Source organism: Solea solea, chromosome 20 (assembly GCF_958295425.1).
Source record: "Solea solea chromosome 20, fSolSol10.1, whole genome shotgun sequence".
In the NCBI taxonomy this organism is placed as follows: domain Eukaryota; kingdom Metazoa; phylum Chordata; class Actinopteri; order Pleuronectiformes; family Soleidae; genus Solea; species Solea solea.
The window spans coordinates 9,958,955-10,080,850 of NC_081153.1; the positions used below are offsets into that span (position 1 = coordinate 9,958,955).

Genomic DNA, 121,896 nt, shown 5'->3' on the forward strand with positions numbered 1-121,896 from the left:
AAGAAATAAGGAGTAATCAAAAGCAACCAACAGAGGAGACAAGATGGACGCACAGGGAGGTGAGCGGGGGGGGGAGAGAGAAGCATTGAGGTCACAGAAAAGAGTGTGACATGTATTAATAGCTGCAGAGAGAAGAGCGAGCGGTTCCAGGTTGACACTCGGCTGTGAAACACTCGCACGCGGGGGAATCCTCTGTGCAACAGAGAGCGCTTTGTCTTATGAGCCTTTAAAACCGGGATGGATTCTCAAGTCTCTGTTGGAAGACGGAGCTATGGAAGGAGGAATGGACACAAGTGAAAACCAAAAAAAAGTAGTGAAAAGAGGGGGGAAAAAGTAGGGGGTAAAAGCAATCCTCTGACACCCAGTGCATCCTGTACAGACATGTAGTTTGTTGCCCTTCCACCTGGACTCGTGACCTCAACCACATTCTTCTGATCTGGACGCATAAAAAAAACACGACCTTATCACATTGTAAGAGGTGTGTGTTTCATTGCCTTTATGAGGGAAGAAGCAGAGGAAATGGTTTTTATTGAGTGAGTTAAATTACACGAGAAGGAGAGAATATGGCAGAAAATGAGGAGTTGCCTGTTGCTGTGCCTCAAGGGAACAATGTCATCTCACAGCCAGATAAGAGAGACTCGACGGCTAAAAATGGGTCATTTTTAAGAACAGCTGTTTAGTTCCACTCTTAATTAAAGCAACATCCTTTAGTACATGTTGACTTAATGACGCTTTATGCCTCTAAACACAGCCGCGATGTTGATGTAACGCAGAAACTGCAGAAACTGCGACGTCGACCCCAGGTCAGCGTCTCTCTTCCTCTGTCTGATCGTATCTCAAGAAAAGCAGGAGGTGGGCGGGAACATTCTGTGTGCGTAGCCTCGTCACAGATCAGCTTTGTGACCCGTAAGCCGTTCGTGGTATTTATTGACCAATCAAGTGTTTTCCTTTTGCCTCAACAAGCTGAAGCCGGCCTCTCCGCGGCCCCGGCTTCAGGCTGACTCGACCCTTGTGGAACATACAGACATAAACAAATACTGGGGAGATAATGGCACAAATGTTTGTGTTTTTACAAAAAATATGAAATAATAAAAAACAGAGCAGAGCAAATATACAACGCCCCCGCATGTTTGATGTCCGGGGTGAGACTGTCTCCACATTTGGACGCTGAAGTATTTCACAGGGTCCGGGAGAGGTCAGAGCCAAAACACACTGGCTGTGTACAGAGCCGTCTGTCAGGCTGTTCACACACGGAGGAACACAGAGCACTGATGTATAGGCTGAGAGGATATATTTACAGTTTATACAGTACACTATGTATTTACTTTTTGAAAAAGGTCATTTAATTAGCATTTTCTATAGGATGTTTGCTTATTTCTTCTTCTTACATTTTCAGCTATCCTTTCTTTTTCATTCATTTGTTAAATTCAGTACATATTCCTACCTTAAATTACACTATTACTCACTGTTACTCTCTATCATTTAATGCACAAAATACTGTATTTTTGCAGTTAAAAGAAAAAGTTGGATAACAATTTTCAGTAGACTGCAGTGGGAACAATAATAATGTGGCAATTTAGTAATATTATGGTAATAACCCTTTATTTAATCTTTTATTTGTAGGTTTTTCAAAGTATAGAAATCAACAGGTAGTACAGCAAAAGAACAATTTAAAAGGTTATACAAACGTTCACGACATAACAAATGAGACACGATGCAATGTAATAAAAAAAAAGCACCAGTCCGTATTATATCAACTTTATAATAACAATAGCAAAAAAAGATGATACAACTAGTGTCATGTTTTCTCTCAAGTGTTTGGGACTCAACATTCATAATAAAAACAAATAAAGGTGAAACTCATTCTCCCTCAATGTCTCACACAGTTCTACTTTGGGATTGTTGTAGGAATAAGATGGAATTAACATTAATATCGCTTTCCTTTTAGAAAATCATTACTATACTCTCACCTTATTGTTACTGTACTATCATGTGAAGCGTGACCTAATGTACGTTTTTGATAACAAGGTCCATTTCCATATCACACGTGTGGACAAAGTAACAGTTTGTTTAGGTACAAATCTAAAACAAAAAGTACAGTACGAAACTGTGCCGTCGTATAAAGTTCCATCTCCCTCTATAAAAGTCTTTAAAACCAACATCCCACGATGTCATATACAAAAAAAAAAAAGCATGTATGGTGTTATGATAAGGCTGCGCTGCTCCTTTAAAAACATGACATGAAATATTTTTACAGCAGGAATTCCTGGGAGGGTGTGGTTGCTGCTGGGTTGTTTGGGACTGGACAAAACAGACCACAGCTTTCCATCCATCCAGCAATCCCTCTCTTTTTTCTTTCTTTGTCTCTCTCTCTCTCTCTCTCTCTCTCTCTCTCCCTCTCTACTTGCAGAGGAACTATCTGTCTGTTTTCAGTCTCTCCGGGGGGTCGTTTAAATGAGGCGCTGACGTCACGGCCAGAGAAACCTTAGGTGACCTCTGTCGAATCTGTGCAGAAATAACAGGATTGGCAAGGGCACAACGTCTAATTAAGAGGGCTGAAAACAGAGTGGTGATTCGCCCGGGCTTAACCCTCTTCTCGACACACCGGGGGGGGGGGGGTGGAAGCACATCTTGTGCAGGCAGTCCACATCTGGGGAATATGCAGGAATGTATTTGTTCACTTACTTTATAGTGAGTAGCCGTCACAATACTCAGCGCTGTGCATCGGCGCGGCACCGGTGCAGCTCCTTTAAAGGAGACAAACACACTCTGGCACATGTACACATGTCGTACACACAGCAGCCAGTGAGTCAGAGCAGTCACAACATTCGCTTTATATCCAAACTTTGCACGGTCGGATTTAGAAACAAGCCTCGGGTGCAGAGACTCGTTTCCCCCCTCCGGAGACTTTGCGAAACATTGCTCGTGTGGTAAATTATATGTGGCTGCGGCTTTCTGTGAGAATCGGGTTGATAAAAGTCTTTTGCAAAACAGACTTTTGGTAGTAAAATTGATGATGGCGTGGAATGAATGAGGAGGATTATTGTTGTTGCTCTTATTGTTTCGTGTTCATTAAAAGGTTCAGGACACACTGATGAACATCAGTATAGGTCAGGGGTCTGCAACCTGCAACCTGTGGCTCTTCAGCCCCTCTGCAGTGGCTCCTTGTGAAGAAAGTTTATTTTTGTTTTTAATTTTCAATCTAAAAAAAAAAAAGAAAATTTCTACATCTTATTCTCTTCATGTTGTGGGTAAAATTGGTTTTGTGGCTCCAGTCCTAACAGATCAGAATATCACAGAAAATCATTGTGCTTGCACACACGGCTTTGCACGTGTAAAAACACCAGTGCAAACTGAGCTCAAATTTAAGCCCAAGATCCATATTTATTAAGTCTGTGGTTTAAGATTCACAAACCAGTGTTCAGTATCTCCACAATGTTCCACTCTTGCTGTTGTTCACTCTGCAGATAAAAGCCATGACTCCGGAGCAACAGTGTAAACCTCGCTGACATTTGCTCTCATCTCTCCATATCAGCTGTTCTCATCTGCAATCTTCCTTCACGGGAACTGGCTGTGACTGAGTCGGAGTATGAAGGTGGTACAGTGAACAATAAAAGATTGTCACGGAAGATAAACACACAACATTTAAAAGGCCTGGCCGCTATCCCAGCACTTTAACATGAGGGCTGTTTTCAAAACATCATCCTCATGGCCACAGCTTGCTCCCTGTGTCTTTTTAAGGATAAGAACGTTTGTCATCTTTAAACGGAGGAAACACTTTATCCAGGGACGGTGGAAAAACACGCTGAAGAAGAACACGGAGCCTTGAATTCATTAAAACAAAGTGTTCCCTTAAGACGCTGAGAAGCCCACTGGTGCCAACACTGAGTCGCTGTTGACAGTGAATACGATGATGTGGCAGAGGCCCTCTGTTTAAATAAACACCAGGTAAAGTCACTGTCATTAAAACACACTTAGCTACAGTGAGACAGCCCTGTTTTACATGTTGTGACTGACCGCATGTTTTGGAGCACAGAATGAGCTGTGCCTTCCTTTATCACGACAACTTTAAGTAAAAGTCAACATTTGCCATTTTGTGCGTTTTCTACCACTAAATAATGGTCTCATCTAATATGGACAAATGACCACATACTAATGTATACATGTGGCTGAATGCAAATGGATTCTCCTTGTTTCCTTTCTCCGAAAAAATACACCGCACAACCTCTGACGCCTTGTAAATTAAGGGAGCATTGAATAATTATTGAATTTCTTAACCTTCCTTTATTTCACAATCACGAATGTTGAAACAACCAAAAAGGGAACCTCCCACAAAGACACACTTTCACTTTGTGTCCTTATACTGTATTATAAAAATGCTCTAAAGCAAATTATTGGGAGCACTATTATGAACTATCATACAGCATATTGTGAAGAAATCGATCAAAACCAACATCAGCAGATGATCTTAAGCATGTTCTACTGCTCGCGTAACAAGTTCTTAGTAAATGCAGTAGTAAAATCTCCATTCGACATTACCCACTAGCGACTGATACATCACTTTTCTGAGAGAAGGATAGAAAAGGGATGTGAAACAGTAGGAAGAGAGGGATGAACTGCCATGATGTCCTGCATGTACAGCATATGGTCTATCTCACAGGACATTGAGTCATGAACCAAAAACACCCCCTTAAATATTTGGTTTTACCTCAACCACACACACACACACACACACACAAACACAGTGAGATCTTTCATAGACATGCATCCCCTAGTCCCTTACCCTAACCCTAACTTAAACCCAATTCTAACCCTCGCCCTAAAACCAGGTCTTAATCCCCAAAAAGGCCTTTAAAGAAGTGAGGACCAGCCAAAATGTCCTCACTCCATATGGTTTATTACAATTGTTCGTATAAAATACACACACACTCACTCAAACTGATCATCTCTCACACAAAAGAGAAGAGAAATTATTATTTTATTTCGTAATCTTCTGCATCTCTCATGGTTCTCTCCAAGCAGCCGGGTGTGGGCGCGTGTTTTCAGCACAACAGTGTCAAACTGCTAAAATACACAATCCCTGGACATAACGTCATATGTGAGTGATGGCGTCTCTCACCCAAAGCCTTGACTCGCCAAAACGCAGTCATAGTGGTCAACAAGGGTGAATTAGATCACTGTTACATCTCGACGTCATCTTCAAAGAACGCAATCTTGTCATGGAAACACTGAATCACAATTGCAGTGGACTGACAGTCACTTTTTTCCAGGGTGTTCACAACAAAAAATGAAATAAAAGCATGTTTTATGAAAAGGGAGATGATGGGAATATGCTGAATTGGCATTTGTAGTGGATTACATTTGGTTAGTTTTGTTTGTTTTCATGTCTCTCTTTAAATCTGTAAACTAATCTGTGGCAAATGTAAGAACACATCATGACACAGTCAATAAGACCACATGTGTATCTACAGCATTAAGATAGACCTATGTATGCCTATAAATTGTGTTAAAACTGGATAATAATAGTGTTATATGTAATACTGGGTCTTATATCCTGTCCTTGTAAGTCATGATAAATATGATTACTAAAGACAAACAGAAATACAAACGACAGGGGTTGAAACTACTTCTGGACAAACGTGGCTCTGCAAAGTGAAACAGTGGAGCCATCTAGTGGTGTTATTCAAAAATGACTGTGCAAGTTACAACCATGACCAAAAATGAATGTGAAATCTTAGTTTGGAGGCCGAAAATATAATGATATGCAGTGTTTACAGCTCAAGATAGGTCACCATGAAATCTGCTTTTCACTGTCCTTCTCCACATCGTCATTATCTTCATCATTGTGTCTTCTACAGCTCCGTCTCATCCATCAGAGGAGGACCACCGCCGCCTGTCCACCAGTCCATTGTTGAGGTCAGGAGGTTACATGAAAAAAAAGTCACTTGGGAAAGGAGTGGAAAAGTGCACGGAGCTATTCTAAGCCTTGATGATAATGAGGCGGTACGGGTGTAATTCTAGAGCCGTGGTGTCTTTCGTCATAAACACACACACACACTATGAACTTTCAACATTCTTACACGTCTAAACTATAAGCTGCAACTCCATCAGAGGTGATCGGAGATGTTGTTTGTATGCTAAGTGTGAAGATCCTGGGTTGTTGTTTTTTTTTTTAAAGGAAGACATTATTTAATTACCAAAATACTGAATGGTATTAAAATCAAAACCAATTTCACGTATTCTTTATTTCCCCCAAACACCTGTTTGTATATAGCTGACAGGTGTTTGGTGTAATTCTTAGAGATCCATCTTTCTTTGTTTAACACGGCCTGCCCAGTTTCTCTCTCCCTGCCCAATGTTTATTAATACACCTAAACAGATTTGAGGTAGTCATGGCCACACAGTACACTGACAGAGAGAGAAAGGGAGGCTGGCTTCACTGACATTACCCCCCTTCTTCTCCCAGTTCCCCTGCACTCGCTGCTCCTGCTCATTTTTTTTTTTTGCTGCTCACTTTGTTCACTCTGTTGTTCGAGTCACGACTCCTTTCCAGACAAATTCATCCAGAGGATATACGGCACAAGGACAGAGGAAACGGACACACGCACACACCCACTGGAAGTAAGTTCAGTTATAGTTGATGTGTGATGCGTAGTGGTTTAATAATACGGATGAAGTTTGAAAGGAAATCCCCTCACATATTTTGCCACCAACCATTCATTTTAACTCCTGTCTTTCCAACTACTAAGCAATACATTTGTCGTGAAAGGAAAATTCTTTTTACATTTTGTTGTTGTTGCTTGTCTGAGGAAGAAATGTTTGGCTTTAGAATGCCAGTACTGTATTTAGGTGGTGAAGATCTACAGGAATGCGCCTTGTGCCCATGCTTGTCCTGCAGAGAGACAGCTGGTCACCGTAATTAACTCCCAGGGTTTTAGATCAGCTATGCACAACACCAGCCAGCCCTGGAACACTGGACGCAGTAGCCAGCCAAAGGGAAATAGGGAGTTCTGGCTACATTTTATATTCATATTTACATTATCTGTTTGTTTATTTTATTTCATCTAAAGGTATCAGCTGCAACTTTGGAATTTTGAGATATTTTTGGCCCGGGAAACAGCAATGCTCTAAAGAATCTAACACTTGTCGTTCCATGCCCTTTCTACATTACAAATCTGTTTGATGACACTATTGGGTCAATTTGATCAATTTACTCTCTGGGAGTCTCTGGTCCGTGTGTTGGCAAAACACCTCAGGGAGTGAAATTACAGCTCTCCATTATTCACCGGGGGGGAGAGCGTACAGATGCCATCCATTAGGACAATGACATGTTATGATTATCTCTGTGTCATGCCACTTGTTGGACTTTCAGACATAAACAGTCCAACGTGTTTACATTAATACTTTTGGCGTAATGCCGTAAATGCATGCGCTGACTTGTTTGAGGTGCGTGTGTCTCACCCTTGCCAGGCAGTACATTGGTGCCCATGGCATGTAGCCTAAGGGGACAGCTGCTGGTCGCATACCCTCTAATAATCATGCCCCTCTCCAGCTCTACATGCCTCTACTGTATGTGCTAATGACATCGGCATATGCGGCCAACGTGCTGACCTAAATCCTGTATTAACTTGTCATCGGTGCATACCAACTGTAGTATCTGTGACACACAACATGGTTTTCCAACAATCAGTTATGATGACTAACATATCCATATATTTTTGTCAAGGGATGAGACAGTTGTGAAGACTATTTACATCAAACAAAGCTACAAGAATTACCCGAAAACCAATGGAGGACATGGACGACAATGCCTCCTCTGCTGGATTTGAACCGCTCCTCATCACTGAAGAGGCTGGGGAGCCGGATAGAACTCTTGCGGTCCAGAGAGAGAACAACACGACACAATCAGGCCTCAGCTTCGCGGCAACACAGCTGCATCAGTCAGCTTTGATTCGGCCATATTTACAAGAGATGGACGTCCTGCTGAAGAGCTGCGAGGAACTTACCGGTATTTCTTTTGGCTCACACTACTCTAAAGGTTTCTCAGGCACACACGACTCAAGTCACGGTCAAAGCGAAGGGGAAGTTGCAATGGAGAGTGCATCTCCCCAAGCATATCTTTCCACAAACTACATAGACACACACATGGATGGGGCCGGGACAGAAGAGCAGCCAGGACAAGGGCAGCTGCAAGGCAAGGACACTATCACAAGCAGGTGTGGACTGAGCACAGGAGTTTGTTGCCAGACAGAAATGCCTGTAAGTTCAGCGGGCAACAAACTGAGTGAGGCTATGGTGGAGTATGAGGGTCAGCTGCTGGGAATGTTGTCCATGCTGGAGAGCTGTGCAGAAGAGGCCGGGATGGACTTTGAACCACAGGGATGGACGACAGATGAAAGTCAAGAGTATGTACACATTAGCAAGGGTACAACAATGGTGCCCATTCAGCAAGTGGCACCAGTTAAGTTAGAGGAACAGCCAATGCGTTTGGAAGCCTGGGCTGCTCAACGTGCAGAGGGAGTTTCCAGGGACAACAGCGGTGGTTCAGTGGGTTCAGTAGCAACGAGAAGCCGGCAGAATAATTTGCTTTGCTGTGACAACATGGTTGGCGTCTCAATGGAAGGACTGGAAAAGTCAGGGAAAACAGACCAGGCAGTTCCTGATCCACTGTCTGTTTTGCCGGGGCCATTAGGTAGTAATGAAAATGATATACTGTACTGCGAAGGAACAGAGATGAGACACATGTACGACACAGAAACAAAAAGAGACATACGGGGGACCGAAGAAGAAGATACTGAAATGCCAGCTGAAGAGACACCAGAGCTCAAAATAGGCACCATCGATCTGAGATCTGGTTTGAACGGATTAAAAGAGTTGGGTTCTCAAATGGACGAGCGTATTCAGGAAGTCCAGTGCTTAGAGAAGCGGAGGAAGGACCTGCTGGCAGAGGTGCTGAAGCTTCGAGGGAATGATACCCAAACCGTAACTGAGGGGAGCAATAAGGAGGATCAATCCACGGAGGAGCAAACTGACAGCAAAGTAGAAGAGCTAATGAAAATATTCAAGCGAGAAGAAGAGGAGAGAAGGGAGGAGAGGAAAAAGGAGATCCAGAGCCTCAGCGAGGAGAGAGCAGATGAGGAGAGGAGAATGTGGAAGGTGAACCTGGAGAGAATGGGGCTGCAAGAGGAGCTCAGGAAGCTGAAAAGGAGGCTCTTCACCATGGTCAGAGAGTGCACCCACAGCCAGTCCTCCCTAAACAACCAGCGACGTGAGGTGGAGCTGCTCAAGAGAGAAGAGGTAAAAAACAAACAAACATATTGACATTTCCAAAATCCGTATACTGTGCATTAAATCTCTTTCGTCCCATGCTACAGGAGAAGCTACAGTCTCTAGTGCTCCAGCTGACAGAAGAGAGGAGTCAGCTGAAGTTAGCCCAAGAACAGCAGCTCATAGAATTACAGGCACAGCTTCAAGCCCAGACCAGTCAGACGTCCAACAGCCAGGAAGAGCTGACTGAGTACAGAAGACAGTCCTGTGGGGACATCCAGCAATATCTGCAGGGTGCACTTAAAACTCTGGAGAACAGGTGCTGTCACCTTCTGGTACCAGTTTTTACTCCTGCAATGTTTTCAGCATTTAGATCTTTTGACTTTTACAGGAAACACAACCTAAAACACAATTTTGTAAGTTTGGGGTAGAAGCTCATTAAACATTCATTGGTTGCCTTGGCCAGGTATGAACCCATTCTGGTGGCATTGCTGAAGAGGAGAGACACCACAGCCGGAGCCCTGGTGAAAGCCAAAGAGCAGGCCCAGGAGCTGAGGGCACAGCTGAGACCACTTCAGGACGAGATCCAAAAGCTGAACCTCCAGAGAGCTTGTTTGGAGGAGAAACTCAAACTTATCTGCTTACATCGCAGAGAGGATGTGGACCAGTACAAGGTGAGTAAGATGATATAGAGGGGAAGGCTTTAAGATAAAAGGAGAACAGTTGTCATAGGGCTTGGGTAAACTGTCCCTCAGCTTTGATTCTTGCAGCACTTACGTTTAATAACTTTTTCAGGAGACGGTGCACTGTCTGGAGGAGAGCAGCAGAGAACTGAAGACTGAGTTAATCATTCAGAAGAAGAAAACTAAAGCGATAGAAGAGTTAAAAGACAGTCTTACCAAACAACTCATCATTTACAGGTGTGATTAAAATTTTCTCTATCACGTTCTGTTAATAACAGCTCTAATCACACTCTAATCTCCTTACAGGGCTGCCATCAACAACCATAATGAGTGTGACGGTGAGACGAAAACGTGATTTAACACATTAATCTTTTTCCTTTATTTTTTAAATCTGCAACATGAATGCCCAGTTTCATTTAATGCACTTTACACACTCGTTGTTTTGCCGTAAACACAAAACTGGGAGCGACAGTCTCGTAGAAAGGTTTTTCTTATGAATAAAGGCTTCTTGTAATCTAAAGTGTGACTGATGAATTCATGTCCGTCTGTACAGAGTCGAGGGTTTCATGTACTTATAAGGGCAACATGGCTGCAGAGCTAAACAGTGGAACACATTAATGGGGTGAGAGTGAGAGAGTGAGCTCAGGAGGAAAGGAGAGCACAATACATCATGACTAAACACATGAAAAGGCTTAAACAAAGCTAAGCACCACAGCCAACTGTTTCTGTGACTAAGGTTGGTTTGGAAAATATTTTAAAGCTAAGCATGACATTGATAAATACATCAAGTGGAGTTCAGGGTACAAGGGAAAGCCCATTTGGTTTTCTAGTTCTAACAGAGGCAGAACTGTAGTGATGAGGTTATTGTGGGTTAAGAGAAAATGCTGGCAGAGGTGTTGCTCTGTGGCTTCAGTTACTCTTGTACCCTGAAGATCTTCAGGAATGTTGCCAGCCTTCACAGAATCATCCTGTCAGTGACAGAGCACTCACAGGAGGAGTGAGCTCAAGATTTGATCAACGGTTGCCTGTTGTCTCACACAAATGTACAAATAAAACAGACTTCTACTTTTGTTTTCGTTATATTTTCATTTTATAGCACCTAAAATAATGAATAAAATGAAATATTATCATAAATAATAAAATAATACATTTATTAGGGATGGGACGACACCATTTATGAACTTTGAAGCACATTTTCACACATTGTTTTAAATGAACAGCCCAAACATGACTCAGATAAAATGCTTTTGCTGATTTTTATTTACATAGTATAGTAAAGCATGTGATTTTCGTATTGCATCAGATTTCCCATTTGTATCTGTCTTATATCTGATGCAGTAATTTTGACCAGTATCGAACCAATACCGATACTGACCGATACTGATTGCCATGTCTAAATTTTATGTATAAATAATGATAATAATATTATATATAACTATATGGCTCAATATATTTACTAATAATACATTTATTTTCACTCAATTAATGTAGCTAATCAGTCAATTAGTATGTCCTGTAGAATTGGCATATCTCTTTAAGACTCAAAAAGACTTAAACAATGTTTACGATCATTATAAAATGTATTATATAAAGATTATATAAATGCTTATATAAACAGTAAGTGTGGTGGGCCTTGGATGTACAGTATTGCAGGTGGGCCTCCTACTTACCTACTTTGTTATGTGAGGAAAATATGCAAATAATATCTAATTTTGATATTCACATTTTAAGAGAAGTTATGTTTATTAGTAAACACAGCAAATTGATTCTTAGTTATGTCCTGAATGGAAATTGCAATTAGTATTAATCAATATTGAGCTCAAGGTTATTTATGATCATTTGCTGGTAATTGAGACACATTTAAAAACATTTTTTAATCAACATTATGTGTTTAATTCTGAATAGGCTCATTTTTAAATGAGAATTTTGTAAAACTACGTTAGTAAATCATGATTTTGCTTGATAACGTCAGATGTATAATACAAACATGTCCTAATTCAAAGAAGAAGTACAAGAAGAAAAAAACACAACAGGACTTTTCTTGTTCGCCATTGGTCAACCGTGATTTCCTCGCCGCAGTATGAAGCTCTCTGATTGGACGCTTGCCTTGCTCTGCTCGCACATTGGCTTATATTGACGCGGGGTCTTGAAACGGTGAAGTGAAGCTCGTCAACATGTCCTCCTCCTTCACGGTGTGAACGTTTCTCAGTCTGACATGTTTCTGAGTGTTTAATAAAACCGTTAGAATGTCGACGGCGGACATGTCCGCCGTGCTGGGCATTCTCCGCTCACTGTACCAACACACGCAGACGCTGGAGGAGTTCGCGGACAGCGTCGTGTTCAGAGAGGGACAGCGGGCTGTACTGCTCCAACAGTCGGACACAAACCGCTTCAAATCGTTTGTACGAGCTGTTTTCGTCTGCTTCGACAGGGAACTACAGCAAATACCGAGCTGCAGCCAGGTAAAGTCAGACTTTTCACTTAAGTAAATGTTCATGCTAACCTTTCCGAGGGTTGACACGTTTCAGTTTGACAGCGTCGTGTTGTAAAAGAGCGTGTGGACTTTATAAAATGTCTGCTGAGAAAGCTTAACAATGCATTTATTAAATGTGACGTTAAATAACTCACACAGCTTTTTAAGTTAGAAATAAACAACATAAAACCAAACCAGTTTTAGCTGTCATGCTAACTTTTAATGCTGTCAAGTTATCTATACACGTTGAATTTGCTGTAGGCCTCTTTTTGACCATCAAAATTGTTTTTGCTTTGTATATTATCATCTTGTTCTATGGTTAGGTTTTTAAACACTTAATTTATTAATGTTACTAGTCAAATATGTTACAACATATTGTGAACTAATGAACTATTTTTAATAGTTAAAACATGTTTCTCTGATTGTTCTGCTTATTAATATTTATGGTTTATTTGCTATATATAACAAAGGAATCATTAAAACTCAATAACTTTGGTTTGTGGGCAAAACAAGACATTTGAAAGTTGTATTATTTCCAGGTTTGGAAAACACAGATCAACGTTTTATGGAGCAACACGTACTCAATTAATAGAGAAAGTAAACAACAGATTAATCGATTATGAAAATAATCATTAGTAGCTGTCCTACAGTTTAGTACAGATACTAAGATGCTTCTTGCTTATGCATGATTATAATACTATTTTCTTGATTTTATTACCACAGATCTGCACTCTACCTGAGCTTCTGGCCTTTGTTCTTAACAATCTCAAAAGGAAACGAAAAAGAAACGTCTTGGCACATGGCTACAATTTTCTGTCCTTGGCTCAGGAAGAGCGGGATGCAGACCACTTCAAGTTCCAAGGCGATATAACTCAAAGTGCTGCTTACATCCATGGCAGCGATTTGTGGAAGAAAGTCACAGCACGCCTTGGCACAGACATCACACGGTACCTGTTGGAGAGCTGCTCTGTGTTTGTGGCAGTCCCTCCATCATGTGTTTTTCAGGTTAGCGGTGTTCCTGTGTATGACAGGGTGTCCGTGGCTAATGCCTCCGCCGGGTTTTATCTACATCCTCGCAGTAGGGCACATGACAGTACTCGATTTGGAAGGTATCAATGGTCAATGACCTTGAGAAGAATGCATGTAATTCAGAATCCTAAAGTCAGTAAGAGGAGGAATAGAATGAATGAACATTTGAAAAGAAGAAAAAGAAAGAGAGAAACTGATCAAAATGAAGAGGAGAAGGGTCAGTATTGTAAAGGAAAGAGAAGACGCGTCGGACGGCAAGAACCCACACAGGACATCAAACAGGTTTGCTCTGAGACAGTGGAGGGAGGGCCCTCTATGGCGGTGGAACAAACACAGACTGTGAAGCCTGCGGAGCAAACACAGTCTGTGAAGCCTGTGGAAAATGGTACTGGTTCTAAACAGGTTGCTGCAACTACACTTCCCTCGGAGGGAGGCCCCAGTTGGAGATCAGGTATTTTCCCCCCTATACCTCCTTCACAGTGTTTCATTCGCACTTTGGGATTCATGTACAGTGGAAGGGGAATGCGTTGCTTCCTACTCAACAGGAAAAAGAAGAGTGTTGTTGGACCCAAGAGGCTACAAGGGCAAGATTTAGTAAGAATAGTCTTCTTTGAGGGAATGGCTTATCTAAATGGGCGCGAAAGGAAGCCAAAGAAACTCCCAAGACGCTTTTTCAAAATGGTCCCCCTCTTCCGTCAGTTGTTATGTCAACACAGGAGATGTCCTTACAGCAGAATACTGCAGAGCATGTGTCCACTGGTGAAGGGGAGCGATCCAGAACAGGGAGAGTTAATCTCCCTCTTGCATCAACACTGTGCACCTCACCGCGTCTACCTTTTTGTCAGGGAATGCCTCTCTGCTGTGATCCCACATGAGCTGTGGGGCTCCGACCACAACCGTGTGATTTTCTTTGCGAGGGTCAGGGTCTTCCTGTGCAGCGGCAAGTCCGAGAAGCTCTCACTGGCTGAACTGCTGTGGAAGATGAAGGTGAATGACTGTGACTGGTTGAAGATCAGTAAGACAGGTGAAAGTGTTTTGTGACATATTTTTTTTATTTTCCCTGTATGTGTATTTTTGGCTAATGTGAACACTCTCATATGTAGGCAGGTTCCCACCCAGTGAGCTCTCATACCGGACCCAGATCCTGGGTCAGTTCCTGGCTTGGCTAGTGGATGGCTACATTGTAAGCCTTGTCCGAGCCTGCTTCTATGTCACTGAGTGTGTGGGTCAGAAGAATGCCCTGAGGTTCTACAGACATGAAATTTGGGCTAAACTGCAGGATTTGGCCTTCAGGTACACACTTGTATACAGATCTGAAAAATACTAATGTTTCCACAGTCACTGACAACAAGCTCACAAAACATTTTTGTGATTTAGAGGTCACCTTTCCAAGGGTCAGATGGAGGAGTTGACTCCCGCACAAGTGGCATCCCTTCCCAAAACCACTGTCATCTCCCGCCTGCGCTTCATTCCCAAGTCTGATGGCATGAGACCTATCACAAGAGTCATAGGAGCAGATCCCAAAACAAGGGTATGCATATATCAATGAGTTTTGTATTAACATATGCTGAAAGCATGTACAGTGTTTTTAGGAAATTTTTTTTTCTTTGTTACAGCTTTACCAAGGGCGTGTTCGGGACTTGCTGGATATGCTGCGAGCTTGTGTGTGTTCCTCTCCTTCTCTCCTGGGCTCCACTGTGTGGGGCATGACAGATATCCACAATGTGTTGCGCTCTTTGGCTCCAGCCCAAAAGGACAAGCCAAGCCCTCTCTACTTTGTTAAGGTTAAAGCAAGACTGTTGTGTCTCAATCTCAAATTTTGGTATTTTAAATGTGGGACAAATACCATCTAATCATCCTGTAATTTCTCTAATTTAAGGTGGATGTAAGTGGAGCCTATGAGAGTCTGCCTCATGACAAACTCATTGAAGTGGTTGGTCAGGCCCTGTCACCCGTCCAGGAAGAACTCTTTACCATCCGCCGCTTTGCCAAGATCTGGTCTGATTCCCATGAAGGCCTGAAAAGGGCCTTTGTTAGACAGGTACCCTGCACACATGCTCGTGTATGTTATTTATGTAATATATTTTAGCCATTACAGAGATTTTCTTGTTTTGTGTCATTATAGGCAGATTTACTGGAGGACAACATGGGATCCACCAACATGAAGGGGTTTGTGATGTCACTGCAGAAAAAAGGCAAAGTTCATCATGCCATACTGGTAGAGCAGGTAACATCCAGAGATTATTTTTGTTAATGAGGTATGATACAATATTTATTTATTTTTATTATTTTTTTTTTTTTAAGCATTTCAATACTTATTTCTTCTAGCATTTCTGTTCAGACCTTCACGGGAAAGACGCTTCACAGTTTTTCACTCAGATGCTAACTGGCAGTATTGTTCAGTTTGGAAAAAAGTAAGAAATGACATTTGTGAGCATCATGTTATACATGTCATACAATGTGAGTGGATGTTCTATTCTGACTGTGGTGCTGTGTTGTTTTCAGAACGTACCGTCAGTGCAGAGGAATTCCCCAAGGATCAGTTGTGTCCAGTCTGCTCTGCTGTCTCTGCTATGGTCACATGGAGAATGTGCTGTTCAAAGATATCATTAAAAACAAAAGGTACAGCTCTCACCTCTTTGTGTGTCAGTTAACGTTGTCCACTGTCAATGCAGTAACAGATGAGCAGCAGCAGAGGGCAGTCTTTCTTTATATGTATGTGTGTTTCCTGTAGGTGTCTGATGAGACTGGTGGATGACTTCCTTCTGATCACCCCAGACTTCCAAGAAGCACAAAACTTCCTTGAGTATGAATCGCACCAGCTTTGTCAAACATAGCACTGCTCATGTGATACAGTGTGACGCAACCAAAACTGATGTCTTGTAGCACAGCCTCATCTTTCCTCCTGCACTTTCATGAACTTTTAGAAAATCAGTTATTATTAACTTCATTACCCAGAGTTAGGATGAAGCTGCCAGACTGTACTGAAGAAAACAAAATTGCTGCCAGTGGGTTAAATGGCTTTATTATGATTTGCTCTTCATACAGAAGAATCCACCTCAAGTGGAGTTATTATTGTTAGAAAACTTTCAGAATGTTTTGTAGTTGGTAACACAATTTAAATGTAGAATTTTAAAAAAGAACTGTAGTTATCATAATGTACAGCTGAATGCCTTCTTTGTTTAATAATTAATAATAGCACTGTCACTTTTTGTGTAGGGTCTTACTGGCTGGGGTACCACAGTATGGCTTGGTAGTCAACCCACAGAAGGTGGTGCTCAACTTCCAACTGTCGGGAAATGTGAGTTCCTGTCCAAACATTCGCGTTCTGCCCCTCCACTGCCTTTTCCCCTGGTGTGGACTGCTCCTTGACACGCACACGCTAGATGTCTACAAAGACTATTCCAGGTGAAATGTCACGTTGGTTGTAATTATACCGCTGAATTATTGCTGAGTATATTTCCTTCATGGGGCTTTGTCAGTTTTTATGACATCTTTCTCATCTACTCTTTCTTCTATGCTTCATCACTGACCCCATGCACTTTGTATCTTCTCATAAATACTCTTATGTCAGCTAGACACACAGAGATTTAAGCAATCCTATATAAGTTTATTACCTGGCTGCCACACTGTGCAACATTCCTTTAATGTTCTTGGAGGTTTGATGTATCATTTGTTGACTGTATGCCAAGAACACCTACCATCATGCAAGTTGATATGCATGCAACAATAGAACAATAGTCATCAGTAGGTCTGATCATCAGTAATCATTTGAAAATGTAATGGAGCATCACCACAAAGCATCAACATATTTAGTGTTGAAAATATGACCAATGTGAAAAGTCCAAAAACAGGTTGAAGTCAAAAAGTCAAAAGACCAGTTAAGTGCAAATGATCAATATACTTGATAAATAAATACTTTACTTAATACTTAGTCCCGTCTTCTTTGTTTACTTGTTTATTTTTCATCCCTCACAGCTATGCAGGTCTGTCTCTGCGCTACAGCCTCACTTTGGGCTCTTTCCACTCAGCTGGACAGCAAATGAAGAGGAAAATGATGGCTGTCCTCAGACTCAAATGCCACACCCTCTTTTTGGACTTAAAGGTCAGAGAAGTAATCATTTCAAAAGGTGAAATCAAAACAGAGCAGACCTCTTATTAAATTGTAGCCACTAAACCAGTGTCCTGGCTTTTTTGATGGTCTACTGTTGCCCTGGCAAACTCTTTATGGTTCCAAATGACAACAGCTAGCCTATTACACTTTTTTTTTTTTTTATCATTTATCTTTTTATTAATTTTTATTTTTTTATTAATTAATGCCCCACAGTGCACATAAAGGCTCAAAAGAAATACATTAGCAGTCTCCTCTGAAAGACATGAGCTACAATGGTTAAAAACATTGACCTCGTCCTTCCTTGGCAGACTTTATCAGTGTTTTGATTCAAAAACAGAACGCTGTGTCGCTGCGGCTCCCCCACTCCCCGGGGAGATAAATAGCATCAAACTGGTAGTTGTAAACTTGCCAAGCTCCATGATACAGATGGAGTTTGTGACACATGACATTTCAAAGACAAACAAATGTATCATTAATAAATATTTGTAGGACAGAAGGCTACAAACATGACAGCTGGTTAATTTTGCATACTGTATTATAGATCATGTATACATATTAAAGACAGTAGTGGTTTCATTAACATAATTGTGTTTAATTAACAGATCTATTGTTGCAGTAGATCAATATTTGTTTTTCTATTTCCATTTCTAGTTGCACCAGCCCTTTTGCACTAACTATAATGCCAGGTTAATTTTCTTTTTCAGACCAATTGCATTGAGGCAGTCTACAAGAACATCTACAAGCTGGTGTTGCTCCAAGCACGCAGGTGATAACAGAGACTCAGCCTTCTCTCTCAAACTTATCTGGCTATTCTTCTCTGACTTTCTGCTCAGTCCCTACTCCAGGGGTTATTGAGTCCAGTTAATGGTCCAAAAAAGAGAAAACATCCAAAGTGTGGGCTGCAAACCAGCAGTTTCTGAAATACTTAGACCAGCTCGCCTGACACCAACAATCATACAATGTTCCAAATCACTTTAATCACCTTTCTTCCCAGACACAACCTATGTTCCAATGGCTGGTTTGAACTTCAGCAGGTTGTCTTGACCTTGCTTGTGTGCCTAAATACATTGAGTTGCTGAGATTAGATATCTGCAGTAGCAAGTAGTTGAACAGTTGTACCCTATAAAGTGGCCAGTGAGTGTGCGTGTATAAACACACTGCACTTTAATGTATGCTCACTGGCCTGGACTTAATAGATAGGCCTGCAAAGACAATACTGCCTTTTAAATAAACACAGCTAAGGTTGTCAATTAATAGCTGTGAACTTACTTTGCCACATTTACCTGAGAATGTAAGTATCTGAATGGACAGAGTCTGTCTCTGTTTTCTCTTGCTCTTATTCATTTGTTTTGTCCGGTTTTTCTCTTAAGGTTCCATGTCTGTGCCCAGAGTTTGCCCTTTGCTCAGACAGTTGCTAAGAACCCTGACTACTTCCTGCAGATGATATGGGACATGGCAGAGTACGCCAATCATCTCATCAGACTCTGCAACAAAGGCAACATTTCCACTGTTTACTGTACATCAGGAAAAAAGTGATGTAAACAACGTGAAGCTTGTTAGTTATTTTTCATAATTTTCTCTTTCATTCTCTCTCCAGGATTGATTTTAGGCAGCAAAGCTCAGACGGGCATTGTGCAGTATGAAGCAGTGGAGCTTATTTTCTGTCTTTCCTTCTCGCTTGTGCTGGCGCCACACCGTCCCCTGTATAAGGATCTGCTCCCACATTTGCACAAACGTATGTACCTTTAAGCAAAAGACTTATGAAGAGATTATCACAATGAATGGTGTTATTATTGTGACGCATTCTCTTAATATTAGTAATAATAAAGAAATATTCAGCACATGCACAAAATGTATGCATCACATAAAACCATAGATACAAGAAATCATAAAAAAGTGATGAATAGCTTTTCTGTTATTCATTGGAGCCTGCGATTAAGTGTTCAGATGTGTCTTCTTTTGCATGAACAACAATCCATAATCTAAACATTTTAGTTTCAATATTAAACTCAAAACCTAATTAGGCAAAAAAAAACAAACAATAACAACAAATTCTCATGTTTCACTTTATGCAAAAGCTTTATTGGAAAATAAAGAACATAAAGCCGCTTACAGCCTCTATCAAGACAGACAGTAGTGCATGTAGTTCTGTCGTGATTTCAGTAAATTGACATTGAATTGGCAGCCATCATTTCCTGGCTGACTCTCACTGTGTTTAATGAGTGATAATTATTAACCAGAGAGTCAAGCCACTGTCTTTCTCTTCGTCTGTGTAATGGTTAAAAGTATTCTGCTGAATCCTTGGATTACACTCACTGACATATGGGTGGTCTGAGAATAATAAGCACATATGTCTTTCACTACAAGTCTTGCTACAATTAGCCAGGGAGGCCAATATCTTCGAATATGGACTGTGAGAGAAACACCACAACTGAACATGCCTAACCCTAACCTATGCTGAAGTTGGTTTATTGCTGCCTTTAATTTGATTTTACAGGTGTTGGGATGCATATAACCGTTCACATCAAAAAATAAAAGCACAATCTCATTACCTTCTGTCATCTGTGGTCAGGGAAGCGCAGTCTGGAGCGGCGTCTGGGGGATCTGAGGTTGGCCAGAGTCCGACAGGCCACTAACCCAAAGACTCCGGTGGATTTCTTGGCCATCCAGATGTAGACTACCAGCATGCCACATTTATAGCTCCCAGCAACCTTGAAACCCTCGGCATCTAAAAGGTATGATGCCCAGCTTCTCTGACGTGTTCAATCTAGGGAGTTTTATCTTAAAATCTCCAAATTCAAAATCAAAATATAGTTTTTTTTTTTCTCTTTAGGTTTCATTGTTTCATACTCAAATGAGCAGTGTGTTGAAATCAGTCGATGGGATTTTCCAATCTGTTAGTTTACCAAAACAATTTTCATATTGCTCACAGAGTCTGTAAAAAGAGAGAAAATAGCCTCTCGGTCTACTTACATAACAAATAAGGCACTCCAGTACTGAAGCCAACACAGTCCATAAAACAATAATCTATAACAGTAAAGATGAATAAGTTTATATCCCCAATTTACAGAACTGGACCAGGTCACAGCCCTGAGCTGTTACTCTGTCTGGACTTTGATTTACACTTCCTGATATTTTTCCATTAAGGACCCATGATATCAATCTGCTCAGGGAAATACTGTCAATAATTACAATGAGTGAGTCAAATGTTTTACACAGTGATGAAGTTCAATACATTACTGATTTGTGAAGTTAATATTAATATGTTAGGTTTTATAAACTTGAAAGCAAAGAAAAGCGTGTGTCTCAGTGTGGTGTTACACTGTCCAATAAATCCATCTTTGAGGAAATGTGTGAGTTGCCAAATGTGAGGCCAGCTCCTCGCAGTACTGCTGAATGTAAACATAAAAAAAAATGAATAGTCAAGTTCATAGTGACTGATTTATATGTCGACTCTCTCTCCTGATTCAAGATCCATAGTAGTGGTGATGACCATGGGGAAAAGGTTTTCAGTAAATTTGTTTCCTAGGCACTCTGGTTCTTCTGTTCCCGTGCTTCAAACTCAAAGCCGTCATTGCAGTAGGGGTTGTGCTCAGTGGGAGCTGAGGACCTTTTGAGTCCATGGCGGGTTAGTCTGTAGATGGCCACGATAGGGATGGAAAGCACGGGGACCACACTTATGAGGATGATTATGGCAAAAACCCAGTCTGGGTATGGCTTTACTTCAGGTTTGGGGAATAATTCCTAAAGAAACATACAAAAAAAATATACATAATGTGAACATAATGTCTTATTTTATTTAAAGGCTGTAGTTTCTACTCAACCCATTGCCAAATGAGTTCACACAATGCTGATCAAGCTCATCAGCTTCACATGACTTTAGCAACATTACTGCACTGCGCACAGGGGGACACATTTTACATCATGACTGAGCAGGCGAGGTGGAAGAAGCACACAGCGCAAGTAAAGTTCATACAGCTACATACAGCAGCACTCTGGCTGGAAACACCGAGAAGCGGCCATGTAAAGTATCAGAAATGGATTCTACTGCTGAAAATAAACCTGGACATTGTTATCAGAACATTTCAGTTTGGGTATGCATTAATAACACATCATTTATGTTTCTTTGTGCCCCCTTTTACTCCTGTTCAAAAACAATTAACAAGTTAACGTGAGGCTGCATTCAAGGGCTTCTCAGTGTTCCAACTCGGTGCTCCAGTGTTCCAAGTGTGTTTTTAGGTCAAACTGGGAAGACGTATATGTCAAAAAATTGTATTTTGTTGCTCTGAGCTTTTAAACAACATGTTAATTGTTGTTCTCAGAAAAATATTGACTCACTGCACCTGTAATCAGAGTTACTGTAATAAATATCTGTCTGAACTATAGGTTCCTCAACAGCATATAACACAAACTAATACTGTATTACACATTTTTACCCACAATGGAGATTGTTTTCACTTCTGTCTGTTAGCAGAATAATAACAATATAATAATAATAAAAAAAACACTGAATTGGTTTATTTATTTGCTTTTTTTAAATAAACTTGGTGGGACAACAAAAAGAACCCATCTAATTTGGTAGCTGATCTGATCATGGGTGTGGATACAGGATGTCCTCTTCTCTTCACTCTCTCTAACAATTCATTTAATTTTGTGTTTTAGTACTGGCAGATGCTGCTTCCTTTTTGACCAAATGTCTGCTTTTCTAGCCAGAAAATTGTCCCAACATATTTATTAGTCATGAATGTTCCTGTCTTTAGGTGCTGCGCAGTTGGAGAGAGGTGGGTTTATTAAAGCTTTTTGCTGAAATTGAATTTTAATGATAAATACAGTCAAATTGAGCTTGAACAAAACAATATGCAGTATGCCAGCACCCTCAACCTACTTACGTAATCTGGGTTCCATGCGGGGTAGGTTGGATGTTGCTGTGCCTGCACAACCACGTAGGCAATCAGCACCACCAACAGCATAACAGGACTGATTACCATCCAGCATGCCTTCCAAAAAATGTTGGGCTTCTTCCCGTTCATGAATTCGATATCTTCAGCGAATCTATCAAGAGGACACGGGAAATGAAAAACAATGGTAATTAAAATTGCTCATAAATCTAAGGACTGAAGATTGCAGAGCTCTGTTGTTTACGTTTTCATTCCCCGAATATAGATGACTCCAATAATCTCCATGAATGCAATGATGAGCAGAGGTACAGAGCCCACGTAGGTATTAAAGACCTCCACCCAGTAGTTCCCTGAACCCGGTGTGAAGATGAGAGCTATTAGGAAAGATATCAGGCAGATGATGGCTATAGAAGAAAGGAAAAAGATTTAATGAATATAAATTCAAAGGCAACACAATGTGTTCTCTTGCCTTTTTGGGAACATTTGAGCAGATTTGAATGTACCAGTTACAACTTCTTTAGGGATCCACTTAGGCACTAGATTGAGGTCGTTGATGGGTGTGAGGACTCCCTCCAGGTTGCCAAACATGGAGGACAGGCCCAAGCTGAAGAGCATAACAAAGAACAGTATGGCCCATACCTGGGAGCCTGGCATCTCTATCACTGCCTCCGTGAACACAATAAAAGCCAGGCCAGTACCTGAAGCACTCTATGTGGAGGGAGATTTAAAAAAAATTAATGGGGAAATGGATACTGATGTGCACTGTTTACTGGCACATGATGTACTGTACTCCAGGAGAGAAAAGGGAGGGAAGAGTAGATCACAGCCACATTAGAAAGATTGGACATGTTTTTTAAAATTCCAGTACCTGGTCAAGGAAGGTTTTAAAGTCACAGTGCCTCAGGTTCAAACTGGCCACCTCAGTAGGAGAGGTCTGGTTTAGATACTCAAACCAGTTCTCATAGTTGTCCACTGTAATGTTCTGGTCTGCTAACTCAAATTGGTTGGTCAGAGCCAAGATGTTTCTGCAGAGGAGATACAAAAGTTCATTGGTACTTGGAAGCAAAAAAGATGTTTTGAATTTTTACTGATGTGCATACATACTCTTGTAGACAGGCATTAAAGACATTTTTGGCTTTAAATCCCAGGATCGAGAAGATTGATATGGAGGCGTACAGAGATGTGGCGCTGTTTATTATTCCAACTACAAGTGTGTCCCTCTCAACATTGTTTCTAATAGACACAGAACACAATCAAAGATGAGCTCAAATACAGTACAATTAATGTTTCCTCAGGCATAATTGCCAGTTTTCTTCTTACTTCTCTTCATTATAGCTGGCGAAAGCTATGAGACCTCCGAAAGCCACAGAAAGAGAGAAGAAGATCTGGGTGGCAGCATCTAGCCACACGCGAGGGTTCTTCAGTATTTTCCACTAAAGTGAGCATAAAGATAACGCGTCAGATTGTTGGGTTTCACCTCTCACCCGAGAGCAGAAGTGTCCCCCCACTCGATTTTTTGTGGCCTGCCACTTATGCTGGGTTTCCAGTTGCTGGGTACATTTTGGAACGGTAAAGCCCTCAGCGTCAGCTTGCATTTCCACTGAGATTAGTACATTTACTTGGTAGGTGAGGTGTGTCCAATGGCTGCGTCAGCATAATACGTAGCGTGACATCATACCGATGTAGCGACATAAAACAGCAGACAACAAAACAGCAGACAATGACACAACAGACAAAAATGAACGACGTCCAACAGATTTTTTTGTTTGTTTGTGGCCGTTTGTCTCAACAAGATGTTGAGCTTTGAATTTCTGTGAAATACCATCACGACTATCTTTTCTTGCAGATATGATGGAACATTGTGTTATAATCCTAAATTCATACTGTCCACTGCCTACTGAACAGTTGTTTTTTTGCCTAGTTTTTACCTTTTTACCAGACTTGTCACTCAAAGTCACTCCGTTGTGTCAGGTGAGACGGGTGGTGTCGCTGACCCTCTCTTGTGTTGAGAGATGGTTTCTCAACTTTGTCTCCTCTGTCAAACCATTTCAAAGGTACAATTTGTAATATTTCAGAGGGTGTATTTACAAAAAATTCATATACTTCAAACAAGTATAGTTGTAAAAGTATAACTTTGCTTTTTGTAGCCATAGAATTTGCCTTTTTAGATGTAAGATCATTACAGCTTTGCATGACTATATGTCCTAAAGTTTGTTTAAGCGTCTGGATCTATGGAAACCTCAGACAATACTTGAGGTGCTCGTTGCGGATGACATGCTTTCTGATATGTGAGAGCCACTGCAGCTCCCTGACGTAATAGGGAAAGGAGGGGGCGACTATCTTTTTTTTTTCGCCATTAGATAGCTGTAGATATTACATACTGAACCTTTTAAATGAGGAGAAATATCCGAGAGACAGATGGTTTGAAATAGTAGTGAAGGAAGACATTTAAAAAATCCTCTCAACAGAGGAGGAAGTCTACGATACCACCTATCTCCCAATTACAATTCTGTCCTTTCATCGCTTCCCAGCAAACAACCAGTCTAATCTAGTGTCATGTGACTTCGGGCGACTCCAACACTTAAATGACTGTCAGTAGAAACCTAGAGCTCTCTAACGACTGTAGTTGACTCTCATTGTTAGTTTCTATCACACCTCGGAGCAGTCCAATGACTGCCACTTTCAACTTTCAGAGGTGAAGAAGTTATTTGGATGAGAGATGTTTTCCAGAAATATTAATTCCAATTGCTACGGATTCAATTACTTTCAGAAAACTATGACCCAGCTGGATGAGAATCCACAAAGACATAGGAGAAACAATGTTACAGCGCCTGCAATGGAAACAAGTCACCACACTCACATCAGGAGAAAAGAGGTACGACAGTCCATCAGTTGCTCCGGGCAGAGTGAGGGCACGAATCAGGAAGATGGTTAGTACCAGGTAAGGGAAGGTGGAAGTCACATACACAGCCTGTATATTAAAAGAAAGTTACAATACAGTGGACACATTTTTAAAATTAGATTTTCTATATATTTCTCAAGGTAAACCTTCCTTTCCTATGGACTTGATGCCTCTGATGAAACAGATGTAGATCACGAACCAGGCACTGGCCAGACACACGACTATCGACCACTGTATAGAGCCATTCGTCTCAATATTAGGCGTGATGTTCAGTGTCTCACGGTACCAGAAATAATTCACTGGAGTGCTCTTCTCACACTCTTCATTGTAACCTACGCAGATGCACGTACAGGTTGGAAACAATGACAGAAGAAGGAAGATCTATACATTTCTTAGAGGGGTTAATTATTCATTTTCTTGTAACTGTCCGTGCCATCTGTGTGGTTATGCAAACCTGTGTGGCAATTCATCTATCGGAGGCAGCCAGAAAGACAGACTGGCGGGTGTTTTGTTACCTGTGCGATTCTCATTTAGAGGACAGTGGCTCCACGGCAGCGGATCTTGGAAGGAGTTAAAGAAGTACCAAAGCACCCAGGCCATGAGGGTGTTGTAGAAAATACACACCAGGAATGACACAACCATGGAGGCGATGCCTGCGTATGAAAATATTTAAAACAAATAATATGATACATTTTAAATCACCAAAAATATTGAATAGTGTGAGTTTTTCCTCATTAATGTTATGTTTTTTTTTGCTCGTCACATAGGAGAATTTCTGGCAGAAAGGCTTTCCATCATGGAACAAATATGTTCGTTTTATAAATGTAAGTTCTTCTGCTGCCTAAATGTAACTTAACTCTGACTAAAAAACTGAAAATAACGAGAAAGGGAAGGAAAGACAATCTAAACAAGTCAATATCAACATTTGTCGCTCCTCCTGGTACACAGTCCTGCTTCCTCCATTGCAAACCTCTATATATTCTGCATATTAAAGTTATTAAACAGTACAGTCTTGGGGTTTCTATTCGGCTATGCATAACTGACATAACTGTACCTGCATTTTGGCCAGTAGGTACAAATACGCATCATACTGCAATGGATGATGCATTTTAGTTCAAATTAATATTCTTGAAACAAATTACTCAAATGTTATCCTGCTAATCTGTTTAGTTGTTAGTAACAGAAGTGAAGAGTGAGAGAAAAAACCTTCTTCGTTTAGTTTTTACTAAGTTCACCTACCGACCCCACCCAGCAGTGGTGAGATGGTGTTCCAAGCACCAATGCTGCCCAGGTGGAGCCTTTGTCCTATTGCCATCTCCAGGTAGAGCAGGGGCAGCCCCTCAAACACTAAAGCGATGAGGTAGGGGATGAGGAATGCACCTGAAGATGATAAGTGAACATAAACAGCAGCTGAATTATCCACATACTTTGTTTTTTAAAGATCATCAGTGGCAATTTAAGTTGGAGAACACTGCACTGCACAACATGATCACCAGGAAGTATTTTTGTTCTGTTTTCCAGGTTCTTGAAAACATGAGTGGACCTGAATCAGGCAAGTACAAATTACATTACTCCTTACTACATGTGTAAATAGGCTAAGGCAAGAGTAGCCATAAAAATGTAGAAGACTAAATTATCTCACAAATTATAGTTGTATCGAGACTCATAATCTCGGTGTGTGAAGTTGATAGACTTGTGCACATTTCAGGGATCAGCTGAACTTTACTCTGACCCTGGTCCTTTACAATTCTGTGGCTTTAGAGCCAAAGATATCACAGTGACAGCTATAGAGAAGTAAATACTGGAATTTAAGATAAGTGGGGGAAAAAAAGCTTCCTGATGCTCCCTGTAATTAAACACACAAAGATAAGGCCATGATCTGATACCACGCACAATGGTCCTTTTGTTAATAACTGGGGACTATTCGACAACATTTCGGATAAAACGCACAAGCTCTCTCACAGCAAATGCAGTCAAGTTGTGGAGTAATATGAAATGGGGAAAATTAAAAGTTAAGATAGTGTCTTACCTCCTCCATAGATTTGACAAAGGTAGGGAAAACGCCAAATATTTCCAAGTCCAACTGCAAAACCAATGCATGTCAACATGTACTGGACCTTGTTGTCCCACTGGGGTCTCTCCTCAGAGTCTTTTGCACCGCTCATTTTCAGCTGGTCGAAAGACTTGATACAACCAAGTTCTGCCCCAAGGATTCAGCTCTAGTAATCCCTGCATACACTTCAATCAGATAGTGTAGTTTTCATTTAGTGGAGAATTGCTGCTCTGATCTCAGATCTGTCAGGTCTTGAGTGGTTCACTTAAAGTGATGTCCAGCACCTTACTCTCGTCTTCTATCTGACCAGCTTCAGGGGGCTGTCCTTCACTGTCCAATCAGATTCAGCAGTGAGTCAGAGACTCTGGAGTTTATTGTTTTTTTTTTCTTAAGCGATCAGGCCAAAAACAAGAGACGGAGAAGCATCAGGCGGTGTGATTTAGTGTCTAAACTACCCCGTTTGTTTAAATGGTGTGCGTGTCCTCAAATTAAAAGGTAGAACTATTACGAGGATGTAATCACTGAAAAAATTGTTCATTGTGATGAAGTTGTGTCATCACCAACCTATTGAAGTATGTTGATTCAAACAAAAATGGCAGCGCTTCTTATTAAAACTCTAAATATTAAAAAGATTATTATTTAAAAATCAGCCATTTCACCAGCATGCTAACATAGTATTTATCTCAACAACTGTATAGTACTACAAATGACACACACAAATATAACCTCCTTGGCAGATGTAAACACTGAAAACCAAATAAGTGTAGAAGAAATATATTGACATTAGATGGCTGACACCTAAGATGAATGAAAGACTGTGAGAAGTTGCTTGACTGTTCCAAACAGGTATTTTTATCTGATCAATCTAGAGATTATTTATAATTAGCCTCATAATGTTTTCGAGATCCCATTAATTAATCAGTAAGTCTACTTTGCAATAAAGTCATCCACAAACACTTGCTTAGTAATAATACTATAAATAACAAAACAGAAACCTGCATTAATTATCGCAAATCAGAGCCTAGTTTATCACAGATAGTTTACTAATAATGGCAATCAAACCATTTAACTGATACAATATCGTCACAGACTAACTACTGTAGCTACTGTGGTGGAATATGACCCTGGATGTACAGTCAAGTACATACATGTTTGGACACATGACACATTTTTGGTATATTTGTCACCGTACACAACCACAAAGTTTTAAAAATAAACACTTTCAGCTTTAATTCAAGCGGTTGAATTAGTGCATTAACCATTAAGGAATTCCAGTGATTTTTTTTTATGCCTAGTCTTCCATTTTCAGTGGCTCAAAATGAATTGGATTGGCAGGCAGTTTCATGACCTGATGTGGCCTAATATGTCGTCATTCCTCCACACATTAAGCAGATAAAAGGTCTGGTGTTTGATAGCTGTTCAGTGGAATCCTTAATTAGAGGTAAAACGAGAGTAGGGCTAACCAGTTAATTGAAATTTGATCAAAATCCTAATATGGCCAGAGGTGCAATATTTCTCAAACCCTAAATGAGTGTCACATTACCGTCTTAGATGAAATATTGTGTTGACCTATGCACGTATTCTACAGACTTCAGAAAACATGTTTCTCACAGATCTACACAAATATCACACAGTGATAGAAAAACCCCTTCACAATGTCCAGTCAGGTCAAAAGGTCTACACATTCACAAATGCCAATGCAGAGGTGACAAGGACTGCTAACACTTAATAACTAAAAAGCCAGATTACAATCCATATCAAATCTGATATATTAAATATCTGGCTTGTACCAGAATAATGGAGAGGTGTTTACGATCCAAAGCTTTCAAATCACAATCTACAAATCTACTGTAAATATCGATACCATTCTTGCCAGTGCGACTGGTATTGTGACTCAAACACAGGAAACTTTCATGACTATATTATTTTAAATCTTAAAGCCATAATTATCTTGTAAGAACTTTGTATATGGCAACATTTTTTAAAAACATAGGTCAAATGACACTGTACAGTAGTAAAATGCTTCCTAAATGAAGCAGAAACAAGGCTTTTGCAAACTTTTGGCTTAGAAAAGAGCGATGAACATCTGTAGTTTTGCATTCATATTGCTTCAAAGAGTTGTCTGTTTCTGCCACCTGCTGGTGTAAAAATGCTTCTTCAACGCCATGATACTGTGCAGTAATGAGTCAAAGCAAATCTACTCTTTATTTTATAGACGGGTGCAATAAACAATATTTTTGGGCCTATAGTAATGCAGAGTCAGTGTTAGATTAGATATTTTATTGTCATTGTAAGATTATACAACAACTGCAGGTGCACTGTCAGGATACAGACTCATACATTCATGTGTTCCAACTTACTTTCATTTAACCCCACAATCATTCCGTCACTGCCGACACATGCATTTTAAAGAGGTAATTTAGTAAAACAATTTCCATTTCACAATAATAATGCAGGTGCTGTAGTGTAATGTTGGCAGGTTTGGGAGTTTATTGCTCAGTGTGATGATGGCTCTGGGGTAAATACTGTTCAGGATACTGTGTGGTGTGTGTTTTAATGGATCCGTATGAGCAGTGTGCAGAACACTTGAGTCTTTAAACAATGGTATTGTTATTAATGATTAACTTTTAATGAGCATATGTAGCCACATATTGTACGAGGTGTGCTACTAGCCAGCGGCAACCGAGCTTCTGGAGCATCCATGCAGAGAGGTTCTATTTTGCTTCTGTCCCTGCCGGTGTGTTGTGGATGATTTTTATAATATGTTGTAAATATCTATATTATATTAGAGCCACACAACTGTTACCTTGCTGCAAAAAGACCCAGGTCTGTGATCCAGTCGGAACTAGAGCCTTTCTGTATGTTCTGAAACATTTTGTGGACACTTCTGTGTGTTTTCAGTCATACTCCAACCTGTTTGTAGCCTGTCTCACTCTGTTAGTGCAATATTGTTGTCTCCGTCTTTCTTAGAATTTAATTAAAATTAATCACTTCCTTTCTCCGGGTTCTCCAGCTTCCTTTCACAGTCCAAAAACATGCAATATATTGGGAATTATGTAAATTGGTCACTCTAAATTTATTGTAGGTGTGGCTGTGAGAGTGAATGTTTGTTTGTCTCTATGTGGTCCTGTGATGGACTGGTCAACTGTCCAGGGTGTCCCCTGCCTATCGCCCTATGTCAGCTGAGATTGGCACATCACCGCCCACGAAGCGATAGAAAATGGATGGATGGATGGATTACACAGAAGGCTTGTGTGTTTCATTGTGATGATAAACTATTACATAAACACAGGAAGCAACTGTGAGTTGTCATGTGAGGTCAGGTCCTAATAGGTCCAGCATATGTATGGCCTCTCTATTGATTTGAAAAGCTAACAACCCTTGGTGATGACCATGGAGAGGTTTCCTAAGTGTCAATGCAGTAGGGGTTGTGTTCAGGGGGAACCGAGGACCTCTTGAGCCCATGACAGATCAGTTTGTAGATGGGCACCATAGGGATGGAAACCACAGGGACTACGCAGAGGAGGACGATTATGGCACAGACCCAGTCTGGGTATGGCTTCATTTCAGTTTGGGGGAATAATTCCTGTAGAAACGGACAAAAAGAAACATTTAAAATGTTTAACCCAAGAAAATACCGTAATATATGCCAACACCTTATTCTGCTTACTTATTATTACTTACATAAGCTGGGTTCCATGCAGAATAGCTGAGGCGTTGCTGTACCTCCACAACCACATAGGCAATCATCACCAGTATTAGCAATAAAGGACTGATCACCATCCAGCATGCCCTCCAAAAGATGTTGGGCTTCTTCCCAGTCATGAACTGGATATCTTCACTGAAACTATCAAGAAATCAAAACATGGGGGTTCAAATTGTACTTGAATCTGACGACAGAAAACTACATTGGTTTGTTGAAATGGAGGAAGAAGAAATGGGAAATACGTTTTCATTCCCCGAACATAAGAGGCTCCAATGAGCTCCATTGTTGCAATGATGAGTAGAGGTACGGAGCCCACATAGCTGTTAAAGACCTCGAGCCAGTAGTTCCCTGAACCCATTGTGAAGATGAGAGCCGTCAGGAAGGCAATCAAGCAGACAATGGCTATAAAAGAAAGAAAGGGAACTTTTATGAAAACTAATTCAAAAGCGACACAATTTTATTATTATTATTTTTTTATTTTTTTTTATTTAAAAAACATTTTGTATAAGATCTAAATGTACCTGTAACAAGTTCTTTTGGGATGCACTTAGGCACCAGATTGAGGTCGTTGATGGGTGTGAGCACTCCCTCCAGGTTGCCAAACATGGTGGAGAGGCCCAAGCTGAAGAGCATAATGAAGAACAGTACGGCCCATACCTGCGAGCCTGGCATCTCTATCACTGCCTCGGTGAACACAATAAAAGCCAGGCCAGTACCTGAAACACTCTGTGGAGGAAGATTAAAAGAAACTAATGACGAAACAGAAACTGACTGTGTTTAACTGGCACATGATGTACTGTACTCTGGGAAAGAAAGGGGAGGAAAGAGTCGATCATAGCCAGGATTTAGGGGAAGACAAACATTAGAAAGATTAGACATGTTTTTAAAATTCTAGTACCTGGTCAAGAAATTTTTTAAGGTCACAGTGCCTCAGGTGCAAACTGGCCACCTCAGTCTGGGTTAGATTTTTAAGCCAATGCTCATAGTTGTCCACTGTAATGTTCTGGTCTGATAAGTCAAAGTGATTGGTCAGAGCAAAGATGTTTCTGCAGAGGAGATACAAAAGTTCATTGGTACTTGGAAGCAAAGAAGATGTTTTGAATTTTTACTGATGTGCATACATACTCTTGTAGGCAGGCGTTAAAGACACTGTTGGCTTTAAATCCCAGAATAGAGAAGATTGGTATAGAGGCGTATAGAGATGTGGCGCTGTTTAGTAGTCCTACTATAAGTGTATCCCTCTCACAATTGTTTCTAAAAGACACAGAACACAATCAAAGGCAAGTTCAAGTGCATTATGTGTTTCACGGGACACGTGTGTAGGCTTAGTTCTTACTTCTCATCATTATAGCTGGCGAAAGCTATGAGACCTCCAAATGCCACAGAAAGAGAGAAGAAGATCTGGGTGGCAGCATCTAGCCACACACGAGGGTTCTTCAGTATTTTCCACTGTAGTGAGCATAAAGATAACGCGTCAGATTGTTGCTTTTGTCGTAGAAGAAACAATCTTACATCAATTGTAGAAATTCACCAATCATTCACCACACTTACATCAGGAGATAAGAGGTACAGCAGTCCATCAGTAGCTCCAGGCAGAGTGAGGCCACGAATCAGGAAGGCAGTGAGCACCAGGTAAGGGAAGGTCGATGTCACATACACAGCCTGTATATTAAAAAAAACGGTTATTTGATACAATGGACACTTTTTTAAATTCGTTTCTGTATGTTTTCTCAGGGTAAACTGACCTTTCCCATGGACTTGATGCCTTTGATAAAACAGATGTAGACCACGCACCAGGCACTGGCCAGACACAGGACTATCCACCATTGCATAGAGCCGTTCGTCTCAATATTAGGCGTGATGTCCAGGGTCTTGCGGTACCAGAAATAATTCCCTGCAGTGCTCTTCTCACACTCCTCACTGTCACCTACACAGATACATGTACAGGTTGGAAAACATTAACAAAGGAAGATCTATATTTCTTAATAGGATAGAATTATTGGCTTTGGTTTTGTACCTGAATGTTGGCTGAATGTTATATATTTTCATATCAGTTTCTTGTCGTATGTTATAGTATCTGCTGCATAGCAAAACTTTCGCTAAAAGAATAGCTCATCATTTCATTTTATTTGGCGTATCCTTTTGTGCCATAGAACAATCTGATGCTGTCAACTTTGATAGTTTAGTAAGTTCAAGGTAAATCCAGACATCGACTTAAAATAAAACAAATTAACTTATTACACTGCAGGTTAACAGTGTGTGTGACAATGAAGTCATCATGGGCAGGTGGAATGACAGACAGGTGGATCTTTGTTACCTGTGCTGTTGTCCCACAGTGGACAATGTCTCCACGGCAGCGGGTTTCGGAAGGAGTTAATGAAGTACCAGAGCACCCAGGCCATGATGGTGTTGTAGAAAACACATATCAGGAATGACACCACCATGGAGGCAATGCCTGCATATTGAAGTAATTTAATTAAAGCACATACAACAGCATGTGAAAATAATATTGAATAGTTTTTAAGTCCAACAATCTCCCATCCTTCCATTATCTACCGCTTGTTATTGCACTTAAGTTAATATTAACATTCTTCGTAAGAAATGACTTCAGGATTTAAAAGAGGTAACAGAAGTGGAAAAACAAAATGAAACTGTGTAATAGTTTTTACTAAGTTTACATACCGATGCCACCCAGCAGTGGTGAGATGGCGGTCCAGGCACCGATGCTGCCCTTGCGGAGCCTTTGTCCTATAGCCAGCTCCAGGTAGAGCAGGGGCAGGCCCTCGAACACTAAAGCGATGAGGTAGGGGATGAGGAACGCACCTGGAGATGATGAGTGAAAAATAAATATCCGCTGAATCATCAACTTATTTTGCTTAGAAAAAAAACAAACAGCAAAACAATTGGTTGTATGATCATTCGTGATTTTGCTCAGTGACAAATGCTTTTAATTATCATTATCTATGCTGCAAAAAATATATGTTCTAGTGTAATTGACTTGAATTCAATCACACCATTATTTGGACTTATTTACTTATTATGGCTGAAGATACTTAAGATTATGATAATGATAATAATGATAAAGTCATTTTCCCCTAATAGTGGTTATATTTTCTTGTTTTGTTTTTTTAGTAATGCTGGATAACTATGTAGTACAGAACAGTTGTGTTTTCGAGGTTCCTGAAAATAGTTCTCATCACTGTGTTTACCAAGTAGTCTAAGGAAAGATTAGCCAAAATGATGTAGGTGACTGATCTCAAAGATGAGGTCAAACAGGCTGAGCTGCGTCTGAAACTACAAGTCTCAGTGTATGAAGTTGATAGATTTGTGCACGCTTCAAGGATCAACTGTTGGTTTAACTTTACCCTGACCCTGGTCCTTTAGGAATGTGTGGCCCTCGAGCCTGATATCACATGCAGAGCTATGAGGAAGTAAATACTGGAATCTAAGCCAGTGAGGGTTGAAAAGCTTCCTGCTCCCTCTGTGATGAATCACACAAAGATAAGGCTCACCATTTTCCATGCGCATTGTCCCATTTGTTATTGACTTATAAAACCATGGCTATTGGTAAACATGTGATACAGTAATGAAATTGCCCACAGCAATAAAATAGATGATGTAAACTTCTTCTAAGCTTCTTACCTCCTCCATAAATTTGGCAAAGGTAGGGAAAACGCCAAATATTCCCAAATCCAACTGCAAAGCCAATGCATGTCAACAGGTACTGGACCTTGTTGTCCCATTTGGGTCTTTCCTGTTCCACAGAAATATTTTTCATGCTGATCCTCAGTTTAGTGACAATAATTCAGGGGCTACAAGAGCTATCCTTCACTGTCTAGTTAGATTCCACTTTGAGTAGAGCCTTGAGAGTTTATTGGTTTTTATGAAGAAGACAGACTGAAAACAAGAGACAGACGGAGAGATCATATGAACATCAGGTGTTCAGGATTAAGTGTTTAGATTTAAGCATAGGTGAAACTGTGAGTAAAGAAACTGTCAACCATTTAGATATATATTCCGTTTTAAAGATTTATGTTGTATTATTGTATTGATCACTTAGTAGCTGTTATGCTAGAAAGACGATTTTGGATTTTTCCAAAACAGCATGAAAGGAGCTTCACACTATCAGGATACACCAGAGCGAGGTCCTTTGGTGCAAATCATGGTCTATTTTATAATTTCTGGCAGTAAAGACTGAAAGTGGTTTTGCTATCTTCAAAGCCAATCCTGAATTTGTTTACTGAGGGGTGTAATGCTACCCTCCACAAGTTGATGCTCTTAATAACAGTTCAAAGTTTCTCCTCTTTCGCTTCTTAATTTCCAACAGTTTTAGTTTTTTTTCGGCACAGATCGAAGTTCCTACCGTCAACATAGAAGAATCTTTTTGCATCTTCAAAGCCAATCCAGAATGAATTCCTTTCTTGATCAAAGTAGACTCCCAGTGCTGCCCCATTTGCATCAGAACTCGGAACTGCGACAGTGACATCATCCCTGAGTTCGCCTGACAAGTCAGAAATAACACCTGGATGCAGATGTATCTTATTCTAGCCATTGTTAGCAATACCAGGCGATAACAACCCTCTACCTCAGGGGTGTTAAAACTAGTGGCCCTCCAATCAATTACATGTGGCCCGTCCACACAGCTGCCAGCGGGGTGATGGAATATAGACAGAATATGAGACTAAATATATTTGCTTGCAATATTTTTATAATAGTAATAAGACATTCGGTTGTAATTATTGCTTTATTGAATGTATTACACTCGACATTAAATTACATGTTTTAATTATAGTTATCCTCGTCATTACTTGCTAGATTTTCTATTTATTTCTTTGTTTTTGTGCATCATAAATATGTTTTCATTGTGAAGTATGCATCATTTTATATCAAAACAAGCACTTTGAAATTTGAAATTCTGTCTGATATCATCATGGATATCTCATATTGTCCACCAGCAGCTGAACAGCTGTTTTTTTCCCTGCTTTTTTTCTCTAGACGGGCCCCCTCTTGACCAGACTAGATGCTCACTGGCCCCCAGGTCATTAGAGTTTGACACCCCTGCTTTTCACGGTAATATTTTGCACACACACACACACACACACTGTAGCAGCATGTCTACAGTTAAAAATTGAACAGTATATGAACAAAAGAAGTGCTATGATACCCATACTCCTTGGTTTTCACCTGCAAACAGTGGTTAAGGGGTTTAATTACACTATAATGAAGATGACTAGAAAGGTCTAGAGTAAATAATTGTTCTGGCTGGTGGTCACTAGGAGCAATAGGGGGGATGTTATCACTGATGAGCAGTGCAGTGTCACAAAGAAAATATTGCTTATTTAACATTATACCATAGATTATGGAGAATAAGTCTCTCATTAACATCAACATTTGACACCACAAATACAGCTGTATATAAAGCAGTTGATTTAAACGAGTTTCCCTATTTTATTGGAAAAAAACAAATGTACAAAAACACTGGCAGAGTTATCCAAATTAGTGAAAAAAGAGACAGAATGACAGAATTGCGTTGAATTTGAGCAGCTCCACAAAGTTCCTGCCACCTGCTGGGGTACAAATGCTTCTGCAAAACCCCCCATATGGTCTGATATTGTCAAAGCAAAGCTACAGCAAATTTAATTTAGTGGCAGGTGCAATGAAGAAAAACATGCACTAATAGTCGAGCATATTTATTAAATCTTATACTTTATTAATCTAAATCTTATACTTTATTATTATTACAGACAATAATAAACAAGAAACGTTCAGAAACTAAGAAGTACAATTTACAAAAGACTGTTTTCCTGTGTCACTTAAGAAAGGAGGACAACAAATTAATAGCACATTACACACGTGACACTGTATTTTTTTCTGCAGTAAACAAAGACCAGTCTACATAATGTGTACATGGGCACAACCAGACTTGGTACTCCGGCCAAAACAAATATGACCGCACTGACCCAGGCAGGATATGGTATTGAAGCCAGAGACGGAAACTTCTCCTGTGAACCACAAAAGGTAGAATTAGTAAACAAAAGTCCTTGTTATTATCACAATACAACATTAACCATCCTTTTCATGGTGACCCTGAGATCAGGTCTGACGATCACAGATATACTGTTGATAGTTAGTGAGCTTACAGAACTGGGATCCCAGACTAAGTGAGTAAGTTCCTCTTGAGCTTGAATCACCATGTAGAAAACTAAGATAACCAGGATGATTACGGGACTGATGAACCTCCACGTAATCTGCCAGAATATGGATGGCTTATATCCGATCATGAACTTCAAGTCCTCGTTCAACCTGAAACGTGAGAGGGATTTTATTAATATGAGAATATAACCTTGTTTAAAGGTCCAGTGTGTAACATTTAGGATGGATTTATTGGCAGAAACTGAATCTATTTTTGATTTAAGTATTAAATTGCTTTAATGTAAAAGATTATTTGTGCTGTAGGCAAGGGCCTTGGTTAAAAGAGACCGTCACCATGTTTCTGACACCCTTGTTCATGCCCAAAGGCCACCGTAGTTCCCTGGCACGCTTGGGAAACTAGCGAGTGGGGCAGGAAGTCAAATACCGATACAACATTAACTTTCAGGTTTTTCTTTTCAGAAGAAACACACATTAATCGACACAGTGGACAATAGTTTAAAAATCAGAAGAAAGCTTGCGCCGTCCTTCTGTCCCATTTGGAACAGAAAGAGGCACAGATTTCTGTTGTCTATTTTGTTTCGACTTCTTGTTTTGTTTTTATGTAGGTGTGGCCTGAAATCCATTTAGATATAATGTCAACAGTCATGCTGTCAGTCAGGAAGATCAGATACAAATCTGATTTGGGCTGCAGTAAAACAAGGCCTTTGTTATGTGTTTGTGTCCTGGCAAAGGTATCAAAACATACAAGTTACAAAGACAAATCATCATGAGGTGTTATTTTAAAACTATTGTAGTTGGTAATGTGGTCATTTTAGAACATCATTTGCAAATACAGGAGCTTTGTGCACTAACCTGTCTATGCCATAGACGTGCACAACAGCTATCAACTCGAAAAATCCAATGGTCAGGAGTGGAATAGATCCAGCAAAGCTGTCAAAGAGGGTTACCCAATAAAACCCTGACCGCTGTGCAAATATGAGGGAAATGATGAAGGCCAGAAAACATGTTGTCCCTGAATCACACACACACAAAAATCCAGTTAAAGAGAAATCACAGAATCCAGTCAACTTGGGTTGCACAGCTAAAAGGTTTTAAGTAAACACAGCAAATACCAGTTACGGCTTCTTGGGGCCATTTTTTAGGAAACACGTTCAAGTCTCTCAGGGGTACCACCACTCCTTCAATGTTGCAAAAAAGGCTTGAAATCCCCAAGCAGAGAAGCATGAAGAAAAAGAGGACAGACCAGAACGGGGAACCGGGCATCTTTGTAATGGCCTCTGCGAACACAATAAAGGCCATACCTGTTCCCTCCACTCCCTACAAAAACAAACCATCAAGATAAGAATAAACAACGATAGTAAAAACAAAGTTATTAATAGGATGACATCACTAAATATAGTTACCTCGCTGAGAAATGTGTGCATGTCACACGTTTTGATATCCAGTCCAAGAACAATGTCAGGATAGGAGCTGTTGAGGCGATTGTACGCCGCCTCGTAGTTGCTTATGGTGATGTTATCTTCATGGAGATCAAATGCATTGATCATCGTCATGATGTTCCTAGAAGCAAACAACGTCACCACTGAGTCGGACTGCACCGAGTCTGCATCGACACACGATAGAGCGGATCTTTTGGTTCTATCGCAGTTACCTGACGTCACAATATTTTCCTCAGTGATAAACAACAGCTGATTTTCAAGACAAAAACATACACACACGTAAAAAGAAGAATCATATGTGGTAATGCTTAAAACAAATTGATAATCCTCTTACCCTACAACCTGAGAGCTGCCCACTGGACTTTATGGTCACTCCTTTTATATAGAGTTTATTTAGATCCTGTAATTCAGTGCCAGTGACAAGTTACCGGTAATTGCTTCATATCCATATGCTTGTAAACACAGTGCTGTGTGGTATGTTTCTGTTTGTTCAATTATCCCCGGCTGAAAGCTTACTCTCAGTTTGACCAAATCATAGTTGTTGCGATGGGGGGGAAAAAAATTTAGCACCACTTCGAGCTGCTGTAAAAATTGTTAACAGTTTTTCTCCATAACCAAATCCTTGCTCTCAATTTCAAGTGTAACATGTTGCCATGAAATTAAAATTTACAATCAAAATACTTATGAAAAAGAAAGAAAAGATACTTCTAGGGAAATCAAACATGTAACAGATCCTGGGACTACTCACTGACACAAGGTACTCACTGACTAACACAATTGTCATATTTCTCAGTGGCCCTGAAGCCGATCATGGTGTAGGTGACTGTGGCAGCAAAGATAGAGGTCATGCCAGTAACTGCAGTCAACATCACAGCATCTTGCATGCAGTTGTTGCTTGGTAAGAGAAAAAAAAAAAGCAAAGTACTCAGGACACATCATATCTGATAAGGACTTCTCCATGTTTGAACTGCTGTTTGGTTAACGTGACTTCTAAATGTTCCTTACTGAACAGGATTGTAGCTTGAGAAGGAGATAAGGCCTCCCCACGCTATACTGAAGGCATAAAAGACCTGGGCTCCTGCATCCAGCCAGGTTGATGCTTGTAACAGCTCATCCACCTACAAGTAAGAGGCACACGTTACTGTCTGTCCATGTTTCACTGCAGAGGTAATGCTTTGACGATCGTGATTTGCAACATACGTCTGGTGTGAAGAGGAACTTGACTCCATTCAGGGCTCCTTTAAGAGTCAGTCCTCGGACCAGGAAGATGGCTAGCACTACGTAGGGCAGGATGGCAGTGACGTACACTGCCTGAGGTCACGACAAGATAAGAAAGTGAACTAACAGTGATTGATTTAAGGTCCAGTGTGGAATTTTTGGGAGGCTTCAACGACGGACAGTGAATATACTACCCCTTAGTATATTGGTATAAGTGTGCAATCTTTTTATAAAATAAAAATAATTTTGGGCATGCCTTGCTTTAAAGAGGCCGGTATCTTGCATTGCCATGTGTCTACACAGGCCAAACGTACAAATTAGCCAGAGTGTGCAATTTGCATTTTGAAGCAGAAACTTACTATGCAAGTGAAGAAGAACAACATCCTTTCTGGTATGGAAGGGCCACCGTAGTTCCCTGATTCCCTTGGGAACGCGAAGAGTGAGCGGAGGAGTCATCCTTGCTTCACAGAGACTGCCGTCCAGTAATGCCACGTTTCTATGACGGCGCGAATGGACGTGCATTTTCATATTTCTGAAGTGGAAGCTTACTACGCAAACAAAGAAGAGAGTGGCTCTGTCCATATGTAACTCGATGCATAAACCAATGATTTACAGGGAGGAAATTCTGCAGAGAGAAGGGGAGAAATGAAGAGTGGAGAAAGTTTTTTTCTGGTATGCAAAGGCCACCGTAATTACCCGACACACTTGGAACCATAGACATATAAAAGTAGACGCCATGCTGGTTGTGTTTGCCTATTGCAGCAATACAGTAGCATGTTTCCTGTCTTAGTATGGGCAAGTCTGCCCAGTAAACCAATAAAAGTAGAAACTGTGGACACCTTCTGTGTACTACTCCCGAATCCCTCTGAGATATTAGCAAAAGTCGAGCAGTGTTTACAGCATAGCAATAAGGCATGCTTCCAGCTCTTAATGCCACTCCCAAGATGACTCATTCTCCAGCAGTCTAGGGGGCGTCTACATATGTCGATCCTTGGGAAAGGAAGGTGCTGATTGGAGAAGTCCTCCTTTTGTTGCATTTTGCAGTCTCACCATTAGATTTCACAAATTCTACACACTGGACCTTTAAAGCATTGTGTAAACAGCTAGTTCAACAAACCTTGCCGGAAGTGCCAATCCCCTGCATGTAGCACAAACAGATGACAGACCAAGCAGCGACAAGACAGACCACTATAGGCCAGTGGATTCCTCCAGAGTCAGCTATAGACGCCGTACTATTCAGAGTCACCCGGTAAAAGAAGTAATCCACTGTGGAGCTCTCTTGACACTCGGGTACAAATCCTGCAGAAGCCCAAAAAGTTAGGCGATCATGAGTAGATTTCAACGTTCTTACTGTGTGTCTGTGTCTTTAAAAACATACCTGTCCCATTTTCATTAAGAGGACACTGTGTCCAAGGCAGTGGGCTTTGAAAGGAATTGAAGAAATACCACATGATCCAGGCTATTAAGGTGTTGTAGTACAGTGCAACCAGAAGGGACACCAGCATGGAGGCTATGCCTGAGAGACAGCAGCATTAACTGTGACGAAACACTCAATTAAAGCCATTGTCATGTTTGTTCCAGAGCCTCTTTTACTTACCGATACCGGTCAGATACGGGCTGATGGATCGCCACACTCCCACGCTGCCTTTTCTCAAACGCTGGCCGATGGCAAACTCCAGTAGCAGGAGAGGCATTCCCTCCAGCACCAGCAGAATCAGGTAGGGGATTAAAAAGGCACCTGAGAGAACCAGTGTTAGGATTGTTGAGTCACATTATAGATTAATAACATCTTAATTTTTATCATAGACTGGTTACCCCCCCCCCCAAAAAAAAATGTTCCCGCAAGAAATGTGAAATGTTATATTTAATAATAAATAAAAGAATGTTCATTTAGAAAGTCCAATCCAGTCATTGAAAAATGATTGCCCACTATGTCACACTCTTTGTGTATTGATATTTGACATTTACTATGTGACTGCTACATTTTCTACATAGATATGTGTTGATACATTTACATTTACATACATGTATATTATATCCAGTTGTGTTTTTCTTGTTTTTAATCATAATAATAATGACAATCTTGACTTGTGTGGCACCATTGAATAGTTGAGATGGAAACCCCCCTGCTAATGACTGAAAATAATATATAAAAAATGAAACTCATATTGTTGAAAATCCAATAGTCATTGGCCTGTTTGGCAGAAGATACTTACATAGGGAAATAAAACATGCAATATTAAAGTTCATATATAAACCTTTCAGCTCAATACTCCCTTCTGGAAAGGGTAACCAGAACAAGTACGGCGGGTACAACTCGACTGTCTTTCTGAAGGTTTATTCCACATACACAGTTAAACAGCAGTTAGACAGCAGTCAGTTAGTAGTTAGTTTAGACAGTTAGTAGTCAGCTACTTACTAGAGTTAGTTAGGAGTTAGAAGCCAGTCAGTTAGCTACTAACTAGAGTTAGGTAGTGGTAGTTAGTGGCAGTTCATTAGTCAGAAGTTAGTCCGGTTGTAAAACTGACAAGTCGTACAGGTTCTGATAATAGATAGATTTACAAAGCCTCTTACCAAGGCACTTACGAAGGTTAATATATAACAAAAAATGGCTTTGACAATGCACCTTAAAGGCACTTTAAAGGCAACAGAGCTTTGATACCAATTACAACAATAAACAGATAAATAGAATGAAAGATAAATAGCTTTGCATGCTAGAAAGTTCTACAGGTAGTTTGTAGGCGGAGTTAACCTCTGCGCCGAGTCAATGAGTCCATGACGTACAATAAACGCCTGTCTTTCTGGTATTTTTCCTCTCTCACTGAACTCGTGAACTCTCATGACACCCTCGTGGCCTCAACCTACCCAATTTTATCTGTTTGCTTTCCCAATTTAATTTCAGAAGAAATTATTCTGAAATGACCTTGGAACTATTAAGAGCGCTGAGTAATATTTTTTTTTTTTTAAATTTTAGATACTTTATTAATCCCCTTAGGGAAATTATTCTCTGCATTTTGACCCATCCTAGAATTAGGAGCAGTGGGCTGCCACACTGAGTAGCGCCCGGGGAGCAAGGTACCCCAGCCCTTTCGACCTGGTGGGGACTTGAAGCGGTGACCAAGCCAAGTTCCCTTTTCACTTGGCCACAGGCTGCCCAAAAAAAATAAATAAATATAAAAAAAAATTCTATATGCCTTTGGAACTACTTCATAGATGTTTTTTTTAATGAATATACTTTCTGAAAGGGAAACTACAACAAAAATAGATTGTATGCAAACAGCAGGTTGATCAAGACATGTGCTCATGACTGGACCTGGAAAACTAGTAAACTGGCTTGAGGTTTTCTAAACCTTTATATCTATATCTGTATGTTTATGTATAAGCATATGTATAAGAAAAACATATTTCCATGGTTTGTTAAATGTGTTTAAAATGCACATTTTTCATTTTCCGAAAAAACGTGCAATGTTTGTTTTGCTACTGTCTGGAGCAGAATTTCTAAACTCCCGTGAGGCTATTGAGTTGGGTGAGCCAAATCCCATAATCATTGCAACATCCAAAAACAAACACAAATCACAACAAACTGTAAAACAGTTGTAGAACCAGAGCATTAGCAGAGCGGAGATACTCACACTGATGAGTACAAAAGCTATAACTGTAAGAGTTCTGCTGAACCACATTTCTTATTGTGTTTCTATTATTTAGTATAAGTACTTTTATTCCTCTCTAACTATAGACTCCCTCCCACCGTCATGTATTCTGTTTTACTTGATTAGTTTTGAATTGAAGTTCCACTCTCTGCATCCATGCCATGAACATCAAAGTCATGACTAATCAGTCAAATCCCATTCTTTCTTAACTGAAAAAGACAAAGGACTAATGATTTCCTTGAAAGGAAAAGCATTCAATTCAAGCATTCAAATCCACCCCGGTTTAATGAAGATTAATATTAACACTGCACTGGAATTAGTCTCTCCGAGATTATGTGAAAGATGGTCTCTCACAGTCATTAAAGATCACTGAAGACGTCCATTGACTATTTGTCTTATAGCTCACCTCCTCCATGACTCTGACACAGGTAAGGGAATCGCCACACATTGCCGATCCCAATGCAGCAGCCCACACAGGTCAGGATGTACTGGGCTTTGTTGTCCCACTTGGGCCTGTCACTGGCCTCCTCCTTATCCATTCTCGCCAGGTCGTCATAGCTCAGGATCCTCAGATCCAGTCCTGGGTTGGGAAGAACCAGTCTCATGGCGACTATTCTAAAGCAGGGAGATGTTAACGCTGTCCTTGTTGTGCGTTAGACTGACAGCATGGAGTGTGAACTTGGCATGGTTGAGACACATTTATGATCTGCAACTTTATCTACAGTAGGTCAAACCAGGCGGCACAGATTCTGCACGTCTACCTATTACCTTGTTGTTGTAGTTTTGGGGCTGGTTTTATTTTTTTTTAGCTTTGTGCTTACATGGCGTATATATCCGCCTCCCAAATCACATGCTCTGTGGAAGTAGCACACATCACATAGGCAACAAGGTCATAGGTGAAACTGTACACATTCTCCAATGTGATGGCTATTGGTAAACATGTGATACAGTAATGAAATTGCCCACAGCAATGAAATAGATGATGTAAACTTCTTCTAAGCTTCTTACCTCCTCCATAAATTTGGCAAAGGTAGGGAAAACGCCAAATATTCGCAAATCCAACTGCAAAGCCAATGCATGTCAACAGGTACTGGACCTTGTTGTCCCATTGGGGTCTTTCCTGTTCCACAGAAATATTTTTCATGCTGATCCTCAGTTTAGTGACAAGGGCTACAAGGGCTATCCTTCACTGTCTAGTTAGATTCCCCTTTGAGTAGAGCCTTGAGAGTTTATTGGTTTTTATAAAGAAGACAGACTGAAAACAAGAGACAGACGGAGAGAGATCATCTGAACATCAGGTGTTCAGGATTAAGTGTTAAGATTTAAGCATCTCTGTTTTTGTGCATCATAAATATGTTTTCATTGTGAAGTATGCATCATTTTATATCAAAACAAGCACTTTGAAATTTGAAATTCTGTCTGATATCATCATGGATATCTCATATTGTCCACCCGCAGCTGAACAGCTGTTTTTTCTCCTGCTTTTTTTCTCTAGATGGGCCCCCTCTTGACCAGACTAGATGCTCACTGGCCCCCAGGTCATTTGAGTTGACACCCCTGCTATTCATGGTAATATTTTGCACACACACACACACACTGTAGCAGCATGTCTACAGTTAAAAATTGAACAGTATATGAACAAAGGAAGTGCTATGATACCCATACTCCTTGGTTTTCACCTGCAAACAGTGGTTAAGGGGTTTAATTACACTTTAATGTAGATGACTAGAAAGGTCTAGAGTAAATAATTGTTCTGGCTGGTGGTCACTATGAGCAATAGGGGGATGTAATCACTGATAAGCAGTGCAGTGTCACAAAGAAAATATTGCTTATTTATTAACATTATACCATAGATTATGGAGAATAAGTCTCTCATTAACATCAAAGACATTTGACCCCACAAATACAGCTGTATATAAAGCAGTTGATTGAACGAGTTTCCCTATTTTATTGGGTTTATTGTAAAAAAAACAAATGTACAAAAGCACTGGCAGAGTTATCCAAATCAGTGAAAAAAGAGACAGAATGACAGAATTGTGTTGAATTTGTGCAGCTCCACAAAGTTCCTGCCACCTGCTGGGGTACAAATGCTTCTGCAAAACCCCCCATATGGTCTGATATTGAGTCAAAGCAAAGCTACAGCAAATTTAATTTAGTGGCAGGTGCAATGAAGAAAAACATACACTAATAGTCGAGCATATTTATTAAATCTTATTCTTTATTAATCTAAATCTTATACTTTATTATTATTACAGACAATAATAAACAAGAAACGTTCAGAAACTAAGAAGTACAATTTACAAAAGACTGTTTTCCTGTGTCACTTAAGTCACTTAAGAAAGGAGGACAACAAATTAATAGCACATTACACACGTGACACTGTATTTTTTTGGATGTTTCAATCACTGTTTGAGATGTTTTTTCTGCAGTAAACAAAGACCAGCCTACATAATGTGTACATGGGCACAACCAGACTTGGTACTCCGGCCAAAACAAATATGACCGCACTGACCCAGGCAGGATATGGTATTGAAGCCAGAGACGGAAACTTCTCCTGTGAACCACAAAAGGTAGAATTAGTAAACAAAAGTCCTTGTTATTATCACAATACAACATTTACCATCCTTTTCATGGTGACCCTGAGATCAGGTCTGATGATCACAGATATACTGTTGATAGTTAGTGAGCTTACAGAACTGGGATCCCAGACTAAGTGAGTAAGTTCCTCTTGAGCTTGAATCACCATGTAGAAAACTAAGATAACCAGGATGATTAGGGGACTGATGAACCTCCACGAAATCTGCCAGAATATGGATGGCTTATATCCGATCATGAACTTCAAGTCCTCGTTCAACCTGAAACGTTAGAGGGATTTTATTAATATGAGAATATAACCTTGTTTAAAGGTCCAGTGTGTAACATTTAGGATGGATTTATTGGCAGAAACTGAATCTATTTTTGATTTAAGTATTAAATTGCTTTAATGTAAAAGATTATTTGTGCTGTAGGCAAGGGCCTTGGTTAAAAGAGACCGTCACCATGTTTCTGACACCCTTGTTCATGCCCAAAGGCCACCGTAGTTCCCTGGCACGCTTGTGAAACTAGCGAGTAGGACAGGAAGTCAAATACCGATACAACATTAACTTTCAGGTTTTTCTTTTCAGAAGAAACACACATTTATCGACACAGTGGACAATAGTTTAAAAATCAGAAGAAAGCTTTCGCCGTCCTTCTGTCCCATTTGGAACAGACTTCCTGTTTTTGTGAGGTGTGACCTGTGAGGTGTGGCCTGTACCTATAGAAATCCATTTAGATATAATGTGAACAGTCATGCTGTCAGCCAGGAAGATCAGATACAAATCTGATTTGGGCTGCAGTAAAACAAAGCCTTTGTTACTGTATATATGTGTTTGTGTCGTGGCAAAGGTATCAAAACATACACAAAACATACAAGTTACAAAGACAAATCATCATGAGGTGTTATTTTAAAACTATTGTAGTTTAGAACATCATTTGCAAATACAGGAGCTTTGTGCACTAACCTGTCTATGCCATAGACGTGCACAACAGCTATCAACTCGAAAAATCCAATGGTCAGGAGTGGAATAGATCCAGCAAAGTTGTCAAAGAGGGTTACCCAATAAAACCCTGACCGCTGTGCAAATACGAGGGAAATGATGAAGGCCAGAAAACATGTTGTCCCTGAATCACACGCACACAAAAATCCAGTTAAAGAGAAATCACAGAATCCAGTCAACTTGGGTTGCACAGCTAAAAGGTTTTAAGTAAACACAGCAAATACCAGTTACGGCTTCTTGGGGCCATTTCTTAGGAAACACGTTCAAGTCTCTCAGGGGTACCACCACTCCTTCAATGTTGCCAAAAAGTGTTGAAATCCCCAAGCAGAGAAGCATGAAGAAAAAGAGGACAGACCAGAACGGGGAACCGGGCATCTTTGTAATGGCCTCTGCGAACACAATAAAGGCCAGACCCGTTCCCTCCACTCCCTGCACAAACAAACCATCAAGATAAGAATAAACAACGATAGTGAAAACAAAGTTATTAATAAGATGACATCACTAAATATAGTTACCTCGCTGAGAAATGTGTGCAAGTCACACGTTTTGATATCCAGTCCAAGAACAATGTCAGGATAGGAGCTGTTGAGGCGATTGTACGCCGCCTCGTAGTTGCTTGTGGTGATGTTATCTTCATGGAGATCAAATGCATTGATCATCGTCATGATGTTCCTAGAAGCAAACAACGTCACCACTGAGTCAGACTGCACCAAGTCTGCATCAACACACGATAGAGCGGATCATTTGGTTCTATCGCAGTTACCTGACGTCACAATATTTTCCTCAGTGATAAACAACAGCTGATTTTCAAGACAAAAACATACACACACATAAAAAGAAGAATCATATAAATGTGGTAATGCTTAAAACAAATTGATAATCCTCTTACCCTACAACCTGAGAGCTGCCCACTGGACTTTATGGTCACTCCTTTTATATAGAGTTTATTTAGATCCTGTAATTCAGTGCCAGTGACAAGTTAATTGTTTCATATCCATATGCTTGTAAACACAGTGCTGTGTGGTATGTTTCTGTTTGTTCAATTATCCCCGGCTGAAAGCTTACTCTCAGTTTGACCAAATCATAGTTGTTGCGATGGGGGGGGAAAAAAAAGAGCACCACTTCGAGCTGCTGTAAAAATTGTTAACAGTTTTTCTCCACAACCAAATCCTTGCTCTCAATTTCAAGTGTAACATGTCGCCATGAAATTTACAATCAAAATACTTATGGAAAAGAAAGAAAAGATACTTCTACGGAAATCAAACATGTAACAGATATAGAGATGGACGGATATATGTCTCAAAACGAATATTTGATTTCACTTTAACCCCAGATCCTGGGACTACTCACTGACACAAGGTACTCACTGACTAACACAATTGTCATATTTCTCAGTGGCCCTGAAGCCGATGATGGTGTAGGTGACTGTGGCGGCAAAGATAGAGGTCATGCCAGTAACTGCAGTCAACATCACAGCATCTTGCATGCAGTTGTTGCTTGGTAAGAGAAAAAAAAAAGCAAAATACTCAGGACACATCATATCTGATAAGGACTTCTCCATGTTTGAACTGCTGTTTGGTTAACGTGACTTCTAAATGTTCCTTACTGAACAGGATTGTAGCTTGAGAAGGAGATAAGGCCTCCCCACGCTATACTGAAGGCATAAAAGACCTGGGCTCCTGCATCCAGCCAGGTTGATGCTTGTAACAGCTCATCCACCTACAAGTAAGAGGCACACGTTACTGTCTGTCCATGTTTCACTGCAGAGGTAATGCTTTGATGATCGTGATTTGCAACATACGTCTGGTGTGAAGAGGAACTTGACTCCATTCAGGGCTCCTTTAAGAGTCAGTCCTCGGACCAGGAAGATGGCTAGCACTACGTAGGGCAGGATGGCAGTGACGTACACTGCCTGAGGTCACGACAAGATAAGAAAGTGAACTAACAGTGATTGATTTAAGGTCCAGTGTGGAATTTTTGGGAGGCTTCAACGACGGACAGTGAATATACTACCCCTTAGTATATTGGTATAAGTGTGCAATCTTTTTATTAAATAAAAAAAATTTTGGGCATGAGCCTTGCTTTAAAGAGGCCGGTATCTTGCATTGCCATGCGTCTACACAGGCCAAATGTACAAATTAGCCAGAGTGTGCAATTAGAATTTTGAAGCAGAAACTTACTATGCAAGTGAAGAAGAACAACATCCTTTCTGGTATGGGAGGGCCACCGTAGTTCCCTGATACCCTTGGGAACGCGAAGAGTGAGCGGAGGAGTCATCCTTGCTTCACAGAGACTGCCGTCCAGTAATGCCACGTTTCTATGACGGCGCGAATGGACGTGCATTTTCATACTTCTGAAGTGGAAGCTTACTACGCAAACAAAGAAGAGAGTGGCTCTGTCCATATGTAACCCGATGCATAAACCAATGATTTACAGGGAGGAAATTTTGCAGAGAGAAGGGGAGAAATGAAGAGTGGAGAAAGTTTTTTTCTGGTATGCAAAGGCCACCGTAATTACCCGACACACTTGGAACCATAGACATATAAAAGTAGACGCCATGCTGGTTGTGTCTGTCTCCTGTCTTAGTATGGGCAAGTCTGCCCAGTAAACCAATAAAACTAGAAACTGTGGACACCTTCTGTGTACTACTACCGAATCCCTCTGAGATATTAGCAAAAGTCGAGCAGTGTTTACAGCATAACAATAAGGCATGCTTCCCGCTCTTAATGCCACTCCCAAGATGACTCATTCTCCAGCAGTCTAGGGGGCGTCTACATATGTCGATCCTTGGGAAAGGAAGGTGCTGATTGGAGAAGTCCTCCTTTTGTTGCATTTTGCAGTCTCACCATTAGATTTCACAAATTCTACACACTGGACCTTTAAAGCATTGTGTAAACAGCTAGTTCAACAAACCTTGCCGGAAGTGCCAATCCCCCGCATGTAGCACAAACCGATGACAGACCAAGCAGCGAAAAGACAGACCACTATAGGCCAGTGGATTCCTCCAGAGTCAGCTATAGACGCCGTACTATTCAGAGTCACCCGGTAAAAGAAGTAATCCACGGTGGAGCTCTCTTGACACTCGGGTACAAATCCTGCAGAAGCCCAAAAAGTTAGGCGATCATGAGTAGATTTCAACGTTCTTACTGTGTGTCTGTGTCTTTAAAAACATACCTGTCCCATTTTCATTAAGAGGACACTGTGTCCAAGGCAGTGGGCTTTGAAAGGAATTGAAGAAATACCACATGATCCAGGCTATTAAGGTGTTGTAGTACAGTGCAACCAGAAGGGACACCAGCATGGAGGCTATGCCTGAGAGACAGCAGCATTAACTGTGACGAAACACTCAATTAAAGCCATTGTCATGTTTGTTCCAGAGCCTCTTTTACTTACCGATACCGGTCAGATACGGGCTGATGGATCGCCACACTCCCACGCTGCCTTTCCTCAAACGCTGGCCGATGGCAAACTCTAGTAGCAGGAGAGGCATTCCCTCCAGCACCAGCAGAATCAGGTAGGGGATCAAAAAGGCACCTGAGAGAACCAGTGTCAGGATTGTTGAGTCACATTATAGATTAATAACATCTTATTTTTTATCATAGACTGGTTACCAACCCCCCCCCCCCCCCCCCCCCCCCCCACCAAAAAAAAAATGTAAAATGTTATATTTAATAGTAAATGAAAGAATGTTAATTTGAAAGCCCAATCCAGTCATTTAAAAATGATTGCGCATTATGTCACACTCTTTGTGTATTGATATTTGACATTTACTATGTGACTGCTACATTTTCTACATAGATATGTGTTGATACATTTACATTTACATACATGTATATTATATCCAGTTGTGTTTTTCTTGTTTTTAATCATAATAATAATGACAATCTTGACTTGTGTGGCACCATTGAATAGTTGAGATGGAAACCCCCCTGCTAATGACTGAAAATAATATATAAAAAATGAAACTCATATTGTTGAAAATACAATCGTCATTGGCCTGTTTAGCGAAGATACTTACATAGGGAAATAAAACATGCAATATTAAAGTTCATATGTAAACGCGCGTGACAGCCACACCCACTCTGCCTAATTTTCAATATGCAGGTAGTTTGTAGGCGGAGTTAACCTCTGTGCAGAGTCAATGAGTCCATGACATACAATAAACGCCTGTCTTTCTGGTATTTTTCCTCTCTCGCTGAACTCTCATGACACCCTCGTGGCCTCAACCTACCTAATTTTATCTGTTTGCTTTCCCAATACTTCAGAAGAAATGATACTGAAATGTCCTTGGAACTGTTTAGAGTGCTGAGTAATAAAGATGATGATGGTACCAGTCTATAATGTGCCACACTGGGCTCTTAATAATAATATCTAAGAGTGTTCAACAAGGACTTTTGTTTTCCTATAAACAGTAACATTAGTGCCCCCTACAATAGTGACACTGAGCTTTGATAAGAGTTGAATTATATTCCTATATGCCTTTGGAACTACTTCTTAGATGTTTTTTTTATGAATATAATTTCTGAAAGGGAAACTACAACAAAAATAGATTGTATGCAAACAGCAGGTTGATCAAGACATGTGCTCATGACTGGACCTGGAAACACTAGTTAACTGGCTTGAGGTTTTCTAAACCTTTATATCTATATCTGCATGTTTATGTATAAGCTTGAAAAACATATTTCCATGGTTTGTTAATGGTTTTCCGAAAAAACGTGCAATTTTTGTTTTGCTACTGTCTGGAGCAGAATTTCTAAACTCCCGTGAGGCTGTTGAGTTGGGTGAGCCAAATCCCATAATCATTGCCTTCATAGACTCCCTCCCACCGTCATGTATTCTGTTTTACTTGATTTGTTTTGAATTGAAGTTCCACTCTCTGCATCCATGCCATGAACATCAAAGTCATGACTATTCAGTCAAATCCCATTCTATTCTTATTTGAAAAAGACAAAGGACTAATTATTTCCTTGAAAGGGAAAGCATTCACAGTTCAGATGACAACTTTCTTGTAATCATTCATTTATTATCTACCGCTTTATCCTCCACATAAAGAGTCACACAGCTGCTGGAGCCAGATGACAAAGGGCAAAATCGGCCCTGGTTTAATGAAGATTAATATTAACACTGCCCAGTGGAATTAGTCTCTCCGAGATTATGTGAAAGATGGTCTCTCACAGCTCACCTCCTCCATGACTCTGACACAGGTAAGGGAATCGCCACACGTTGCCGATCCCAATGCAGAAGCCCACACAGGTCAGGATGTACTGGGCTTTGTTGTCCCACTTGGGCCTGTCACTGGCCTCCTCCTTATCCATTCTCTCCAGGTCGTCATAGCTCAGGATCCTCAGATCCAGTCCTTGGTTGGGAAGAACCAGTTTCATGGCGACTATTCTAAAGCAGGGAGATGTTAACGCTGTCCTTGTTGTGCGTCAGACTGACAGCATGGAGTGTGAACTTGGCAAGGTTGAGACACATTTATGATCTGCAACTTTATCTACAGTAGGTCAAACCAGGCAGCACAGATTCAGCACTTCTACCTATTACCTTGTTGTTGTAGTTTTGGGGCTGGTTTTTAATTTTTTTTAGCTTTGTGCTTACATGGCGTATATATCCCCCTCCCAAATCACATGCTCTGTGGAAGTAGCACACATCACATAGGCAACAAGGTCATAGGTGAAACTGTACACATTCTCCACTGTGATGGGCCCAGTTCTTACGTTGTCATTCACTCAATCACTCAGTAAACAAGGGACAGAAAAGGGTGATGTATATATACATATATACATATATACATATACATATATATATATATATATATAATATATAATATTCTCATCTACAAAAACTTGCATACTGATTAAATGTGTTTTTCACATTGCATTTGACTCATTTTCTGGTACAATCATCAAGGCACAACAACAAAGAAATTGGTTGTTATATTCTGTTTTTTTTTTTTTCCAACACATGTTCCACCACTTTCATGTAATCCTTTTGTAGACACATTTATGACCAGGAGTTCTTCGTAGGCCTGTACCCCTGCACCCTGTGCTATTTTAATCGGTAACCTATAAATTCTTAGGAACTAGGTTTATTTCTACATAACCTCCCAGGGTGCTTTATTGATATGTTAAGATAATACGGCTCTAATGTTAGGGTTGTAAAAGTTGTATAACGCAGTTTCGCTGCGATGTACTTTGCTTAAATCACAAAATATGTCCTGCACATTTTTATTATATAAGCAAACACGTGCATAACTTCTGAAAACCAAGGGATTCCGAGGGCCTTTGCTGTAGTGCTCCTAAGCAATGGAACAAGTTACCTTATATCCATATTAAGGAGGCTACTTTACTGCCTGATGTATATATATGTATATATATTTATATACTGTATATATATTTCGTTTTCCTTGGCTTCCAGCATAGTGTGAGATGCTACTTATTTTATGGGTGTCTTATTACTTTTTATACCGTTTTCATTTTTTAATTGTCCTCTTTATGCTCAGTCTGGAGTGGGGAACGTCCATATAAGGTGACTTGATGATGATGTTTCAGTAAAATTTAGAAGGGCAAGGTCGTAATTCAGTAACAGTAAACATAAAAGAAGTTCAATATATTGATAAAACTTTTATTGGCTGCGCAAACACACTTTCAGGTTTAACACACATGACAACAGTGGATGTTTTACCTCAGCTTTGTTCGGCTTCTCTCTGTTTAAGAAGATTTAAACAGATTAAAGTACATAGTCTGTACAGTATGTAAAGTTTTTGGTGAAGTTGTGTGTTGCAGCTGAATGTCCCGCTCGCTTCCCTTCCAAGTGTGTTGGAGAACCGGTGTAGCCCTCAGTTAGCACCAGAACTCAAACATTCTGATTAGATTAGTTTGCAACAATTGATACAATCAGGTGATTGTATAGGGTTATGAAAAGTGTATCCTAATAACTTTATCCTAAATTTTACACACTGGACCTTTTAAGTGTTAGATAATAACCTATTATATTAGTATTAGATGTCAAATTAGTTTTTGTTTTGTTTTGTTTAATTTGTGATAACCTTTTTGCCACATTCACATCGGCAAGTAGTGTATCATGTACGGGTGGGCGGGGACACACTTTATAGTAATAATTATACTTATCAACTATTATTTTTAAACGCTGAAAATGTGCTCAAATGGTCATAAACTAATGATAATAGCACAATAGTACAATCTGATTCAGTCAGACTGTATATAACAGTGTTTGAAGCGATTCATTCCTTCCCATAACTACCACTGTGTTTCCCTGCAGAGTAATGTCTCCCTCTCCTGGCTCGTTTGCTCCTCTATATGAGTCGGCATGTTAACATACAGTACATGTACATGTATAGCATACTGCGTGGTTACATCCCACGTACACCATGAGTCAGATTGTAATGCAGTTTACGACCGGCTGTTATGTGGCCTCATGTCACCTCGTGTTCAGCTTGTGTCATTTGTGCAAAGTTACTCTTTAACCGACGACAAAGAAGATGACATCTCTAAATATAGATGTAATAGTCCCCTGGTTTTTTCCACAGCTCTGGTTCACACAGTGCACATTTGTAGGCATAGCTATACTAAACTGAGACAAAAATGATCGCCGCAAAACATTTATCGAAGAATATGTGAGAAAACATTTGCATTAATGCTAATGGGCAAATGTGCATGAATGTACGACAAAGAAACAAACATTGAAGTGTTTATTTAGTTTAATAAGACAAATGAAATTATCTTGCATCTTATTGTAGTGAGGACACAGTGGTGGATCGGCACTGGTACAGTACAGTTGGAATCCTGGCATTTCTGTGTGGAGTTTGCATGATAGTCATATGTCTGGGTGGTTTTTCTCATGGGTTCTCCAGCGTCCCACCGAAGTCCAAATACATGTAGATTGAATCAAGATTACTTGGAGAATCAACAAGGACCATTTGTGTGAATGTGAATGGTTCTTTTTTTCCTCTGTGTGTCAGTTCTGTGATGCACTGGTGACCTACCCCTGCAACCCTCAGTTAACTTTATAGATTCTGGATGGATGTATTCTGACATCTATAACAAACATTCCCTTCCCATTTTCCTTTCCCTTCAGCTGCCGCTCGCCCTTTTTAACAAGGACGCAGAGGCATGAGCACATCTCCCCCACTGTCAAATTTTAAATCTCTTTTAAAGACTCACCTGTTCTCATTGGCATTTGAGACGTGTGAGTCTGTTGTTCAGCCTTTTCTGGGTGAGATGTCGTGTCTACTCATGTGTTTTATGTCTTTTATGTTTGTATTTATGTATTTGTTTGTTTGTTTGTTTTCACATCTGTTTAGTTATGTTTAATTTTATAATTCTACTGTACAGCACTTTGGTCAACTGCTGTTGTTTTTGTTTTGTTTTTAAATGTGCTTCTATAAATAAATCGGATTGGATTGGATTTTAGGTCATTCGCGGGCTCATTTTTCACTTATTTTCTTGCAGTAAACATAAACCAGTCTACACAAGGCATAAACAGGCAGTGTAATACTGGGGACTCCTGCCAAAAGAAATATGACTGCGTTGATCCATGAAGGAAATGGAACTGGTGCCAGAGATGGAAACTCCTCCTGTAAAACATAAGGTATTTTAGGTGAGTTTTATATAAGTGTTGAATAATCATTTCATTAAAATCCTTGGACAAGCAATGTCATTTTTGAAGAGGGAAAACTGAGCATAAGGTGCTTTATATATAGAAATGTTGTTTTACTCACAGAGTTGTAGTCCCAGACTAAATAACGAAGCTCTTTTTGTGCTGTGGTCACCAGGTAGAAAATTAAGATCACCAGGACAATCAAAGGACTAACGACCCTCCATGTGACCTGCCAGAAGATATTGGGCTTGTGTCCAATCATAAAGACAATATCCTCATTGAACCTGCCACACAAGAGGTATTGTATGTCACAAAACAGTGTTATACCACTCTAGAACTGTCACAGCTTACTGAGGCTATTACTGCACAGCAACCATTCCCAGAAGTAAGAATGCCATGGCCCAATTTAAATTCACAAAATCCCAAATCGAGTCAACATGCACACTTTCCTTTTTTAATGTGAAGATCACCTCTCCATCAAAATAGATCCTAAGGTTTTACATTATTTTGAAGCTACCAATGACCGCGCACAGCCCACATGCAGTACCAACCCAGTCCACCAGAGGGCCACAGTCACACACTTTGGGAATCCCTGCTGTACAGTATAGCCATTGTACAGTCGATATCAAAATATGAACCAAGCAATTTGAATTTAGAAATTGGAGAATGTACCTGTCTATGCCGTAAACGTAAACAATAGCGACCATCTCAAACAACCCAACGGTCAGAAGTGGAACAGATCCAGCAAAGGTGTCAAAGACGGTCACCCAGTAAAGCCCTGACTGCTGTGCAAACAGGAGGCAGATGACGAAGGCCACGGCGCAAGTGATTCCTGTAATGCACAGGCACAAAACGTGGGAGCTCATTTTAAAACAGGAAGCCAACACACAAAGGCGGGTGAAAAGCACTTCAAAGAAATAGGTTACCAGTGACTACTTCGTGGGGCCATTTTTTAGGGAACACATTCAAGTCTTTCAAGGGGACCACCACTCCTTCAATGTTGCCAAACAGTGTTGAGAGCCCCAAACAGAAAAGCATCACGAAAAAGAGGACAGACCAGATTGGGGAACCGGGCATCTTAGTGATGGCTTCTGTAAACACAATAAAGGCCAGACCTGTTCCCTCCACTCCCTGCACAAATGAACATCAATCACAATGTAGAGTAAGAGTAAAATAAAAAAAAACAAACATTGATACGTGGGGAATATTCCTCAATAGAATTACCTCACTGAGAAGTTTCTGCATGTCACACGCTTTGATATCCAGTCCTTGAACGACGTTAGGGTAAACACTGTTAAGGTGATTCAGTGTGTCCTCATAGTTGGCTGTGGTGATGTTATCTTCAGAGAGATCAAACGCGTTTAATAATGTCACGATGTTCCTAGAAACAGAGTACATCACTGGTGAGTAACGTTGCATGTCGACGGGCCTCACACGTCAGCCACAAAATAAAACACGGTCATCATAAGACACTTTAATGAGGGATAATTATGACATTTTCTAATGAGCACAAACCACATTGTGCAACTGCAAAAAATTGCAAAAACCTCACTTACCCACTGATACAGTTGTCATACTTTTCAGTGGCCCTAAATCCAATGATGGAGTACGTGACTGTGGCAGCATAGACTGAGGTTAGACCAGTTACTACAGACAGGATCACAGCATCTTGCTCGCAGTTGTTACTTGGGAGGGAGAACAAAAAAAGCGCCAAAGATTTAGCCCACAGCTTGTGTGACCTTAAGTGAGCTAAATAATAGTTGAATTGGTCTTCTCAGGTTTTCTTACTGAACAGGGTTGTAGCTGGAGAAAGAAATGAGGCCTCCCCATGCTAAACCAAACGAGTAAAAGACCTGGGCACCTGCATCCAACCAGGTTGTCGGGTTTATCAACTCGTCCACCTGCAAGGCATTATCTTGTAATGAGGCTTTCAATTTTCGAGACACCACATATATATATATATATCTTTTATTTCAGTCGTCAAGCTTTGAAACGTACGTCTGGTGTGAAGAGGAATTTGAGTCCACTTAGGGCTCCTTTAAGACTCAATCCTCTGACCAGGAAGATGCCCAGCACTATGTACGGCAGGATCGCAGTGACGTAGACTGCCTGTGGTCACGGAAAAGAAAATGTGGAATCGTTTATAATTGAAATGAGAAGTGTGTTGCTGCTGAATGCCCCTCACCTCACACTTCCCATCTAAGTTGTTGGATGTATGTAGCTCTCTATTAGCATCAAAACACCTAAAGATTGCCATTGGAAAAACATGGCAGTCCAAAATGTCAGCTTCTTCTGACCATACTTCTGATTATACATAAATATACATATATATATATTTATACATACATACATAAATATGTATACGTGTGTGTGTATGTATATATATATATATATATACAGTATATATATATATATACATGTATGTATATATATATATACATGTTTGTATATATATGTATATGTATATGTATATATATGTATATATTCTGTTCATGCCCCAATTTCTGTTAGTCCTAAATATCAAACATGTTAAATACTTACGTTACATTACAATTGCTAACCCCTCCGACTACAGGATTATTTGGCCAAATAATCCGTTCAAATCGGCCTAAAATCAGAAGGCACCTACAATTTGATCGGAAATATCCTCTTGTGCGCGACAGGCTTTAGTTGTCTCACTATCTGCCACATTTTATCCACCACTTTCTATCTCTCACTATACCCTGTGTTCAATACATTTATGGCTAATTTTAAATAGTAAATGCCATCTTCATCTTTGCAAGAGATCAATGCTTGAATGCAAACGTCAACAGTTTAGGCAACAGTAACTAAATGAGTTGGGGTTTAAGGTTCAACTAACCTTGCCTGTTGTACTAATTCCTCTTATACAGCAGATGGCGACAACTGTCCAGGCAGCTAACAGGCAGACAACAATGGGCCACTGGATTTCTCCTGAGTCAGCGATAGACTGCGAACTGTTCAGTGTCACTCGGTAGAAGAAGTAATCCACAGTGGAGCTCTCTTGACACTCAGGTACAAATCCTTGCAGAAGCACAAAAACAGGCCACTGTAGATGAGTCGATCATGAGTAGATTTCAACACGTTTACTGTGTGTGTGTGTGTGTGTGTGTGTGTGTGTGTGTGTGTGTGTGTGTGTTTCCAAATACCTGTCCCATTTTCATTGAGAGGACACTGAGTCCAAGGCAGTGGGCTTTGAAAGGAGTTGAAAAGATACCACATAATCCAGGCTATTAAGGTGTTGTAGTACAGCGCTACCAAAAAGGACACCAGCATGGAGGCTATGCCTGGAAGACAAGTAGCATTACGTGTAATGAAACACTCACGGAAAGCCAGAGTCACTTTTGTTCCTGTTTTCCTTACCGATACCGGTCAGATACGGGTTGATGGATCGCCACACTCCCACGCTGCCTTTCCTCAGACGCTGGCCGATGGCAAACTCCAGTAGCAGGAGAGGCATTCCCTCCAGCACCAGCAGAATGAGATAGGGGATCAAAAAGGCACCTGGGAAATAATTTATCACCTGTTTGAATTTTTTGAATATACACATTATTATTGTAAGCATAACATCCATCCATCCATTCATCAGCTGCTAATTATACGGGGTTGGGTTGTCATGGCTAGAGGTTATGTTATGTGAAGTAACCCAGACATTGTTCTGTTTCCAGATCTTTCTGAGGAATCCTGTGGAGTTTATGTGCTAGTTGGACAAGACTTAAAGACCTCCATTCAAATTCCCAAGCAACTTCAACCGGCTCCTTTCAACATTAGTAACAGCGGCTCTCCTGCATCTTCATGACGCTTGATGATATCAAAGGTCTGTACCATATCTCTAAGGCTGACTCTTGTCACCCACTGAAGGAAACCTCATTCAGGTGTTTGCATCAATGATCTTATTCTCATGTTTACTACTCAGTGGTGAGAGTCTGAATGTTGGAATGCCTTCTGAGATCCTTAAACTCCTTCATTTGAGGAATACATTGAATTCCAACGAGTAGCAGTACATTTTATTTATATAGCGGCTTTCACAGATATGGAATCACAAAGTGGTTCACAGGGCGATACAAGTAAAATACTGATAGTTTAAACAAGCAGTAGCCGGTCAGAGATGTAAGGAGGAATTGAATATTGTGAAAATATAACCAGATCATAAATAAATTAGTGATAAGATAGCATTGTCTGCAGGCAGTTTTGAAATATGACATGTATATAAAATATTTGAAACAAATGATAAGAATAATGAATAGCGGGTTAGTTATTGCCTGCTATATACAGGTGACTGATTAATTGAAAAAATGTGAAAAAGACATTGCACTACAATTTTGTGAGATTTTTCTTTTTACCAAAATGTGATTGTAGAATCAAAATCTGAAAACTTGTGTTGTTTGGTACGTATTGTCATATGTCACCTTACTGCGGCTGATACCATGGACTATAGACAATGGCTTTATCTTTATATGCATGACCCCATAAAGTTAACAAGTCACTAAGAAACAGATTACACTTTTAGAATGAGCATGAGCTTCCTTCCAATCTCCTGCAGCTCACTGTTCAGCATTCCATAAAAATAAGAACGGTCCTCTTTACAAAGGCTCATTCACACACAGAAATGTGGGCGAGATGAATTTATTGTTATTATTTAGTTTCAGTGTCGAGCAAAGCCGGTATGACGAGGCTCATTCTCCAGAGAAGAATCATTAACACAACTCAATAGTAATTTAGTGGCACTAAGAAGAATAGGTGATGCATTTAACTGTATTCATTTATCTTTAGGCACGAAAGACCAATGATTTTGGTTAAAGTCAAACTGTTATTTAGCAAAAGTGATGCTCGCTGTAATGCCCCCACATTCACTTATATGCTTCTCTGCCAGAGAAAAACATTCTGTATGTAAACAGGTGCTTTTTTAAATCATCTCAACTCCTAGATGAAGAAACAACTCATTTAGATCAGTTAGTTGGTTTAAAAAAATAAATAATAATAATCAACAATGGCATGTTTGAACTGTCTGTCAGTCTGCTCTAAACCTGCTGGACTAAATCAAGACACATTTTGGTCCAAAAATGTACAGTAATGAACATTTCTCAGTTACTGGAATTAGTAAAGTGATCTTTGACAGTCTGCTCCCACATAATCACCTGATGGGGAGGATTGTGACACATTTTTATAAAGACCAAAAGTTGGGTGGTAAAACCATAACTTTGCTCCACCTAAGTGAATGGTGTGTTTGCCACGGTTGCTCTCTTGCTTTGGCACTGATGAAAAACACCATAAAAATAAAGCAGTAAACGAATTGGCTTTGTCAGTCAATAACTTGACAACTCCACCTGTCTTTTGCCTTCTCCGTCTGGCCTCACTTACCTCCTCCATGACTTTGGCACAAGTAAGGGAATCTCCACACGTTACCAAGCCCGATGCAGAATCCCACACAGGTGAGGATGTACTGGGCTTTGTTGTCCCACTTGAGCCTGTCACCAGCCTCCTCCTTTTCCATCCGGTCAAGATCTTCATGGTTAGGGATACGCAGATCCAGTCCCGGGTTGGGTAGTACCAGTCTCATGGTGGCCACATACGTACTGAGGTGGGGAGGTAGTGTCTGTTACAGAGCAGCCCTTAGGGGTTGGTGTATCAAAGTCTTCATGGCATCACTGACAGGTTTATTGTCTTTTGTGTTATCTTTTGTAGGCCATAGATTAGCTGTACACTCTGAACTACTGGTGTCTTTGAAGAGTGCACAACAGGGCCACTTAGTTATTACATTTAATATATTATCACATGTATAATAGGTTATTTAGTGTCAGAACGGTTTATTCAGTATCACAGTTCTGTACATTGCAGTCAAATTGTATGTGTTGCCAAGCAAAAAAAACATTAAAAGCTTCAGTAAGTTCATGATATTCCACACAATTTATTTTACTAGCTCAACAGGACCACATAGTAACCACATAATTTTGTTGTTAAGTCTGAACCGGTGAGGAGATTATTAACAGGTCACATAACCTGACCGTTTATGGCAGGGTAAGTGCAGTGTTGCAATATACATTAAAACACTATTTAAAAAAGTATAAACAGCACAAACATCATCTAAAAACCTGTGATGTAGCGAACGAAAAAGGACCATGGAGAAGCTCACAATATAACAAATGTTATAATTTAACAAAGATCTGCTTCAAGAGGGTTATTTACAAAATATTACAAATCGTTTCACATACAGCAAACTTATGAAATTAGGCAAAGGGCTCAGACTTTTTTCCTGCTAGATAAAACACTAGATATATGTATAAAAGAAGCTGACACTGTGAACATGGCTCAATTACAAACCAGACAAATGGGAAATCATGAAAAATATGAATTATATGTATATCTATGTATATGTATATTATATGTTTTCAAAGTCATCAACAATGACTGTCTTTCCCAAAATACTGCCTGAACAAACAGCATACAATAACACATAAATCATGACACAACGGGGAAACTAATATTAGAACATTAATAAAAAGGTATCGTCAATCCTATTCTTCAAAACGAATATTTCACAGAAAATCCTTTCAAATTGATTCCTACTTTCTAGTAATCGGGAATGTGCTCTTCTGTCATTGTGCAATAAGTGTAATATTCTGCACAAGCGTCGTACAGGCAAACATGAAACAGCTTCACGAAAGAAGAAGCAATTTAAAACTTAATTTTTTCATTCATTTGTACTGTGGCAGAGATGGTGTCCACTGTACTGTCACCGTAGTCCTTCCGCTTGCATCTCATGTAGATGAATTTGAAGAAACCAAATATGGGGATGGCTAAACTTGGAATTCCAGCCAGGATGAAGATGATGACGTAGATCCAGGAGGGATATGGACGTGGGTCAAGGGTTGGGAAGTTCTCCTATAGTCAGAGTCAAGAATATATCATCAGTGACCGCAGATGCTACTATATTTAAAGTTTAACTAATGATAATAGCACACTTACCGCCTCCTGGTCCCAAACCAAATAGGTGATGTCCTTGGTGACTTGGGTAACAAAGTAAAATACCAAGATGACGATCATAATGAGTGGACTAATAAACCTCCACGTCACCTGCCAGAATATATTGGGCTTGTGGCCAATCATAAACTCAATGTCCTCGTTAAACCTGTTTGGAAGCAATAAGGAGAGCTAATGTCAGCTGAGCGTGCATGAAAACATCCATAAAGCATGACTTTGTACTTTAAGTAGTTACAGTAAATAAAGCAGCCTGTAAAATGTGTGTTTAACACATTGTTACCACAGTGGGCGTCTAAGAAATAGATGTTAAATTTGATCTAATCTAACCTTTAATAACAGAATCGCTGAGCAGAATGTATTTCTGACCTCTGTCTTGTTACATCACAAGTAACACTCTGCTTTTTTATCTCTGTTCCAAGGTCAGAATACTATATGCTGGAACTTCATGCTTTTTTTCAACTGTATGAAGACCTGTCAGTTTGCTCGCTGATATGTAGATGTACTGTATTCTTTCGTTCAAGCTGCAGCCTTGTAATAATCACTTCCCGGACATACTCACCTATCTACGCCGTAGACATAGATGACAGCAACCATTTCAGTGAACCCGATAACCAGAAGAGGAATAGATCCTGCAAAGCTGTCAAAAAGAGCCAACCAGTAGTTTCCAGATCTCTGAGCAAATATGAGCCCAAGTACGAAAGAAAATAAACATGTCAGGCCTGAAAAAAACAACAACAACAAAACTGTTAACTCTCATATGGTGAATGAATGAAAAAGTATTTTAAATTTATTTTATAATACACAAAGAATTTACCAGCAAAGAGTTCTTTGGGCCAGGTTTTTGGGAGCAACTTTAGGTCCTGCAAAGGAACCACTACTCCCTCAATGTTGCCAAACATAGTGGAGAGTCCGAGGCAGAAAAGCATGATGAAGAACAGGACAGCCCAGAGAGGTGAAAAGGGCATCTTGATGATGGCCTCAGTGAACACGATGAAGGCTAAACCTGTCCCCTCAACACCCTGCAGGTGTAAGAAATACACCAAATATTTCAAACATGCATGCGTTGTGTTATCCTTTCTATGAGACTACAAACTCTTTTAAAGGTCCAGACTGTAGGATTCATCATATTTTCATATTTTGATTAATTTATGATCAACCAATTGTTGTGTTTTTGTCAGAATGAGCTAGAGCTGCAACTAACGATTATTTTTATAACCGATTAATCTGTCGATTATTTTCTCGATTAACTGATTAATCGTTTGGTGTTCAGAATATCAGAAAACCTTAAAAAATGTTGATCGGTGCTCGTCAAACCTGGAAATGATGATGTTCTCAAATGTCTTGTTTTGTTCACAAACCAAAATGATTGACTTTTAATGATTTTGTTGTTATCCAGAGCAAAGAAATTAAGAAAATGTTCAAATTTAAGAAGCTTAAACAATCGGAAATCTTGTTTTAATCATGAAAAAATTTCAAACCGATTATTCAATTATCAAAATAGTTGTCGATTAATTTAGTAATTCATTAATAATTGATTCATCTCCAGAATGAGCTTTATAATACATGGAAGCAGGTGCTTTAGCAGACTGTACTGCTATGTTTGTACAGAAGCCCAGAATGGACACTTATTAGGCCTTTTTGTGTCTTCATGCTACCTGTAGTTTCTCATATACCTATCCTGGGGAATGTAAGGCGAAAGGTATTCAGGAGGTTGCAATATGCAACATCGCCACTAGATGCCACTAAATCCCACAAGCTGGTCCATAAAATTATTTTTACACTCGTTACTGACCTCACTGAGAAAGGTCTGCAAGTCACAGACCCGTAGGTTCAATTCTTGGATGATCTCTGGACTTGTTTGGTTGTGGTGCGCCAGAACGTCATAGTAGTTGCTTTCTGTGATGTTGTTTTCGGGATGGTTGAAGGCATTCATCAGCTTCAAAATGTTGCTGTAAAAGGGAGAGAAATTAAGTTTTCTAAAACTTGGAGCGGCATCTTTCTGCCCTTGTTTGACTCTTACCCGTCTAAGCACGCGTCATAATTTTGTGTGGCCCTGAAGCCGATGATGGAGTAGATAACCGTCGCAGAGTACACTGATGTGCAGCCATTGATGATGGAGATAAGAACAGCGTCTTGCTCACAGTTGTTGCTACGAAATAAAAAAAATGAATGTCATGTGAGAAAACAGGTGTTCAATGGGGAGTCTGGTGCACCTGAAGCTCTTACTCACTGAACAGAGTTGTAGCTGGAGAAAGAGATGAGACCTCCAAAAGCCAAAGAGAAGGAGTAGAACACCTGGGCACCAGCATCCAACCAGGTTGACGGATTTAGTAACTCATTCACCTTAAAGAAAACCAAATAAAATAGGGTTAGTATGAGCTGAGATTGTGCTGATTCATTTTGTTCTGTTGCTGCTTTCTAAAACTATCAATGAACACCGTCTCACACTGCGCCAGGTAGTGTTAATGATTGATATGTGAAGGTGCTCTACTCCAGGATTATATCCTGTGCCCATTTTATTAGTTTCTTAATGGTATCTATGAAATGTTATTTTTATCTCAATTTTTAGGGTTATCTCCGTTCACTTTCAGTGCCACATTATTTCCATTCGATAAGTGTCTTTTTTCTGCTAGGGTTAGCTTAGCTTAGCACAAAAAGACTGAAAACACAGAAAACAATTAACCCGGCTCTGTCCAAGGGTTACATTTAGTTCACTGACTTACGCAATATGTTCATTTATTTAACCTAATGTTTCAGTGAAAGTTTGCTGTCGTCCAGGACACGTTAGTCCTCCATTCTTTTTAATGTCTTTGAGGTGAAAAGAGGCCAAACAATGCTTACATCTGGTGTGAAGAGAAACTTGATTCCGTCTATAGAGCCTTTCAGAGTCAGTCCTCTGATGAGGAAGATGGTGAGGACCAAATATGGCAGAGTAGATGTGACGTACACGGCCTGAGAAACGAGAAAGAATATCAAAATCATTCATTTTATTAAACAAATCTGCACGCTCGCAGGGTTCACACTAGTAAGCCGTGACATGCACACCTTTCCCGAGGTCTCAATCCCCCGGATGCAGCAGACATAGAGCAGACTCCAGGCAGCCACCAAGGCCAGCACTATCCACCACTGCAGCCCCCCAGACTCATCAATAGCTGTTGACGTGTTCAGGGTCTCCCTGTACCAGAAGTAGTCGACCGTGCTGCTGCGAGCACACTCCTCAACCAAGCCTGCAGTGAAATTGCACAGTTAAGGGGAGGCTACATCATCAACCTTTAAAAGAAACATTACCGTGGACTGTGAGGCAGGTGTGTAAGAATAAAATCACATATCCTACCTGTCCTGTTAGCATTCAGAGGACATTGGCTCCAAGGAAGAGGATCTTGAAAGGAGTTGAAGAGATACCACATGATCCAGGCCATGATGGTGTTGTAGTACACACCCACCAAAATTGAGACAAACAGGGAAGCAATACCTGGAACAGAATGAAGACATTACGACCATTCTAGCAGCTGATCAATCAAATAATTGATAATTGATAATTCTTTCTTTTCTTTTTTTTACCCACCAACTCCAGTGAGACAGGGATTGATTGAGCTCCACACTCCCACGCTGCCTTTCCTCAGTCGCTGACCGATGGCAAACTCCAGGTGCAGCAGTGGGATTCCCTCCAGAACCAGCAGGATGAGGAATGGAATCATAAACGCTCCTAGAAGTTTTACATCCACATCATAACGTGTTAACAACGTTGTGAGTGAATAAATGTATTCAGCAGGCAGCAACATCCAAAACCGATGCCATAATGACTCCCATAAACTCTAAAAAGCATTTCAGCTTTTATTATCGACACTATAAACAAGGAATCACACTCATTCCCTTTTCCAATCCCTTCGCATTTACTAGTTTTAGTCCACATTTTTTTTACATTTTATTTTGTATAGGTTAAGGCATTTAAATCCTTTTAATAATTTAGACCGATAACGGCTATTTTTTATACACTTTAAAGACACTTTACCTCCTCCGTGACTTTGACACAAATAAGGGAACCTCCAGACGTTGCCGAGTCCCACACAGAAGCCGACACAGGTGAGCAGGTACTGGGCTTTGTTGTCCCATTTTGGCCTGTCTCCAGCCTCTTCCTTCTCCATCCTCTCCAGGTCCTTGTGAGACGGGATCCGGTCATCCAGTCCTGGGTTTGGTAATTTCAGCCTCATGATGGCTTTTTGTAAACTTCACTAAAAAAAAAGAACTGGAAAATGTTGCAGTTAAGTCTCTTTTCCCAAGCAGTTGTTGGTTGCCGTCTTATATATACACAGTATATTCTGCAAAAGAAGACAACAGCTGTGTCCTTTCTGAAACAGTCTCCTGTTTACTGTCACTCCCCTCTGAGTCCTTCACCTCTACTAAGTGTCCTAGGAAGTCGCACTGAGATATTTACTGTGACCTATGCCACCTAAACTGCAGTTATCAGTAGCTCATTTATGTCTGTGTTCTGTTATGTAATGTCAGCAAGTTTTAGTGCAAAATAGGTGGATCCTTTTTGATAATGGTTAATGCAGCACGTGGGGTCACATCACCAACGCTTGTACTTAGAAGTTGAGTTTGATCTTTGTGATTTTGCAAAGCGAATTAGCGCCATGTGAACAAATTCTGTACACATTTAAGACTAATTTAAATACCTTTGTGTTCATAAATGAGAGCATTTTTATTGTACTGTGCTCTTTCCTTTGTTTCCCATTGTGTCCTCCTTGATTTTACAGCACTTTGGTTGACTGTGGGGGTTTTTAAATGTGCTTTTATATATAGATATACATATATATGTATATATATATATATATATATATATATATATATATATGTATACACATATATATACACATTTATATGTGTATATATATATCGGAAGTGTAGAACTATAAATTTTGGACAGAAGGTCAGGATGAAGCGCTTAACTGTCATCGAGAGCACATTTACTGTAAAATCGCTGTTTATCTTCACTATCAGGGCACTCCTTTTGCAGTCCTTGACAAGTCATGTTGTTTTATTGCTAAGGCACACGCTCTTTATTTCACGCTGTTCATTCTGTCCACACTTTATCCACCTTCAAATTTAGATAGTGAATCAGTTTTCCTATCAATTCAATCAGTTTGTTTCACATAGACGTGGACGAGATTTATCATTATCACGTTTTTCTGCACTATATTTGTTGAGTTGATTCCATTTAGATTTGTGAATTGAAGTCTAACTTTAGACGATGTTGTATGTCTCCGGACATCCGGAGTTCAATCCGGACTTTATGTCAAAAATATTTGGCTGTGTAAGATGCTTAATAGGCTTAACAATCTACTGTTGGACTTGCCCATATACCTATTCATCCCATACTGGTAGACTACATCAATTGTAGATACAGATGAAGCCTGTGCAGCTCTCAAACAGTCCCAACCAATAATTACTCTACTTCAGATTAAAGATTAGCTCCACCAAGAAGGTCGAAACACAGCATAAAACTCCTACATATGCAAATTAACGATCACATCTTTAGGTCCTTCAAACTCAAAACATAGAGAACAGCCCATAACAGGGTAGTATGGTGACAAAGATATCAGACCAGAGTGAGAACACACTTATAGCCAGACATGGTCCCCCCCACTCCCTGGAAGACAAAAAAACACCTTTAAAAAAAACTATAAGAGGCTCTGAGAGAGTTGTGAACTTAATGAATATAGCGCACATGCTTATTAATGCATGCCTCAAACTGCTCAGTAGCACTGAAAACAATGGAGTAGATAACGGCGGCAGTACAAACACACGTGTAGGCATTAATAATAGTGATAGCAGCTTGTTTACACAGCTGATACTGATAAAACAAAAATATCCTTTTTTTTCCTAAATAAATAATGTTATTATTTAGAAAACATGCTTAACAATAAACAGTAATGCATACTATTGTGACTAATGCAACTATTTACCTACGCATTATAAAGAACATGCATCCCCTTTAATTCTGTTTATCTCCACTGATAAGGTTAGTTTCCATTGGCCCTTGTTTATCAGACATGCGTAGAGACTCGTGCACACTCGGGTGTAAATAAGTCTCACGTGTGATTCATGGAACGTTTTGTTTTTATGTCATCTCATTCACAACAAAACAATATAATCTAAACATGGAATTGTCCAGGTCTTGAATGAAAAGGAGCAGAACGAGGAAGAAGAATCTTATTTCCTCTTTATCCCAAGTAATCAATTTACTCAGTATGTAAAACAAAATTACAATAATATACACAAAATAAGGGAAAAAACTAAAAACATCCATTTGATAATATGCAAGTTATTCAAATGTAACACATTGCATTGTATTTCCTAGTTTTATTTGAATTTTTAAATGTCATGTTTGATGTAGATTCTTAGTCCTGTATCTTTTTTTTTTTTTTTTTTTTAAGAACTACGTTCCTTTTAAGTACTCTCTTTCTCTTTTTTCAAATCTCTGGATGTTGATTGTTGAGGTTTTTTTATGAGCTTTAAACATAATCTGAAACACTGTAATCCACACATTCATAAAAACATGCAAATGCCACCCAGTCCTGGTGTGCACCTGATCAGCCTTTCATAAATGAGAATGAGATGAGACCCTCAGAGCCAGTGATGTAATGATGATGGCAACACTGATGTCCGGTGTGTGGATGAACTTGTTTTCCCTCCAGTCAGCCTATTACAGTCACGCTTCTAATGAGGGAGATTGTGAGTTGATTACATACACAACCTTGAACGCAATAAGAAAAATTGTGAAAGAGCAGGGTCAAAGTCACGTTTATTGTATAGCACGTTCAAAAACAACCCCTGTGGCCCAATGTGCTGTACACGCTAAAGTAAAGTCCAAAACAATACAGTAACATAATTAAAACCACAATGGAAATTAATAAAAGCACAGCACTAATAAGAAAACAGTAAGTAGTAAAAAGAAGTAAGTATAAATAGATGACTACTGGGATTAAAAGCCAAAGCAAAAAAGTAGTTCAGGTTCATGAAATTTCCTTTTTTGTTAAATCTTAACAAACAAATTCAGATGTGATATCTTTTAGACATGTCTGTAAAGTTATAATGGAGTCTGCTTTTTGGTTAAGGGCAGATGGATGTGCATGGTATCAGCAAAACAGCGAAAAGGAACACTATACTTTCTTAAAATGGCAAAAGGTCCTACAAACCTTCACACCTTTTGTTGTTATCCATCTGCAAACTCCGTGTTTTTCCAAGAGTGAGGGGAAAAGCTGATTCAATAAAGTGACAATTCACTAAAGCCACGCTCAACTTCTGCTAGACTAAATAGTACGGACACCCAGCAATGAGTTAAAGAAGTACCACGTCATTCTTGAGATAAAAAGAGAAAAAGCACCACAGCAATTAAGTTATACATGATTAATCATGTATAATCTCTTTTATACATGGTTAATCAATCATCCATTCACCAGCGCCTGTCAAGAAAGAATGAATCGCATGCAGCCCAAACCCCTACACTACCCCTACACAAAGATTGATGAGAACTGAATTCACTGTTATCATCTGTGATCTTCTGGACATTACATACACATTGACCCAATTAGCATTTTCTACCCCACATCACTGTGTATTCCTGTTACAACTATCTTGTCTCTCATGTGCTTTTACGTAAATTTAATTGTTCGTCAAAAAACCTTTCGCACGAACAGTTTAACCTGCAGTTAACAGCAGGGGGAGGGTAATAGAAGCTTTTATTGTCTTTATTATCATGCGTGGTGATGCCGGTGGAATGGGCTTGGTGCTGAAAGTTCACCCTTATGTCAGTACCTTTTAAAGATAACGGAGATCTCAATCCGCTGAGTCATGTATCAAATTATGACCCTTATGCAAAATCATTTGGACAATTGACATTGGTTAGGTTTGCAGTCAAATGTCCTGACAATTCATTTTGGTGTTGTAATTCATGATCATGTAGTTTAAAAGTGTTGCGAGGGACTTGTAAATATAAGCAACTGTCCGTTACATTCAAATCATTGTCTCTCACAACATTGTAAGGCAAAGTAAAGCGAGATGGCTGCATGCAGTTAGACTATGGTGAAAGGTTTCAGTGTCAGTGTTTAGGTACAGGGGGGCGATAGAAGTTCCACACTGGAGCTTTAAGTATGTGTTGTTGTTGTTTTAAATGAAATACAAGTAAAGAACTGTACAATCGGCTCATTTCACGTGTGGAACTAAACTACTCTCTCGTGCGTTAGTATGTGGCTCGGGTGGATATCGATTGTGAAACAGTGATTGAGTTTTATATTGCACATAATCTATTCTACCATTTATACCACTTGTAGTAAAACACTGTTTCCTTTTTATGTGCTTGCATTAGAGCTGATAAACACGGGGTTATGCAGTGAGTGCTCGAGATATCCTTGTTTTTCTGATAAGTGATGACGTCAAAATAAAAGCAAGCACCTGATCGAACACGAGACCAAGTGTGTTTACCTGTGATGCGTTCCAGTTGTCCCTCCTCCACCTCCTCTGGGACTTTGACATAGGGACCAATCAGTAGACACAGTTGAGGAGGTTTGTTGTCCTCCTTCATTCTCTCCAGGTCCTCATGAAAAGTGGATCGGCTAGAGCCAGTCTCATGGTGCCTGTGGAGATGATCCAGTCCACATATTTGAAACACCGCCTTAGTCTCACTTTTAGCCAAACCATAATCACTAATTGCTCAAATTGACTTGAAACCATAAAAGGTGTGTGGTGGAGAATTTCACGCGTGTGGAAAACACAAGTGCAAAGTGCCTTGCCTTGTTATGTTGTAATTCTGTGACACACTTTTAATTGTCTTGCCTTGTATGAAAGGTATCATATAAATAAATGAAGTCTGATGGATTGACTTTAACTTGACCTAACTAAACATATATGTACACAGGCTGAAAAGCTGATGATTTTCGGCCTGATGAAAATGATTAAAAAATAGTATATGAAGGACTTTTTTAGGTCTTACTTTATAGCCTCTAACTCACTTTTAAATATGTGAAATATTTTCTTTTTTACTTCTGACCAGAATATACATTATATTCCCCCAGATCATTTGAGTTGAAACCCCTGCTCTAACTTAAGTACTTACATGTGTGGCCCACTGTATGCTAATAGGACTTTCTGCCCTCTAGTGGTGAGTTTCATTCCAGGTAAAAAAAAAACACAGATGAGGTCATTACTCAGGCTGTTGTCTTGTCCAGGGACACTTTAGACATGTGGGGTTTGTTTGTAGCTTTATCGATCAAACAAAAAAGAAAGTATCTTATTATAGCATCATAGTGACACGCTTATTACTAATAAAATGAGACAAATAGTAACAATAAATTGTAAAGGAAATACATCATATCTGTACAGATGTTTAGGAGTAAAGTATCAGAACGCAAGGAAAGTGGTCATGACATGGCAGAGGTGCAGGGAATTTTCTATAATTAATATATACAACAGATTTAAAATGATGTCTGAAACTATCTTTTCACAAGACTGTTACATGGATTTACTGTTTAGGAACTGTCTGCTGTAGCCTAATGTACAAATCGTTGCAATTAAAACTTTTGGCCACAAGAGGTCACTACTGGTCAAGATAGAGCTCCATTAGCTCTCTGTGTGTATGTGTGTGTACCTGGTATTCCTTATGTGGTGGGGACCGAAATCTGTTCACACACTCACATTATGGGTACTTGTCTCCCTTATGGGGACACAAATCAAGTCTCCATAACGTACTAAGTCATGGAAACCTGTGTGTGTGTGTAGTATTTGAAAGTAAACACATAGAAAACTCACGTTCTCACAGTATGTCACACATTATATATTGTGAATGGCTGTGTACTTTAATCTCACCACATCTTTTCATTTTCTCACTGGATTATAGCAAATGTAACTTTTATACTGACGCATTTAGTGTAAAGGTCTACATTCTTCAACATAAATGTAGGTATGTGTGGGATTAGTAGCTGCAGTTTAAAGAAGGAGGAGGTGATACAGATGAGCACAGGGGGAAATAGATGGGGAGGGGGGGATTTGCTGGGACTCAGACACACAGACCGCAGACCGGCTGTCCCAAGCTACGCTTATCCTTCACTCTCCGGCACCAAGCTGGGATCCGCCTGCTGCTGCCTCCCCTTTATTATTACCGGCCACCTGCCTCCTGTCCGAGAATAACACAGAGGCTCCGACAAGCTCAAGCTCGAGCGGCGACACTGACCCGACTTCCTGTGCCATCTTTTCGGCACCGCGCCACCGCCACTGTCCCGCAAGAGGGAGGGAGCGAAAGAGAGAGAGAGAGAGAGAGCGAGGGGGAGAGGGAGGGAGTGCAGGCTGCACACAGGGCGCACTTGGCGACCTGGGTTTGTTGACGTTACCAGGAGAGGAGCGCACAGCACAGCACAGCGCAGAGCAGAGACGAGCCGTGGGCTGGCTGGTACAGCAGCTCCGTGTAAACCGGGCTATTCCCACCCTCATCATCAGAGGAGCCACTTGCATGGATGCACCATGGCCACGTTTGTGTGCAGGGTTCAGTTTTTAGACGACACCGATCCGTTCAACAGCACCAACTTCCCAGAGCCGACGAGACCTCCGCTGTACACCTTCAGAGAGGATATCCCACTCATCAACCAGTTAGCAGGCGTCCACCGGCTCCTCAAAGCCCCGCACAAGGTAGGATTACTACAGTTAGTAAACAATTTATCCACGACTACTTCTGTCCCTGTATGCCAAGTGTAGATCAATCATCAAGTGTAGATCAATTACAGCACTTTTGTGGTGATCTATACCCTAAATGCTTATAAAGTCATTGTTTATTCACGGGAAATTGAGCTGTTTTACAAGAATGCCCTAAGTTTGCATTCAGGTATACAGCATAAAGGTTAATTAAGTAAGTTAAAAACAGAGAGAAAATGCATGTGTTTGTATGTCTTAATTACGCTATTTAAAAACAGGAGCCGTAAGCAACAAACAAATCATCTATCTCCCCATTAAGTCATATAAGATCAGTAGAAACTGGTTTGAATTCATTAAACAAAAACAAGGTTTGTGATTTCAGATAAAATTAGACATTATTTGATGCAGTTTTTCTGGCATTTTATTGACCAAACAACAAAGACAATAGTATAACAGATGGATTATAAATACAATCAGTCAAAAACAGTTTAGATCAAGCCACGGGAGGCTGTTGTGCGACCTTGCTTTTTTCACTTCAGGTCTACTTACTCCAAATAAACTTCCATACCCACTATTCACAGGCTATTTTGAGAGCACATGCAGGCACAAGTGATCAGCTCTCCAGCTGGAGGACTGACACACACACACACAACATAAGGTCGGAAATATTTGCCTCAAAGCCCCACAGCAACATCAGTCACAGACGAGATTTGTTTTACACCAAATATCTTATCATTTTAATCCCATGCTGCAATACAATTGCCCTGCCGATGGGGCCATTAAAAAAAACCGCTGCCTCTCTCTGACCTTTGACCCCTCCGTTTATAAATCATCCTGTGTGAGGAATCTCCAAAGTGCCATTGATTCTCGCAAAGGTGAAGCAAACAAACCTGCCTGCATTGTTGCTGTTGCACTTTACACGTTACTGTGACAGGTGCTGATGCAAAGGTGTCACAGCAGCTACGTCCTGAGTTGCAGGTGACGATCATAAAGCTCTGGACGCAGAAACGTTCCCTAATAACATATGGTCAGATGATGATGGGTGTGAGAAAGTGTGTGATAGAGAGGAAAATGTTCTTTTTTTAGTCATTTTCCATGTTAAACGTGATCCAGAGAAGCAGCCACACATTCCTCACTGACAGAAGTGACTCAGACACACAAACACACCCACGGAGGCCTTTTAAATATGTGACCGGGTTTTTTTTTATTTTTTTTTTTTATTCTCCATTTGTAAGTAGATGCCATACAAGTTAAGTCGGGAGTTTTGTATTGAACAGAGTTGAAAGGCAAAAGTGAGACAGAAAGAACGATGGAGAGATTGAGAGAGAGTTCAGCCGCTGGCACAGGAATCTGACAGCAAACCAGCGTTCAACAGCAGAGTGGTTTTCCAGATCGAGTAGGTCTTTTGCTGCCCCATCTTTAAAAACCACAAAACAAATGAAAAATGGCCCACAGCACAGAAAAGCTTATGATTACAACCTACACAAGGACAGATGGCACAGCCAGGGTTCGTGTTTGCAATTTTATTCACATCAGGAGACTGTGCTCAATGGCAACTGGATATTGCTCTTAGATTATAGGGATGGAACACACAATTGTCACAAATGTGTCCAGCAGACTGTCCAGATCTAAAAAGGTGTTACTGTTTTATTGAAAAAACTGCTGCTGTGTTTCTGATTATTTTTTGATTCATCTGAGATGCAGCTTTGTATTTCTTTGTCCCTTTTGTCTCAACCGTTGTTGCTCTTCTCTCAGAAAAGCCTACTGTGTTATTATGTTGTGATGGTGGAGCTCTGTGTATGGCTGCCCAGGCTGCATGTAAAGTATAGGTCACTTGTCCCAGAATTCCTGTGGCCTGGGCCTGGATCTCTGCAACACTTTGTTCTCCTCACTTTGGGTGCCGCGGTTTTCCTGACCTCTTCCTCCATCTCCTCTTTCCACCTCTCTGACCATGCACCGGTTTGTACACTTCAACAAAAAACACAGATAAACACACACACACACACACACAAGTTTAGAATGCGTTGCCAGGGCTAAATCAGTGAGCATGGGATGTGTCACATTGTCCAAACTGTCAAACGAAGAAGTGTCGCTTGACTCTCACAGAAAGGATGACCACTTTCCCCTTTAAGCTCTAAAATAATAAAAGAAGTCTCAACAAAAATCCTCAGTGAGTTTAACAGCTCGCTTAAAATGTGATAGACGCGTTAAAGACATGATATGTTCCATACATGACGTCATGTTATCAAACTTAGTTGTTGTTATTGTTTGGATTGCGAGACCCCAAGTGGGAGAAATTGTGTGTTTAAAACTGTAGTGAGTAACGTTTTCTGCCGATTCAGCTCCACATGCCTCTCTCTCACAGTATAGCCGTGTTTAGAGCTCGTGTCAACTGGCACTACATTACCATGCTGCACACAGGAAGTGATTTGTTTAAAGTCAAGACAGACTAAGGCTGCAGTAACATTGTGCTAGTAAAGCGAGACAGCTGCACACAGGCTGGAGTGTGACTGAAATGGAAGCACGGAAAAGGTTTTTGAGATGAATTCTACTCTACTCATTCACTGCACAACCCAAACGCTCCCTCAGTCAGGTCTGATAGTATTGCTTGACAGCGGCTGTTTTCAGATGCAGGACGCAGCATACAGTGTTATATATATATATAATGCTTAATGTTCACAAAGATCAAACAGAGGCAGAATAATAACATCAAAAACAAGAAAACTCCCCATAAGTTTTGCATCGCGGCCTTAAATTAAGCAGCAAGACAGGTTACCCTCCTAAAATGATAAATACCCGTTGAGCTCACTGCAGAAGCATCGCCGTCCGTCACACTGCTACACTTTTAAAGGAAAACTCCCATTGCCCTGAAAGAACAACAAAGACCAGACTTCACAGCTTAACTTTTATTTCATTACCAAAGGCTGCCCATTAAAGCAACACTGGGTGATTTAATAGCTGTGTAGAACACGCCCTCCCCCACGCTCTTCAAAGAGCCCTGATCCTGTGCAGCTCGGATTCTGACACAAAAAACGAAAAGTTCCTAAAATCTCATCGTCTAACTTACGTAAGGGCATCGTTAACTGTCGACCCACTGTGATCGCCAGCAGGCTCGGTGTTGTTTTAATGCGGAGGTAATTACTCCCCCAGCCCCACCAAGTTTTTTTTTCCCCTTTGCGTTGCTCTTCTGGTAGAATTTGATTAAATGAGTTTAAAGTATACTCGCCATTCAGTGTTTGCCCCGGCTCGTTTGCACTGCCTTGAGTGTGAAGAGTCTGCGGTTCCTCCTGGAGCCGCCTCCGTCCCGACCAGTGTGTTTTGTTGTTACTCCTGTTACCCGATCCAAGTGTTTTAATCAAAGAGACACCAATTTGGACTGTGAGCTGTTAACAGATAGTGTTTCAGACGGAGTGGTTTGTATGATTGGCTTTAGTAATGTGCGGCGATAAAGTGGAGCAGCAAAAGAAAGCAAGAGGCTGCGGTGGAGATGAGCCTCTTTCATGGTTTTAATGTGTGCTTGATGATGAATTGATTTGAGAGATCGAGAGATAACTCCGCTGAAGCGCTAAAAGGGCAAAACACACATGGGAGGCGATTTGAATCATGCTGACAGACGTGCTTTTGTCTCATTCCTACATGAAAATTGGGGCAGTGGGACAAGACGTGATTAACCCACTGTTACCACCCTCCTGTGGTCACACCTCACCCTGAGATTGACCTTATCTTACACGTTGTATTGCCATGAGTAGGGCTGCAGATGCAGATGAGTGATTCATTCAATTGTTGTTTCACAGGTAAAATGTATGGAAAAAAAAGTATCAGCTTTTCTATGTTATAGAGGAGCTAAGAAATCAGAGCAAATTACGCCTTTGTGACAGTGCAAAAGCACATAGCTGGTTTAATTTGATGAAAGATTAACTTATAGTATTAGTCTGTGTTTGGTTTAGTAATTGATTGATTAGTTGTTGTTGTTGTTGTTGACCTAGGCTCAATAATTGTGAATATTAATGGCAATGCATTGGGACTACATTATGGTCCATTAAACATTCATTTTTTAATCAGTATTTTTGTAAATGGCAGTAGACACACTGGTGGCGCTGGTCTGTTGGTTTGTTTGTTTGTTGAATGGTTTGGTCCAAATCCCTTTGACTTTAGAGATCCCCTAACTTGTCCTTAAGCGCCACCATGGGGTTTGCTTTTGTGTTTGAAAACAACCAATACTTGGATAACCATGAAATCTGGCTGGCATACACAAAAATGTCGTCTTCTGGGTGAATTCCATTAACCTGATAGTTATGTGTTCAAAATTTTAGCTTGTAAACGGCTACAGTAGGTTAGCAGATTATTACAAAGTACAGAAATAAGAAGCTGCACTTATATCTGGTGCTATACTGTGTTCATGCTAGTGACATACATAACTGTCCCACTGTCTAAGTGAAAATGTGTCTGCTTTAGAGAAACAGTCATACAATGAGAGGAGGCGACAAGGCGGCAGTTATGGGCCGTAAAAACGTTACCATCATTAAGTATCCACCCACAAAGGGAGAGGAAGAGAGAGAGTTCCCTGTTTTGCTTCCCGGTCCAGGAGAAACATGTATGTCACGGTCTGTCGTCAACTTCCTCTGCTTTTTCAGCCCTCGATATTTAAACGTATCTCCTCTGTAGACACCTGTTTTGCTTCTCTTTTGGTCGAGGCATTTTTGAGAGGGATAACGAGGCTTTCTAGGTTCGGTATTATTTCCCTTCCCAACACTGGGTGCCAGCTGCTACCAACTGCTACTCGCTGTGTTATTGGGTCGCTTGCGAAAACATATGCAAAACATATATGCAAATGCAAAATGTAATTGTAATCTCCAATGGCACAGTATAGTCATTGTATGTCTTAATATAATACACATAGCTCCTTTAAAGAATACATGGTAGAGTCGTGCTAAAGTCATTAGTAACGCGGCCTGCTGAATGCCCCCTGCCGTATACTCCCAGCCCCTGGACACCCACCCTTGAACTCCTGTGGGCATGCTGCAGAGCAGAGCAGAGCAAATATAGCAAGGTTATATTTATGCTGTGAGTTCATCCGACAGTCTGTCTCCGTGTTTCTGAGTGAGCGAAAGGCACAGACAGTGAGCACCGGCAGGTCTCTGCTGTGCGCCCGAGTGTTGTCATGCGACTCGAGTGGAGGGTCGTGGAACAAGCACATAAACTGGGCTGGGCTAAAGCCACTGATGCCACTGAGGCGCTAAATACTGACTCCCCTCATGACTCTGATCACATTTACCTATTCGTACAGCAGCAGCTGGTTTGGGCAGCATGAAAAAAAAAAAAAGCACGTCACATTTTCTGTGAGCTGTCACTGTGACAGCGGCTTGCACCTGCTATCAACTTGTGACTGTACCCATAACGGTTGCTGCCAGTGGTGCGCAGATATATTACTGTGCACCTGGTTTTCAAGCTCAGCAGGGTTTCTTATTACACAGTGCAGTGGGTCAGTTCTGACATGAAGTTTTACCTTAGCTTGAGCACGGGCACAAAACGGGTCTGTGCACAGATGAAAAACAGGAGCATATAACGGTATCTGTCAGGTAATAACACGGGAATGACTGTGATGGGATCCTTCTAAAACATACCGAGAGTTCAATATGCTTCGGATTATACACATGATTTGAACAATTGTTAAGTGCCTTTTTCCTCGCAGCTGGTATTTAAATGCACTACGTCTCTCTGCACTTTCCCCTCTGGATTTAGTTTCATGTTCTGCAGCCTTTATGGCTGTCTCCAGTAGTTAATTCTCTTAACAGCTCTGTGATGGTGAAAGCAGAGCCACACTGCATATGCCCCCCCCGCCCCCCTTATTTATGGACCACTGTATGCAGTAATGTTCAAACCCCAGCCCTGTAAACTGACTTTGTTTTATGGGATCAAATTGTTTTAAAAAGGGTGTGAAACTCAGAGAGATTTAGTGAGGCGGCATTTTAAAAAGCCCAGAGACCAATGTCTGGTCCATATGTAGCCGACATCACAAATTGAGCTGTTTCACATGCCTAATATCCAAGTTCTCAATCGTATTTTCCGTCATTAATGGGTGCCATTTTCAAGTGGGGGTCCACTTAAGCTGTAGTTTTTCTCTCCTTGTCTTGTGAAGTGAAAATTTAAGGTCCAGCACATTCATGAAAACAGTAACTGTGTACATTTGTGTATGTTTGCTGTACTGAATTTGATCTCTCTCCTTTCCGCAGCTTGACGACTGTGCACTCCAGCTTTCCCACAATGGCACCTATCTGGACCTGGAGTCGTCCCTGGCCGAGCAAAGGGACGAGCTGGAGGGTTTTCAGCAGGACGACACAGGGTGAGAGTGACTCACGGCCGCGCTCTTTAACACACGTACACTTTCGCTCGGCCCTGTCAAAACACTAATGCTAATCTTTCGAGACAAAGTGACGAGTCCCTTTTGCTTCACCTCTTCCTTATGCATTCACATTTTCCTGAGTTCTCCGTTCTTATAACATCACGAGAGAAGACTCACAAGCTGCTGGATATGGTTTTCTTGGAAGCACAAGTTCACGGAAAGTATGAAGCCGTGTGGAAAGCGAGACAGATGTGCCCTCCCTCCCACAGCAGCAACAGCTCTCTCTCTCTCCTCTCACTGTACTTTTATGATTCTTGTTATTCTGGTACTCTTTGTGACAAGTTTCACAGTTCACAAACCTGTCAGCTGTGGATGCTGGAGGAGACAGCACGAGTCCTTTGTTACAGTTTGTTACAGCCACTACTACATATTTGACATCTGCTGTATGAAATAGCACCTTAGTGTTGGCAGGTGTGTTATAATTGTCACATGTATGTGATCATTTAGCATTTGCTTTAATGCTGTATAACTTTGTATTTGTAATTTTAACTCAACTTGAAGTGTGTGAACAGTATCTGCTTGTCAAGTGAACATGAGTGAACAGAACTCATTCAAACATTGAAATCAAACCAGTTCTTCACTTATTCTGAATAGGAACTCATTCAGATTCCACATGAGCACCTATACAAAAATATTCCAGTCATGCTCTTGTTTACATGCTGCAAAGCCTGGCTTTAATATGACTCACTGCGTTACATGCACTGCTGTGAAAACTCCAGGACACAATGTAACCATGACAAGAATATTCCAAGTTGATTTTTATGTTGTGTAAGAACTTGCTCAGGTTAAAGTAATCCGAAAAGCACTTTCTTTTCCTCTTATCAGAACAGGTTTTCCAGGTTAACAAATACTTTATACACTTTTGTCTTTAGTTACAACTTTTGTCACAGCTGTTACCATGTAGATCATATCGGCAATACACAGAGAAGACAGCTGTTAAGTGGCTGACATACATGTGGCACAATGTTAAGTGATGGATGGCCTGCGTCTGTTTATTTGCGCCCGTTTCCATGTGTGCATTTAGTTGCGTCTGTGTCTGTTGTGCGCCTGGTGAGCCATTTCATAGATGATGGACAGGCAAATAAAGGCATGTTTGTTTGTGAAGTGACTGAAGATCCCGTGGAACGGGTTGGATGTGACATGCCTGTCTGTCATTCCATCAATCTGAAGCTTTTTTTCCTGGGTCATACTGCACTGTACTGACAGGAAATGAATCATGTGTTGGGTTGGGTTTGACCTCTTCTCAGAGACAGAGGATGGATTTTTCTCACTAAGCCTGTCCGGCTATTTCTTGTCAAGAATAAATGAAGTAATCTCCGCCTCACACCCTATTTGTGCCTTAAAAGCACACAGTTTCAAACTGCACTTGTAACATTTTAAAGGCGTTAGTAATGTGTTGTGTAGCTGTCGCATATTTCCATTAGTTGCTCTCTAATCCCACAATAATACCAATAATGTCATAGTATCATGGCAATGCAGCTCACATGCATAAAGATGTAAAATGTATGGATGTTTTAGAAATAGAAATAAGGCGCGCTTTTTTTACTCTAAACTCAAACTTTAACTTGACTTATCGCTGGTAATTGAGCTGTGCTCTTTAAACGGCACATTGGTGTGAAATGAGTCTGACTTAGAATTTATGTTCCCACACATCAGTAATGTGTGGAGATTCCAGCTGTGGCTGGAGACGGCTCACCGCAGCTGACAGTAAACAAAGTCCTCGGGTGACAGGACAGCTCAGAGTATGTGTCCTCCAGAGACAAGGCAGGAGTGAAAAATAGAACGAAATCTGCCGTAGATTGTGATGCGGATATCTAAATGTGTAATATGGAACATTTCCACGTTGACATTGTGTAAAAATGTGGAGGACAATGCATTTACATCAGCCAAAATGTTCTAAAGTATCTTTAATTTAATATAAATCCGTATTTGATGTCATCTGCTTTGACTTCTAGGGCAAATATAAAATGATTTGATACTGCGAGATAGCCGGTGTGCTGCCTTTTGTTTTTTTCATCATTGTGTATATTTGTCACTAATGAGTCACAACGACTCATTGCCGTTTGCTGTGGATTGTGCCGCCTGAAGCTCTCCCTGTAAAGACAACAATGCTCCCACGCTGCTCCCTGACATCATCAAAATATGTCTTTAGTCATTGTTTTGACTGAGAGATCTATTTGTTCCATCAGTGTCTCAGCAGATCCATTTCTCTTTGTGAGCAAAGCTGATGACGGAGTTGAACAGAAAGCGCTAGGGGAGCAGCTGTTTTCTTGTTTGGCTGTGGGTTATCCTTACGCCGTGTTATGCATAACCAATATCTGCCAGTGGTAGCGTTATGAGAGCAGTTTGGGCTGGATGTTATCGCCGTGTTGGCGATTGAAGTCGGTGATAAGTTCCTTTTAGAAAGGCTGAGAAAGGAGGAGAGGAGAGAGAGAGAGAAAGTTCTCAAAATACCATCATACTTCACTTTTGTGTTTGTGTACACTCATTATGTTTTTACCACTGGAATAGTGCTGTGTGTGTGCATTGGCTTGTGGAGAGACGCATGTGTCTATGTGTGTTGTGTCTGCTGTCTGTCCTCGAGGCTCAGATACGTATCAGCATAGGGGTCCTAATCTAATGCAGGCCACGCCATTCCCATCATGCCAACAGTAAGGTCCATCATAACATATCCCGCTGTATTGTGTCTTAAAATCAGATTTTTCCTGACACAAGTAACACAATCATTTTTGCTTGAAAGGACAGAAAACGGCTCTTGATTCTCGAAATGTTTGGCGTTTCACGAAAATATTTTTGAATCATTCATTTTCTTATCTCTTCCTCTCTCTCTCTGTCTTTCTTTAGGGCCAGAGGCAAGAAGCACAGTGTTGTTTTACGGACTCAGCTGACTGTGCGTGTACACGCCTGCATCGGTGAGTGCTGTGTGACTTGTTTATATGTGCTTTAAACATGTTTAGCCCTGGACACACACACACACACATATCAGGAACATGAGGACACTCTATGCTAAATGTTTGAATGGCAGTCCAGGGTTTTACGTAGCGTAAACACTGGGGTCCTGCATATCAAAGATCAAGTCTGTCTGTTTTATGAAATCATAAGCTCAAAATAATAATCACACAAGTGATTGCACTGAGCATGTGAGGTGGGGCGCGTTTACATGTGAAGAGGGAGATAAGAGGAGGCGGAGAGAATTCATCGCAGTGGGAGCACATCGCGTCTTATCTCGCCCGCCGAAGTCCTCGCACAGCGATGACCTTGACTCGTCTCAGATTGTAACGGCGAAGAGGAGGACAGGGGGAGCAGAGTGATGGAGGGGCGAGTGCTGCGGGAAATTTTTTGGGTGAAAAGGATTAAAAGAAATACATGAAATAAAGATAACAGTAAAAAAAAAAACAGGTGTCATAAGGAGATATTAACGAGTGAGTGGAACAGGGTTATTACACAAAGGTATTTGGGAGGGTGACCTGCTGTCAGTCACAGACATGGTACAGAATGTTTTTTTATATGTGCCAACAGGTGGAGCGCGTCTCGCTGTGCCTTTTGTATGTTGTTGTACGAGCTCCTGATGTATAAATAAAGCATTTAAATTGGAATAAGAGCACAGACAACAAAATCCACCATTACTATTTGACCCCCAAGCCAAAAGTAACCCTTAGATATGTTTTCTCTCTGACGTGTGTTCAATTAGAGCTTGAGAGATCGTGTTCAGTCGCTTCAAATCTCTCTTGGATTGTCATGAAATTTGGTACAAACATTAATTCTTCTTTACTTTGTTACGTATGCATTACTTACAGATCAAAAATGTATTCTTATTAATTGCTAAAAACACAATTTATTAACAATATATCTCTTTTTGTGTCTCGTAGAGGTCTTTATTGGCCTTTCTCTGACTTCACCTGAGTCTCTTTTCAATATCCAGCCAAATCATTTCACTCCGTCTCTGTTTTGGTGCTGAATATTGATTAAAAAGTCTTGATAGTGACATCTGGATGTCCATACTGATTCCTGAATGACACTTTTTACACATTATGGTGAAAGTCTGTGTAGTTTTAGCTGACACTATCATCTTCGTGTAGTCAAACACAAAGCAACTTTCTCGTGACTTCCTGCACGCCTCAAGACAGCCAATCAGGTTACATCTCGATCAGACAGCATGCTGCACGCTTATTGGCTGACTGACGCCGATGAGATTAACTCCTTAGGTGCAGAAATTCCAAACGACAACAGATATTAGGTCATACAGAGGAAGTTGAGTATTGAAGTCTCATACCCCAGCCCTACTCTCTTTCCTCTGGGTTAGAGCTGCTCACTCCTTCGCTCTGTAACGTGTCTGCATGGTCAACATTCTCCATGTCAGTGATAGCAGAGCTAATTCTAGATCCTAGAATCAGTGTCTCTGATTGGCCGAGAATGTGACGAGGTGAAAGCTCACTCTGAGTGCGTCTGAGGTTGTTAAGGAAAGGAACTGTGCATATATGCGTAAATGTGCGCATACATTATTCTCTGAACTTGTCTCATAACAACATGAGATGTAACTAAATGACATGTAATGAGATGCCTTGCTTACAATATTGACCACAATCCGTGTTTTAGCACAGATTCTGGGCAGCAACAAGATCCTGAGAGGAGCTGATAGTCTGCAGTGTCGCTTCAGCTGCATTGAACAGATGTATCATCAGATAGCTAGTCAGAGAGAAATCCACTCCCTTCAAAGATACCACCCCCCCCCCCCCCCCCCCCCCCCCCCCCCCGCTCTTAGTGCTCCCTCAGCTGTCCACTCATCTAGTCGTCTAACGCTCCGTAATCCTTCACAGCCTTGAGCTTCAAATCGCCTGACTAGTCGCCAGCGTACTTTTCACTAAACGAAAAAGTCTGCCACAATCAAGGACGCGGATTACTTTGCGGAAACCCGGCATCTGTGACTCACAAGGAGTTGCTCAGCTGATCGTGCCATGTGATGCTTCATGTTAAGTGCTTTGTGATTAAAATGCAGGAAAGGATCATTTCCTCGTAGATAAACCCAAATCTACTCGTTTCATCATGATTTCCTTGTGTTGAGGTCAAATATTAGAGAGGTCTCCAATTTGTCCTCCTTTGTCTCCCATTAATTTGTTATCTCAAAGGCACTGTGTGCACTATCAATACGATCTCTGCGATATGAACTCTGCTCGTACCCACATTGGAGGATCATTCGGTAGATTTAAGGTTTAAATTTGCTCCTCACAACTACTGTGAGGTTGTTGGCTATCTCTGGGTTAGGGTGACAGCTAGTTGACCTCCACCTGAGTTAGTCCTCCACCTGTGTGCAATAAAATAAGCTGTTTTTTTTTTTTCTGTGGTGCGAAACATCGGACACACAAGTGCAACCAGCCATCTTTCTCTCAGTGTTTTGTTTTGCCCTGATGTCTTGTGTCATCGCACAGGTTTCTGTGAGATTCTGAGGGACCATAACTAGGGATGGGAATCAGTATCGGTCAGTATCGGTCTGATACTGGTCAAAATCACTGGATCGGATATCAGACAGATTAAATGTAGAATGCGTTGTAATCCCAAAATCCTATATATCGCATGCTTCATTTTGACTGTAAAAATGTAAATGAAAGTCAGCATAACCATTTCAGCTGAGTCATGTTTGGGCTGTTTATTATTCCTTCTTTTTGGGAGAGCACATTCTCCAACTGAACACAGTTAGAGAATTTTTGTCTTTGAAATGACTCAGCACAAATGTGTCGTTAACAGCTTCATAGGTCATAAAATGAATGGTCTAAAATGATCGGAATAATATGGGTATCAGTAGATACTCGAATCTTTGGTATCGGTATCGGACACCAAAAAGTGATAAGTGTGTGTTCTTGTGACCAAATCGCCTGATATGAGTTATTTAAAATCTGCCATGAAAATCCTCTAGTGTCCACAAACTGTTACAGAAAGATCAGGCTAGTCAACCTGACATTAGACAGGTCAATAGTGTGTTAGTGTGTGTTTGGAAGAGAAAGTGTGATAATGTGCGTGAGCTAATGGGTTTTTCTGTCGCATATATAAAAAAAGAAGACATGCTCATCCAAGCAGTCAGTGGTGTGTGTGCTGGTGTGTGTGCTTCTCTGCAGGCCGTGCATCTGCACTGGCGAGGACTTTGTGACACTTTAATAATCCAGCTCTTCATAGCGCTCACTGAATAGCTCACACCATAAGACTGGGGTTTTAAAGTGCGTGTAAAGCAATCTCGTCCGACTTGTGTGACTAACGACTTTGCCGAAATTGAGTGTCCGCTGGAGGAGCTGAAAACACTCGACGTTTTCACCAGTCAACATGTTTTACACAAACACAGAGATGGTTTTGCTGCAGTCCTGCTCTCCTCTCTCTTTCTCTATCAGAGGCATGTGCAGCCTCAAAGCAGGAGGAGTCTGCTCGTTCTGTTCTTTTTCTTCTGTACTTCATTTCCTCATCTTTAGGAAATTTAGATAAAGTGGCAGAGCATGTTCGGTTTTTTTTCCTCGAGGGAAAATACGTTTGCCGGGCAAAGACATCTCAGTTTAGTTTTTTTTGTTGTTTTTTTTTATCGTTACAGCATTTCACGAGAAGTTATGTTAACTATGACTCTGGTGCGTCATCGAACAGTTTCTGATACCCCAAACATCCTGACTCTTTCATCAGCTCTATTTTTCCACATATGACATGTGAAGAGGAGAATCATTTGTATTTGCTTCCCGTGCACTTTAAAAATGCTTAAAAATCCTAATCGTACGATCTCACTTGATCCGGTGGCCCCCCAGTCTCGCTGGATAACCAGGCAGAATCACTTGTTTCAGGGTTAATTTTAGCCACCTCTTGTGGCGTTGTTGTGGACCGTTTCTGACGGGTGCAGAGAGGTGGCAGGGGTGAAAAGACCGTGTTATCTTTAGAAAGTGCCGACAGCACAGAAACATGTGAGAAAGGCAGCACGGTGCCAAGCGTCTAAGTGCGAGAGTCGCAGAAAGCGAGGAGCGAGGGAACGGCTAATTGAGGAAGACTGGAAAACTGGAAGGAGTAATTCGAAATGATGCCTTTCGTCATACCGCTAACAAATAGTTTTCCAAAAATCGACACGAAGCGAGAGTTTAATGTAGCTAGAAGACTAGGAGTTCAGAGCCCTGTTAAGAGCATTAGTGGCACTTGGAGGCATCGGTTACAGTCTCTCTTACACCCCATAATACTAAATGTGTCAAAACAATTACTGTGTGAATTTAATCAGTGTTATTATATGGCTGCAGTGTATATGTGTCTGTATTTTATGACATGGCTTGTGTGCACAATTAATACATTTGCCTGATGACTGGCATTAACGCGTTTCTACCACTCCAATGTTTCTCCAATTAATGACTCCAGGGCAATGGTCAAAGGATCTTACAGCAGTAGGATTTTTAGGGACCATAATAATAGATGATACTTGGTTTAGATACAGGGTTTTTTAAGACGTGTGCCAGTATTTGTCCTGTGAAAAATACGATTTACTTAGTGAGACAATTTACTGTCAGAAAATTGACTTTTCAACTGTTTTTCATTCATGAATCATAATTTATGCTTAAAGGAATTACTAGAATAGGGGAAGCATTTTTGAAAACTTTTGCTTCACAACCTCTGAGTTTCCCCTCAGTCAAGAAATATCTTCATTCCTTTTTTTTGTTACGTGCCCACCAGTGACACTTGGTCCGAGGCTCTTTTTAGACCCACTCGTAGGGGGACGGGACCTCATTCCCAGAATGTAAACAGTGTCCGCCATCTTTACTAACAGTTATGCTAACAGGACGAAGTGTCACTGGTGGGCACGTAACAAAGAAAAAGAATGAAGATATTTCTCGACTCAGTGGAAACTGAGGTTGGGAAGCACAATTTTTCAAAAATACTACCACAATTCTAGTAATACAAAGCTAAATGCAAATCTGTGAAGTGTTCCTTTAATGGAGTTCACTTAGAGATAAGAAAAACTACAATGATGGGTGATCTATAGAACGTTTTTAAGACTTAATCCAAAAGTAGAAATTATCACGAAGACAAATTGTCATATTTGTAATTCCACAGTGTTCAAACTGCAAATGGCACGAGTGTTTTCAGAATCCCACGAGGCCTCATTTCCCCGGCCTATCCTCCCCACTGAAAGCGTTTGCAGTAATTAAATACAATTTAAGTGATCAAATGTGGAGCGGCTATGCTATTTGACAGGTAAAGCTCCCCGTAATGAGTTGTACAGCAGGTGAAGCAAGAGAATGGGATTGCAGAACAAAAGGTTCTTGCATGGGTTTTGGAGCCTGTTCCAATCATTTGGTAATGACCTCTGAACTGTATGCTTTATAACCACCCCCTGCAGTGTAGTGAGGGAGAGGTGAGAGTTGGAGGGGTGGGGGAGTTTTCACATGAAAGATAATGCATCTGTCTGCTTCCCTTTGAAAGTCCATTTTCATTGCATTCACACTAGTTTAAAAAGGTGTTTACACTACGCTAACTCTATTTATACTCTGTAATGATATACTGTGAGGATTTGGTGGAATCAGTGAGAGTTGAGCAAATCAAAATCTCTGTAAATATGAGCTCACACACACACGGTGGTCTCAACTCTGGAAAAAAAAAAAAAAAAAAGTCACTTCCCGGTGTTCCTGTACCAGTGGGGGTGCCGTGGCGCTGTGACAGCAGCCTGCTCTTAAGATGCCGTGGACAGAGATGACCACAGCTGGTTCTAGCAGTGATTGACTGCACGGATGTCCCCCCCACTGTGGGAGATAAGGCCTGGTAATGACATGGTGTGACTGGGAGATAAAAACTCAGTGGGTAAGCTAAGAAGGGGCAGTGGTGTACAGTTAGACATCTGTGGCCAGACACATTATGGTTTTGCTGACATGCTGCCCTTTAGCTTCTGTGCTACGCTTAGCCAGTAACTACTTGTCGATCTGGCATCATTTCCACTTCATCCTCTTTCATTCCTTTTTGTCCCCACTTCTTAATAAACATGATATATGTATATATATATATATATATATATATATATATATATATATATATATATATATATATATATATATGTATATATGTATGTATACATATACAGTATATATATATATACATATATCATGTTTATGCACTGTGTAAGGACATGTTGAGTCACATAACACATCATTATCTCAGATTTATGAAATGTGAAGTGAAACTGTTTATTTAAAACCGCATTTAACTGCTTCCATCTGACATTTTACCACAATAATTCTTAATAACGACTGATTTGAAACTTTTTATCGCGATAATGTTTTTGGCCCAGCCCAACACTGCTCCTGTCGCTTTTGCCCTTGCATTTCTTTCTTGTCCTGGCCTGCATGCTTCTCTCTCTGTCTCTCTCTGTCTCTCCCTCCAAGTCTATATTTACTCGACTCGGCTTCACTTGGGTTCACTACCACGTTGTTCTCATAGACACCTGTGGCTCTGGCTCAAGGAGTTGCTGCTTTATGATCCCGCTCCGTTTGCACGAGTGTGACTCAGCAGAGATGTTTTTACGAAAACTTTATGAATCGTTTGAACGGACAAGTTTCGACCTGCCCCTCAGACTTTTTAAACCATGCCATAATCATCTCTATGTGTCCATACTTTGTTTACATTTATTCCTGCACCAGCAATAACAGCTCCAGAATAGAATGGGCTCCTCCTCTGTGTTTCACAGAGAGAAACACAGAATTATCCAAATAGTTTTTTCCCTCTACCCTCACCAGCAGCTGGAACCCTGAGGAGGAAACTGAGAGCACTGTGCCCACATGAGTCAAGCCTTACTTACTGCTGTGGGAGATGGAGATATCATCTGATGAGGCACAGGGGATGGAAGTGTAGAGCAGAATAAGTGGTGAAATAACATGCCTGTAACATGCATCTCGCCTGAAGCTGTTCTCCATTCCCTCTGCAGCAGTGTTCTTTCAAAATGGTGTCTAGCTGTAAATACTTTGCTGTCATCATTTTTTATTTTTTATTTTTTTACAGTAGAGCCATATATCATTTTGGAGAAAGGGTTACAAAAACGTTGCAGTGAGGTATCAGCAGAGAGAATAACAACATTCGTCACATTCGTCATGAGCCTCCGTTGCTCTACTTTTATTCGTTTATTCGCACAATTGCTGTTGTTTATTGTCGCTGCGTGTCTCTGTTATCGACTGCTTATTCGATGGTGTGGTGGTATCTATATTTTACAGTGTTGTGCTTTCTGTGGATGTGGCAGGGTTTTCCCTGGGCTCTACATATGCTGACAAACATGAGCAGCCCAACGGTTGTGGTCTGTTTTTTTTTTTTTTGTTTTTTTTCTCTCTCCGAAGCCTCGGTGTACTCTCTAGAAGAAAGCAAGAAACACAAATATACAGTATCGCTTGTGTGTGTGTGTCTGACTGTGCACAAGTCTTGGCTTATTCATATAGGCACCCCCGAAAGTGGCTGGCTCGTCTGGTTTAATCATTTTGAAAACTATTACATAATGCAATAAAACATTACAAGTACCACAAGCTAAACATCCAGAACGCACACTGGAGAATTTGCGGACTTGGCATCTTAGTCAGCCATGGGCTTTTAGAGATGATGGGTTTAGGGAATGTGTGGAGAGGGATGGGAGAGGGAGGATTTCCAGGGAAATGGTAAATCACTTAGGGAAGGAAACACAAGAGGAAAACAAAGCGTGGAGGAAATGCACCTGCCAGACAGAGCAGCAGCACCAGCAGCAGCAGCTGGCAAGCAGCTACACAAGTTATGTCATTGCTCTGTGGTCTGCTCACTTACAGGTGAAGGCGGAAGTGAAGGAGAGGAAATTATGCCACATTATTAGACTTACAGCTATTTTCGAGTTCCTTAAATGTATTCCTGCAGGAGTGTATGTAACAAAAGCTAACTTTGCTTCTCACACCCATACTGTATTTTTCAGACCTGCTTTACATCAGTCTAAAAGTCGGTCTTCTCTGTAGCTTTCACTCTCGCCGTCGCCATCGTGTTGTTTGTTCTTTTCTGGCAACAGTACTGCAGTCTTCTACTTCCCAATTTAGAGACTATGGAGGAAATTTTGGTGCGTGTGCAGAACACCAAGTCCGACTCCAGTCCAACTAAGCATGTACATGCAGGAGTAATCGGACTACGAATCCCATTATCCATGTCTGTTAGTCTGACTAAGACTAGCTCGATTTTAGTCAGACTAATGTGTTTACCTGACATTGCAAAAACCTTATTATTGTCCTAATCCGACTAAAATTGCACTTTAACACGCTTGTAAAAGCACTGTGTTTTATTGCTATAAACGTTGAACCTGTTTGGTTATTTTTATAGACTCAGCAATAGGCAGAAAGTGAAAGTGTGTCTGCTTGAGAGCAGCATCAGAGAACTACAGAAAAGCTGCTGTCAACTTCCTCTCCATTTTTAGCAAACTTTATTTTGAAATATATTCCCTGAAACAGCTTGTTTTTCTTCTCCTCTAGTTGAGACATTTTTGAGAGGGGGACCGAGGCTTTTTCGGTGCGGTGATGTTCAGTATTTACTTTCGCTCTGCTGCCATCCCATGTGTTTAAGTGAGACAAGCTGTGTAATTGGGTGGTTGGTGATGGGTGGCACAACAGGCCAAAACATGAACATGAATTGTTGGCTGCAATTGAACATAAATATACTGGCTGCACCATTAAATAAAGCTAGGATTTCAGTTTAACACATTTGCTCAAATCTCTGCTGACGCATAATGGTAATTTTATGTACTTTATATAATACGTTTCTTACATTTATCACCTTTAAATCTCAAACTAATCCCCTATGGTGAGACAAAGCGAGAAAATCTCTTTCAAAGAGTGAATAATGATCATTTCTCGAGCCGTACACCTGTGCTTCATACAGTAGCTCACATCCTGTATGTCACTGTGTCTGCTGGGACACACACAGACACACACAAACAAGGGAGGATTATGAATGCAGGTGAGTGTGGTATGAGTCAGAGCAAGAATTCACAGTTAATCCACTCTGCAAGCAACACATATCCTCCAGTATCCTCTCTGTTTGCTCACTGTGGCTGTTGTTAGTTTTGCTTTGGTTTCTGCGTCTGTTTCTGCCGCGTGTTTGTCTTTCTCAGTCTAGCTGTTCACCCGGCCCGTTCACTCTCTTCTTCACTAATTTGTTTATATTCAGCGCAGCCAATGTGTGGAGGATAATCCAAATAGTACAAATGAGTTGTTTTGACATTGAAATCTGATTTTAAACTTTTCACATTATTATCTCATAATTGCATCTCTACTATCCCTGTCTCTGTCACATGTTCCCATTCTCACCTATTATTTCATTTCTCACACTTGAGCGTGAGAAGTGTGAGAGACGGGGCGTGGAGGAGGGAAAACACAGAGCACTTGTTTCACACGTGCACGGTTGAATGTTGGATTGAACGCCACAATAGTCCCCACAATCCACTTTTGTTTTCTGGCTACATCTGCTGCATACACTCAGGTCACATTTAAAGAATGCACTATCACAGATCAAATGTAATTATGCAACAATGTCAGCACTGTCCAAAAGTAGGACAAAAGTTCAATTAAATGTTTTAAAAGCTTCATTAAAACTGTCATATAATTATGTTGAATGTAAATCTACAGCCAGAAAAATCCAAATTGTGAACAGGGCTGCAATTTGCTAATCATAAAAAGAGCAATTTTATTTTTGGGGGGGTTTTCTATGTTATATGTATTCTTTTCTTGCTTAAGAATATAGAGTAGTTAAAGGTCATGTGTAAAATGCAGGGGGTCTGCCAACAGATATGTTATGCTGTAGTCAGAATTGTGTTTTTAAAATATATTATCGCCTGAAAATAGAGAATTGTTGTGTTTTAATTACCTTATAATGAGCTCCTTCTATTACATGAATGCTGAATTGAATCCCTAATTGTAAACATGACTTGTCATTGTTTTAGGGTAAGTCCATGTACCTGTGTGTCTTTCGGTTCAGCAGTATAATGTTTTGTTGTACTGTATGTGATGGTGGCAGCTGGCAACGAAAAACGACGTGACCTTTAGAGGGAATGACAAACAGACCCGGGAGCTGCTAACCCATAATGCTAGGATAAAGTAGCTGCTAATTACAATGCGTGATATTGTCCACTATATTGAAATACTGACAGGAGCATATGTGCAGGGGGATACGGTGTAGTAGCTAAATTTAAACGTGTGACTCTCTGGAGCAGCACTGCAGCTACTGTGCTCAGGCCTCTGATTGCAGTTCCTAGTCCTAGAAAAGCTGGGTATATTTTTGTTTGTGTTGTGGGTAACTATTTATGTGCATGTCATGTGTGTGTGTGTGTGGCAATGAGTTCCCTTCCTGAAGACATCAGCGTCTGGGCTTCCATAAAAGCCGATGTCCTTCAGGGTACGAGGTTATAGTCTGGAGAGGTTTCAGAGTGTGTGTTGTGTGTATTATATATGTAAGTGTCCCAGCTGTAAAATACAGCAGCAATTTCTTTTCTTTTTTTGTACAGAGGAGGATTTATAGGAATCACATAAAAGTTTGTTTTCATTTACTCCCAAGTGTTTCCGCGCAGAGTCCGTTTTCCTTCAGGCCCGGTGTTGCACTGTATCTGTGTGTGTGTGTGTGTGTACATAACTTATGTGTGTGTGTGTGTGTCGCTGCTGAGCTTCGTGTAATCTCTGTCTAGGTCCGCCACCATTCTCTAAATCTCACGAATCCCACAGTAAAACCTTGGAGGTCTCACTCTCCCTTTCTTTCTCACTTTTCCCTCACTCTCTCACACAAACACACACACACACACACACACGAGCGCGCTGAGCTCATGGGGCCTCTATCGTCATCCGTACCATCAGCAGTAGGCCAAGACCAACAGACAAGAAATAGACAGTCGCAAAATAACCAAGTTGTCCTCAGCAGTCTGGCCTTTGCCTCCTGCCAACTCTTCCCCTCTCACTTCACTTGATATGAGAGGGAAATTGTGCATTATTGTCCAAAGTGTTTCAGCTCATGACAGATTGACGGAATATTTATACGTCTAACTGCAGATTGATGGACACGACACTCCACACATGTGTGCACGCAAGAAGGAAATACCACCCAACATTACCTTTGCACATGGGTAAAGACGCGGAATGCAGGCCCTTGCCGAGAAGTGTTACGCGCAGGAGGTCAAAACCAAGGCGTCATGTCTTAAAACATGTGAATAACGGTGGAGTCAAATTTACTCTCCGCTGATAAAGTGGAAACAAAAAAAGCAATCTAGATGCATTTAATGCAGTTGACTCCTATTTTCTTGACCACAGAGGATCTAAACGGAGGTTGAACCCAGTATCTATGGCTGTTACTGTATCCTTGATACCCAGCCCTCCTATATTTAGCATGAAAGCACCTCACAGAGGGAATGACTTCCTGGGATTAAACCAAGCTCCGCAGCGTGCCAGTGTTCTCCTTCACTGTCTACATTGGCCCAGACAGCCGCGGGGGGTGGGGGGGCGTTTCTTTTTTTTAGAGGGGTGCAGTGAAATCCTCCAGATACACGACTCAGTGGTTATAAACGGGGCTCAAATTCAGGACCACCAGCTGTGACCCGCCCCTCACACGCCTGGCCCACAAACAGTTGTGCTTCCCTGAATAATATCACCCTGAGTTGACCTCAGTTTGCTTATCTGAAAATATCCGTGTGGCCTAATAAAGATGTGCGGTGCTAAAAATATTCCTTTCCGATCAAACACAACAGGTTTTAATACACAGTAATACGCTGTATTGTGACATGTATTAGCTGCCCGACAGTGACAGATTTAGTGGAGCAGACAGACGCGCTTTTCAGTCACTCTCTATGGCTTCACATTCTCCCAGACATGGATAATAACATCTCTTCGACATGAAGTCTTTGTGATCACACAAACAGTACACAATCATTGTAAACGGCAGGGTCAGCGTAGACTGTAAATGTTTGTTCAGAAGATTAAAGGTCTGTCGTAAATTCGTGGTGGCAAAAGTGTAACCAGCTTGCTTTTTAACAAACAAGTGAACAAATACTCGTTTTCAAATTTGAATTTGAACGCAGGTTGCAAATCACAAAGGCTGTGTTGTGTAATAGTTCATATTTTGATGGTGTCTTGTGTAGAATAGAAAAGAATACACCTTTATTGTCCACCGAGGTGGAAAACACTGATTACCATAATAAAACCCCATTATAATAACAGTACATTTTAAAATAAGACTCCATCTTGTTTGAAATCTATAGCGCAATAAATATTAACTTGAAGTTTGACTAAAAAAAAGGAATATTACAAATCAAGCCATACATATTATATGTAACATGTGCTGTCAATCTGAGCATCCGTCCACCCATCTGCACAGAAAGCATCTTGAAATGAAGTTTCATGCCCTACAGAGCTGAGAGCAACGGCAGGGTGAAACATCTGTGGTTTTACTGTGATGGTCGACACATTTGTGAATGAAAATGAACATTATTTTTTTTTTTATTACTTTTGTTTGTTATTTTTGTGATTCTCATTCTCTCTATTTACATTGCTGTCTGTTCTCATCTTCACATCAGTGTTCTTTAAACTAGGTCACCTTCATGAAACATATGCTCAGCTTTCTGCCTATTGTTAAGACGGGGGGAAAAAAAAGAATAATAGTAGAATGTTGTAGGCTGAATATGCAGATTTAAATCACATTTAGTCTGGGGCTCTGGATTCTGCTCTTGGTACAACCAAATACTGTGCAGGTCTGAGTGGAATTGCTCTGGGTTTGGTCCAGCGTAGCCTGAGCTGGCCTGTGTGCTTTTCTGTGTGGAGATGATGCTGGAAATGTTGAGGGATTAGTCAAAGCTGAAGGGTCACAGCACTAATCTCATTATGGCATGAGGAGGAGGAGGAGGAGGGATCTGACCACTCCTGAGCGTCTTAGCCACGGGGAAATCCCTGTTTCACTGCAGAGGACACTCCCCCCCCCCCCCCCCCCACACACACACACACAGACTATATACTGTCGAGATGATGCACTTTAACCCATTCAGATTCAGAAAGGGATTTCAAACGCGTATCACATGAATAACAAACGAGACTGTGAATGAGACACAGTAGATTGTGTCAGTTGACGACACCATAGATTCCGCAGTTTTGAGGTTTTGTGAGTTGTCTGAAAGGATTAAAGGCATATGGACTCAAGGGTTTTGTTTCCTATTAAATTAAAGCTGCATTTTTCAAACAGAAGTGATGACATCAGAAACAAGTGGAAAAACAAACAAACCAGTCTGCCGGCAGATTGTTTCCACCGTGCTGCGAGAAAATGAAGATGTTAAAAGTGGAGGTTAAATGACTCGTAAAGGCTGATGCACCGCAGTGCATGTGAGGTCATGGTGAGGCAGTGTGGACAAGAACTGAGTGTCCTCCAAAACAAAACAGTAAAACTCCAAGCAAACCTATAAATGAAATGTGCTTCTTTTGACTTTCCTTCATGGCTTTTTTTTGTTTTCGGCAAATGCAGGCAGCGGCTTACACACGGGCACATGCACACGGTGTAGAAGCACACGCACAAGCCACAATGACACATCCCAATGAGTGTTTCAGCTTTGTGTGTGTGTGTGTGTGAGTGTGTGTGAGTGACAATAATAACATCTAGTGCCAGGAAAAAAAAAGTAGAGTGACCAGCAAAAGACACGTGGACATACAAAAACCAGCCTGTTCCTCTTCTTCCTCTATACTTATTCCCACCTCTGCTGCTCCGTCTCCTATTTAAGATATTTGAAGTTTGTGTTTTAATGTTATTTTGTTAGTTTCCCTTTTAGGGGCGGGGGGGGGGGCAGTTTTGTTACGCCAAGAGGTTGTGAAGGGAGGGGAGAGTGATTTGTTTAAATTATTCCTGGTTGTATTCACCATCAGTGTTAAGACTGCTTAGCTTTATGTTTATTTTAAAGGCAGATTCTGTTCACGCAGAAGCAAATTGGCAAATACGGTGTCAGAATCTGCATAATGTGAACTAATTTCACGATGTAATGTTTGTTAATATTTCAAAGTTACTAGTTTTAAGTCAGTATTTACGGAAATTAAATCTGTTAAAAAGAGGAATCCCCCTTATGTCATGGATGGTACTAGAGGGTGTTTATTACTCAGTGCTCTCTCATGCTGTTGTTATTGTTGGAGCTTGTCTTTGCAACGTGTAATGTTCATTAGCCTGAAGTGTTCCATCACACATCCAGACCAACCATGCCGTTTCAGTCTGTCGTGGGCTCATATTGATGCGTCGTCTCTTGCCTTTGTGTTGTCCTTGGGTATGTGTTTTGGGAGGTACCTCAGCCACCTCACACTCTCTATCCTGTCTCCTGTGCCAATCCCAGCTAACATTGGGTGAAAGGCGGGGTCACACCCTGGACAGGTTTGCCACCATGACAGGGCCACATAGAGATAAACAACCAATCCACTCTCACATTCACCCCGAGGGTCAATTTAGAGATTTGAGTTTTCCTAATCCCCAAATCTGCATGTTTTTGGACTGTGGGAGGGAAAAACCCGCACACACGCACACACACACGGGGAGAACATGCAAACTCCATGCAGGACGGCCCTCAGTAACCTGATTAAGTTTTAAAGCTCCAGTGCATAGCCTCTGTCACTCCTCTGAGGTATTCCAAGTAATTACCAAAACATTGCTAATGCCACAGCATGACGTATGTATAAGTGATCATGCACCACCCCAACCACTCCTCTACCCAGTTATTAGAAGTATTTATGTCATCAAACTGTTGAATGTTTCAGGTTTTTGTTTGCAGTGGAATCCCGCTTTTGTACTTTACAAACATTGTCTTTGCTTGACTCGATGGAAAACAAATAGCTTCCCTTGCGCAGCATGGACAAAATACTACCACTATTCTAGTACAACAAAGCTAGATGCAAATCGGTGAAGTGTTCCTTAACTCATTTGGCAACGGCTGAAATATAACTGCTATCATTAATATTTCAAAGTTGGGCTGTACAGCTTTAAATGATTTAATTTGCCAACAGCGAGAGCCAACTTACATGAAGCCAGTGGCGACGACTGAAGCCAAGTTTAAACCTTATCACTGCCGCTGACATGCTCCTGATGCACAGCAGACATTTTGGCAAAGGTTACCTTGACAGCCTCCCCCGGCGCGTGATGAAGAACAACATTGCACGTGTTTGTTTTGAATGAGCCATTGACACACAGATGCAGCGTTTCCCTGCCATCAGGAATACGCTGCTACTTAAATTTCCAGGGAACTCGCTCTCATTACGGAGAAAAGTCATCGCTGAGCCAAAGTTAGCAGTCAGCTGTCAAATGATACTCAGGTAATGGCACCTGCCTATCAGACATGTGTTCCTAGAACATCTAGGTTTCAACAGAAATGACATTTATACATCACGTGCTGTGTTTTACATCACTGTGGCTGACATCGGTCAGGCCGTGTTTCTTGGTGAAAATCTAAAAACGTGATATCATGCAGGCGCCTGCACGCCTCAGGTCAGCATGCTTTATATCAACGAATCACCAGCTCCAGGCACAAGTCAGACTGCAAAAGAAATCCCCTCAAAGCTTAGAAAAAAAGAGCGTTTTTATGAAGTGCAGCTTGTCGTTCACTCCAACAGTAAAGCGACCGGTGGTGAGCGGACATGTGAGAGAGTGTTGCTTTAGTTACCTCATCAGTGTTTTCCATGTGTAAAATATTGCAGTCTCCTCTGTTATTGTTTGGGCTCGCACGCTCACGGCTGTCGTGATCTCCCCCCCGACCACCCTCCCCCCCCAAGCGTGAGCACAGCGCAGTCTGTAACGACCACACGTGAACTGCTTTTGGAACTTCCCCCTCACGATTTGTGTTCCCTCTTCGCACCAATAATTGGACCGATGTGACGACACCGGATAATTCGGTTATCTCTACTGTAGATGATCTCTCCTGAAGACGTATTTCACGAATGACTCTCAGAGAGACTCCGAGAGATGGAGAGACAGACAGACAGACAGACAGGCCTGCAAATTCTTCATCTCTGTGTGGAATGATAATGACTTTGACCCTGGCCTTGGGTTAGCCTTGCAGAGCTCAGCGACAGTTACTGCTGCGCTCAAGAGAGCAGGATAGACTAGTAAAACCATGTCTGGACCCCCATGGGGGCGGGGGGTACTTGCTGTCCTGCCTTGCCCTTACACTTTTTCACAGTCACCTTCCTCCTGATTGACTGAAGGATTTATTTTCAGCACACAAATTAAGCATTCATTCGTAAACTCAGTTTCCTTAATCCTCTTGCTGTTCTCGTGCACGCAAATTGTCAATCCAATTTTATTTATACAGCATACATTTTAAAACCATAAAACCAAGTTACACATAAAAGACAATATGGACACTTAGGGGTCTGACGTGTGCCTGCAGAATATACAAGGGATCGACAAAATGAAAAGGACACGGGAGTTGAGAGTAAAATATACAGCAGTGCAGCGCAAATTGCACCCTTGAAATGATCACAGTTTAATTACCGTCCCTGTTGTGCAGGAAAAACCCGATATGACAGGCTTCATAACGAGGTTATTTATCATGTATATATAGACACGTAAACACACTGTTCAAACACAGAAAGAGGAAGTTGTGAGAGCGCAGTGTGAATGAAGCGACGCTCATGACAGTAATACAATTGCGACACAGGCCCAACGTGGATCGAGCACTAGGAACGCAGCAGGGAAATTGTTGTTCCACAAGTGTTAATTGGGTTATGTTGTCATTGTGTTTAGTGACAGTGATAATAAAGCTGCAGGTCCTGAGTGATTTCTGTGCTGTGACCTGAATACCTCGCTGTTGAATCTCAGCTCGTGGCTCATTAACATTCCAATACCGCTCTAATCACTGCTGTTACAAGTGTGTGTGTGTGTGTGTGTGTACGTGTGAGACACAGAGAGAGAGAGAGACTATGCACGTGTTGCTCTGCGAGTGACGATGCGGCAAAAGTGTGTGATGGAGTGCCTGCCTCAGGTGATCAGAGCCAAATGGTGTGATTGGTTCCATAGACCCGCAGCTTTCCTCTCGCATGTCAAACTGTTGTGCAACCTCCGCACAGCTGAGACTCATTCGACTTAAAAAGGTTTTATTGATCGAGTCAACGGAACAGAATGAAACATGTGAACGCTGGTGCGAGATGAAAGACGTTCAATGGAAATCATTTTGCCCCGAAAACATGACCTAACATCAGGTGTGAAACACAGTTGTTTCTTTTGTTTGTTTGTTTGGTTTGTTTTTAAACTGCTCTTCATAGTTGTTTGTCTCGTTTGTTTGTTCAAAGTCAAATAACCACATCAACGTGTCTGTCTGTCTGTTTGTCCGTCCCTGCAGAACGACTGTACAACTCCAATGGACGGGACCTGAGAAGAGCGCTGTTCTCTCTGAAGCAAATCTTTCAGGTAACGCGCCGACGCTCGTGCACTTCTCACATGCAATTACTGTCAGTTTGCAGAATACAGTCGGTCATTGTGGCCACAGTCTGCTCCCGTGATGACAGGGATCTCCTATCAACGTGGCATTTCTGAGTCTGTGTGTAGAGCTGCGTGATTATGTAGGGGGGGTGGGCGTGATGTAAAAGCAAAGAGAAAACTGCAAAAATGTTGTTATGTACAGTATGTGTCTGTGTGCATGCGGTCAACCTTAACTCCCTAATTGTGCACATTACTGCCACCATGTGGTGACAAAGGAGGGTTTAGGAGAAGAGCTGAGTGTGCTTTGTTGTTGAAACTCATTTACTTATTTCATGCTGCAGGATGACAAGGATCTGGTCCACGAGTTTGTGATGGCTGAAGGTCTGACGTGTCTCATCAAGGTCGGAGCAGAAGCGGACCAGAACTACCAGAACTACATTTTAAGAGGTACAACCCCTTGCAGATCAATAAGCATACACGTTTTCATGGTAAGATTTTTTGTGAAATAAACACGATAATAACTCTATTGAGCTTACAGGTACAGACACAAAACGATCGCAAAAGGAATAAATCTGAATAAATAAATCGGAAGGCCTGATGTAGATTCAGCAGACCAGTCATTCAGGTGTCAATCTAACATTGAGCTAAAGGTTTTTCTTCTGAGATAAATGGTCCTGTAGTTTTTTTTAAGTGAAATACTGCTGCGTTCCAACCACACATCAGATTAAATATCAGTGACGATGATAAGAGCGCGTTGAGATAGCAAACTTTCGATGCGATCATAACAGTAAAACAAAAGACTCCACAACAGTGGTGGCATTGTTAGGCCGATGTCATGTCGACATGTTTATACTGAAGCTCACTCGTTTCTACACACACACACACACACATGCTTTCCATAATTTCCACCAGCAGAAAATACTCTTAGAGTTCCCCAGAGACCGTCTTTGCTTTCCTTTTTGGCTTCCCACTTAAACGCACAGTGAATGCAAACACACACACACACACACACACACACATTCCTTTCAACACTCTTACCATAATTTCCTCGCTCCACACATGTGCCATGGATAATCATTTCATGCGTACGGGTTATTGCGGAGTGTTTTTGTTTGCTGTTAATTGTGTAATGACTAGCTATTGGCAGCCATGTGATAAATCTTACTGTGGGCAGTTAGTGAAGTTGTCAGAGCATCTGAAACTTGCTAATTGCCCCCAGTAGCGTGCCCCCCCCCCCCCATCAGTAAAACTCAAAATAACAATGATAATATGACATACAACAGTGAAAGAGCAGTTTATTTAAACATGGAGCATTTCTGTCAGGTGAGGGGAACACGTAACACATAAGCTTCTAAATATGTAGATAGTTCTGAGCCCGGTTTTGTGAAACTGTAAGTACACGGGTTCGTTCAGCTCAGCTACAGTGTCTCCTGGATGAATGAGGAGATAATAACCACAAGAAAGCAGGAACCGTGTGATCTGCCGCTCTAACTTTGATGTCGCTCTCTCTCTCTCTCCCCTGCTCTCAGCTCTGGGGCAGATCATGTTGTATGTGGACGGCATGAACGGAGTCATCGGTCACGCTGAGACAATCCAGTGGCTGTACACGCTAGTTGGCTCAAAGGTATAGTCATGCAAACTGTATCTGATAACTGTAATAATACAGAGTCCCAGCCGCCCATCCATTGTTTAATGGACATTCTTTTTAGCCCTTTTTTTTGCTCAGTGACACTCGAACACATCTTCTGCTGGTTGTATTCTGTGTCCCCACCTGAGGCCTTTTGTCTTTCCTTAATCTTGTGGCATTTGTACTGAGCGTCTCCATCTTTTTTTCTTGTGCCTCAAGCCTGTCTTTGCTTTGCTTTCGGTTTATTTTTTGTTTGAATGTCGACATCCTCGTACACACTGTACTGGTGCAGAACAAATACAGTTAATGAAGACATCTTTGTACGAATGAAACGGGTCTCTAGTGGTTAGCACTCTTGCCTTTGCAGCAAGAAGACCTGGGGGGGTTCACGACGAGTTTGCATGTTCTCCCCGTGTGTGCGTGGGTTTTCTCCGGGTTCTCCGGTTTCCTCCCACAGTCCAAAAACATGCAGGTTTGGGGATTCGGTAAATTGGACACTCTAAATTGACCGCAGGTGTGAGTCTGAGACTGGATGGTACCTGTCCAGATTGTGACCCCGCCTGTCGCCCTATGTCAGCTGAGATTGACACAGCAACCCCCGCAACACTCATGTGGAGGATAAAGCAGTAGAAGATGGATGGATGGATGGATGAAATGGTTCTATAGCTCTGACACTTAACACTTGACACTTAAACATGTCACTAACTCTGCTCTAGTTCCGCCTGGTGGTGAAAACGTCTTTGAAGCTGCTGCTGGTGTTTGTGGAATACTCCGAGTCCAATACACCCCTGCTGATAAAAGCCATCACCGCTACGGACACCAAGAGAGGTACAAGGAAGATATTTGGTCTCATTCATTATTATGTTTGCTTTTGTAAAGACTGGAGTCCTAAGTTTTATTTAATGCCACATGTAATTTTTTGAAGATAATAATGACAACAAAGTCAATTCTGATTCTGTTTCGTGGATGTGAATGGACTGTTCTGCAGGGTGCAAGCCGTGGTCCAATGCTATGGAGATCTTACATGAGAAGGATGGCGTGGACACAGAGCTGCTGGTCTATGCCATGACTCTCATCAACAAGGTATATACTGTATATACTTTCATCACCTCTGGTATGGTGTGTACTTTCTGTGCATTCACAGTGTGAAGGATTAATCAGACAATTAACCCACATTTTCTTGTCAATGGCCATGAACTGTCAACAGACCCCTGACTTAGAAGATCCTAAATTAGTAAGAAATAAATCATTATCAGTTGTAAGTCTGAAGACAAGTCGGGTGAAGCAACATTTTAGTTGTTGTGACACAGAAAAACTTTGTAATGAATGCACAATTTAAAACATGTATCCATACCACACAGTAATGTTTTTGAATTTAAACGCAAACATAAGTGTTTTTTTAATCTGCTCTCTTCATGCAGACACTTGCATCGCTGCCAGACCAGGATTCTTTCTATGATATGGTGGATGGTCTGGAAGAACAGGGCATGGAGACAGTTTCCCAAAGACACCTGGGGCGGAAAGGCACTGATCTGGACTTGGTTGAGCAACTCAACATCTATGAGGTTTGAGAGACACGCACATAAACATCATTGCAGTCGTGAGATTACTGAGAAAGTTATTGTAAGATGATATGAACCCTTTATTACAGATCAGAGTTCAGTTGGTAAGAAGTGCTCCAGTCTAACAACGACGGAGAAATGTGACTCTGAAGTGTATTTATAGTTCCTCTCTGTGGGAAGCACCTGTCACACAATCCACTTTTCCCCCCAGACGACTTTACGTCATGAAGACGGCGACGATGACAGCCAGCCTCCACCAACGGGACGCCGGGACCGTCGACGAGCCAGCCTCGGGGGCGGCGACAAAAAGTGTGGCCTGGAGAGGAGGCGGAGCCGCAGGGCCTCCCTTGGGCGATCTGGCCACGCCTCCCCGTGCAGCCCCTTGTCCCCACAGAGAGCCGGCTTCCAGCCTTTCAGTGGACACAGAGCTGAGGACGTGAGTGAGAGGTGAGACAGAGGGATGAAGGAGGAGTTTCAAGAGTTGGGGATGTGATGTCCTAACAAAGGGTAAAAAAGGGGGAAGTTCAGCAGGTATAATGAGTCATTTTGAAGCTGGAAATTTCAAAAAGTAAAGTCAACTTGACAATACATGCAGTACTGTATCAACACAGTATCTTTGCTGTTGAAAGTTGAAGTTGTTTGATTCCACTTCTGAAATTTAACAACAATGATAAAAGATAAAACAATAAAAGTTTGAGTTCAAGCTAATTATAATTCACAACAATTGCAATTTTAATTTGATTTGACCTGTTTTCTTGTCTTTGCCTCAACATCACATTTACATTTATGTATTTATTAACCCGGAAAAAAGTCCTATTCGAGGGAGACCTGATAAATAAAACAACACATTGCAGACATAAAAAAACAACAAAATAAATACATCAACATCTGCATCAGCTCATCTAAAAATAGTGTCATCTTAGGGAATCCACCTCCAGTTTTTGTCTCTCTTTCCCTTTCTTTTTACTACATTAATAAAATGAATGTTAACCACTTGGACGGAATTCACACTTAGTTCAGTTCCGTTTACTTTATTTCACACACAAAGAAGAAGAACAGATGTTCAATTTACAAGCAGGCATACAAATCAAATCATTCTTTAGTTTCTTCTTATGTTTGAAAGGGACTGAGAAGAAGTTTCAGACTTATTTAATCTCACAGCTTCACCTTGAAACGTGAATGAATTAATCCACAGGTCAAAACAAGGTAGAACTGTCAGTTAAACCTTAAAGAAAGTTAAACAACTTGTGTGTAATGACCAAAAATTGTCATGATAAGCGGTGTTAAAGACAAGATGATGAATGATTTCACATAACTTCATTGGGGCAGGGTATGTTACAGGTTAACTAGAAAAGTTCTGACTGTCATATACGACCACTTTCTGCTCCAGGTCACTGTCAGGTTTCCTTCCGTCCATGTAAGTTCAAAGTTCAGTGCAACAAAAACGGATGATAAGTTGACCTCTGTGACCTCCTGTTTATGTTTTTCTACCCGTGCTGCTACCCACTTACATGCTATAACAGCCTTCATGTGACATTAAGCACTCCGAGTGGGTTTCTTTGTTCCCCCAATGAAACACTGGCAAAACCTCTGCTCCACTAAAAGAAATAAAACAGTTCTAAAGCAGCAGCACAAGCCTTTAGGGTAGGCATATTAAACCAGCACAGGCTTCAGTGTTGTGTTGTGTTGTGTGTATATGCACAAAGTGTGCGGCATGGGGAGCCGTCTGCAGCTGTTCACCTCAGGTATCCTCTCATAGCTCTTTCTCTTCTACCGTGTGTCTCCTCCGTTACCCTTTTGCAGCCTGAATGCAGATTCAGCCCAGATTTGAATTGTGTGCATAAGTTCAGAGACATCACCCACAAGCAGACACCTGTTGGACAATAGGTGCATCCGTAGCAAAAGAAAATGGCACCTTATGTTACACGGCTCTGGTCTTGTGGAACAACAGCAGCGACCTGCAGGACACCAGGGATCATCTGGTATCACCGAGACAAACCACTTATGTGTCACTGAGCTCAAGGCCATTTTATATTCTCCTTCATACGTTCATTTTCCTCATTCCTGCCGTCATATTTCATCTTCTTGTGCATGTCAAACTCTTTAACTTAAATGCATGGAGTGTGTAATCAGAAACGTTATTTTTTGTCTTTATATCACGTTATCGCCATCTGATTGATTGTCATGTCTTTTTTTTGGTCTCGGAATAAATGTCTGTGTGTTGTAGTTACGCAGCTGTAAATGTTTTTTTACGTACCATTTCCATCTAACTCTCTCGCTCTCTCTCTGTGTGTCTCTCTGCTGTGTTCCATCCCTAAATCTCAGATATTTATATCTAGGATTTTAGGGATGTTGTATCTTTAGAAGTGTGGCGATTTCTGTTTGCATGCCATTCTCATGTATCGCATCATCTCTCCCTCAATTCTTTCTTTACATTCTCCACTCAACCGTCCATTCGTCCACATTCATGCCACCTCCTCAGAGAGGAGGAGTATGAGGAAGGAGTAGAGGAGGAGGGGGAGGAGACTCCGGTGACTGAGTCTGATTCGGATGAGCAGCAGGGGGCTGATACAGTATCTAAACAGACCACTCCCAGGTATTTTGGGACACGGTGGAAAATGCTCATGTTCTTTGATGCTCTTGTGTATCTAAAGGACTACATTTATGGCTGTTTTCTGTTCCTTAGACTCCTTAGACGTATTCTGTCACCATTGTCATTCTTTCATCCATGTGTTCCTCTCAATTTACTCCCTTGTTCCTAGCCCTGCTAGACCGCTTCCATCCATTGTTCATAGAACAACCCTGCGGTCCATCACCATCATTACCAGAAAGGAGAGCACAAAGGAGGAAGAGCAGAGGAGTCACACCGAACAGCCTCCAGAGTCGAGCCTCCACTCTCCCTCTTCTCCCACTTCCTCCCCTCCCGTCTCCTCCCCGCTCAGACCCCCATCCCCGCCCTCGCTTCTGGCCACCTTGCTGGCCAGGAAGAGGTCTTCTGTCACCGTTCCGGCCACCAAAGAGGTCAGTCCACCACTGCGCGGCAGCTCCCGTCCTTCGCCCGACCGTCTGCCCTACCTGCCCCATGCGCCCTTCCACCTCTTCTCCTATGACCTTCACGAGGAGCCGCCGCCACCGGCTCCAGCCAAAGCCAGCGAAGAGTCTCCAAAAATGACGTCTCCCAGGTCAGAGGACGAGCAGAGATCAGTGACCCATGAGAAGCACTGAAAGTCTTCCTTTTGTCTCTTCGACGTGGCACCTTTTTATTTCCCATTTTTCCACTTCTGTCTCTGGCTTTAGCTGTGGCACCACTTTTCTTATTCATCACCTCCTTTTTTCGAGTTCTTTTCTACTTGAACGCTCACCTCGAGTCTGTCACTGCACTTTACAGGATTATCTACATATCTGTTCTTACTTCTGCACTTTTTGTTTCCCACCGCACCCCCCCCCCCCCCCCTTTCTTCGAGTCTAGCACCTTTTTAAATTCTTCACCTGCAATCTCTCGTTGCTTAGTAGCATGGTTTTAATTTCTCATCCTTTCTTACACCACTTGAATTCCTCTTTGATTTGCTGGATCGCACTGTTTTGTGTTTTTACGAGCATATTTATGACCTGCACCTCTCCTGCACAAAGCTTGTTATGAAATTCCTATAGTCAGACTGCATTTTACAGCCTCGGCCCTAGAATTGTTCATTTTCCCAACAGAAATTGAGCTCATCATGTTCATTATTGATTTACCAGTAGCTTCAAAAAAAAATAAAAACTGGTGAAATGAGCTGTAAAGGTAATAATATTTGAGTAGTGGACTGTATGTGAGGAGAGACACGTTGCTTGGATTGTCTCAGGAAAATGTGTAAATAATTACGACAGCAGCTGCTAATCAGGGTCCCGCTAGTGTTTCAACAACATCGTCCCTGTTACGTAACAAGGTGTCACGTTCGTCTTTCACCATCGGTTTTAAACTGGCCAATTCGTCAGCGCGGTGTCGGGTAACCGGGCGACAGGAGAGGTCACTCACTCTCACACTTGTTTTTCTCACCTCTTCTGTTACTTAGGAATGGAAGTTTCACGTCCTACTCATCTCACAGCAGCCCGAGTACACCCACCACCTCCAGGTGAGAGGACATCCCTAAAATGCACACTCATGTTTGCACACGGGTACTTTGTGTATAGACGTACATGTGTGTTTGCAATGAACCAATGAACAATGTAGCTCAGTGGTTCCTGGCTTTGATCTTAACTCTCTCACTTCTGTGGCTGTTGTGGTCTACAAAATGTTCTCACTCTGGCAAAACTGAAAAAATATTCCTATAATATGGAATTTTAATGTAACCATTAGGTGTTTCCTTCCCACGAATGAATGAAGAAATGCTGATTCATTTATATTTTACATATAACAATGTGGAGTTTTGGCATTCCCCCGGACTCTGACTGTATGGTGCTTTACAGAAATATATAACATACTGTATATACTTTAAGCTCTGAATGTGCACATGCCCATTTTCCGCTCTTTCCTTACTGCGTCCCAGTCGTACAGCAGATTAAAACAAACACCTGCAAGTGAAGTGTTGGGCGTCAAACTTCTTTCGTTCTTCTCAGGCCCGCTCTGGGAGGTCTCTTGTCGTCCTCTTATCGACAGCACCAGGAATCATTGGCAGCTGAGCGAGAGCGCCGCCGTGTGGAGAGGGAGGAGAGACTGCAGAGGATAGAGAGGGAGGAGAGAAACAAGCACAGGTGAGAGTCATTGCTGGCTTTGACTTTTCTGCCTTAAGATGTTTGAGATTGAGAGAGTAGATTGCATTAAAATAGAAAAGAAATGTAATGTGCACTCCAGAAATGTAATAATGAGAGACAAGCAGATGCCAATCGACCCGTATCTTCTTCAAATAGTTTAGAGAGAAAGGTCTCTGCCAAGAACCCGTCATAAAACTTAAGGTTGTCATGTGTACTCTTCAGTTTAAGGACACATTAAACTTACAACACATGCTAAATTCTGTTTAAGTGTTATAGAAAAAGTTGCAACACATCTCACAGATCGCACAATAGCAATTAAATTCAGAATTAAGTGAAAACTAATGTGTAAAGTAGGTAATAAAAGGTTATAATTAACTCTCCTGTTGTGCAATAGGGTTATGTATTGTTATGATGCTTTAAATTTGTGTTTGTGTGTCTCTCTCAGCCGCGAATATGTGGATAAAATGGAAGAAGCCAGACTTGCACGGGAGGAGAGGTGAGTGTGTGTGTGTGTGTGTGTGTGTGTGTGTGCACCAAACCAAAACAACACGCATTCAGAACACTGAACCCGGGGGGGGGTTTGAGCCTGTGGTTTGGGAAGCTCGGTAATAGTGTAATTGTTTTCAGGTTAAAAAAAGGTGCTCTTCGCTGCCAGAGGCTACGGGGACGCTGAGACAATTTTCTTTGCTCCATCTGCCGGTTTTTGTCTCCTCTCTTAAGTAGCTGTATCTCAGCTGTCAGTCTGCCAGCGGCCTGATTGCTTTGGCTGCGTGCTGTGAGAAAATAAGATTCAGGATTCACAAAGCCTTCCTCGCTGAGTGCCCCTGCGCACACACACACTCAAAGACACGCACACGCACACTTTGTATTCAAGCTCATGTACGTTTAAACACAAACAAGTGGAATTTTGCAGATGGGTACCACAGGAGGCAAGAGATACACTCGTGATTTACTATATTAGTAAGGACGGATAACAACGGTCTAATAAACAAAATCCGATATGCTTATCATCACAAAATGTAAAAATATCAGAAGGTAAAGGTCATTCTTGCTCCTCTTTGCATTATTTTATGCGTCTAGTGGAGTTTTCTGTCAACACAAGAGACTTCAAAAAGAGACAGAAAGAAAGGCAAACTAAGGACAGTTAGGTTAAAACAGACATGCTTGAAAGTGTGACCACCTATATACTTCACTCCTGCACTTGTATATAATCTAGTATGGTAAAATAGAAATTCCTTTAACTTGGTAAATAATGATAATCTCTCATTTCTCGTCTTAATTCATGATAGTTGAATACTGCAGTCCTCTTATCTTAAAAAAAAAGCAGCAAATTATGAGCAAAATGCCCCACAATTGCATTGCATTACATGATTTAATGTAATCTTTACTGATACATTTATGTGTAAATAGCACTTCACTGTTTTATTAAGTTGAGATGGAGCTACGCTACACAATTACTTTATACAGTAAATGATTTTCACACATTATTGTGTTGTTCTGTTTCGAAAATCCACACATTTCGTAGCCTATATTTAACTTTGGCAATATGGTTATTATATAATAACGGTAATACAGAGATGCTTAGTAAATCCGACACATGTGGTATATAAAGTGAATTACAGATGTAATCGTACAACAGTAGACTGATCTTTTAAAGTGTTTTTTTAAAACTCTTTATCTGTTAAACCTTATGCAGCATACATAGCTGGCTCACTCACTCCATTTCACTATCGATACGCTATTACATTATATGTGCACTTACACACAAACACACTTGTGTTAGTATCCAGTTTCTTTAGTTCTCTGAAGTGGCCGTATGCTAATGAGCTCTGAACAGAAGCTCCACACATTCATGGATCAGTGGGAAAGAGGAGGGGTTAGAGAAATAAAAAGAGAGAGAGAGAGTGAGTGAAAAAGACAGAGAGAGAAGGTTGACTCGATGCCATAAATCTCAGTTCAGGTCAGCGGGTTGAGTGGTAGAGTTTGTTAGATGGAGAGAAGGAGGAAGAGATAAAACGGGAGGAAGGAAGAGAACGGAAAAAAGACAACAGAGGAGAGCTGATTGAGGCAACATCTTGAACAGGTTTACTCTGATTCTCTTCTGATGTTTGGCCTTTCAGAAGCCAAACTAGCATCTCTCTGTCTCTCTCATGCTTCTCTCCTGTCCTTCTCCTGTCCTCCCACCCTCTTCCATTACTCCGACAAAGATGTTTCTTCTCTAAACTCCCTCTAATTTCATATTTGGACTGCTGAGTTTTTGGCTCGAGAGGCGAGGAGGAGAAGAACCTTTTATATATTGTACTTTTGACTGTACGAAATGATGGGTAACTCGTTGTCTAGTCTCTGGCAATTCAGCCCTGTTTATTTGTCACCTGTCTTGTTGTCTGACGCCTCCGTCTCCCTCGCCCTTAGGTACAAGACCGTGGAGCGTCTGGCGGCAGAGGAATACGAGAAGGACCGCATCCGGGTCTCAAGGACTCGCCCTGACCTCAACCTAAACTTTGCATCCTCTGAGGCCTGGCCCTCATCATCACGCAGCAGCACCCCGTCCTCCTTCGCCTCGCAAGATGACACAGAGGCCGATCTTGAAGCTGAGACCCCGACTGCCATTCACACACCGTCTGAGACAGGTATGGGCTCGCCTGTTATGAACTAGTTAAAAGTTGTTTGACTGAAGATGAACGTGAAACTGTGGCACTGACTGTGTTTCTCAGTATAGCAATGTTTTGATCTCGTGTCGCCCGGTGACATTCCCCCACTGGAGGCAGCCGCAGCGACATTGCGCTAGTAAAGCGAGTAGGCTGAAAAAAGGTTCGATTAGGACTTACAAAACAGCAAACAAAGAAAAGTTTTCAAGTGAATTTTACTGCTCAAAATCCCAGTTATTTTAGCAGTTTGACAAATACAAATCTCCCTCCGTCATGGTCACCATGGTAACCTCCTCTATTAGGGGAAAAACAACGGAGCAGCAACTGGTGTTGTTGTTGTTTACAGTCTGACCAAAGAAAAATCATGTTTCAGTCCGTAATTGGAAAGGCAATTCAGATTTCATGCTGCACACACTGTGTGGTTTTTAGTCGTGAGGAACAGACAACAGCAGGGAAACAGGCCGTGGAGATGAACTTCAAAGTCAAGGGTTGTAGGTATGCAGCAAGACGCCTGCAACTCTTCATCTAGGAGCTCGTATTTAAAACTGATCTGGAGTCAGGAAAATACCACAAATAACCTGATAGCCTTATGTTACCGTCGGATTATTGATTTATGATCCCTGTCAGATTACATACACGCGCCGTTTCCCTGTGAATCCCATGTGTTTGAAGGAAATCCAGCGTGTGAGTGGCTGACTCTGAAAATATGAAAATATGTTGACAAAAAAAAGAAGAAGAATTTGGATTTTAACTTTAATGTTGAATTAGTGCGGTCATGTTCTCACAGTTTGGAGCTTTGAATCCCTCTGTTCGATTCTTTGGGGAGTTATAATCAAAACCAGAAGGTTGAGAGTTCAATTCCCAACAGAGTTCAACCCCCCCCCCCCCAAAGCAATCATTCTTAACCCTAAATTGTTCCTGCTGTTTAAATTAGCATGCAGGTGTGAGCAGAAGCAAAGGATTGTGGAAAATATCGAGGGTGATTTGAAAGAGGATATGGGTGAAAGGGTGAAATGTGTTCTTTGAAAGAGCTTTTTGAAAGTGCAAGTGTCAAAACATCGTGTGTCAGAGAACTAGGCTTGTGCTGAAGCCATGAGCCGAGGTCCTGTCGGCAAATGTATGAGGCCTCATAGAGTGCCATGTTTTTTTAACCCTGCCCTGACTGTGCTGTTGAATTGTGTGTGTGTGTGTGTGTGTGTGTGTGTGTGCGGCATGTACACAAGTGTGTTTTGACGTCAACAAGAACTTAATTCTTCATTTCCTCTTCATATCCTGGTCCTGTGACAGCCTGGCTTTATTGTTTACATTAGCGTATGTTTTTGTTTTCCTTGTAAGTGTGTGTTGACACAGTGGTGTCCCACATGCAGGCCAAACAAGCGCACCTTTACAATCAAAGGCAGCCAGGTTACATGTTTCAAACAGTGTGCTACTGCAGTCGTGCGTCTTACAGTATGTTTCTGTGTGAATGATGTGTGCGAGTCTCATCAATAGCAGTCAGTATGGTGGGGGGGGAACAAACTAACATTCACCCCTTTTTTCTGTGGCAGGAGAGGCTGACGACTCCAGTGCAAGTGTAGAAGCGGGGGAGAAGGAAGCAGAGGCCGCCGCTGAGGAGGAGGAGGAGGAGGAGGAACAGAAAGAAGAGGAGGAGGAGGAAGAAGAAGAAGAGGAAGTGCAGGAGGAAACTGCAGCAGAAAAGGAAGAGGAAGAGTGTGAGCAGGAACCGGAGAAGGAGAGGGAGGAGGCGGAGGAGGAGGACAGCGGCATCCTGAGCGACAAGGAGCGACAGAACGAGGAAGTCAATGAAAAGGACAACTGCTCTGCCTCCAGCATCTCCTCCGCCAGCAGCACTTTGGAGAGAGAGGAGAGGGGGAGCACGGAGGATGGTGGGTAGATTTTTACTACAACACTCGTTTGATTCACGTCACTTTCCAAGTTTTCAAATGCAATTTTCCTTTGAAGTAAGAGGAATTATGTGCCATATTTGGCACACTGTAGTACTGTACCTCGAATGCTTTTCACAGAGAGATACAGATCATACTGAATCAGATATCTGTGTGCTTTGAAAGTCTGTTTGACGTCACTGTGGGGGACATAAAGGGGTCATTTTAAATGAACCATAGTGCCAGGGATTGATGTAATGCTAAAAAAACAGTTCTTCCGCCCACTAGGGCGAATAAACACACATTTTCTAAGACATTAAATAAGAAACTTATAACAATGTGCATTATTTTTCACATCTGGCTCTCTCTCTGTTCCTTTGCGCTCTTTTTTTGTGTATATAAGTGTGTGCTCTATCCGTATGTATGTGTATGTACAGTATATACATATAAATTCCAACACCATTGTCTCAGTGACAGAGTTTACTGTGATATTGGGTGTGAAAACTTGTTGCACCTTGCCTTATTTATTTTGTTGTACCTATTTTGACTTTGATAAAAGCAATAAACGAAGAAGAAAGCATCCTTACATCCTTAAGCTCATCTCTTTTACTCTCTTTTTTCAGGCTTAAAGGAAGCGGAGGTGAATGAACCGTGCGGCAAACTCCTCAACAGCAAACTCTTTATGCTGGATATGCTGTACGCCCAGAATAAGAAGCACAGTGAGGAGGAGGAGGAGGAGGAGGGGGATGCAGAGAAGGAGAAAGAAAGAGGAGAGGATAAAGACAAAGACAAAGAAACGCATGAGGACGCTGAGGAGCAGCTGGACAATGATCAGGAGAGCAACAGCAGGACAGACAATTCAGAGCACCGTGGTAACATCCGTCCATTGGCTGAGCGATTTGGAGACCTGATCAAGGACCTCGGTACGTCCCACCCTCACTTGGAAGCTCCAGCCACTGAGCCCCCTCCTCCCCCACCCAAAAAGGAATCAGACACCATCTGGGACCAGCTCCTGGCCAGCCCTCGAGAGCTGCGCATCGGGGACATCAACTTCACCGACTTGACGGAGGACGATGACAAGGACATTCTGGATGCAGTGTCGATGGTAGGATGTGGGTACCTCCCTCCGCCGCCCCCTCCTCCACCGTGCTTCCCCCCACTGCCACCCAGGCTCGGCAACTGCCCCCCGCCTCCCCCGTTGATTGGGATTATGAGGCCTCCACCGCCTCCTTGCTTCAGCTCATCGATCCCCGTGCCTCCTCCTCCGGAGCCGCCTCTGTTCAACAAGAAGAAGAAGACAATCAGGCTCTTTTGGAGCGAGGTGAGTCGAGACAGAATTAACCCTTTTAATTATTTGATCAGGGACAAATTAGACCTGCTACAAACACATTCATGCAGGGGTGAAGTGTCACAGAACAAGGAATATAAGAAAATATGAACGTGATATTTCATGATATTTTACTCTATTGATTCTATGAAGTGTTGAATCAATATGTAAATATACTTGGAAGTACTTTTGTTGTTATATTTAAGCGGACTTTTGGCTGTTTGACTCTCTAGGATCCCAGTATATCGCAGTACATCGTATCGTCCCTCCTGTATCTGGATATGTATCTCCAGACTCTTGCCAATACACCACCCTGAAACAAAACTGTTTTTAACGACTAAGTTTTGTAATTCAAAATGATAGTAATTCATCACGCTTTCAACAACCGTGAAACAGTTATAGCCAAAGCATGCATTCAGTTCCTGTTTACGTCATTTTAGATTGCGCTTTAGCTCTATTTTGTAGGTTGCGTAGAAGATCCTGCAGGGTCACGATGAAGAGATTAGTCAAAAACTGCCTGTTTCCATTAAGCAGTTAAGATTAAGAAGTTATTAAAAAACAGTGACTCACGCTCCATGTTCCTGTGGCTGCAGCTATTTGTGGCTCCTTGTGTCTCATTTGGCGTGATTATTGTAGGAAATGGGAGTCGAACACATGTCTGTACTTAATGTCGTCCATTCTCGCTGTGCTTGTGAACAGGTGCGCGCGACAGATTCGCAGTACAGGGATTATAAGCGGAGTGAAGACTCTCTCTGGGCCAAACTGGAGCCAGTCAAGGTGGACACGGCTAAACTGGAACACCTGTTTGAGTCAAAGTCAAAGGAGATGCCCGTTACAAAGGTAAACATCCACTGCTACAAGCACTGTCCTGTGTGTCTGTTACATTAAAGCATTGTCATATGAGGTTGATAAAGTCTATCAGCTTTATCTATCAGCTACATTACACACTGGTCAAAAGAAACCAATTTAGTTTCATTCACAAAGATATATATATATAAATATATATATATATATAAATATACATATATATATATATGTATATATATATATATATACATATATATATTGTGAATAAAATGAGAATGCCGCTTTCTTTTATCACATGACTTGAGATGTAAGTGTCTGCAACACAAGACACCTCCGTGTTGTCACAGTGAAATTTCCGAGAGGCATTAACCGGGGTTTTAGCACCTACTCTGCTCCACTTTTATGTGGTAGTGCATTACAACCGTCCCCCGATAATAGCTTATGATAGCCTCAAGTTCTCATGAGCTCATGTCCACACACACACACAGTGACAACACGTCTGCAAACACTCACATCAACAAACAAAACACACATGAACGCACGCACACATACAGCACAGAGTTATCCCGTAGCGATGTTTCCTGCCTAATAACCAAGTAGTTCCTGTTTCAGTTACGATCCGTCTAAAAGTAACGAGCCCATAAAACAGACCACACTGGAAAAAATACGACAGAGGGAGAGAGAGACAGACCCAGCGTTGACGCCGTGTGTTTTTGTGACCTAGAAAACGGCAGCGGATGGCAAACGCCAGGAGATCATCGTGTTGGACTCCAAGAGGAGTAACGCGATCAACATTGGCCTGACGGTGCTGCCGCCTCCACGCACTATCAAGACAGCCATCCTTAACTTTGATGAGTATGCACTCAACAAGGAGGGAATAGAGGTGAGTGAGAGACACGAGTACATGATTGATGCTCATCTTCTTTTTTAATTCGTGGTACCCAAATAACAAACTCAAGAATCTGCCAATACTGATGGAGTCCTTTTAGTCTCCAACTGTGTAACAGATATAAATGCTGTCTCTTTTTTTTTACAGTCTGTGCATAGTAAAGGATTTTTGGATTGCATCGGATTGTACATTTTATCTCTCTGATATCCGAAGTATCATATCACGACGCCTCTTATCCCCCGGCTGTTGTTGCCCACAGAAAATCCTGACGATGATCCCCACGGAGGAGGAGAAGCAGAAGATCCAGGAGGCTCAGCTGGCCAATCCAGACATCCCGCTCGGCTCAGCAGAGCAGTTCCTGCTCACGCTGTCGTCCATCAGCGAGCTCTCGGCCAGACTCCAGCTCTGGGCCTTCAAGATGGACTACGAGGCAACGGAGAAGGTACGTTTGAGCGTGAAACACTGCTTGAAACTGTTATAAATAATAAACACATTGCCGTTAGATTCCAGCCACAGTAAAGTGACTGTAAACACAGAGAAACACACACAAAAAGTTTCATAAGTGAATCCTATTGCACAAAAACATCCAGGCGTTCAGCAGTTTGACAGAATAAACCTTGCCCCCGCCTGCCCGTGTGCTGCAGGTGTATACACCCAAACGCTCCCTCAGTCAGGTCTGATAGTGTTGCTTCACAGAACCTGTTTTCCGATAAAGAATGTAACAAAAACATAAAAAAAAAAACACTGCAGCTTTAAACAGTTGACAGTAATACAGCAAAAATATAACTAGACGTTGAAAAGTGGAGCCCCAAACCAAAGTCGATGTCAAATACATATTTAAAGCCATGCTATCGCTACCATACATCATAAGTGTGTGTATGTAATGTGTTTTTATCAAAGCCACGGTGCGGCTCAATGTGTACTGCATGTGTGTTACGTCCGTGTCAGTATCAACAAGCCTTTCTTGTGCAAACAACATCTGCAAAACGTCAACATAGTTACATCATAACATCATAACCAAATATGCAAGCTTATTAGCGGCGTCGCATCCTCTCCTCCCAGCACACCATGTTTTACTCAAGCATAGAATGCATCCCGGAGGAGATGGGAGTTCAAAGCCCAGGCCAGACAATGAGAAACATGCCCGTCCCTCCGTTTGCTGTCCTGCGAATTTTACGGCTTTCCACAGGATGCGGTTGTCTTTAATCTCTCCATGGAAGGCAAGATTCCCCGCCGCATGTTCAGTAGGGCCGCATTCCCGACTCAACCTCCGTAGGACGGTGCGGTTGGGGGAGGCTAAATGGAGGGCAAGTTACCGTGCAGGCACACAAGAAAACAAAGGGCTCATGTGCGTTTGATAGCGAGGGTTGACCGAGGCGGCAGCCTTTAAACAACATCCACTGACCTTAAACGACAGCAGATGAGTTGTTGTGCGAGAGAAAGTGCACCTGTTCACCCCTTACATAGACTAATGAGACACATGTGTCTGGTTTTCAGGTCTTATTTGCCTTCATTAACAATCTGTGTTTGTGTGTTTGTGTGTGTATGTGTGTCCTCCTCCTCCTCCTCCTCCTCCTCCTCCTCACAGGAAGTGGCGGAGCCGCTGCAGGATCTGAAGGAAGGTATGGAGCAGCTGGAGAAGAACAAAACTTTACGCTACATCCTGTCCACGCTGCTCTCCATTGGAAACTTCCTCAATGGCACAAATGTAAGTCATGAATGTCGCCTCTTTCTGCAGGTGCAGGATTTTTGTTGTGGTGTTATATCCACATCTGGACTTTGATAACGATTCCATTAAAAAAAAAAGCATTCAAACACTTAGCACACAAAGCCTCTTCCTTCTTCTCCTTCTTCTTCTTCTTCTTCTTCTTCTTCTTCTCCTTCTTCTTCTTCTCTCTTTAAGGAATCAGCTCTGTCTCTGGTCATAAGCTGCATGCTTTTTTGGCTCAACGATGCTGATGAGATTAACTCCTCAGGTGTCACAATTTGACATTTAATGACACTTTTTAATTAGGTGACACAGAGGAAGTTATTTAAGTTTGATATCCAGACCTAGTCACAAACCTGTGTTGTCTCTTCACTGTAGTGATTGTTATTACATGGGTAAGTTTACATTTTGTAGCTTGAAACTACTATAACATGGTGAGGTTAGATGTATTTGAACTGATCCGCTGTACTTAAAACCCTCTTTATCCATGTAATAATGTGTCCAGGCTAAAGGCTTCGAGATGACGTACTTGGAGAAGGTTCCGGAGGTGAAGGACACGGTGCACAAACAGTCTCTGCTGCATCACGTCTGCTCTGTGGTGGTGGAGAACTTCCCTCAGAGCACCGACCTCTACTCAGAGATCGGAGCCATCACGCGCTCGGCAAAAGTACAGTACAGCTTCACGCTCACGTGTAACTGCTTATAAATAATGAGCATCCTGTAAAAAAGAATTTCTGTCATGGAATTCAGTGACACGATTATGTTCAGATTTTCTGAAAAAGGCTACTATGACACTTTGAGACTCGGTTACTCCTGCTAATGAATGAATGAATTATGTGAAAGCGGTTGGCGCTGACTGGATGTTAATCTTTGCCGCGGTCAGCGCTGTTTCATGCGTGACGTGAATACTCACTATAAAGTGACATTCTACCAACAAACGCCTAACATCTCTTCCATCAGGTGGATTTCGATCAGCTGCAGGAAAACCTGTGTCAGATGGAGCGCCGCTGCAAAGCCTCATGGGACCACCTGAAGGTCATCGCCAAGCACGAGATGAAGCCCCAGCTGAAGCAGAAGATGTCCGACTTCCTCAAGGAGTGCGCCGAGAGGATCATCATCCTCAAGATTGTTCACCGCAGGATCATCAACAGGTAGTTGTCTCGGTTAATATATCCTGCAAAAAAAACAACAACATGTGTACTATTTAAATACATGTTTTCAGGACAATTGTGATGCGTCTTTGTCGTCCTCCCCTTTCTCCCAGGTTCCACTCGTTCCTGCTCTTCCTGGGTCATCCGCCGTACAGTGTGAGGGAGATCAGCGTCCACAGGTTCAGTAAGATCCTCAGCGAGTTTGCGCTGGAGTACCGAACCACCAGGGACCGCGTCCTGCAGCAGAAACAGAAAAGGGCTGACCACCGCGAGCGCAACAAGACCCGAGGAAAGATGATCATCGACGTGAACGCACCTGTAAGCATCGCTCAGAGGGACGTTCTGACTCTCAACCCTGTGTTTCTCTCCGTTTTCTTCTTTGCCCAAATCTAGTGCTGCTTTTTTTTTCCACCTTTTCCTTCATTTCCTTCTTTAATTTTCACCCATTCTCTCTCTTGTAGTCTGATGATGAAGAGGAGCGTGAGGTATCAACGTGTGTGCTGCCTGTCTGCATGTGTGTGTGCGTGTGCGTGTGCATGCAACCACTGAATGGAATTTCAAATTTTCCTTTTAACGTGAAGTCTGCGTGGAACAAGACACGATAATCTTTACAGGGTGGATGATTACAATAGAACAACATGTCAATGTTTCACTCTCTGTCGTTCTGTTTCATCCCGTCAGCCTGGTCGATGTGGCTCCAGCAGCAACAACAGCGCCCCTAGTGCCAGCCAGGAGGCCGAGCAGCATCAAGGCCTTGGCCATGCTGAGGATGCTGTAGAGCACGAGAACATGAAAGCAGTGCTGCGAAACAGCCTGAGCAGCGGTGACAGGGAGAGCAGCGGCGTGCCAGGACTCCGGACACGGACAAGATCGCGTCCTGGACGAGGAGGTGACAGGAAGTTACTTGCAGAAGTCGCGCACGGTAAAAAAAAAACCTTAGGTGTGCTTCTGTCTTATCATTTATCGCTGCGCCCCGTGTGATTTGTCCAGGTCGCACTGTGCAGGCGTGGACTCCACCCGTGGGGGACACTCAGGTCTGTGGAGACGACGACGCGGACGAGATCATGGAGCGCATCGTGAGGTCGGCCACTCAGGGTCCAGGAACCAGAGCTCAGCCCCGAGAGAGGAGGAGGTCCAGAGCAAACCGCAAGTCATGTACGACCTAACTCACAAGCAGATTATGTTATATGGCATGTGTGTGTTCACAAAGGAAGGGAAGTAGCTGCAAAAGTTTTAAATATCAAATAGCTGTCTGTAAAGAAAGTGGTATAAATGATACCTGCTTTCCCTCTGACAGTGAGGCGGACACTGAAGAACGGCCTGACAGCAGAAGAAGCTCTTGCTTTAGGACTAAGCGATTCTCCGGATCCACCAATGTGATCATCTGCTAGCCCCCCCCTCCCCCCAACCACCGCCCTCCTCATCTCTTTGGAAACACCTGGATGCCACGCCTCTGTCTTCATCATTCTGCCTTCGCCTCGGTTTACAAAGTTGAAATGTTACAAAGTCCCGTAGGTGTCGGCCAGCTGCTAATCTTCTGTTAACGCGCGCGTGAACAAAAACTGCAGCCACGATAGTGTTTTTAATGCAGAACACAGAAAGAACAACGAGAATGCAACGAATGAAGACTGATGTATTCAACTTTAGTGATGCTGCATATACACTGAGCTGAAACGTGTTGTTTTGGGGTTGTTGTTGTTGTTGTTTTTTTTTATTTATATCAACATATTTTAAAACACTGCATTAGTCCAAAGGCTTCACTCACAGACATGCTTGGAGGTTTCTGCAGCTGTGACTTTTGTTTATTTAAACTGTGAAATGTGGTCGTCAAGATGAGCAGAGACGAAGCTTCGTTGCTTTTTCATATCCAGTCTCTCCTTCCTGAGAGGTCACCGCAGACAAAGATGCTTATTCAGGATCTTCCTTTGTGACAGTGTTTGTTTGTTTTTTGCACCTGCACATTTCGACGCATGGTGAGCGGAGCTGTGTTGAGTGGAGAATGTGAACGGTTTGCAATCTGACGTGTGCCTTTCATTTTATAAAGGGACATTGCTGTACCTTTTTTTTTTTTTTTTTGCCAGATTGCTTCCTGTGGTGTTAACTGAAGCAACTTTCTTTTTTGACAAATTGTCCTCAATATTTATTTGCAAAGCTCGGACATGGAGCACCTTATTCAGCATTAATGAGCTGTCAATGCTGAAGTGAATGACACAGAAAAAGGACGTTTTTTAACTGTTTGTAAAGTGTAAAAAGACAAAAGGATAAGGCTTTTTTTTTTTTTTTTTTTTAATAATCTATTTGAAGGATATGCGGAGAACTCTGCATAAAAGACGTGTAAATGCCCTCGTCAGCTGCCAGGTACAGTGTGCATGTTTAGTGCTTTCCATGTTCTGTATTATTATTTTTGTGGTTTCCTGTAGAAACTTGTATTATAGTCTGAGAGAACGGATAGAAAGAAGCTGTTCTGTGAGTTGTGGAGAGAGAAAAAAAAAGAAAATGAAAGTGTTCCTCTCACAGCACAGCAAAACCTGGGAAACTTCTCTGCATAAATATTATGCAGTGAGCCGAAAATGAGACACTTTCACTTGAAATGCTGTGTATACACATTCTGCAATAATAAAACAAAAAAAAGACAAAACCATAAGGTGAAAAAGTGAATGATCATGTCATTTTTCGGGAGTCCTGTGGTGCCATGAACTACACAGTGACTGCTCGCTTTACTCATGTAGCATATAGTCGTGTTTCACTGACTGCAGTACATGTGTCCACGTCCACGTCCACGTCCACCACTCTGCTGTGGGTCGCTGGATCCACTCCGTGCTGGCGGCTCATCACTCTGGAGGAGGAGGAGAAGCTGCAAGTGTTACAAACACAAGCTGCTGTCAACCTGAGAGGACGGGTAGACATAGCAGGTATGTTTTCTGCACTGTGGTGATATTATACATATATATATATATATATATATGTATACACACACACATATATACATATATATGTATATATATATATATATACATATGCATGCTGCCTTTATAAATGATGTGCTTTGTATTTTATAACTAAATATGGCTCATTGTCACACACTTCATCACAGTACATTAGCCATGACTCCAGTTGGAGTGTGTGTGTATACATCCTTGTACTTGTTTGACTGTACATACAAGCCGATGATAATTGTTGCCCTTGCCCTCTTATTGTGTTATTTTATATATTGCCTCGATCCTCAATGAGTCCTGCAAAGCATGTTTACAGCTGGAGATAATATGTACAACATGTGCCATCGATGTTTTAAT

The 121,896-nt window shown here is 41.3% G+C and overlaps 9 protein-coding genes and 1 long non-coding RNA gene across 17 annotated transcripts; 4 read left to right on the top strand and 6 right to left on the bottom strand.

The window, feature by feature from the left end:
* Positions 1–6,226: 6,226 nt before the first annotated feature.
* sync (syncoilin, intermediate filament protein) lies at positions 6,227–10,470 on the top strand. The gene is made up of 6 exons (XM_058619249.1): positions 6,227–6,621; positions 7,727–9,297; positions 9,375–9,586; positions 9,734–9,941; positions 10,063–10,187; positions 10,257–10,470. Exons 2-6 carry the CDS (start codon positions 7,789–7,791, stop codon positions 10,303–10,305), a joined length of 2,103 nt encoding a protein of 700 aa, XP_058475232.1. The 5' UTR covers positions 6,227–6,621; positions 7,727–7,788; the 3' UTR covers positions 10,306–10,470.
* Positions 10,471–12,105: 1,635 nt separating this feature from the next.
* Positions 12,106–39,595, top strand: tert (telomerase reverse transcriptase). Of its 4 annotated transcripts, none has more exons than XR_009234000.1 (18): positions 12,106–12,412; positions 13,147–14,476; positions 14,556–14,745; positions 14,830–14,983; positions 15,069–15,236; positions 15,332–15,493; positions 15,578–15,679; positions 15,781–15,866; positions 15,958–16,074; positions 16,187–16,258; positions 16,672–16,860; positions 17,431–17,557; positions 18,271–18,332; positions 18,937–19,061; positions 19,164–19,301; positions 20,139–20,301; positions 36,121–36,195; positions 39,511–39,595. XR_009234000.1 is itself a non-coding variant. In XM_058618635.1 (16 exons), exons 1-16 carry the CDS (start codon positions 12,197–12,199, stop codon positions 20,240–20,242), a joined length of 3,342 nt encoding a protein of 1,113 aa, XP_058474618.1. In that variant the 5' UTR covers positions 12,106–12,196; the 3' UTR covers positions 20,243–20,370. The 4 variants fall into 4 exon arrangements, 1 of the variants encoding a protein (XP_058474618.1); XR_009233999.1 differs by lacking the exon at positions 39,511–39,595 and adding an exon at positions 37,003–37,135; XR_009234001.1 differs by lacking the exons at positions 36,121–36,195; positions 39,511–39,595 and adding exons at positions 25,235–25,405; positions 25,507–25,646.
* On the bottom strand, positions 20,920–27,543 carry LOC131447140 (sodium-dependent neutral amino acid transporter B(0)AT3-like). The gene is made up of 12 exons (XM_058618637.1): positions 27,396–27,543; positions 26,606–26,746; positions 25,882–26,019; positions 25,516–25,698; positions 25,325–25,434; positions 23,785–23,897; positions 23,569–23,697; positions 23,333–23,489; positions 22,968–23,172; positions 22,709–22,868; positions 22,456–22,618; positions 20,920–21,310 (listed from the first exon to the last, which is right to left on the bottom strand). Exons 1-12 carry the CDS (start codon positions 27,529–27,531, stop codon positions 21,092–21,094), a joined length of 1,854 nt encoding a protein of 617 aa, XP_058474620.1. The 5' UTR covers positions 27,532–27,543; the 3' UTR covers positions 20,920–21,091.
* Positions 29,735–35,650, bottom strand: LOC131447141 (sodium-dependent neutral amino acid transporter B(0)AT3-like). The gene is made up of 12 exons (XM_058618638.1): positions 34,768–35,650; positions 33,808–33,948; positions 33,443–33,580; positions 32,871–33,052; positions 32,677–32,787; positions 32,462–32,574; positions 32,251–32,379; positions 32,024–32,171; positions 31,647–31,851; positions 31,368–31,527; positions 31,104–31,266; positions 29,735–31,005 (listed from the first exon to the last, which is right to left on the bottom strand). Exons 1-12 carry the CDS (start codon positions 34,901–34,903, stop codon positions 30,826–30,828), a joined length of 1,806 nt encoding a protein of 601 aa, XP_058474621.1. The 5' UTR covers positions 34,904–35,650; the 3' UTR covers positions 29,735–30,825.
* Positions 36,800–44,190, bottom strand: LOC131447139 (sodium-dependent neutral amino acid transporter B(0)AT1-like). The gene is made up of 12 exons (XM_058618636.1): positions 43,992–44,190; positions 41,533–41,673; positions 41,314–41,451; positions 41,053–41,234; positions 39,918–40,028; positions 39,723–39,835; positions 39,483–39,611; positions 38,682–38,838; positions 38,391–38,595; positions 38,131–38,290; positions 37,266–37,428; positions 36,800–37,127 (listed from the first exon to the last, which is right to left on the bottom strand). The coding sequence occupies exons 1-12, from the start codon at positions 44,188–44,190 to the stop codon at positions 36,960–36,962; spliced, it is 1,866 nt and encodes a 621-aa protein (XP_058474619.1). The 3' UTR covers positions 36,800–36,959.
* A 1,319-nt stretch (positions 44,191–45,509) lies between these two features.
* Positions 45,510–52,635, bottom strand: LOC131447770 (sodium-dependent neutral amino acid transporter B(0)AT1-like). 2 transcript variants are annotated; one of them, XM_058619805.1, is made up of 12 exons: positions 52,346–52,635; positions 50,557–50,697; positions 50,338–50,475; positions 50,077–50,258; positions 48,965–49,075; positions 48,770–48,882; positions 48,531–48,659; positions 47,679–47,835; positions 47,388–47,592; positions 47,128–47,287; positions 46,278–46,440; positions 45,510–46,139 (listed from the first exon to the last, which is right to left on the bottom strand). In XM_058619805.1, the coding sequence occupies exons 1-12, from the start codon at positions 52,542–52,544 to the stop codon at positions 45,984–45,986; spliced, it is 1,854 nt and encodes a 617-aa protein (XP_058475788.1). In that variant the 5' UTR covers positions 52,545–52,635; the 3' UTR covers positions 45,510–45,983. The 2 variants fall into 2 exon arrangements, with proteins under 2 accessions (XP_058475788.1, XP_058475789.1); XM_058619806.1 differs by lacking the exon at positions 48,531–48,659.
* LOC131447771 (uncharacterized) lies at positions 46,016–52,518 on the top strand. The gene is made up of 5 exons (XR_009234080.1): positions 46,016–46,155; positions 48,559–48,663; positions 48,777–48,888; positions 50,541–50,677; positions 52,216–52,518. It is a non-coding gene; the product is annotated as an uncharacterized LOC131447771 (long non-coding RNA).
* A 2,974-nt stretch (positions 52,636–55,609) lies between the features above and the next one.
* Positions 55,610–61,366, bottom strand: LOC131447862 (sodium-dependent neutral amino acid transporter B(0)AT1-like). Its single transcript, XM_058619945.1, has 12 exons — positions 61,162–61,366; positions 59,164–59,304; positions 58,950–59,087; positions 58,643–58,824; positions 57,781–57,891; positions 57,571–57,683; positions 57,339–57,467; positions 57,007–57,163; positions 56,709–56,913; positions 56,455–56,614; positions 55,904–56,066; positions 55,610–55,759 (listed from the first exon to the last, which is right to left on the bottom strand). Exons 1-12 carry the CDS (start codon positions 61,358–61,360, stop codon positions 55,610–55,612), a joined length of 1,848 nt encoding a protein of 615 aa, XP_058475928.1. The 5' UTR covers positions 61,361–61,366.
* Positions 61,367–61,684: 318 nt separating this feature from the next.
* LOC131447349 (sodium-dependent neutral amino acid transporter B(0)AT1-like) lies at positions 61,685–66,992 on the bottom strand. The gene is made up of 12 exons (XM_058619087.1): positions 66,794–66,992; positions 66,347–66,487; positions 66,116–66,253; positions 65,827–66,008; positions 65,623–65,733; positions 65,012–65,124; positions 64,802–64,930; positions 64,574–64,730; positions 63,596–63,800; positions 63,341–63,500; positions 62,767–62,929; positions 61,685–62,682 (listed from the first exon to the last, which is right to left on the bottom strand). The coding sequence occupies exons 1-12, from the start codon at positions 66,990–66,992 to the stop codon at positions 62,476–62,478; spliced, it is 1,905 nt and encodes a 634-aa protein (XP_058475070.1). The 3' UTR covers positions 61,685–62,475.
* Positions 66,993–72,839: 5,847 nt separating this feature from the next.
* Positions 72,840–121,256, top strand: fhod3a (formin homology 2 domain containing 3a). Of its 4 annotated transcripts, XM_058619164.1 has the most exons (29): positions 72,840–73,461; positions 79,698–79,807; positions 82,712–82,779; positions 100,191–100,258; positions 100,612–100,717; positions 101,800–101,894; positions 102,614–102,725; positions 102,886–102,980; positions 103,319–103,462; positions 103,671–103,906; positions 105,942–106,055; positions 106,222–106,641; positions 107,512–107,571; positions 108,056–108,190; positions 108,636–108,686; positions 110,603–110,820; positions 112,386–112,724; positions 113,345–114,042; positions 114,748–114,888; positions 115,580–115,738; positions 116,004–116,186; positions 117,333–117,452; positions 117,958–118,119; positions 118,413–118,603; positions 118,717–118,921; positions 119,065–119,088; positions 119,285–119,492; positions 119,594–119,758; positions 119,901–121,256. In XM_058619164.1, the coding sequence occupies exons 1-29, from the start codon at positions 73,297–73,299 to the stop codon at positions 119,981–119,983; spliced, it is 4,875 nt and encodes a 1,624-aa protein (XP_058475147.1). In that variant the 5' UTR covers positions 72,840–73,296; the 3' UTR covers positions 119,984–121,256. The 4 variants fall into 4 exon arrangements, with proteins under 4 accessions (XP_058475147.1, XP_058475148.1, XP_058475149.1 ...); XM_058619165.1 differs by lacking the exon at positions 119,065–119,088; XM_058619166.1 differs by lacking the exon at positions 105,942–106,055 and having other exon boundaries at positions 72,841–73,461.
* The last annotated feature ends 640 nt before the right edge of the window (positions 121,257–121,896 follow it).

Bases quoted from the DNA above. Each gene is read 5' to 3' on its own strand.
- LOC131447770 (XM_058619805.1), bottom strand. From the start codon at position 52,544: ATGAAACTGGTTCTTCCCAACCAAGGACTGGATCTGAGGATCCTGAGC. The intron at 50,476-50,556 runs GTAAGTAAAAGA...GCTGTCTCTCAG, and splicing joins CCCGTATCTGACCGGTATCG to GCATAGCCTCCATGCTGGTG. The intron at 47,836-48,530 runs GTGAGTACCTTG...GTTTGCTTCTAG, and splicing joins TATGACAATTGTGTTAGTCA to GAACATCATGACGATGATCA.
- LOC131447139 (XM_058618636.1), bottom strand. From the start codon at position 44,190: ATGAGACTGGTTCTTCCCAACCCAGGACTGGATCTGAGGATCCTGAGC. The intron at 38,839-39,482 runs GTGAGTACCTTG...GTTTGCTTCTAG, and splicing joins TATGACAATTGTGTTAGTCA to GAACATCATGACGATGATCA. The intron at 38,291-38,390 runs GTATTTGCTGTG...TGTGTGATTCAG, and splicing joins GCCCCAAGAAGCCGTAACTG to GGACAACATGTTTTCTGGCC.
- LOC131447349 (XM_058619087.1), bottom strand. From the start codon at position 66,992: ATGAGGCTGAAATTACCAAACCCAGGACTGGATGACCGGATCCCGTCT. The intron at 66,488-66,793 runs GTAAAGTGTCTT...TAAAACTTCTAG, and splicing joins GTGTCAAAGTCACGGAGGAG to GAGCGTTTATGATTCCATTC. The intron at 63,801-64,573 runs GTCAGTAACGAG...TTACACCTGCAG, and splicing joins TGCAGACCTTTCTCAGTGAG to GGTGTTGAGGGGACAGGTTT.
- fhod3a (XM_058619164.1), top strand. From the start codon at position 73,297: ATGGCCACGTTTGTGTGCAGGGTTCAGTTTTTAGACGACACCGATCCG. The intron at 103,907-105,941 runs GTGAGACAGAGG...CCACCTCCTCAG, and splicing joins GCTGAGGACGTGAGTGAGAG to AGAGGAGGAGTATGAGGAAG. The intron at 115,739-116,003 runs GTGAGTGAGAGA...TGTTGCCCACAG, and splicing joins TCAACAAGGAGGGAATAGAG to AAAATCCTGACGATGATCCC.
- LOC131447862 (XM_058619945.1), bottom strand. From the start codon at position 61,360: ATGAGACTGGTACTACCCAACCCGGGACTGGATCTGCGTATCCCTAAC. The intron at 58,825-58,949 runs GTATTTGGAAAC...TGCTTCTGCAAG, and splicing joins TCTCAATGAAAATGGGACAG to GATTTGTACCTGAGTGTCAA. The intron at 56,067-56,454 runs GTACATTCTCCA...CTTGTGTGGCAG, and splicing joins TACGTTTACGGCATAGACAG to GTTCAATGAGGATATTGTCT.
- sync (XM_058619249.1), top strand. From the start codon at position 7,789: ATGGAGGACATGGACGACAATGCCTCCTCTGCTGGATTTGAACCGCTC. The intron at 9,298-9,374 runs GTAAAAAACAAA...CCCATGCTACAG, and splicing joins AGCTGCTCAAGAGAGAAGAG to GAGAAGCTACAGTCTCTAGT. The intron at 9,942-10,062 runs GTGAGTAAGATG...TAACTTTTTCAG, and splicing joins AGGATGTGGACCAGTACAAG to GAGACGGTGCACTGTCTGGA.
- LOC131447140 (XM_058618637.1), bottom strand. From the start codon at position 27,531: ATGAGCGGTGCAAAAGACTCTGAGGAGAGACCCCAGTGGGACAACAAG. The intron at 26,747-27,395 runs GTAAGACACTAT...TATCATCTTCAG, and splicing joins TTGTCAAATCTATGGAGGAG to GTGCATTCCTCATCCCCTAC. The intron at 23,898-25,324 runs GTGAGTGTGGTG...TGCTCACTTTAG, and splicing joins CGTACCTCTTTTCTCCTGAT to TGGAAAATACTGAAGAACCC.
- tert (XM_058618635.1), top strand. From the start codon at position 12,197: ATGTCGACGGCGGACATGTCCGCCGTGCTGGGCATTCTCCGCTCACTG. The intron at 19,062-19,163 runs GCAACATTTCCA...TTCTCTCTCCAG, and splicing joins CATCAGACTCTGCAACAAAG to GATTGATTTTAGGCAGCAAA. The intron at 19,302-20,138 runs GTATGTACCTTT...ATCTGTGGTCAG, and splicing joins GCTCCCACATTTGCACAAAC to GGAAGCGCAGTCTGGAGCGG.
- LOC131447141 (XM_058618638.1), bottom strand. From the start codon at position 34,903: ATGAAAAATATTTCTGTGGAACAGGAAAGACCCAAATGGGACAACAAG. The intron at 32,380-32,461 runs GTAAGAACTAAG...TGTGTCTTTTAG, and splicing joins GCCAGCTATAATGATGAGAA to AAACAATTGTGAGAGGGATA. The intron at 31,852-32,023 runs GTACTAGAATTT...CTTCCTCCACAG, and splicing joins TTAAAAAATTTCTTGACCAG to AGTGTTTCAGGTACTGGCCT.